The sequence below is a fragment of the Macrobrachium nipponense genome, chromosome 49 (assembly GCF_015104395.2).
Source record: "Macrobrachium nipponense isolate FS-2020 chromosome 49, ASM1510439v2, whole genome shotgun sequence".
Taxonomy (NCBI): Eukaryota; Metazoa; Arthropoda; class Malacostraca; order Decapoda; family Palaemonidae; genus Macrobrachium; species Macrobrachium nipponense.
In genome coordinates, this window is record NC_087224.1 from 11,344,085 (window position 1) to 11,488,263 (window position 144,179).

At 43.5% G+C, this 144,179-nt stretch overlaps 2 protein-coding genes across 2 annotated transcripts in view; both read right to left on the minus strand.

Moving 5' to 3' along the window:
* LOC135205204 (protein phosphatase 1 regulatory subunit 21-like) overlaps window positions 1-10,418 on the minus strand; it is a 123,896-nt gene extending 113,478 nt beyond the window's left edge. Inside the window, exons 1-2 of the mRNA XM_064235567.1 lie at window positions 10,308-10,418; window positions 9,486-9,644 (exon numbers count right to left, since the gene is read on the minus strand). Coding sequence (XP_064091637.1) covers window positions 9,486-9,644; window positions 10,308-10,418 — 270 coding nt within the window. The remainder of the gene's footprint in view (window positions 1-9,485; window positions 9,645-10,307) is intronic.
* A 23,800-nt stretch (window positions 10,419-34,218) lies between these two features.
* On the minus strand, window positions 34,219-104,458 carry LOC135205205 (protein phosphatase 1 regulatory subunit 21-like). The gene is made up of 4 exons (XM_064235568.1): window positions 104,268-104,458; window positions 101,627-101,695; window positions 50,618-50,743; window positions 34,219-34,296 (listed from the first exon to the last, which is right to left on the minus strand). Exons 1-4 carry the CDS (start codon window positions 104,322-104,324, stop codon window positions 34,219-34,221), a joined length of 330 nt encoding a protein of 109 aa, XP_064091638.1. The 5' UTR covers window positions 104,325-104,458.
* Between the last annotated feature and the right edge of the window lie 39,721 nt (window positions 104,459-144,179).

The window sequence follows — 144,179 nt, forward strand, 5'->3', positions numbered from 1 at the left end:
AATCTGACATGACAGCTTAAATGCCACAACTAATTGCAGTTAAAGCTAACTTAAATGAAAGCAAACAACTAGCAAAAACACAAAGTTGAGTACTTCATTAAAATGCAACAGTCAAAAACCATCCAACAATGAAGAAAAATATCAGCACCAACCACTGAAGTTAACCAGAAGCTGGCAGAGAACGAACTGTTAACACCTGCTCTGTTGTACCTGTTCCTCCCTTGAGTGGCAGGAGATGACGTCACCTACATCGGCGATGCCGGCGCCACCGCGAAAGTTTGAATCTTTTGTCTGCCGTGTACGGAACCTACAGCTGTATAATTGTTCAAGAAGACACTGCAATATAAACATCTTTTACAGAATACCAGCTGCCTCATAAACATTTGGGGCCAATGGGTGATGCCTTCTTTCCTATGCTAAGGACTCAATTCACATCTGCTCTACAGAGACTGTTGCTGACTAAAGTTACACAATGCTTCTGGTGTCACTGTCCCTGTTTCCAGTGCTTGCCCTGCCAAGTGATGTTGCCATTCCAGTGAACATGACCATCAGCTGCTGCATTACCCTGTGATCGTGAGTGCCCAGTCTCTGAAGTCATTCCTATGTGTTCTTGCGTTCAGGCATATGACAGTTCCCCCTTGTTCTCATCTGTCTCCTTGTGTCAGAATGGCCCCCCTGGAACTTCTACTGTTTACCTCTACAGTTGACCCCTAGGATTTATGGGGAACAGGGACCTCAACCCCCTACAAATAGTTAAAATACTTGACTCCCTTCTAAAAACTAATATAATGCCTATTTTGATATACATAATTCTGAATGAAAAATTCCACAAATAGGCAAATTTTCCATGTATAATGAGGATATACGTTCCACAGAAAAATATCAAATTCTTGGTAATTTGTATTTTTCCTAGCAATATACTTATCTTGAACTACTTTAATAGGAGAATCCTGGATGTCAATCCGGAACTGACCAGAAAAATCCGGTTACCCCTTCCACACCCAGCCAGGTACATGCCCCGAGGGTCAAGGCTATGCGACCCCAACCTCCGACCTCAGTGCTTTCCACTCCACTTGGTTCCTGCCCTAAGGTACTCAGGGACGGTAGGGAGGGCCTGAAACCTAAGTAGTTAGAATTAAGTATAGCTAAGAAAAATACAAATTGCCAAGAATTTGTGATTTGTTCCGATGCCGTATACTTCCCTCAAACTACTTTCATAGGAGACTTATCCTTTAGGAGGAGGGAGTAGGTTGGGGGAGAACTGGTCCCAGAGGTTGGTCCAGGTGCGTACCCAAAAGGGGACCTCGCCCCGCTCGAGAGAGGCGAGGGACTGGGGAAGGGTCCGCCAAGGGCGCTGGCTGAAATGGAAGGATAACCTGGAATAGCGACTGCTACAAGGCAATGGTTTGTACACTTCTAATTACCACATAAATCCCCCATCTTACCTTCAGGTTCCCAGGGTCCCACAAAAGCTCTCCAGAGGCCCAGGGAGAGGATAAGGAAGGGGGATGGAGGGGCTAGGATAAGGGGGAACACACATTCATACTACCACTCATACCCCTAAAGTTCCTTGCCCGGTGGAGGCCTTGATCTGCTGTTGGCCCGCCACCACAGGACCAATTTCAAATGAATAGAGTGATTTGTAGGTGCAGTTCTTCAGGTAGTGGGCCATAAATGTGGACTGCCTGTTCCACACACCGGCCCTTAGGATCTTGCTGAACACAAGGTTCTTAGAGAAGGTCAGGGAGGCCTCAATGCCCCTGATGTTGTGAGGCCTGGCCCTCTTTGGGGGAGGAATACCCGCTCCTTCATAGGCTCTCCTGATTGTTTTTCTTACCCAGAAGGAGATGGTGCTCTTGGAGACCACCTTCTTCTCCTGGCCAGTAGAAACGAACAGGTTCCTAATGGCTGGCCTGAACGGGCAGTCATAGGCCGGCTGAACCGAGTCTTACTGAGGTACCTCACTAACCCGGGTCGGACATAAGAGAAGATCCCAAGGATCGTCTAGTCTGGTGATGGCGGGGATCGAGAACTCCACGAACCTCTCATCCACGATCGAGGGGTTCTGTGTCTTGGCCACAAACGAGGGCACATACCAAAAGATGAGCTCTTTCCACCCCTTTGAGTGAGAAACCTCGTAAAAAAGGCCATAAAGCTCTCCCACCCTCTTGGTGAAAGCCAAAGCCAGAAGGAAGACCGTCTTCAGCGTCAGCTCCCTGTCCAAGATGTCCTTGAGGGGTTTGAAAGGGGGCTCCCTCAGGGCATCTAGCACCCTTGCGATGTCCCACTGCGGTGCCTTCAACACACTGGTGGGGCAAAACTGCTTGAACCTCCTGATCAGCATCGACAGGTACCTAGAATTCCCCAAATCCAACTCCTTCAGGAGGTAGACCTGGCCCAAGGCTACCTGACTCCCTTCACGGTTGCTACCGAGAGGCCTTTGTCCAGTCTCAGGTGTACCATGAAGTCTGCTATGTGGGGAATCTTGGCCTGCAGAGGCTTGAGACCTTTCTCTCTGCACCAAACCCCCGTACGCCAACCATTTTGCCTAGTAAACAGCCACGGAAGACTTCCTTAGGTACCCCAACATCTGTGAGGCCACTCTTTGAGAGTAGCCCTCTTTACTCAACAACCGCGTCTCCATCCATGAAGGGATAGGGCCGGGAGACTGTGGAACCTCCCGAAGTGGAGCTGCTTTGGAAGGTCCGACCTGAGGGGCAACCTCCAGGGATTCTGCACCATTAGGGCCTGGAGATCTGAGAACCACTCTCTGGCCACATGGGGTCCACCAACGTCATTTGAGCAGCAATTGACCTTCTCAGTCAGTTTAGTCCTTGTCTTATCACCCCGAAGGGTGGGAATGCCTACATGTCCGGCCCGTCCCATGTGTCCTCCCAGGCTGCTGCTGGGTAGGGCACCGGGGAGCAAAATACCAGGAGCTTTGCATTTAGCCTCATGGCAAACAGGTCCAGGGAGGGGGAGCCCCACATCCTGATCAGCTCTGCCGCTACCTCGGGATGTAGGGACCATTCTGACCCTATCACCAGTCCCTGCCTGCTTAGCCCGTTCGCGATCACCTTCCTCTTTCCTGGAATGAACCTTGTCATCAGGTAACAGGACTTCAGGCCGCTCTGCTTCCTGACGTAGGCCACCATCGTGGTGTTGTCACACAGAGCTACCACCCAGTTCCTGATTCTTTGCTTGAACCCCTGCAGAGCCCTCTGGATCGCAAGCAACTCCAGACAGTTGATGTGGAGCTGCCTCTCCTGCTCCGACCAGACCCCTTTCTTCGTTTTGGACTGAAGGTGGGCACCCAAACTCTCCTTTGATGCATCCGTGAGCAGGGGCATCTCTGGAGGTAGGTTCGAGAAGGGAACCCCCGGAGGGTGTTTGACCGGACCAACCACCACCAGAGGGTCTCCCTGGTGTCCTGTGAGGGGAGGATGAGCTTCCAGAGAGGATCTTCCTTCGGGCTTGCCGTCCAGGATGGGGATCCAGTAAACGTCCCTGAGGACCTGCACTGTCCAAGGGTCGGCACCGAGATCCTCCCAGTTCTGCCAGTGATTTGAGAGGCAATCCCCCACCTGTGACACGAGAGAGGAAAGGGGGCCTCATGTCCTACTTCCTCCTGGGGAAGCTGCCATTTCAGCCCCTACGGGAGGTGGTAGGTCTGGGTCTGAAGGAGGCCAAGGAGGACGAGGGGACCCTGGAGGAGGGCTGAATCTCCTGTCCCCCCCCACCAACCCCATCTCCAGAAATCGGTTCAAGGTTGGAGGAAGCAGCCTGAGCCCCGTGCCTGTTCCAAGGCCTCACCCAGGGGACTTCCCGAGTCTTGCACTGGCTAGGGTTCCTGAAGGCGGAAGCCCTGTATATGATGGAGTCCTGGCTCTCCTTCCTCCACTGTTCCAAGGACTCCTCCACAACCTGTTCAGAGAAGAGAGACTCCCCCATCAAAAGGGAGTTCCTCAGGGCCTCGGCCTCTCTGTCGGGGAGGCTCCTCGCTAACTTGGCCAGGACTGCGTCCCTCCTCCAGAGTACCCAGTCGGTCCACTGTGTAATGGACTGGGTCGTGAGGAAGCTGATTGACCTCCCCCTGACAGGACCATCTTAAATTGCGCTGGCTCGCTCTACCTCATCCCTCAAGTTGTGCTCAATAGCGAACCTGGCCACTACCCCGGACCAGAAGTCGAGCCAGGAGGCCATGTGGACCGTAGCCCAAGCTGTAGCCTCCATCGCCATGGTCTCCGGCTGGGAGAAGGAGACCGGACCTGCCAGAAGCTTCTCCTCTGACAGGCCTGGCATGAGGGAGGTGAGGGCCCCTTCCACAGACTTAGGGGCAGCCGCGAAGCCCTCCGGAGCACAGGGTCTCCTCTGCCTGGCCTTGGCTGCCAGCAGGAGCTTGAGAGACCCGTGGGACCTCAAGGAGTTCCTAGGACCTGCAACCACTTGGTCTGCATGAGCTAGAGTTTGGGACGTGTTCCCCACTGGGGGAAAGCTCAGAGGGGGCTTGGTTTCCTTAGGACCACCCAGGAGGAAGTCTACAGCCACGGACCTCCTGGCATCCGGAGGCGGGATGGGCTCCGCCAGATGATTCTTGGTCCCGTCTAAGGTTGACCCCTTGTCGGCGGCGCCCTGTCCTTCCAAGGAACTCTGGAGAGCATCCTGGACAAACGCCTCTACCTCATCTTCCTCCAGATGGCCAGTGGGGGCCTGCACGGGCATGCAAGGGGGGAAAAGCCAGTATGTTTGTTTGTTTGTTTGTATGGTGTTTTTACATTACATGGAACAGTGGTTATTCAACAACGGGACCAACCGCTTTACGTGACTTCCGAACCACGTCAAGAGTGAACTTCTATCACCAGAAATACACATCTCTAACACCGCAATGAAATGCCCGAGGATCGAACTCGCGACCACCAAGGTGGCCACCAAGGCCATACTGATCATGCCACTGAGGCCCTGTCACGAACAACGAGGTCCGCTACAGGTTCGATATTAAATTAAACAAAATGAATTCAACACCAACAGTTGAAACTGGGGATACGAATATAGAAAGACACACACACAAAACAAAAGTTTATTTACAAGCTTACTAACAAAGATAAATGCAGAATGGTTTCTCCTATTTACATAACAAAGATAAAATCTTACGGTATGTGAACTGGGGAAAACGTGAGGGAATGAAATACTTGCTGCCCAGTTTTACAGCTGTCGAAAATCAATGCTCGAAGCAATGACTTCACAAAGGAGAGCTGTATAACTTTAGACGGCTTCTTGACTCCATACTGCAGAAAACAATGTCTATTCTTGATACTCGAAGGGCAGGATGCTCCTCAAAACCCACTTATAGGACGTTTCTTCTCTGAAGGCTTGCTCAACATAAAAAAATCTGTCTCCCTATCTCTGACTGGACGACTTGACCCGATTTCGATCAAACTCTCGTGCGCCTTTTTCCACTCTTATCCTTCATCTGTTCCTTCTTCTCTTATCTCTCTCTGATGATCTCTCACTGATGATCTCTGCTATCTGCTGGTCTCTCACTGATGATCTGCTCTCTCCTATAGGGCGACCTGGGGGCGGGGCCTACCAGCCAACGTCACAGACTCCCGAGATGACAGGAACGTTTTAGAAGGATCTCAACGAAATATTGCATCATATTTCGCTGCGCAATTCTAGAACAATCATGAGAACAGGCGCCTCCAACATGTGCACGAATGCCTCCTTACTATAGAACTTCTTGAAGAAGATGTGTTTTCCTTTCCTTTAACTTATAATTCTTTGCTATAAAGCAATTACCATGACAGGCCCCTGGAAAAGCCGTGAAGAGGGGTGACTCCGACCGGGGACTGCTGGAGGGGATGGGAGCTCCCCTAAACAAGGAGCCTCGGACTGAAGTAGCGAGGTCGTCATGGGTCACCCACTGGTCCGGGCTTGCCCCCCGACCCAGACCAGAGATGCCAAACAGCTCCACCTCCTCTGCTGGGCGAAGGGAAAGTCAAGGAATGGAACCTGCCCGGCACGAGCGGCCGCCACGGGGCACACTGGTACCAGGGCAGGATCCACCGAGCCTGCAGGGGGGACAGCTGGCGGTAGGGTGGAGCACCCCACCTGTGGGGCCATCATGGGCGCCATGAGTTTTTCGGGGGGCCCTCCGCAGGGACCAACCAAAAGGGGAGCGATAATGAACATGGCGGCATGATCCATCGCAGCGGCTGCCGCTCCTACTCCGACCCCTGCGATCCCGGCTGCGACAGGGAGAGCGGGAGTAGCGGCCTGGGTAGGAGGAGGAAAAACACACTTGACTCCTCCCAGTGCGGAGCCTCCGCTTCGCTCTCTGCCTCCTCCTACAAGAGGACCTATCAGAGTCAGTGGACTTCGAGGAAGAGTAATCCTCAAGAAGAGGGGGTCTCTTCGCTCTTCTAGCTCTTGGTTCGGGGGGAGAGAGTCCAAAGCTCGGCCCGTTTTGGGCAATGGCCAACCAGGGGAGCTACACTTTGGGGGAGCGTCCTGGCCCTCAGGTCTGACCTCCTGGGGAAGAGTGGGGGCATCTCCTAGTCCTGAAAATCATCCTCCCGGAGGGTGATCTGAAAGGGATCCAGGGTTATTTGCCCCTCATTTGGACAGTTCAGCATCCCTTTCATCCAGAATTGTTCCCTCTGCATCGGTTGTACGGCTATCTCCTTCCTTTTCTTCCATCAATTTTTCATTGGAAGTATTGGGAGTTGCACAGGATGAGATCATTTTTAATGTAGCCCCTGTCGCCCGAGGGATATAAGTTCCTTCCCAAGAGGGAGGAGGCTACGCCTTCTGCTTCCTTTATTTCAGATTCCAAATCAAACAAAATGGCGGGTGTTTGGGCATCTCTAGGCCTAAGGGGTGTCCCTGCTTTGGATGGCCTACTCTTGCATTTCTTGGCTGTTCTGCAACCCTCTCTGGCACCCTCAGCAGTCCCCCACCTCAAGGCCTACACTACTTTGGCTCTCATGTGCTGCCTCCTAGTGGGACGCCTTTGTCAATGTTGACGCTTACTGGGTCACCTTTTATCACCCCACCAGAGAGGCTATTGACCAGCGCTGCCATTTGAGATGCTGTGACGTCACTCCAGCATCCTCTCAGCCTATGATGTCAGCTGCGGTCTCTGCCTCCCGTTGTTGTGACGTCATCTCATGGTGAGAGTCACTCTGCGTTCACCCCCTCCATACGCTCGGCAATACCTCCATCAACAGTAGGGGTGCTCATCTGGAAGATCTCCTTGCCACAGGTGTTTGGAGTGCGAAGAAAAGATGCTTTATGTAAACATTTTGGAGTTGAAAGCAGCTTTCCTAAGCCTGCGGGAGTTCCGGGAGAGGGTAGAGGGTCATTCCGTCGTGCTGTCAGACATCACCAAAGTGGTTGCCTATGTGAACAAACAGGGGGGTCTGGTGTCTCGTAAACTCCATTCGTTGACAGTCGAGTTGCACCAGTGGGCAATCGACAACATGGTGGAGCTCTCCACTAGGTACATTCCAGGCAAGAGGAATGTGGTGGCTAACAAGCTGAGCCATTGGAACCAAATTTTGTGCATGGAGTGGTCTCTGCATCAGGACGTGGCAGACAGGTTTTTTCATGTTTGGGGAAGGCCTATACTAGACCTCTTCACCACTTGCTTCAACAGGAAGTTGAGGGCTTACTGTTTAGTGGCCCCAGATCCTCTTGTTCTAGCAGAGGACACCTTGCAGTATCCTTGGGACAATCTTGAGGTGTACGCCTTCCCTCCGTTCTGCCTGATCCATCAAATTCTGAATAGAGTAATTAGTTTTCGAAATCTCAGTATGACTTTGGTGGCACCTCTGTGGCCTCAAGCAGGTTTGGTGGTTCCTGGACCTCCTGTCTCTTCTGTCAAGAGTTCCCAGGAAAATTCCTCCATGGCAACAGCTACTTTGCCAACCATAAGTGAAAAGGTTTCACCAATTAGTAGAGTCCCTGTCTCTTCACGACTGGAGACTATCAAGTATTTCCTCCAAGTGAGAGGTTTTTCTCAAAAGGATGCTGGCCAGATGTTCGGCTACCTCAGAAAATCTTTGTCACCAGTTTACCAGGGGAAATGGGCAGTCTACTGTGATTGGTGTTGTCGACGGGGTTTCTCTCCACTCTAAGCTTCTGTTCAGCAGATAGGGGATTTTCTGATCTTCTTTAGGTTGAGAGAGGTCTTTCCGTTTCAGCTGTCAGAGGCTACAGAACGGCCTTGGGCTTGGTTTTGTACCTGAAAGGCGTGGACATCTCTTAATCCTAGGAAATCTCTTTGTTGTTCAGAAGTTAAACAGTCCTGCATGGGATCTTTCTCTAGTCCTGAGAAGTTTTACTTAAGTGCCATTCGAGCCCCTTCATCAGTTATCTAACAGGGATCTCGAGCTTCATTCGAGCCCCTACATTGGTCATCAGACAGGGATCTGACTGTAAAGACAGTTTTCCTGCTGCACTTGGCTTCTTCAAAATGAGTTGGGAGCCACATGGCCTCAGTTAATAAGTTATGATTTTAAAAACACAAGGGTCTGGGGGTCTGTGGCCTTCGAATTTGTCCCAGTATTCGTGACTAAGACCCAGAATCCCTCAGTGGATGATGACAGATTTGCCTCATTTTCCATTCCCTCATTGAATGACTTTGTGGACAACGATCCACAGGAGCTCTTGCTTTGTCCTGTAAGAGCACTGTAATGCTATCTAAAGAGGACTCGTCACCTAAGACCTAGGTGCCATAGACATTTTGTTAGCACAGGCCAGTCCAAAATGGAAGTGTCCAAGAACATGATTTCATCTGGTTACGCGAGACAATTAAACAGGATTACTCCTCATAGGCTAGTTCTGTCACTTGAGTCTATGCAGGGTAGAGCACATGAAATCAGAACTAAGTTCCTTTCTGGCAATTAAGAAGAACTTCTCTGTCCAACATAAATTTTCTCCTAGAGTCCACACTTGACAGTCTCCATTCATGGAAGCTGAAGAAAAAAAATGAGTATTGGAACAACATTTACATATCCCTTTGGTGCCATCAGATGGGAAATCAAGACAGTTGATCATCTGCTATCATTCTTAGCACACCTGATAATAACAATTTTAATGGACTGAAAATCCGTTATAAATTCAGAAAAAGATAATAAAAAAAAGATTAAAAATAAAGCAAAAATCAATCCAGGAAACTCGCACGCACTTTCAGTGGAACAATCTGGGGAACAACATGCTACCAAGAACATGGACAAATAAAGAATAAATCACACAGCTGGGAACCAATGGATCTGTATGCCCAGGAACAGAACCAAAATATGGCTGCTCTTCTTTCCATCCAGAGAACTTTTGTCCTTTTGTCTGAATATACTTTGTGACAAAAAATGGGTAATATAAGTAATATGTTATTCAAAGCCAATTCATACACAAAAACTATCAAAATACATGAAAAAAGTTATAGATAGTATTTGTCAACAGATTAACCAGAAAAATAAAAAACTTACATTTGCAGATTTCTCCCGAACTTGAAGCAACTCTCTGGTTTTCTGTGATTCCTGTTGTGATTTTTCTAGTGCAGCTTCCAATTCAGAAATTCTTCTTCGATAATTAGTCTCCACATCCGCTAACTCAGACTGCAATCTAGCATTTTCCTTAATTTTTAACTGAAAAACAAGTTTATTGATTAATGAACAAAGTGAAGGATAAAAGCCTCATTTACTATTCACTACTCACAAAACAAAAAAGATAAACCCAATATAAACATGGGTACTGCATATTCAAATATCTTAAGAAATTTTACACTTGTACATGATGAGTATGGAAGTTGCAAACAGATTTGAATCCAGAAACTGGAATACAGAGCTTAAAAGTTGAGAGGCTCGCACATACTAAGTGAAGGGATAGGAAAAGTGTGAAGAAATTGACACAGAAAGAACAAAAGACAGTGCAGAGAACTCATTCAACATACAATATGGTAAGTACATATAGGGAAAATTAGATGTAAACCTGTAATGATGATGAGGATGACATTCACGTAAGATTTTAATTAATTTTAAAAGTTATAGTATATTGCAATTACGTATATCTTAGCAACTTACAAGTTATTAAAATAATAAAACTTACAGTCCCCAATATGCAACCTAAAGTTATATCAGCCTAATTTGCCAATATCGTATATGTGCTTGTGGTGGCCACTTTGACCTAACTCTTGTGTGTGCATCAAGAACAGAAACCCATGTTGGAAGATGGTTAGCTTTATCTATATTACCAAGTCAGCTGTAAGAGCATCATGTTGATCACATGACCCTTGTCTGAAAACTTTGTACTTTTTGTATTGGGAGTAACCCCATTTGCATTCTTTTCAGCATTTTTGCTAGGCCTAGACTTGTCATATATTCTACTTCTAGTTCTAGTTCATCTCCTGCTGTGTCAACCATTTATTTTTCCCTTGGGGTACATGATTGTGGGATCTATCGAAGAGCAACCAATATTAAAGAAAAATTCTTGGAATATTAAAAAAATGGATTTTGACAAAGGCCTGCTTCGGAATCCATACTCTGGGTATCGCTATAACCGGCGGAGTTGGCCTGATACGAGCACAACAGGGAAACAAAGCAAAGCCTAAGCCTGAGTCTGATCGCACCGGAGTAGAGTAGCAATTCCCAACCAATTGGAAGCGCATTCTCTATGCCTAGTTCCGCCCCCACCGGAATGGGCAGCAGCGATAACATAGAATACGGAAAACAGAGCGGCAGGAGCAACGGTACGTAGAACTCCGGTGTATACATCCTGGCGCATGTGATGGTAGACCACGCTTCGCCGGAATAAACACAGGCCCGGAGACATACCAACAGAGTCTACATAATAAATTTCACTGGGCGACACAGGTCGCGCCCAGAAATCTCAATATTCACCTCCATTGTTTTCCTATCTGACTATTCACCTCTATCATTTCCGATCTCACTATTCACATCCATCTTTACCACATCTAAATAAATATTTCGATAACTACGGCAATGGTTTATTAAGTGTGAATCCTCAAAATTTTCCTTGAGTCTCATTTTAGTATTCATAAACCACCGCTTTCCCAGTGACTATAGCAAAGACCAGCCAGCTTTGCAGCTAAGCCCCGCCTACTGATTACATCACAACCATTCCTTGAGGCTGATTGGTTGGAAATAGTTTCGAACATTTGGTTAATCTATGGTTCTTTTCATCTTCATTTATTTTGCAATGGTTGTTTAACCGAACTAAAATATGTTGTGCTGATTATCAAATTGAACTTTATATTGTTCCCGGAAATGAAAATAATAATAATACACATCTCCCTAAATATGGTAAAAAACATGAAAATATGAATGAAGTCAGAAGTGTTCTGTGCTGTTACAATGTTTTGTGTTTCGTAAATGAGGTTCACCTGAATACAGGGGTGACGCTGGGAATGTCTGTGTTCGAATTTGTGCACTTGAATCATTGGACAATGGTCATTACTGTCTGATATCGTCAAGCGTTTTCACCATTCTAAATTTAAACACAAAGACTTTCTCAAAGCTATGCAGACTGATATTTCCCATTGATTTCAGGAAATTTTACTACATTTGCATAGCCTTAAAATCGATCTCATTGGAATCGTTTTCACATTCGGAGGGATGAAAAGCAGTAACTGCATTCTATAAAACCAGAAGATACCTCTAATTTTAAAAAAAGTTACAGTATGAGAGGCAATACAATTCATACTGGATATAAATATTTGTGGATTTTCCTGAGGACATTAACTCCTATCAAAATAACTGGATCATAAGAAATGACGTAGACTTATAAGGTCCTGTCTTTTTGTTGGTTTACGCAGCTTATGACATTTGGATTATAGGCCTATCTTATATTAAGCCGTTTTATTTTGGTTCTTGTTGTGGTTATTCTTGTTTTTGTTGCTGCTATTATGGTGCTTAAAGTGTCTTTGAAAATTTTTCATATGGTATCCTAGCACTACAGAATAAACATAGATCTATTCACAAAATACTGGCGTAAAGAATTATCTGCCTACTCTTGTTAACTGAAATCTAGTTATTTGTTTTAATTACAAGTAATCTAGATCTTTATGAATATAGTTTACAATAGAATATTCTCCTAACAACAGAGAGAGAGAGAGAGAGAGAGAGAGAGAGAGAGAGAGAGAGAGAGAGAGAGAGAGAGAGAGAGAGAGAGAGAGAGAGAGAGAGAGAGAGATTCTACAAGTATGGCCCCAAAACCAAGTGTTTCAAGAGCTACTCGCAAACTGGCTTATATCCATCTTCATACGTTACATAACTTTTCAGGTATCGTATGTTTTTCTAACTTGTTAAGTATCTTATGATGCCTTCCTATCGTAGACTTCATTTTCATAGAAATGCTACAGCAGCCTTATATTTACCCAGAGTAATATAATTTGCTATCCCTATAGTACATATATTTTCAATATAGTTCATTGAAAACAGTTTGATGGTTGCCTCAAAATATAAGAATTTGATTTGTACGCCTATGCCCTGTTGTTGTCTCAAAATATATGAATTTGAAATGTAGGCCTATGCCCTGTCATTGTCTCAAAAATATAAGAATTGATTTGAAGGCCTATGCCCTGACAGTGCCTTAAAATATAAGAATTTGACATGTAGGCCTATTCCCTGTCAATGTCTCAAAACATATGTATTTGACATGTAGGCCTATGCCTTTCATTGCTTCACAATATGTATAAGAATTTGACTGTAGGTCTCTGCCCTGTCATTGTCTCAAAATATAAGATTTTGACATGTTGGTCTACCCTATCGTTGTCTCAAAATATAGAATTTGACATGTAGGCCTATGCCTGTCATTGTCTTTAAATATAAGAATTTGATTTGTAGGCCTATGTCCTGTCATTGTCTCAAAATATAAGAATTTGACATATAGGCCTATGCCCTGTCATTGTCTCAAAAATAAGAATTTGATTTGTAGGCTTATGCCCTTACATTGTCCCAAAATACAAGAATTTGAAATATAGGCCTGGTGGCCCTGTCATTTACCTCAAAATATAAGATTCTCACATAGGCATATGCCTGTCATTGTCTCAAAATCTAAGAATTTTATTTGTAGGCCTATGCACTGGCAGTGCCTAAATATAAGAAATTTTTACATTTAGGCCTATGCCTTTCATTGCTTCAAAATATAAGAATTTGACATGTAAGCCTATACCCAGTTTTCTCTCAAAATATAAGAATTTGAAATGTTGGTCTACCCGGTCATTGTCACAAAATATAAGAATTTGACATGTAGGCCTTTGCCCTGTCCATTGCCTTAAAATATAAGATTTTGATTTGTGGCCTATGCCCTGTCATTGGCTTAAAATATAAGAATTTGCAAGTAGGCCTATGCCTTGTCAGTCTCAAAAATATAAGAATTTGACATGTAGGCCGATGCCCCTGTCAGTCTTAAAATATAAGAATTTGACAGTAAGGCCTATGCCCTGTCATTGTCTCAAAAATATAAGAATGACATGTTGCCTATGCCCTGTCATTGTCTCAAAATATAAGAATTTGACATGTAGCCTATGCCCTGTCAGTCTCAAAATATAAGATTTGACCCATGTAGGCCTATGCATATCTCAAAATCTAAGAATTGGATTTGTAGGTCTGTGCCCTGTCGTCTCATAAAGATTTGACATGTGGCCTATGCCCTGTCAATGTCCTCAAAATATAAGAATTGGATTTGTATGCCTATGCCTTGTCTTACAAAAAATATAAAATTTGACACTAGGCCTATGCCCTGTCATTGTCTCAAAATATAAGAATTTGATTTGTAGGCCTATGCCCTGTCATTGCCTCAAAATATAAGAATTTGATATGTAGGCCTATGCCCTGTCATTGTCTCAAAATATAAGAATTGACACGTAGGCCTATGCCCTGTCATTGTCTCAAAATATAAGAATTTGACACGTAAGGCCTATGCCCTGTCACTGTCTCAAAATATAATTTATTTGATTTATAGGCCTATGCCCTATCCGTCTTAAAATATAAGAATTTGATTTGTAGGTCTATGCCCTGGTCAGTCTTCAATATATTTGAATTTGACATGTAGGCCTATGCCCTGTCATTGTCTCAAAATATAAGAATTTGACATGTAGGCCTATGCCCTGTCATTGTCTCAAAATATAAGAATTTGATATGTAGGCCTATGCCCTGTCATTGTCTCAAAATATAAGAATTTGATTTGTAGGCCTATGCCCTGTCATTCTCAAAATATAAGAATTTGCATGTAGGCCTATGCCCTGTCATTGTCTCAAAATATAAGAATTTGATTTGTAGGCCTATGCCTTGTCATTGCCTCAAAATATATAAGAATTTGACATGTAGGCCTATGCCCTGTCATTGTCTCAAAATATAAGAATTTGATTTGTAGGCCTATGCCTTGTCATTGCCTCAAAATATAAGAATTTGACATGTAGGCCTATGCCCTGACATAGTCTCAAAATATAAGAATTTGACATGTAGGCCTATGCCCTGTCAGTCTCAAAATATAAGAATTTGATTTGTAGGCCTATGCCCTGTCATTGTCTCAAAATATAAGAATTTGACATGTAGGCCTATGCCCTGTCATTGTCTCAAAAATACTATAAGAATTTTATTATATGCCTATGCCTGTCATTACCTCATAATATAAGAATTTGACACGTAGGCCTATGCCCTGTCATTGTCTCAAAAATATAAGAATTGATTTGTATGCCTATGCCTTGTCATTACCTCAAAATATAAGAATTTGACACGTAGGCCTATGCCCTGACATAGTCTCAAAATCTAAGGAATTTGGCATGTAGGCCTATGCCCTGTCAGTCTCAAAATATAAGAATTTGATTTGTAGGCCTATGCCCTGTCATTGTCTCAAAATATAAGAATTTGACATGTAGGCCTATGCCCTGTCATTGTCTCAAAATATATAAGAATTTGACTTGTATGCCTATGCCTTGTCATTACCTCATAATATAAGAATTTGACATGTAGGCCTATGCCCTGTCATTGTCTCAAAATATAAGAATTTGATTTGTAGGCCTATGCCTTGTCATTACCTCAAAATATAAGAATTTGACATGTAGGCCTATGCCCTGATATAGTCTCAAAATCTAAGAATTTGGCATGTAGGCCTATGCCCTGTCAGTCTCAAATATAAGAATTGATTTGTAGGCCTATGCCCTGTCATTGTCTCAAAATATAAGAATTTGACATGTAGGCCTATGCCCTGTCATTGTCTCAAAATATAAGAATTTGACATGTAGGCCTATGCCCTGTCATTGTCTCAAAATATAAGAATTTGACATGTAGGCCTATGCCCTGTCATTGTCTCAAAATATAAGAATTTGACATGTAGGCCTATGCCCTGTCATTATCTCAAAATATAAGAATTTGACATGTAGGCCTATGCCCTGTCATTGTCTCAAAATATAAGAATTTGCAGGCCTATGCCCTGTCAGTCTCAAGATATAAGAATTTGCAGGCCTATGCCCTGTCATTGTCTCAAAATATAAGAATTTGACATGTAGGCCTATGCCCAGTCATTGCCTCAAAATAGGCCTAATCTCTCAATGATATTAACATTTGACATGCAGGATTATGATGAATCCCTAACAACGGAACTGGCTGCATACGTCTAAGCTTCATTTCAATTAATGTGGTCTACGTCGGATCACTTATGCAGGCCAACAGCCCAACACCAATAAAAAAATTTAAAAAAATAAACAAAAAATAAATTCTTATGTATTTAGGGTAAACAGACAAAATAATCCAAGATCTTCAACTTCATATACAGTAGAGCCTCGGACCTTGATGCTCAATCGTTCAAGAAGAAGCGACTAGATGTGATTTTGTCGAGATCTGAATGAATTTTTCCCATAAGAAATAAATGAAAATGGATCAAATCCATTCTCAACCACCAGTTATTACCCTAACCTTGTCTTTTTATGCAAAACATTACCCATAAAATACCATTCAATGCACTTTTTTAATTTTTTAACTACATACTGCAGTAAAATAACTGCCCTACGTATGCCCAATTCAGCCATAATACCATGGTTGACTGAGCGCCATAGACTAGGCTAGGTACTAGTATGTCCTGTAAGGGGTAGGCATAATTATGTTGCTAATAACAAAATATTGAAAATCAAGTCTAATTCTTACAGGAAATTAATAAACATTAAAAATAAGCCAAATTATGTCTGTTATCATAAACTTTAGAAAAATTCCCATGGTTAAGTCACAGCTAGTGGCCGTAAACAGACGTAAACAAAACCATCATACAGTCTACTGTAATACTGTTTACAAAAAACTTTAAAATATGAAGTTTTTCTTGTAAAACTAACAATATTGTAATACCTACCTGAACAACCTGAACAAGCCCTGGTCACTTACCAGCCCGAACCATCATTTATTAAAAATTTACCAAATCTTTGGTTAAAATAAACGATCAGTGTTGCCAATCTCTGGCAAACACCCTCGTTACCTAGTTACCAGCCCACCGGTGATAGCCCTGCCTCACAGGCCGGTCACACCTGCCCTCTCACGTCAATCATAACTCAATAACTCTGTATGAGAGGGGAGGAGGATGGGAATCATTCAGGTGTTCAGGTAGGTATTACAATATTATTTTCTAATAAAAACTTCATATTGCAATACACCCCCTGAACACCTGAACAAGCCCGATTAACAACATAATTTGGAGGTGGGGAATCAAATCTACTCGACCCTCCACTGTACCAGTTGTCAGTCAACATAATTGAGACACGGGTCAGTCTTAAGTTCATTGTCACTCGTCAAACTAATCTCCCATAGTGTGGCCTTCTAGGCCTGCCATATGTGGAGGGAAAAACTCCCTGCACCTCTACCCTAAGGTCAAAACTCATTGACTGCAGGAGGGATTACAAACCTGTTTCCTCTCAGCTGGCTATGTGCCTCACCTGAGTAGAGGAAAAACTGAAGACCCCCCATGTGGCTCTCGGCCTCTCATGTATGGAGGGAATCTGAAGACCTCCCATGTGGCTCTCGGCCTCTCATATATGGAGGAATCTGAAGACCTCCCATGTGGCTCTCGGCCTCTCATGTATGGAGGGAAACTGAAGACCTCCCATGTGGCCTTAGGCCTCTCATGTACGGAGGAGACAACGGTGTCGTCGATCGTAGTGATGTCCTCTCTTGTAGTGTTGTACCTGCCTGTCTGTACTCTGCCTGGTTGGCACTTGGAAGAAATACCCTCAGATAGACCCAGACATGTTCTTCCTATCTGTCCTAATACTTAAAATCCTCTCGTGATATATCATATCATGAATACCTTATACATATTCCTAATATTCGCTCCCTACTCTAATACTAACTCAGACAGCAAGATTGTTGGGTTAAAAAATAGAATTAAGGCCAAAGGCCAAAAGTGTATTGGGACCTATGAGGTCAGTTCAGTGCTGAAGGGAAATTTACAAAGTTTGAAAAGGTGTGACAGGAAGAAAAAACCTCTGTTGCACAATGAGTCCAGTGTTAGGAGAGCGTGGAAAATAGGATGAGAGAATATGAAATCAGAAAAGTAAGAGAGAGAGAGAGAGAGAGAGAGAGAGAGAGAGAGAGAAATACAATCGTCTAGTATAAAGAGAATATAAAATCAGGGAAGTGAGAGAGAGAGAGAAGAGAGACGAGAGAGAGAGAGAGAGAGAGAGAGAACGAGAGAGAGAGAAGGGGAGAGAGAGAGAGAGAGATAAATTGACAATAGTCTAACATCTCCACCTCCGTAACTTGCACCCTCTTTCTAAGTTAAAAGGGTATTATCTTAACGATAAATATACTCGTAATAACTCCGTACAGCTATGAACAACCGAACGAGAACTTGTTGTTAATGCGATCGACTCCTATAACAACATCACTTTATTGTATTGATCAGCGTGTGACAGTAATCGAATCCGATAGCAACATCCGTTATTGTATTCATCCGCGTGCGACGGTAATTACTGTATTCATGTTATAAATGCAGCTGAAGCTAATAAGGCAAAATTACGTGCATCAGCAACCTGGACCGAAGTCCCGAGCATTTGTATGAATTCAAACGCAGCCGTGGTAAAAGAACTAATAGCATGAAGAGCTCATTAATGTTGTTTTTTACACAGACAAAGGATTAATAAAGTATATAAAGTGTAAGGTTCGTAATACCTATGAAAATGAGTGAAAACGAACGGAATCCTAAATTTAACGCCATCTAACCCGAGGGAAAAACTAGCTTCCAATGAGAGTATCAGTCAAATTTTGGTCTTAAATTACCTCGTAAGACAAACAGTATGACTTCGTTCCCTAAGTTAAGTATCCATATTCATTAATATGCTAACTAGGGACAAAAAAACAATTAGCCAAGACCAAGTGATATGGTTGAATCTGGAGCAAGGAAAAAAAAAAAAAACAGACTAGCGGCATCCTTGTCTGTCTAAGCCACACCTCCTTACAATAGTGCTGTTTGACAAACAAGCTAGTTGTAATTGTAATTTAATTGAAAAGTAATAAAATAATATTTAAAGGTAATTAATTAACTTTATTAGGCCTAATATTAATTTCAGTTGTCATTGTAATTTGATAATAGACTGGTAATTTGTAACTGTAATTGACATAAGCGCAATGTAATTACTGACAGCAATAATCGGTTAAACGTATGATGACGTCATACATACGAATTACTTATATCTGACATCGATTATATGCCCCAAGATAGATACCTCATTGACTATGTTAAATGTCAACATAGTTGAACACACGTCTCCTTCAAGACGTTTGTACAAACTTGGCATAAGTGAGTGTGTTGTTACGTTAGTCATTTTAGGCAATCAGGAGAGAATGAGATGGATACGGCGACGCAAACCGTATTCGTCACCGCTGATTCCAGCGTGTGAATGACTGAGTTAGTGTTTTATACTACGCTAATATGATGATACATATAATACAATTATAATGCTTTAGTCGGACAGAATCGATCTTCATTCTGGTTCGATTACATTCATATTAATTATCCTCAGATCGGATTCTCGTTTGTTTTCAATTACACCTGTACTGAATTATCCTAAGTCAGAATGCCTTGAGCCTACAGCGTTAGCCAATATAAAAATAACTACCGATATGTTGTACAGCGAATACTTTAGGCTACGCTAGGCTACTGAATATGCATACGATATATCATCGTGAACATAGGATAACCGTAGTTAATTTTATTCGATTTCTCTCCATACTGAATATCGTAAGTCAATATGCATTGAACGGAGAATTAGTTGATACAGGGGGTCCTCGAGTTACGACGTTGATCCGTTCTTACGATGCATCGTAACACGATTTTCAGCGTAAGTCGGAACATTGAAAAATACCACATGATTTAATGTAAATACTATCAATAACAACGAGAGAACAATTCCTTACCTTTATTAGTTTGATTGGCTTGCACACTGGAGAGGAAGCTGCGTGCTGGAGAGACTGGGGGAGGTTAGTGAAGAGAAAAAGAACCTCCAGAAGTTGCTGGAGATGCTGAGGCAGATGATTCTTGAGGTGAGGCAGAACATACTACTGGAGATGTTGGGGCAGGTGAGTCTTTAGGTGATGGCAGAACTACAGAAGGTGCTGGAGATACTGGGGCAGGTGAGTCTGGGTTAGCAGAACATTCAGAAGGTGCTGGAGATTGTGGGGCAGGCGAGTCTGGATTAGCAGAGGCAGCTGAGGTAGAGGGTACAGGATCTCCTGCAGGCCTCTCTACCTTCTTAAAATACTGCTCCAGGTTAGTCTGAACAGAGAGCGACCTCTTTTCATCCAAGATCTCCTTGTAACACTGCATCAAATCCATGACGCCTCTGGAAACCCTAGTGAACCTGTCCAAGTTGGGATCCTGAGCCTCAAAAGTTGACAACGCTTGCTGCAACTCTGCAAAACCTCTTATCAAGTCCTGCCTTGTGAAAGCCTTAGGCTCTGGGTGGGGTGGGGTGCTTCTTCTTCTTCCTCTAGTTATCTGCTTCTCCAGTTGTATCAGGTCCTCAGCAGATAACTCCTCGCCATGAGACTCCAGCAGCTCTGTAACATCATCAACCTCCATCTCCAAATTGATTTCCTTACTCAGGGCAACAACGTTCTTGACAACTAGCTGAACTGTGTCCTCAAACCCATGGAAATCATTCACAAATTGAGGACAAATTTTCTTCCAGACACCATTCATGTTTGTTTGCTTAACCTCCTCCCAGGAATTAGCAATGTTCTTTACAGCATCAAGGATGTTGTAGGATTTCCAAAAGTCCTTCAGAGTCAAGTCCTTCTTGTTTCAGTTGCCTGTAAAGCCATAGCAATTGTCCTTCGTAGGTAGTAGGCCTGAACGAAGCAATCACTCCTTGGTCCATAGGCTGTAAAAGGGCCGTTGGTATTAGGTGGGGAAGGTAAACCACCTTGACATTAGGGTTGAAGTCTCCAGCTGGGCAGGGTGTCCAGGGGCATTGTCCAGCACTAGCAACACCTTAAAGGGGATACCCTTGGAGGCGCAATACCGCTCCACACTTGGAACAAAATGGTTTACGAACCAGTCCTCAAACACTGCAAGTGTCACCCATGCCTTCTTGTTGGACTTCAAATTACTGGTAGTTGACCCTTCCAAATGCCCTTGAGTGCCCTTGGATTTCAGCCTGTACACCAACAAGGGCTTCAGTTTGAAGTCGCCAGCAGCATTACCCCCAAGAAGTAAAGTTAGCCTCTCCTTGCTGGCTTTATGACCGGGTGCTGACTTCTCCTCCTTGGCGATGTAAGTGCGGTTAGGCAATATACGTTTCCAAAAAAAAACAAAACCTGTCTCGTCTACGTTAAACACTTGCTGAGCAGAATAACCCCCCCTCCTTAATTATCTCAGACAACGCTTTAGGAAATTCACTTGCTGCTTTCTCATCCCCACTAGCAGCTTCACCTTGCAATTTAAGGTTATGGTAATTGGCCCGAGCCTTGAATCGCATAAACCAACCCCTACTAGCCACAAAACTCTTCACTTTCACTTCCCTCCCCCTTTTCTTTTTTCAACGCTTCAAACAATCTTTTCGCCTTCTCCTGAATCACCATAAGGCTGACTGGATACGCCGTTGATTTTGGTCTTCTTCCAACCAAAGCACCAATAACCTTTCCATTTCAATTATTAGACCACTACGCTGCTTAGTTATCACTGTCGCTTTCATAGGAGCAGATCCTTTCACATGTTCAACGATGCGCTCTTTATCTTTGATAATGGTAGCAACGGTCGAACAGCTAAGGCCAAGCGAGCGGCCAATGTTTGTTGGCGTTTCTCCTCTCAGATCGCTTTATAATGTCCACTTTAATTTCCATGGTGATGGCCTTTCTTTTCTTCGATGCACTCCACCATCAGAAGAGTCCGCCTTGCGCTTGGGAGCCATAACAAAGAGCAAAAAGTTACAAAAACGATACAACACGAGGGAGAGATGGCAGTGTAAAACAACCAAAAATGGCGTATGGGCGAGGAATGAGCGTAGCGAAGCGACGCCGTCCTCTCCCCCACAAAAAACGTATTCTTCCGCCGTGCGGCTGGAACTAGTTCGCGTTTGTTTACGTTGCTTACGACGCTAAACCGCGTAAGACGGACGACGCAAAATATTATTTTTAAATTTTATGGGGGCGCGTTCGTAACCACGAAACATCGTAAGTCGAGACCAGCGTAACCGAGGACTTACTGTATTAACAATTATCGTATCGTATAAGTAGAGGAAAAGTAACCTTAAAGACGAAGGAACATATCTGAAAGACCAACCATGGCCTAAAAGCTTCTGATGCAAGGAACTCGAAGCAGGAGGAAAAAGCCTAAAGATGCTCTTAAGGACACTGTGCCTCTATAAACTACTACTTTTATAGAAAACCGACCTGAAGAAGGCCTGCACTTCTCTCTCCCTAAACTAAACACTATGTAGACCTATTATCCCTACTCGTCTATATCTGACCTAAGTTTTATCATCTGAGAACTTAAACACTCGAGGGAAGGGGAATCTGCTGCCAACACTGCCTGCTCCGCGCCAGGGGGGACGGCGGATCCTGCCCTGTGGGCTTGCGGATCCCCATAACCCCCAGCACGGTTAGTATTGTTACTCATTAGGGTCAAACAAGCAACAACATATAATGACTTCAGTCAATTACAGAAATTACTAATTACCAGATCGTTTAAGAGAACTCAAGACCCTTTCTCTACATAATAAAGATTCATTGCGTTGTGTTACAGACATGAAAGGACATATATACTATATTCTATTGTGTTTTGCCCCCGAATTATTACTTACTAGTTTAACATGAAGTTGTTGCCGAGTTCGGATTACAATAGGCACGGGTAAACCACGATACCACTATATATTCAATTTTACCCAGTCACGGAATCCCACGCAGATATGCATATCCCTAGCGATTTATCCCAGTCAAGGCAAATTAAATAATATATCATATAATACTCATCCAAACTTCGGTTGATTAATCCATCCACTTCAATAAATGCTGGGAAGGTACGACATCGTTAATCGAAGTGAAATCCTTTTCACTCTGATTAAGTTCTCCTGTTACCAACCCACTCTACCAGTACCAATGTTGAGAAACGACTGACTTCATTACCCTTTGCTCACTTCTGTGTCGAAAATAATATGTTCGCTCTCTCACCCAAACACACCGGACTTCGCCTCGTTCGCTCACGACACAAAAATTAACAACAAAACGAACGAAGCCACCAAACCAACACGAACCGAACGAAACTATCAAACAACTTACATCGCATTGTTAACCAATTATACAAACCATTCACAAGACAATATTCCTTGGTAACAACGCTTATTACAATTAAATATAAATAAAACATTCATTTGTACACAACCTGCAAATTTCCACTAACGCTATGTAATATAAAGGAATATTTTCCATATACAGCATGAACAAAATAGATATTCAATAAAAATTGATTTTCCATGTCGTTATTGTAAGTAACGACATATTCCCCGCACAAAAGTCTAATATACTAATATTTACAACAGTCCCTTTTGAATCAAATCTTTTCTAGTTTCTGCAGCCACCCGAGCAGCCTTCCTGGATGGTCGGGTACTCACTTCAGGAATTTTGGCAGGATCAGGAGTCTCAACTTCTTGCCACAACTCTAACGGGTACAATTTCACAATGGGACGCATGATCTGACCATGGGAGGTTTTGAGGGTAGCTACTCTAACTACATTGTCAGACCCCACATGCACCTGAATCACCATGGACCCAACTTCCATTTGTTTCTTGGCCCTTCATCATGTACGAGGACGACATCTCCTATTTTGGGCCAAGAATTATGTTGGACTCCAATTCGATGAGTCTCTCTTAAAGAAATCAAATATCATGTTCCCATCTTTTCCATAATTGATCACACAATTTGGATATGTAAAGGAATCTCTTTTCTACATTTTCTGTTTTACTATACAATGGATCTTCAGATACCTCCTCCCAATTAATTGTTTCCTTGGGAAAGGATCTTAATTTTCTACCCAAGATCAGATGATTAGGAGTTAAAAACTCCTTCTTTGATCAAGGTCCCCAGATGTGTAGCTTAGTGGCTGTCATTTATGATAGATTCCAATTCCACCAAAATGCAGGATAAATTCATCATAACTGAGAAGAGCTCGACCGACTACCTTCTTCATACAGTTCTTCAATAATCCGATCAATCTCTCCCAGATTGCACCAAACCAAGGTGCTCTTGCTGGTATAAATTTCCACTTACACTCGATGTTCTCCAGATGGTTTGAAAAAGGGGGCTATCTGCCATCGTTTTCAGATATTCAGATGCTGCTACGAAAGTAGTGGCGTTGTCACTCAACATAGTGAAGGAAAGCCTTTACGGCTGCTAAACTTCCGGAAGGCCATGAGGAATGAGTCAGCGGACTGATTTCTGACTACTTCCAGATGTATACCCCTAGTGATCGGGCATGTGAATAGTATGATATAAACCTTCTCCGGATTTTGTTCCTTCTTTTATCCATAAAACACCGGTGTAATCCACCCCCGTAACGCTGAAAGGTTGTTTCCGTTGTACCCGGAATTCCGGCAATGGGGGTACTATATTAGTTCTATATGGTTTTCCTTGAACTTTCTTACAGATCACACAATGATGTAACACGCTCTTGGCTAGTTGTCGCAGCTGTGGAATCCAGAACTCCTGTCTTACACTAGCTACAGTAGCGTTCACCCCCATGTGTGCTTGCATCACATGATGTCGTTCTTATTATCAACTTACTTAGAACACAACCCTTTGGCAGTAAAGTAGGAAATTGACTGTTCTTCAGGCAGTGTCGCGTGTTCCAACCTGCCTCTACATCTCATTACATTATTATCCAAAAACAAATTCAACTGACGAATTAATGTCAATTTTGGGTTTGTTCCTCCCTCTTCAGGGCTTTATATTCTTCTGGAAAGTACTCTCTCTGCACGAGAACAATTGTTTTGACCTTTCCTTCCTGCACTCTTCCAGAGTCAAACCACCAGTTTTTCTGTCATTGGTTGATAGTTGCCAATTCTTTATAAATCGCATTATCCAAGCTATGGTCTTAAAGGCCTTGTCAGCTCGCTGAATCTTTCCCAATCCAGCAGGCGTGTTGCATCTATGTCCCCTACAACATTGACCACAATGTCCTGTTCACCTGCATGTGTGTACACCCCACCATGACCTATCAATTGGCAGTGTGTGATTTTTTAACCAAGGGGTCCCTCCCACCAAAAGGAGTTTTTTGCTAACACCTTAGTCCTCTTTCCCCGTGTCAACCAATCACTGGGATTTTCAGAAGAGGGTCGTAAGACAGGACTGACCCGGAATCAAAGAGTTAATCTCAATTACTCTGTTTCTCACAAACACAGGCAGAACATTACTGGACACAATCCAGCTAAGAGCGACTTTACGCTGACCAGACTATAATTGTTTAAACTCCTTCTCATCAAAGGAGTCAATAATAAAATTTGGCCATTCTTGCTCATAGCAAACAATGCCATTAGTTCCAATTTTGGAATAGTCAATTCCTTGATGGGCGCCACTCTACCCTTTGCCATAATTATATTAGAGCTTTCACCATTGCTCTATAGGCCACACAACCATATGAAGTTTCGCTAGCATCGCAGAATATGTGCAAGGTATCACCAGTTCCCAGGCTAGCACTCCTAGGAAAAGATATTTCAATACACTTCTCTAAGTCCTTGCGTAAATTCACTCCCATTCCTCTTGTAGCGGGTTGGCGAGTTGTTCGTCCCAATCCAGATGTTGCTTCCACAATTTCTGCAAAAAAAATATCCTTGCTCATAGTAACAGGGAGAAGCAATCCCAATGGATCGTATATTTGGGCAACGGTACTGAGAATCTCTCGCTTGTTTGACTCGATCTATTAATAAGAGTTGGATTTATAGTTAAGACGTCTTTAATTATATCCCAATTCAATCCCAATACTTTATGAATTTGTTTTTGTTTGGCTTCAATTTGATAAGCAGCAGCAATAGTTTGTATAGACTCGCTATTGCTAACCCACTCCTTCAATATAAGTGAGCCTGAGCAAAATTTTGTTGGCATTAAAGAATAAATCCATCAACTCAGATTCACTATTAGCTGTAAATTGTAAATTATCTACATACAAACCCCTCTTCAATCTTTCCACTACATTCACTGTATTGGACCGGGGTAACCACGAGACCACAGTGGACAAGTGATGCTTGATGGTTGCATTTGAGAAGAAAAGGTGAACATGTAGCTCCAAATAATACTACTCTAAATCTGTATACTATTAATTTACTATTGGGATCTGTTGGATTTTCCAACCACAAAAAAACGCGTATAATTGCGATCTTCTTCACGCAAACTGTACCATTAAAAATGCCTTCTCAATATCACCAAATACAAGCAAAGGTGATAGTTCTAAATTGCAGCAGGACTCTGAGTAGATCAGCCGTTACGTGTGGTCCAGTCCATAGACAATCATTCAGACTTAATCCATTTTTTACCTTGTTTTGATGAGCAATCAAACACTATTCTTATTGGAGTAGTGGCACTCTCTTTAAGCACTCCATGATGTGCAAGTAATGACAATCCACATCAGATTATTATAGATCACCTTCTCAATGAATCTCTATCTTCTTGCTCTTGCAAGATTTTCTGATAATGATCCAAGTAATCCACATCCTTCTGAAACTTGATGGTCTGCTGTCGAAGTCTGCTCATGGCTAAACCAAAATTTGTCTTCAATCTGAATCTATTGGTTCTCCACGGCAACGCCACAACATACTGTTTATCAATTTCAGAATATGTTATAGCTGCTCTCAAAGTCCTTTAAGACCCTCTGGTCTTGTTCTCGCAACTCACTGCAATCTATTCCCAATCTGTCCAAACTCCACAATGCGTCCAGATCAGTCTTGGGATTTTCATTATGAGTAGCTTCAATTTCTTCAGTTTGTACAGCTAGCTTCAAAATTGGTCACATGAGTCTCCCTAGTGGGGGAAGCACTGCATGTGCCTGTCAACACATAACCGAATATGGTCGGCAGCAATATTAAGTTTCTAACCCTTTTGAACCTGGATGCAAAATATTGTAAACATTATCAACCCCTATTAACAATTCAATAGTGATTGATTCTCAACAGGCAAATCAAAATCTTTATCAGCCAAGTTGATCTTAGTTATTTTTTTTTTTACATAAAGACTTCAAACTTCTCTTAACGTCAAATTTCTTCGCATATTCTGGCAGCTCATCCACCCCACTATGCAGTCCATTATTATCAACTTATCTTTATGCGGTATGGCTAGCCTTATCATCTCGTATTCATGACAGGTTTACTAGTTAGATAACCTCTCAAGGCTATCTTTTCAACTCCTTTGGACCTATATTGCCAGTCTCTCTAGAGCTGATCTTTTAATGAACGTTCTCTCGGCACAAGTATCCAACAGCCCTCTAAGTCGTACCATGCGACCTTTCTTCCCTTTCAGGGGAATTGTTGCTGTTGGCAATATGGATTGCTTACCTGACTTATTTGGTTTGTCCTGCTCATTTACTGATAGCGTTCCCACTTGTACACCACTTTGTTTATTCTTGCTTTGCTTTCCGTTTGGTCCTTATCACACAAGATGCGATGATGTCTCATCTTACAACCATTAATGCAACTTGGTTTGTCACAGTCCACACTAAAATGCTTCTTAGAAGCACACACAAAACATAACTGTAAAGCTCTAATGCGATTCAATTCAACTTTTTCATCTCTGGTTGCGTAAGTTTGCACTGTGTCCACCAACGTTCTTTATCACAAAGAGCACATCTTTTGGATTGCTGATAACTGGACTTTTTTACATTTCCCTTGGTTTTTTGTCTAACAGCTTGGGATTGATTTACTGTGAATGTTGATATTGACGACAGGTTTTCAGTTTTATTCACATCAGTTGAAACAAAGGTTCTTAGATTGCAAATTTCCTCTTCTAGGTATTTTTTAAAGGTGTCTAATAACAACCAATCATCTCCACACCTACGCTTCACCGTCTCACTGACGCTTTGAGGCAATTTGGTATAGAGCAAAATAGTATAAAGCTCATTTAATTCCAGCTTTTCACTTTCAAGCGATCTTATTGAGCATTCAAAATTAGCTCTGAAAGTTTGCAACGATTCAGAATTGGCAGCAGGAGACTCCATTTCTAGCAATCTTCTCACCAGAACATGCTTAATCTCATCTCTCTTTCCATAAGTAGATAGGAGAAGAGCTACAGCTTGTGGATAATTGGCAGCCTCAAATTTAAATCCCGAGATTAATTTCGAAGCTTCTCCTGTGAGCAAACTTCGTAAATATGAAAACTTCTGAATTGGTTCCAAGTCTTTCCGCTGATGTACTGGACACATGGTATAGTTCCCAGAAGGAATTCCATTCTAATATATCTCCAGAGTAATGAGGAAGATCCAGTTTGGGCAATCTAACACTGGCTGTAGGTAGTGCGGTGGTTGTGTTAGCGGATTTAGTAACTTCAAACTGTTAGTAATAGAGCTATTGAGTCTGCGATGTGTGTACGGAAGTCTCTTGCATATCAGCTTGATTTATCATTCATCAGACATTCTTCTTCTTTAACCGAATCCAAAATTTTGTTCATCCAAAACAAGAACTTTGTTCAAATTATCTAAAAGAGAATCCCTAAGGGAAGTTATAGCATAACTATCAGTTGAATCGATCACTTCGGTCATCTTCCCAATAAAACGTTGTGATAACGGATTTATAAACCGCCACGTCTACGCGTCAACGACTCCATCGTGACAAGACCAAACTCAGAAAATACAAATACAATATAATATTCAAATTTTCAATAATTAATAAATATGCATCCAACTATAATAACTGGGTTCAAAAGTTAAATTAGCAAATTTTCACAAAAGTGATTCATCACCCAATAATTTTCTCCCAAATTAAACAATTAATGAAAAGGAAAATTTTATATACGTGCGTAGTGGAATGTGCAGGCCCCTGTCCCATACTTAACCCAGCCCTAAATCTGAAGGGGAAGGACGGGGTAACCACGATCCTACTCACCTTCTACCACCCTTTACTTTTCACATATTTGTTTGACTCAACGCAAATACGTTGAGCCAACGCCCTGTAACTTTTATGATGAAAATGAATCCCATCTCTTGCTAAATCACATTCTGATAATAAAGTAGGATCACCCTAAACTCTTGTATCTCGCTTTAATTTTTTGTTTAAATAGTTTTTTCTTTTTTGATAGTTTTCGGCAGAGGTTCTAGATGGTGTTTTACGTATTTCTATTAACATAACAAAAACTCTGAATTATTGACTGTACGTAGACTTTCTACCAATCCTAGAATAGTTTTTTGTGAACACTATTCACCAGGTTAGGGTTATCTCCCGGTACATCTAAGTCATTGCTACCTATGAACAAGATAGTGATACTAGGCCCATAGCTAGTAAGTTCGGTTATCAGGCCAGGTGTCATAAGGTTGGTTGTAACAGCCCCTGGTCTACCAAATGTCTTATATTCTAAGGGGTTCCAATAATGCGATCTACCACTATTAAAACAATTCTCCATATGGGTGACATGAGAATGTCCCACAATAGCTACTTACGATTCATTATTAAATTGTTAAGAGAGAGATAATATTCTAACAAGAGAAAATTTACATTAATTCAAAGCAAGGGAAAATAACAAAAACCAAATTAAGGCTTAAGGCAAGCAGGACAAGGCCTTACTAATTTAGTTAAAACTTCATATTCAAAACTGTTTAATCAAACCTGAATACCCTCCTTACCTACAAATGACGCGTAAAAAAGTAAATTTAATGTTCCTTGCGGCACCTCAAAATGAGGAAAAGGAAACGGGTTAACCACGTCTGGGTATGTAGGCAGGATACCGCATACTAATTAAAGAAACGCGCAAAAACAAAATGAGACAACAAGGTTATGGAGGGCAGGCATTATCCAGCAAAACATCAACACAACATAGTTAATAGCAAGAAACTGCATAAATGTCCTACAGAATACCAACGGTACTAATCGTACAACACGTGACTAAACCAAACGAATTATTATATGATCGGCGTTCAAAACTAAGAAATTATCGAAAATCTCACAAATTTCACCATAAACCTGGTTAACACGGCAACATATTTCTGCGGACGTATACTAAAGATTCACAAAACTGGCTTACGACATCATATATACCGCGGACAAGTACTACAAACTTTTACCAACTTAGCTCACAACACCAAAATTTACTACCGACATATCCTGGTCACGGCACCATTGTTACTCATTAGGGTCAAACAAGCAACAAACATATAATGACTTCAGTCAATTACAGAAATACTAATACCAGATTCGTTTAAGAGAACTCAAGACCCTTTCTCTACATAAAGAATTCATTGCGTTGTGTTACAGACATGAAAGGACATATATACTATATTCTATTGTGTTTTGCCCCCGAATTATTACTTACTAGTTTAACATGAAGTTGTTGCCGAGTTCGGATACATAGGCACAGGTAAAACCCACGATACCACTAATATATATTCAATTTTACCCAGTCACGGAATCCCACGCACAGATATGCATATCCCTAGCGATTTATCCCAGTCAAGGCAAATTAAACAAATAATATATCATATAATACTCATCCAAACTTCGGTTGATTAATCCATCCACTTCAATAAATGCTGGGAAGGAACGACATCGTTAATCGAAGTGAAATCCTTTTCACTCTGATTAAGTTCTCCTGTTACCAACCCACTCTACCAGTACCAATGTTGAGAAACGACTGACTTCATACCCTTTGCTCACTTCTGTGAAAAACGAATATGTTCGCTCTCTCACCCCAAACACACGACTTCGGCCTCGTTCGCTCACGACAAAATTAACAACAAAACGAACGAAGCCACCAAACCAACACGAACCGAACGAAACTATCAAACAACTTACATCGCATTGTAAACCAATTATACAAACCATTCACAAGACAATATTCCTTGGTAACAACGCTTATTACTTAAATATAAATAAAACATTCATTGTACACAAACCTGGAAATTTCCACTTAACGCTATGTAATATAAAGGAATATTTTCCATATACAGCATGAACATAGATATTCAATAAAATTGATTTTCCATGTCGTATTGTAAGTAACGACAGTTAGGGCTGGTTCTGGAACAGGCAGGGGAGCTGGAAAAGAACGATTAGTAATTTCAGTATCCCTATTGCTCGATCTATCCTCACTTAAATCTTGACATAAAATCGGTAACAGAGATGTCATACTCGATGTCAGCCTACTCTCAAGTCTCTTAAAGAGCACTGTCTCTAAGTCTTTATCTTGATCTACGTTAGTCTCTTCCTGCCTACACTTACTTCCGAGACCTTTCTTACGTTGAGATACCCTAACATATGGTCCAAGACCACTCCTGACATTCCAAACATCTGGTCTTTACATTATATTGAACAGGCCTACAATTTACGCATAAGGAATGACTATCGTGTCATAGGGTACTCATCCTTTTCTTGCATTGTTGGCAAAGACGATACGTTGTTGAACTTCCGCTCGTCGTTTTGTCTGATGTCGTGGCCGAGAATGCAGTAGTCGTTGTCGTAGCTTGTGTGTTTCTTCCTTTGCAGAATCAATGTCTGATGACAAGGTATTAAGAGCAATCCAACCGTAATCCAAAGGGATGCGTAATTCGTCACCAAAATCAATCAAATCAAAGGTGCAAATGAAGGCCGGGCAAGACCAAAAAGGAGTTCGCTGTGGATACATCTGTACTCCACCGCGAACGATAAGTGATTGACGTGAGAGGGCAGGTTGTGACCGGCCCGTGAGGCAGGGCTATCAGCGGTGGGCTGGTAACTAGGTAACGAGGGTGTTTGCCAGGAGATTGGCAAACACTGATCGTTTATTTTAACCAAAGATTTGGTAAATTTTTAATAAATGATGGTTTGGGCTGGTAAGTGACCAGGGCTTGTTCAGGTGTTCAGGGGTGTATTGCAATATCTTTTGGTACGTGTTCTGATATTAAATTTATTTCTCATAAAATATCCTTGTAAAATAGGGCACTTTTCATAAGCACTTTGTGCTTAGTGACATCATTACTGGCTGAGTAATACCCATTGGAAGTAGATTCTCATAAAGTATTCCTTCAAAATTGGAAAGAATCCCAATATTAAAGATAACTGGGGAGCTTTCGATATCGCAAAACCCTTTACGTAATTTGATTATAAAATACTATCAAGAAAATATTGTGCCTTAGGCCTTAGTAAACAACAAGGATCCAAGTCCAGCATGACTGGGAACTACGAATTATGAGCATCGTAACTTTCATAATTCAAGCACATCTGGGAATTACGAATAATGAGCAGATAATGAGCAGACTGCAAAATGTTTTGGCAGGTAAAAGCACTGTCTGAAACTGGCAAAAAACACACATGTAGCACTTATTTTTACTATACTATGTTTATAAATAAAGTAACTGTAATTCTTAAACCCAGCTTTCTTTTGTAAATTAAGTTCCATTCAGCATCTAAAGACAGTGATCATGTCGGTAAAATGAAATCAGCTGATATTTTAAGAACATAAACAAAACCAGAATGCAAATGGCAGATCACTCTGTTCATATTATAATTCAATAATATGGTAATATGTAATGCATGCAAAACAAGGGTTTCATTAAAATGATCATTAGTATTCTCAACACACAAATATTGTCAACTTTTGCTTAACAACCCTAACCCAGGCAAGAGACATTCTCTCTCTCTCTCTCTCTCTCTCTCTCCTCTCTCTCTCTCTCTCTCTCTCTCTCTCTCTCTCTCTCTCGTAAAAATTTTTAAAATTATGGATGCAACAATTGTAAACCTGTAGTATAGACATAAGCAACCAAATGGAGACACGGCTGATTGCTGGCGTCATTTACTGTCGCTAAAAAAACAAAAAAAAGGCGCAGGCAAAAATTGATGTTCAAAGCTAGTGAAATCACACTCAACGCTTAAACAATCAAGTATTGTGCCACTTTTAAACCCAACTTTGTTAATTTACAAGAAAGTATCTAAATTACATATCTTCTACCAGCAAAGTGTAAAGGCAATGAAGATATTGATAGCTCAATCAGCCAAGATTTTGTGAATGTAAACAATATAAAATGGAAATAGCATATGATGACAATGCTTATATTCTGTAAAATGCGCTTAACTTTTTCAAATTATCATTTTCTCCAGAATATGTTTAGGCTTATAGACCTTTTCGGTTTTTCAAATTACGGATAAAGATCCTACTCCTGTAACAAAGTGAGAACTCGCTCATCCTAACATCTAATTATGGTAATTATCCACAGTACATAATTGCTGTAATTAGCTGTTTTGTTTACAGTATCAAAGGTTGTATCACTAGTGATTCACTTGAATAACCTACAGTTTTTACCATTATTACATTACAAATGTTTTGTTTACAGTGTCAATATTTTGTTGATAGTTGTGACTGTAGCCAACTATTGATACAACTATTATCGACACTTCAAGGGTTAGCCTATTGTTAAAAATCTCACAGGATTTTAAGGTTGTCAAAGAATGCCTCTTACATTATAATTTTCAATGATCTTAAGTTCAATAGTAGTTCTCACCGTTTTCCTGAATTTCCTCACCCAGTGAGCATAGGAACAACGCCTATTAGCAGCGACTGACCGAACCACTTTTGTTTACAAAAATCATATGATTCCTTGGGTCGGTTTCTGGATTTTTGCTTGAGCTCAGCTGCAACATTTGCTCAAAATTTTCTGTTAAAATCCGATTATTTCGAGTTCTAATAGGATCGAGGTCTGGGTCTCTACTGTATCTTTTATCGGAGCTATCAATTGCATACTTCACAACTCCGGAAACTCAACTCTGTGGTGTCACGATTCATGCGCGATACTCAACATCAATGAACGGAGTCAAATCCGTACTGGTAATCACCTCATTCATCTGGACTGTTAACTAGTGTGACGTCATTCCTTTTTCGAGAGCTAGCCAATCACAAGCGTGCAGTGGGCGGGGCTTAGCTGCAAAGCTAGCTGGACTCTACTATAGTGGTATATGTGCCTTTCAAACTGAGATCGGGTGGAAGAAAGAGATAAACGAAAAAAGAGAAAGAGATATACCATCACATAAGCAGAAATCCAGCATCACCATCTCTTTTCAGAATCAGAGTGCATTGCTGGCTGACATTTCAAACTGTCAAACAACAGGATCAGTGTCCAACCTTACCCCCACCATTTTCAGACTAACTCTCAGCAAATTCAGCTGGAAAGTTAGTTGTTTGAAACCCCCACCCTCCATGATTTTGTTTGAAAGAACCCACCCTCCATGATTTTGTTTGAAACCCCCACCCACAATCATGGAAGTCCCAGTCAATTTATGATTAGTGAGTTTGTACTGAAAAAATTTGTTTTGCAATATAAAAACTAACATTTTAAGAAACATGACTTGCCATAGCATAGCACCAAAATTTTTTTCAGGTCTTCCCCCACACACAACACACACAGCATTTTAGAACTATCAATCAAATACCTAATAAGTTACTGAAATTATTTACTTTTATGTCAGCGGAATATACCACAAAACATAATACAATAGAAGTTGCATAATTTGCAAGAATATCATCAAATTACAGTACTAGTATACTATTATACATTACCTGAAGTCCTCAGATAATATTGTTGTCAACACTTGGGCCATCTACTACGTTGTCAGATCCTGTTCGCCCTCTTCCCTTCTTTTTAGTCTGTGGAGAACAAACATAACCAACAAAATAAGTTTCGTGTTTACTCAATAAAACTTCTTAATGTAACTATCTTCTTTCCCACTATTATCCCTACATTAAGGAGTCGGCTGCCTGATGCCTTCTCCACTGCATGCATCACGCATGGTTTATTGTTTGACAAAGCAGTTTTTACGACCGCATGCCCTTGCTATCATCAACCACAGTTATTGGCGGTGGGCCTCGTCTTTGACTAAAAAGTCCACCTGCAAGGCAGCAGTTTCCACAGTTATTGGCAGTGGGCCTAGCCTTTTACTAAAATGTAAGTCTGCAAAGCAGCAGTTTCCAGTTATTGCTGTTGCATCTAGCCTTTTACTATAAAGTAAGACTGCAAGGCAGCAGCTGTCCTTTTAGTTGTCTTTTCGACATGTAGGGGACCTACGATGGTAGTGTTCTTACACCCCTGACACAAGGTCATATGGTACCTATCATTTACACCTAAATACCTGGTAGATAAAACAATACTGAACAATGCTTTAATCAATGGATGAACCAAGAGATCCAATGCTGCAAATAAGCCCTTTCTCTTACCTATCAGTATGTATTCTCATTGCTTGACAGCAAGCCAAAAGTGTGTACCAGTCAAGAATGGCTGGGATGGTGGACATTTAATATACGTAGAAAGCTCACATCAATGAAAAACGAGCTTTAAGTTTCTTTAAACATACTGACTGAAAAATGAGCTGTTTCTTTTATACATTGATAATTTTCTTTTGACTTATGGCCCCTTAGGAGTTAGGTAACTAGCTCTTGAGTTATTTGCCTACAACCTAAGATCTATGGTCTCTAATATCACAATTTTTAAAAGTAAATTGTATTTTTCCTAACTATACAAACCTGAGGTCCTTTATAAGGGAATTACTTTCAGTGTAGGCTGGAAATCAGTGGTAAGAGAATTACAACAGGGTAGTTAGATAGTAACTGCTTGTCCGCTAGTTGGGAGTCCCACCCGACCAGACGTAAACATTCCACTTTGCTTTAGGCCCAGGAACAGATTGAGGGGTGGCATGAGCTGGGCATAAATGTAAAGGACCTCAGGTTTGTATAGTTAGGAAAAATACAATTTACTTTTAAAAATTGTTATTTGTTCCTATACCTAATACAAATCCTCGTTCCTTTACATAAGGAAGACTCGCTGATTGGTGGGAGGAATGTGATAAGAGTCGTGGGAACAGACTGGCGTTTGCCCAACCAAAATTCCCACCCTGGTCAGACCTCTGGACCAATTCATAAGAGGGAGACGTGCGTAGCCTCTTACTATATAAGTACTATTGGGTTTGTCTTATGCCAATGTCCTCTTTCCCCCTTGTTAGGGAAGGGATGGAGATGTGCTTCTATACCCTAATGAAAGGGAAAGAATGGAGCTCTGTAATATAGCTTACCTGCATCGACCGCAGTTCCAGCATGTGACGACCGAAGCTCTCTGCCTGCAGGAAGAGGAGAATGAAGGAGGAAGAGAAGCCAGTCATACTCACATTCACACCCATTCATATGGTTACACAAGGCGAGATACAACTTTGTCCAGTTAGAGGAGCTGGGTAAGCTACACAACTTGTTGAGCAGCTACCACAGGTCCAAAGGAAGAGGTATCCAAGGACCTATGGGCAATATCCTGAAGGTAAAATAAGGTGAAGGTGGTCTGGTTGAACCAAACCCCTACCTTCAGTACCTGTGAAACCGACAGGTTCTTGCGGAACACAAGGGTAGGAACAATACCTTTGACTCAGTGGGCTGTCGGACAAAAGGTACCAGTGTCGAACCTCCCTTTGGAGGAATACACTTTCCTGATCACCTCACGAAGCCAAAAAGAGATACAGTGTTCTTGGACACCTCTTTCTTGGTCACCCTGGCGCTAACAAAGAGGAGTCGACACTCAGACCAGAGATGCCGAGTTCTCTTCAGATGGTGCAGTAGCACTCTAACGGGACAAAGTAGCATCTCATCTGGATCGTTAACACAAAAGTCCTCTAGGGAGGGGATCATAAAGGACTTGAATCTATTGTCAGGGACCAAAGGATTCTGAGTCTTTGCTACAAAATCCAGGACAAAATCGAGCATAAAAGATCCCAATCCCCTCGAGTGTTTGACATTATAAGAGAAACCATGAAGCTCACCTACTCTCTTCACCGATGTCAGGGCCAGCAAAAAGACGGTCTTGAGGGTCAGATCCCTGTCTGACGGCTCTCAAAGAGCCTCGTAAGGTTCACGAGTCAAGCTCCTTAAGACGAGAGTCACATCCCACTCATGGGGCCTGAGTTCCCTTGGTGGGCAAGACCTCTCGAAGCTCCTCATAAGAAGAGATATCTCCAAAGAAGAGGAAATATCTACTCCCCGCAGTTTCAGGACCAAGGCCAAGGCAGACCTGTAGCCCTTAACTGCAAAGACAGAGAGGAGCTTCTCTCGGCAAAGAAAGCTGATCACCTTGGAAATCTGACAGAACGGGGAAAAGGCGTATACTTTGAGGTTGTCCCACAGATGTTAGAACGCATCCTCTGCAGATGCCCATGGGTCCGGCATGACGGAGAAGAAAACTGGAAGTTTTCTGTTGTACCGGGTGGTGAACAGGTCTACCACTGGACGCCCCCACAGGTCGAACAGCCTTTACACCATGTCTGGCTGTAGAGACCATTCCGTCCCTATCACCTGATTCTGGCAGCTGAGCTTGTCTGCCACTGCATTCCTCTTGCCTGGAATGTATCTGGCTGACAGCTCTACCAACTGCGCTGTAGCCCACTCGTGCACCTGCACTGTCAACTGATGCAACTGGAGAGACACTAGGCCCCCGTTTGTTGACATATGCCACCATCGTGGTGTTGTCGCTCATCAACACCACGGAGTGTCCAATCACTCGATCCCAGAACTCTTAGAGGGCTAAGAATGCCTTGAGTTCCAGAACGCTGATGTGAAGGTGCTTGTCGTGTCAATTCCACACCAGCAGTCAGCAACTCCTCAAGGTGTGCGCCCCAACCCTCATTCAATGCATCCATGAACAGCAGCATGTCCGGAGGGGGAGTGTGCAACTCCACTCCTATTAAGAAGTTCTTGTTGTCTAGCCACCAGGCTAAATCCTTCCTCACTTCCTTCGTTAGAGGGATGAGGAAGGATTGACCAACACTCCTTTAATCTCCATTGCAGACACCGCAGGTAAAGACACCCCTGAGGGACTAACTTCTCCACTGACGACAGGTGACCGATCACGACCTGCCAAAGCCAAGCTGGCTGTTCCTCTTGAGACAGAAACAGTTGAGCTGCCTTCCTGAACTTGCTGATCCTCAAGTCTGTGGGGAAGACTCATGCTGCTACCGTGTAAATCAGCATGCCCAGGTACTTTATGCTCTGCTTGTGAATGAGACCTACTTCTCGAAATTTATCACGATCCCTAGATTGTGACAAAAATTGAGAAGTCAATCCCTGTCCTGTAGCAACTGCGAGAGCTCGCTCGCTAGGACTAGCCAGTCATCAAGATACCTAAAAAGAGACCTGAGGGGTGGTTTAAAGTCCAAAACAAAGTGCCCTGAATTGGAACACCATCCCCTTGAGGATAAAGCGCAGGTACTTCCTGGAGGACTGATGGATGGGTATCTGAAAATATGCATCCTTCAGGTCCACCAAAAGCATACAGTTTTTCTCCCTGATAGAGGCGAGCATGGAACGTGCCGTCTCCATCTTGAACCAAGTCTGGCGAACGAATCGGTTCAGGGGAGAGATCTATTGCCTGTCTCCAGCCCCCGTAGCTTCCACCAGGAAAAGATGGCTGTAGAACCCTGGTGACAGATCTCGAACGACTTCCACAGCTCTCTTGCTCAGCATTGATAGCACTTCTTTGAGTGGCAGACCCTTGGCAGAACCAGGGATGTACGTCTGAAGTTGGACCGGACGGCCAGTGAGGGGTGGCCTCGACTTGAAGGGCAAAAGATATCCCTCCCGAAGGACATCTACAACCCAGGTCTCGGCTCCATAGCGCTGCCATGTTGCCCCAGTGGCTCACCAGGCACCTTCCCCACCGATGGCAGCAGCTGAGGGGGAACACCGTCCCTAGCGTTTCCCCCTCTTCCTCTTTCACATACCTCCCTTCCAGCGAGAGAAGGAGGCTGATGATCCCCTTTCGGAGCAAAGGAGGAAGATTGGGTCTTTCCTCACGCCCCTCTAGGATGAGTCCTCTTGGCGGCAGAGGAAGAGCTAGTTTGGCTCGAGGCCTAGCGTCTTGGCAACTGCCTAGTAGACAAGACAATCGCTGTCTTCAGTTCTACGCGTGTCTACTGCAGCATCCACCATAATTCTAGGAAAGAGAGAGGAGGAAGCCAGCAACAGTCCATTCCTAAGACCCAATGCCAACTCTGGGCCCACCGACCTGGTTATACAATTTAGGACAGTGTCCCTCCTCCTAAGAACCAGGTTGGCCCACAGATTTGCAGTCTGGTGGGCCAGGTAGGAAATAGCCCTACTGCCAGACTAACAAAGTCTCTAGAAAGCTGAGTCTTCCCCGGGAACTATTGGTCCCAAAAATGCAGCGACTTTGGATACTGTGAGGGACCACAGATCCAGCCAGGAGAGGGCCTGGAAAGCTGCCATAGCGGTAGCCTCCAAGGCCGCTGCTTCATGCTGTGTGAACCAAAGGTTCTTCGACAGAAGGTGATGCAGTGCAGAGGCAAGCCAGGAGTTAGCCAAACTAGCTCTGGGTCAACTTGTTTGGTCAGCAAGGGGTTTAGAGGAGGGGGAAGCAGCTTGTCCGATCTGTTGGCCCAATGAGAACTCTCTTGCCCTGAGATAAGATTGACCACCTGGCCCAACACACCCTCAGACAAGGAAGACCAAGGTAACCCCACAGAAGCTCTGGGTTCCTTCTTAGGACCCCAGAACAACTCTTAAATGTGAAGGGCGGTCAGAGGGAGCTACCATCGATGCTTCCCCTAGGTCATTGTGATGATGAATCAGTGCAATGACTTCCACAAAAGACCTCTGAATCTCTGGAGTCACTGCGTCCTGGGATGAAGGACCGTCAAGTCCTTCCAGGGTGAGTCCCTCCCTCAATCCTCTTCCTTCAGAGGGAAGAGCCTCAACAGACCCCCCATGATCTCCTTGAACCACTTGAGCATACGACCTCTCAGTCCTAAGACCAAACCGGTAACATACACCCATGGCCGAATCGTGAGGAGAACACTCTCCACGGTTCCCCCAGGTCGCCTCACTCCTCCTGGTCTGTTTTGTTTGTATGGTGCTTTTACATTGCATGGAACCTGTGGTTATTCAGCAACAGGACCAATGGCTTTACGTGACTTCCAAACCACGTCGAGAGTAAACTTCTATCACCAGAAATACACAACTCTCACTCCTCAATGGAATGGCCGAGAATCGAACCCGCGACCACCGAGGTGGGACGCTAATACCATACCAACCACGCCACTGAGGCGCTTCACTCCTCCTGGTGTATCCCAAGGAATTTGGAGGGACTGGTGAAGAACATCGGACACTCCCACGATGATCAGCTCACAGGTCTAAAGGAGTGTTCCCCATGTGGAGAAGCACTTCTCCAAGATGGTAACGATGCTCTCTCATGTCAGGGGAAGCGCTACTCGATGCCTGGACTGTACGGTCATGTTCCCATCGATCAGGCAAAGAATAGTGTTCACCAGCGTAACAAGAGCAGGTACCATCTCCACGAAACATTACAGTCGCTGAGGAGGCCGAAACCTCGAGAAGACTGAACGTGGGACCTCCTACCGGCCTCACCGCGTCCATGGTCCGGCGGGACAATCATGTCACCCATGGGAGCCGAGCAATAGCTACGCGTAAGTCACCTGAACAACTTAAGCCTTCCCTTCGCACAGTGCTCAAGTCGAGACGGTGAGCGGACTCAGCATCACTGACTCTAGCTGCACACTCACCGGTAGATGAGCATACACTCAGGGGAAACTCGTGGATGACAGTCTTAGAGGCAGAACCTCTAGGACTAGGTGCAGAAATACGTACAAGCCATTGCGTGAACTTCTGCGGTCCCTGCCCTGTGCACCCCTGGGGTGGTGAGGGGGTTTCTGTTCCCGAAGGAACGGAAGGACCAGTGGAAGACCCACCTGTCTCACCAGAACAGCTAGACAGATCCCTTGAAGTCATGGAATGAGAATTCGTGGGGGGGGGGGCGGGGGGGGGGGGGGGCAGCTTTCTTCTTCTTCTTCGGTGGGGGAGCCTCGGAAGAAGTGGAAGCAGTGGCAGACAACAACGACGGAGAGGAAGACGATGACACCTTTCGCTTCTTCTTTGACTTCTTCTTCATCAGCTTCCTTAGAATGGCAGTCAGATCCTCCATCCAGGGTGCCACTGGGGCGGCTGTTGAAACAGCAGGCTCCAGAGCAGTCTGGACCCGGGGCGCCGACACCACAGCAGCACTCGCACAGTCAGGAACAGGTACAGCAATAGGCATGGGAACAAAGACGGGCGGAAGATTCAGTGGGGACAGTCTCTGGGGTCTATCATAATTGGCTCGGGAGAGAGAGGACTGCGTAGCCTGGGAGGAGGAGGCAGAAAAAGTTCCGTCCTTGAAGTATGTGGCACCAACGACACAACCACAGAAGGTGTTTACTGTGGCAAAGTATTGGGCGTTTACTTTACCAGGTGAGGCGGTGCCACCTACGCAGGCATTGACACAGTCGTGTCCCTGCAGCCACACCATGAGTCACAGGGGCTGACGAAAAATGATCCATCAGCCCCTGGAGAGATGGAGAGCCAGGCAAATTCAACTTCACCCATGCTTGTTGAAAATACCCGACCACAGAGACACTCACCGGAGGGAGCAAAAGTCGGGTTTGTGGTGGGAACTCCTGTTCCCCTTAAGGGAGAAAGATCCCCTCCGGAGCAAACAGAAGCTCCGGAATACAGCCCCTGGTCAGCATGCCTCCCCCCCTCTTCTATGCTAGATGAATCAAGCGAAGAAGCGGACAGAGCCATTCGGGGGAAACAGCGAGATGGGGAAGCTTACCCAGAAGGAGAAAGGAAAACAAAGGATTAGCCACCAACAGAGTCGAAGGGGCATGTAACCCTCTGACAAAGCCTTGGAAGACTTCTCCCGAGATTGCTTCCTCCCCTCGTGTCTCCCACATTGCTCCGCCAACCAAGAGATACAAGTATCAAAAGTGTTATCCAAAGAACACTCATGCCCTCAGCACTTCATGCAGAGGATGTAAGGATCCACTTCCACTTTGGAGCGGAAACTACTGCACTTTCTGTCCCCACTCCAGGGCAAATGCGTTGCAAGAGTGGAGGGTGACAAGGCTTATCCAAGTTTTGGGTTTGCATGATAAAAAAAGCAAACAACAAAACACAATCATACACAAAAGACACAACAAAGAAAAGTCTCACAGATTCTTGATGACAGCGATGAGCAGAGAGCACGTCTGCACACAACAGCGGCCGAAAGCAAAGTGGAATGTTTACGTTCGGTTGGGCGGGACTCCCAACTAGCAAACAGGCAGATACTTTCCTAACTACGTACCTTGTTGTTATTCTCTTACGACCAATTTCCAGCCTATGCTGAAAGTAATTCCTTATGTAAAGGACCGAGGGTTTGTATTACGTGTAGGAACAATTTATCATTTCCAGTAAAATACCTGTAAACCTGTTTGGGAAGGTAGTAGGGTGTGTTGTTGTCTAAATACTTAGGTCCATTTGATACAAATCTGGATGATGAATTAGGTATAATGATATCCAAGAATCTCACTTAACAAAAAGTGACATTGACAAGTCATTAAAATCTAAATAGATAATTGTACAGTTTGCTTACATCTTAAAATAAAGGGATTTTGACGTAAGGAAAAATCTATTTCTGGGCGATTGGCTCGTGTCGCCAGCGAAATATCCTTTAATCTATTATTTCTAGGGTAAATGTTACTAACCATATCAGAGAATAAATAAAATAAAGAAAAAGGTCAGTATAACTGACTCGCTCACCCTCCAGGAGGGTGTCGGTATGAACACTAGGCGAGTGAGACCACTACCACGAGCCAAATGCCAATAGAAATCTCCCACTACAAAAACCCTCCAAGAGGGGAGCCGACCCACAGAGTGAGCAGCTCGTACTACTACTACTCCATCCCATGCTGCCGACTGCTGCGCCTCTGGTGGCCATCCTGAAGTTAGCAGACAATCTTGGGCGAAGGGATGGGTAGGGTGGGATTTCGCTGGCGACACGAGCCAATCGCCCAGAAATAGATTTTTCCTTACGTCAAAATCCCTTTTTTCTGGGCTCAGCTCGTGTCGCTGCGCGAAATCGTACCCAGAGAAATAGCACAAGATTGTAAACAAAGTAAAAAATAAAATAAATCAGAATAGGTCTCAAATAAAAGATAAAAATATCTATAAAGAGAATATAATTGCTAAAAGATACATATACACAGGGGTATAAAAATATAAATATGCTTAAATTACCCTTAAATCTAATCATGTTTGTTAACATAAGGTAATTTACATATATACAGGTAAAATGACTTACATGTATCAAATGATATCTGTGTAACAGCATGTATCAAAAGTATAATAGCAATTAATATAAATAACCAACGATAATAATATATAAAGGAATGTATATGACTTAATATACAAAAACCCGTAACCATTATAATAGATGTATCCGCTAGCATAAAAATAAGGGGAAACATCCATGAGATCAATGTTTATATATTTGATGAGTGTCCCTAGCCAGACAATAAGGGGCACCCCACTACACTATCATAAAAGCAGCTAAGACACAAGGTGAATGCAAATGAACAAGGTAGGAATAGACGAACTTTTGGGTGAGGCAGGTAGAAAGGAGGACTGAATCTTCTACTACAAATTAGCTAGAGTCAGGGGAAACTATGTTACCCGCTGCTACTGCTGGGAATTTCAGAGCTTCCAAAGGATTTAAGGTAGTGACGTTTGAACACTGTCGGCGATTTCCATCCAGTATACTTTTTCAACTCATCGAAGTTCATATGTTGGAAATAATTAATTGAGGTGGCTACTGCTCTGACATCAGTGCTTTCGGGAAAGAGTCAGGATTGGCTTGCTTAATAAAGTACAGGATTTGCTGCCTGATGCCTTTAATGGATAAAGTTCCACTTTTCCCCTCTCTTAAAGAGGGGACCCGATGAAGATGAGGAGTCCTGGACAGAAAGGCTCGTAAGGTTAAAAAACTGGGCAAAGGGATACATCTTGTGGAAGGGGCAGTACCTTCCAAGGTTCCCACCTCATCAAAGGATCTTCATTCTTTGCTAAAAAGCTACGTTCCGGAGAGGAAAAGTAGGACTTCCCCTGTGGGAAGGAATTGAATATGACCCGGGTCCCTGGATAGAGCCGACAGTTCTGAAATTCTTGCTCCTGAAGCTAAGCTTAATAAAAATAGGGTTTTTCTTAAGAGCATTATAAACGAGCATGTGTCATTATCGGTTTCGGAAGCCAGTTTTTAGAACATCGTTTAAGAACCATGAAACTGACGTAGGCCTTACAGAAGGCCTAAGCCTAGCACATGGCCTTAGGAATAGACGAGAAGTAGGAATCCGTCAAGTCTATGTTGAATCCAAATTGAAATATCTTTTTCAAAGCTGACTTGTTTGTCGTAATCGTGCTAGCTGCTAAACCTTTTTCAAATAAGGATCTGAAAAGGATATAGCTGAATTAACTGTCATGATTCTAATATCCGATTCTCTCAGGAAGATTGCTAACTTTTTGACAGCAGCATCATACTGTCTCAAAGTTGAATCCCTTTTATCGGATTCCAAGAAGAGAATATTCTGAGGGTCAATATTCGCATCTCTTTTTGCCGCAAACTTCATGAAATCCATAAAGTTAGGGTTTTGAGAATCCCTAAGGAAGCGAACACAGTCTTCGTTTTTGTACTGACTGGGAGAGCTTGGGACTGGGATCCGAAGAGGACGAAGGCCCAGCTCCAAAATTAGAGGATAACCAATTGCTCTCGGCCAGTCTGGGGCTACTAGAGCCACTTGACCTTGAATGTCCTGAGTTTTGTTCAATACTTTCATGAGGAGATTCACTGGAGGGAAGACATAAATCTTCTCCCAGTTGTTCCAGTCTAGAGCCAGGGCGTCCGTGGCATAGGCCAGAGGGTCCAGGTTGGGGGCTACATAACACGGTAGTTTGTGGTTCGCTTGGGATGCGAAGAGATCCACCTGTAGCCCTGGGACTCTTTGAAGGATCCATTGGAACGAACTGTTGTCCAGTGACCATTCCGACTCTAGGGTACTGATCGGGATAGGGCGTCTGCTATGACGTTTCTCACTCCAGCTATGTGAGTGGAGGAAAGATGCCAACTGAACTTGTCTGCCATGGGAGGGAAGATGGCTATCATGACGTGATTTAGATGACGTGACTTGGAGCCTCCTCTGTTTTATACAATGTACTACCACTGCGCTGTCCAGGACTAGCTTTATGTGGGAGTACTTTGGTGGGCGTAACCTTTTTAGAGTCAAGAACACTGCCATTGCCTCCAGTACGTTTATATGGAACTGACGGAACTGAGGTGACCAAGTCCCTTGAACCTTTTTTGACCTGGGAATACCCTCCCCAGCCGCTTAAGGACGCGTCTGTGTGGATGGTGATCCCTGGTGGAGGGAACTGAAGGGGTACTGACATTGACAAATTCTTGACTCTCGCCCACGGCCGAAGTCGATTCTTTAGAATCAGAGGCACTGAGGATAGTTTGTCCCTGGACCTCTGACATTTGCTCGCGAGCGCCAGATTCTGGTTAGGTCTTTCAGTTTGGCTTTTCATTAAGACGTTCGTCACTGATGCAAACTGGAGAGAACCCAGGATCCTTTCCTGAGCTCTCCTTGACGCTAGTTTGTGACTTAGAAATTGCTTGACTGACTTCGCTATCTCTTTCCTTTTGGTTGATGGAATCGACAGAGTGTGGGAGGATAGATTCCATTGAATGCCCAGCCACTGAAAGTCTGACTCTGGAGTCTTGAGTTTGATTTGGACCTGTTTATCTTGAAGCCTAGATATTCCAGGAACTGAATCACTTTCAGTGTAGCTCTTGTTGCATTCCTCGACTGTTGGGGAACCAGATCAACCAATCGTCGAGATACGCTACTACCATAATCCCAATTCCCTGATCTGAGTTGTTGCACTACCACTTCCGCTAAACTTCGTGAACACTCTGGGTGCCACGTTGAGTCCGAATGGAACTACCTTGAAGGAGAATGTCTGGTCTCCTATCTTGAAACCCAGATACGGACGGAAGTGTCTTGCAATAGGGATATGATAGTAGGCGTCTGTAAGATCGATAGAGGTGGTGACGGCCCCCACGGGGAAGGGGAAGTAAGGTCCGCACCTGTGAGATCGTGAGCATCTTGAACTTGTCGCAGCGGATGGCTAAGTTTAAGCGGGACAAGTCTAAGATTACCCTTCTTTTTTGTGAGCCTTTCTTTGGCACGCTGAACAAGCGACCTTGAAAATTTTAATCTCTTGACTCTCGCTATAGCTCCTTTCTGAAGGAGGTCCTCTGCGTACTCTGTCAATTCTTTGGAAGGAAGTTGACGGAAAGGTCTGGCTGGAGGTGGGTTCGTCAACCAGCTCCAACCCAGCCCTTTTGACACTATGCTCTGAGCCCATTGGCTGACGTTCCACCGGTGGCGAAAGTGAAACAGCCTCCCTCCTACCTGAAGTTCTTCATTGGTTCTGGTAACCGCCTCGGCCTCCTCTGAAGTGCTTTCCCTATTAAAGGGGCTCCCGATCCTCTCCCACGAAAGGACCGCTTACCTCTGCCTCCCTTACTCGAGCGGTCATACTTCTGTGAAGCTTGACTCTCGAAGGCTTGATTGTAAGCTGGAGAGATGGGCGTAAGAGGTGGAGGGCTGAGGCTGAGGGGATATCACATAAATTGGCTGTGATTGACCTTTAGAAGTGGAGGGTTGGGCTGTCTGCACTAACGGTACCGCTGAAACTTGTTGAGAAAAGCGTGGTTGCTTTTTCTGGTAAGGTTGGAAACGCCTGGGTTTCCTTTGTCCCTTACTTTAGCTGTCAGGTCTTGCCTCCTCTTAGCGTAAGGCCCCAACGGTCCTTAAGGCTCGGTTCAACCTCGTAGCCTCTGACTGGACTTCCTTAACCATAGCTTCTGGGAAGAGATCTGCTCCCCAGATGCTAGACGAGAGTAACCTATTCGGTTTCATGCCGAATGGTTGCCTCTTGTAGGACATGCTTCCTACAATTCGTCCGAGCAGTGGTAAACTCAAACATATCTGACTGTACCGTTTGAGTCAGGGCTTTGGTCATAAGCTTAAAAATCGGTTCTGATCCATAAGCCATGGTTGCTACCTCAGACATAGCCATAGAATTGATCGATCTGGCTAGTCGCGATTTTGCGTCAAATTCAGCCTGAATAAGGCTATCTGGGAGCCTGGGTAGCTTTTCACCAAACTGCTCCATAGCACAGTCCGGTTTGAGTTGCCAGCTGAGAATGTGTTCGGCAAGTCTTCCCACAATTCTCCAACTGAAGGGAGCAACGGAGATGTGGGATCTGCTTCCTTCAACTGCGGTATAGGTTCCCCCTTCTGGGCCGCTGGGATGGTCGACCTCGCGATCTTGGTTAGGAACGGGAGCGGGGTACTCTCATCCATTGTGAAAATGGTAAAGGGACTCTTGAACGGTTGTATCTTGGTATAGAACAAATCCCATGTCCTCTAAACACCTGAGCCATTCTCTCTGAGCCTGGTCACGTGAATAGAGGACTGTCTCCTTAGGTACCCTATCGTCCCGAACCATAGCCGAAGGTGTGAGCCTTGCGTAGCCTATGAACGGAGGCTGGAGTCTTCCGGGTAGAACTCGAAGTCCTCTATTCTTCGAGTCCCAAATTCCGGTATAGAGATGAGACCGTCCTGGAAGGGGGCGTATGACGCTACTCTCCAAGGGTTGTTCATAGAGAACTGAGGTAGTGAGTCATACGGAGGAAGCTGAGTTCCACTTGTGTTGGAAAGTGGAGGAGAGGCTAGAGGAGCTTCTCTCAGCCCGGCTATAATGGAGTCCTGGGAAGTAATCCTATCCGACAGACGAGAGAACATTTGTTCCATGCTACTCTTAGGGACCCAACCAGGTCGCCCACCTGTTGCAAACAGGCCAGCATTGGAGTCCAAAGCCGGAGCTGCTGCGGAGGTGGAGGGGAGGCTCTGAATTGGAACCAATGGTAGCGGACTGGTGACTCTGCCGGAGTGCGAGACCTCTCTCTGGAGGATTTACTCCTCGAGGACTTAGAGCCGGAGCTAGAAGCTTTAGACCTGTCTGCTCCGGGATTCCCAGCCGGAGACTTACGGGAGGAGGATGAAGCCGGAGTCGTCTTCTTAGACGACGACGACGTCTTAGTCAAGGTCATCACTTAGCCTTGACCTTAGGTCTAACCGAAGCGTCAGGAGGAGAATATATTTCGTCACCCGTAAAGCCTTGGAAGGAATGGATGGAGAGGTTGCAGGGGTAGAAGAAACAGTCACGCCCAAGGGTGATCCTTGGGTGTCCACCTTACCTACCTCGACCAAACCAGGTCGTCTATACCTACCATAGGTTCAACATTAATATCTAGGGTCGCGGACATCCGTAGAGATATCCTGGTCTTGATCAGTTAATGAGGCAGCCAGCTGTTGTTGGATGAAGGCGATAGTCGGAGCCGCATCTACCGGGTCGACGTATCCTGTCGCCTTGCCTCCGGGGAAGATTAATAATGCCAACCGCTTCTCCAGGATGTAGGGCTGTCCCTTAGCGGCGTTTTTCCCAAAACCGCCGACCCAGGCCCGCAGGGTAGCCAGTGCGGTATCCCTTACTGCCGGCGCCTGGAAGAGAGGGCGTAGTTTAGATTTAAGAGTCACTTAAAACTAAAACTTAAAGTATAACTTAAACTAGATGCCTTAAGTTAAAGTAAATGATGAAAACTTAAGCACTAAATTAGAAGCGGAGCAGCTACTGGAGATGGAGTACTTACCCCTTCCAAAAGCTGGCTCACCAGATCGTAACATATGGTACACGTCTCATGGTACCAGACCTGGATGTCCCCGTGTAGAGTCGCGCATGGAGCATGGGACCGGCAAACTTCGTGGCCACATGGGTCCTGAAGTGTGGCGGAACATCCCGGATGCTCACAGTTGGTGGCCTGTAAGTGGGAAGACATGAGTATCTTAAAAAACATCACTTACAGACTAAAGCACAGAAGAACTCGTTGCATGCCGGAGCTCGGAAAAAATTTGGGCATAACCCCTCCCTGCATCGCCTGAATAGGCTATAATCCCAGAGAGATCTGGTAAAACATGTAAGGGAGGGGGGATGGTTTAAGGTACTTAAGATAAACTTATAGGTAACTTAAACCTAAAACACAAGCGAACCGGACTAAGTCCAGTGCGTAGCGGAATGTAGTAACTCAGTAATACGGTAAGGTTAGCAGAGACCCACTGTATGCTCCGGTCCACTCTACTGGGTGGACTAACAGCTTTCCGCTGGATACCAGGACTCCGATCAGGAAGGAGCCCTAGTAAGGTGGGAAAAGGCCGAGAAGACATACAGGCTCAAGCTAGCCCGGAGCGACAAGGTAGCCGCGGAGGGGGGGGAAAGGCCAGCACCCCCCACTACGTACCACCCGGCCGGAGGACCCGAGAAGCCGGAGAGGTCGAGACCAGTCTGTCTGTCCGACTCCCTAGCCCCTCCGCCTGAGGGGAGAGAGGGAGGCAGGCTCGGGTAGCGGAGCGAGCATGGGCAGACCGACCCACCCCCGCCCGACTCTATGGAAGAGCGGGAGGGGTGGGGGGGGAAGTGTGACTGGACAGGCAGTCTGGCTGTCCCGTGATCACGAAGTGACCACGAGGCGGTAAGACCAAATACGACAACTAAGCCTAGGACAACCAACTGATCAGAAAGATGCTATCGGGAAGCAAACTGAACTGAAAAGCGGTAGCATATAGGCCCACTGGGCCAAAACCAACTGATCAGAGAGATGCTATAGGGAAGCAACCGACTGATGAGCGGTAGTATAGGCTCAATGAGCCAGGACCTAGGCTAAGCCAGACGCCTAACTAACCTAACTATAACAAAATACACAGTATAAATAAATAAAAATGAAAGAAAGAAAGCAATATAGCAAGAGAAAAAATCCAGGAGTGTACGACTAACCGAAGGCAAGTCTACCACTCAAAGCTAGTCAGAGGCCGATACTAAGAACCGGACTAGGGTCTGGATAGAAGAAGCCTACATAAGGTAAATACATGCATGCATGACAACCTGAGTAGACCGTACCCAAAGTAAAGCGGATGATAATATAGAGCGTACATAAATAAGGGGATGTTCTAGGTATGGGAGACCAAGAACGAACCCACACGAGGCAGGACCATGCTGCCATGCTTCCGACCCGAGATCGTATTATACCTAAAAAACGGCAAATACTGTCTCAGGGCCGGAAAAAAACCAACTAACCGTAAATACTGAGTACTTAACTTAGCTGCTGCGATAGCTGCACGCTCCATTATAGATATCCAGTGAAAGGGCACAAAAAAACACAGAGAGAAAATTAACACGTGTGACTCGTGTGCGCTAACTGAAAAGGATGACCACCAGAGGCGCAGCAGTCGGCAGCATGGGGATGGAGTAGTAGTAGTACGAGCTGCTCACTCTGTGGGTCGGCTCCCTCTTGGAGGGTTTTTGTAGTGGGAGATTTCTATTGGCATTTGGGCTCGTGGTAGTGGTCTCACCGCCTAGTGTTCATACCGACACCCTGGAGGTGAGCGAGTCAGTTATACTGACCTTTTTCTTTATTTTATTTATTCTGGTATGTGTTAGTACATTTACCCTAGAAATAATAGATTAAAGGATATTTCGCGCAGCGACACGAGCTGAGCCCAGAAAAAACATCTTACGGTCAAGGATGAATGATATTTCATGTTAACTGTATATAACTTGCTATATAATTATAATAAATACAGACAAAACAAGAAACAAAGCTCTAACTGACCATAAACTGTAAACAATTCTATCAATCATGGTAAACTGGGCTATTGGAGGTGATTCTGTGGTCATAGTTGAGATGAAGTTACAAAAGGCAGCATAAATATAGCCTTCACAGGGTAATTATCTCATCAACAAAGTTCCTCTAATCATGAGTTGTAATATCAACCAACCTCATTTGGTTGTAAACTCCAAATTAGTTCATGACTTACAACAACCAAAGAACCCCACTTAACTAACAAGCACTGGTTTCAAAAGCCCAATAGGTGCACTATAACCTTGACTGTCAAAAGATTTTGCCCCACCAAAAAAAAGGTTGCCATACCTGAAGCTCATCCAGATCCTCTTGCAAAAGTGTAAGTCTTTTGGTAAGCTGCTGATTGCGAAATATAAGCGATTCATTTTCTCCTTGAGCTTTACGCAACAACTGATCACGATTTTTTAAGGAGTCCTGCAAAAACAAGATCACACATTGAAATACTTTACAGTTAAGAATAGAGAAGAAATTAACTTAGTATTATGAAATACAACATATACTGTCATTTTGAAGACTTGAGCACTTCCGTGTCTTTCATTTAGCCATGTAATTCAAAAGTAGTATTACCAAATATTCTAGACACAGCAGTCCCCGGTTATCGACGGACTCGCTTATCAGAGATTCATGGCACTTGTCTAACACCATAAAAATCACAAATTCTTGGTACAGTGGTCCCCCCGTACTCAGGGGGGATGTGTACCAGACCCCCCCCGTGAATATTTGGAACCCACGAATGTTTGGAACCCCTATAAAAATGCTAAAAACTGCCTATTTTGTTAGTTGAAACTCAAGAAAAACCACGAAAAAGGTTCATAATGATTTTTTTTAATACAGGCGGGTCCCCGGGTTACGACGGTTCCGGCTTACGGACGTCCGAGGTTACGACGCTTTTTCTTAAATATTCAATGGAAAATCCGTCCTGGGTTACGACGCTTGTTCCGAGGTTACAGACGCTGACGCTTCCGACGCTCCGATGTTAACGACGCTTTTAAAAACGCATGCTATGATAAAAATCCTTTATAGTTTAGCACAGTATATAAAAATATGTTTTTGGTTACATTACAACAAAAATTTTGAGGTTATGATGATTTTTGACACTTTTTTTTTTTTTCGTATTTTTTTTTATTTTTTTAGTGACGCAGCGCATATGCGGAACTAGTTTGCGGGCGAATGAATACACTAGCTGGGAATGCGCAGTTTAAAACAGTCCAAAAGCGCAAATAATGAAAAAATCATTGCTTGTTTCCAGTACATAATTAAAAAAAAACTAAGTTTTCTGGTTAGATTCACACACAAATTCCAAGGTTACGACGTTTGTTATGCTTTTTAACGATACCTCATATGCAGAACTAGTTTTTGAGCGGAGGTGCATAAATTAATTAACGCTATTAAACTGTATGGTAAATTGACCGAACGACGACCTCGGACGGTCGAGGACGCTAAGCGTAACAATACGAAAGGACGCCACTTCAATCGCGTTGTCTGCCTGAAGTTCAGTCGGTTGTGTGCAAGACGTTACTGAAATTCCTTGCCATTTTCGCAAATTACAATGGCTCCTAAACGCCAAAGTACTTCCTCCGATGATAGTTCATCCAAGAAGAGGAAGGTCATCACGATGGAGGTCAAATATGACGTGGTGAAGCGTTCGGAGAAGAGAAGAAACTAACACCGAAATAGGCCGTTCTTTAGGCTTGAGCAGGACCACGGTGGTAACCATTGTGAAGGACAAGGAACGTATTCTGAAGCATGTTAAGGATGCTGCACCGATGAAGTCAACGGTGATAAACGAGAAGCAACGTAGCCAGAGCATTGTTGAAATGGAGAAATTGCTCATGATCTGGCTGGAGGACCAGAACCAGCGACGTGTTCCGGTGAGCTTAAGTGTGATCCAGGAGAAGGCTAGAGCGCTGCATGAGGCAGTAGTGAAAAAGTTTGGCGAAGGCAGTGCTGGTGGTGAATTTTCCGTTTTAAGGCTCGTGCAAATTTGCATAATGTGAAGCTGCAAGGTGAAGCTGCTAGTGCTGATAGCGAAGCAGCAGAAAAGTTTTTCCAGGTGGTTTGGCTGAGATAATTAAGGATGGTGGTTACACGGCTGACCAAGTCTTTAATGTGGATGAGACTGGATTATTTTGGAAAAGAATGCCAAATCGAACGTACCTTTCCAAGGAGGAGAAGTCAGCACCTGGCCATAAAGCTGGAAAGGAGCGATGACTTTGCTGTTTGGGTCCAATGCAAGTGGCAATTTGAAACTGAAGCCCTTGCTGGTGTATTTGCCGAGAATCCCAGGGCATTCAAGGGCATTTTCAAGAGTCAACTCCCTGTGATTTGGAAATCAAACAAGAAGGCTTGGGTTACCTTGATGGTCTTCGAAGATTGGTTCAATGACCATTTCGTGCCAGCAGTGGAGCGGTATTTGACTTCGAAGGGTCTGCCTTTTAAGGCCCTCTTAGTCCTGGACAATGCCCCTGGTCACCCTTCAAATTTGAGCGACATGCACTAATGTGAAGGTGGTGTACCTCCCACCCAATTCCACATCGCTGATACAGCCAATGGACAGGGAGTAATAGCTAATTTCAAGGCTTACTACCTTAGAAGCGGACCATACGTTTTGCTTTGAGGGCCATAGAAGCTAACAAGGAGTTGACACTGAAGCAATTCTGGAAGGCTACAACATTGCTGATGCAGTGAAAAATATTGCAAGTGCTTGGGACGAGAGGTGAAGACGACCACTTTAAATGGGGCCTGGAAGAAACTGTGTCCACATTTGTGCACAGTTTTGAAGGCTTTGACCAGGCAGAAGACGTCGAGACTGTGACGAGGAAGATCGTAGGGCTAAGCAAGATGGCTGAAACTAGATCTTGAACCTGATGATGTAACAGAGCTGCTGGCTTCCCATGGAGAGGAATTGTCTGCAGAGGACTTACTTGAACTTGAACAACAAATGATTGAGGAAGAGGCGGCGGCACCAGAGCCAAAACCCAGGTCATTAACTGTGAAAGGCTTGTCAGAGGGTTTTACTCATCTGGAGAGAGCCTTGGCTTCTTTTGAGGCAGAAGACCCTAACGTTGCCAGGTTTGACAAAATAAAACGTGGAATGTTAGACTTGGTAACTTTCTACAAGGAGACCCTGAAGGAGAAGCAGACGAAGAGAAGTGTGCAGTCCAGGCTTGACACTTCTTTCACAAGTCTCCAGTACCACCACTCCCACTCCTAGTCCTGGTAAGGAATTCTGAACTGTTTTACTAATTTATGTGTTTACATAGTGACACATTAAAATGTGTTCATTTTTTATGTAACAACTAAATGTAAGAGTAAATTGTAACTTCATTAAATTTTCATCATTTGTAATAATTGCAGAAGGTTGACAGTTCCAGATCCCCCTGTACTTACCTGTGACATTCCAGATCCCCTGTACTACCTGTGACCCACGTCCAGTTCCAGATCTCCCTGTACTACCTGTGACAGTTCCAGATACCCCCTGTACCTGGACCCTCTGTAGCAGCCCGTCCACCTGTACGTGTACAATCAGGTAAGCCAATTTCATTTTTCTCATTTTCATGTTGGAAATTGTTTACACCCTACATACATACGTACACTAACTTACATAGTGGTACAATGTGTTTGATGTTGCATAAACCTTATTATTTTTTTTTTTTTTCATTTCAGACCCCTTTGATAGTGACAGCGACCCAGATGACCCTGAGCCTTTCCATGGTTTTGATGCCTCGCCCTATTCATCAGGTAAAGAATCCTTAACAAATTTGTATAAAAATGTTTTATAAATTGCTAATAGAAATTTTATTAAAAGTGTACATATGCGACAATTACATCCACCTTATATATTTATGTACCCTATCATTCTTTCCAGATCTAGATGTTCCCTCAGCAGTTGATACAAGTAGTATCACCTCTCCAGAGCCCAAACTCAGTTGATACGAGTAGTATCACCTCTCCCATTCCTTCAGGTAAAAGAATTCTTCATTTTTTTTATATTGTACATACGTATTACACAACTACATATGGTCAAACAGTAATAACATGTGCAGTAGTACAGTAGTAAACTCTATCATTTTATATATTTTTTGTTTTTATCATTCCAGACTCCCAAGACCTGCCCATCCTACTCCATAGCCCAGCCACCCACTCATCTACCATACATATGCCCATCCCAGTAAGCAAGAAGCCAACCACTAGAATTTGGTAAGGACATTTTTTTTTTTATTAATGTTTTTATTATTACATATGTAATAAACCATGTTATGTATGTAACATACATACTATAATCATATGTATTACATTATCATTCCATAACTGGCATGCACCTGGTGACTTACTTATAAACCAGACCTCTACATGGCCTACATGTCTTCATTTTGCTGAAGGTAAGGAATTCTCAGTTGTGTTTAATGTTTGCATACGTACAATAAATTTTTGTACTACAACCTAAGTGGTTACATACTGTCCTTTAATATTAATTCTTCATTCCAGACTGCCCATCATCCTAGCCTGTTATCTGTTGATAAAGCACACTGAAGTTTAGGTTTGGAATGCATCCTTATCATGAATGCTCTACACCTCACCTCCATCTCCCACAACCTAGGTAACAGCTTTGAGACTCACTAAAAGTTGGTAAGTTATGTAAGGAATTTCTAAATTAAGTTTTATACTACATGTTGTATAATGATATAAACCACTGTATGGTGCATATTACATACTGTATGTAACTTACTCTGCATAGAGGACTTACTGACAAAATTATTTTTTGTACATTCCAGAGTCCCCTGAATGAGTAGGCTATGGGGCCACATAAAGACTTTGTCCATCCAGGTTACATTGAACGACAACTTTAAACTAAAGTAAGGAATTAATTAACATACATTAACTCTTTTAGTACTCTTGATATATCTACAGTAATTAAATATTGCTTCACAACTTTCTGTAGTGTTATATTTTGTACACTAATTTTGTTACTTTTTCCTTCCAGAAACCAACATTTTTCACACAACTCCAGGTTGTTTACTAACAAATTACTACAAGTGTCATCAAGGATAACTACAAGTAGAGCACCATTTTTGGATGGAACCCTTCAGGAAAGTATACGTATCAAATTGTAACATGTACATAGTGTAACAAAATATGAACAATAAGGTTTTTACATACAGTAGTATTACATACGTACATAACTTTTTTTTTACAGGAATTTCCAACCAAGTTTGATTATGTACATACATGTTATAAACCACTGTACGTATGGTTACTGTATGTAACTTACTAAACATACATACATGACTTAACTTTGATACTTTTTTGGTACATTCCAGAAACCAGGACCCCCTCCATGATGCAGGCTATGGGGCCACATAAAACTTTGTCCAGGTTACTACATAACATAAAGGTAAGGAATTATACATAGAGTAACATACATTAAGTAAGTTTTATACGTACTAAAAAAAAGTGACCAAGATCTCTCACATGGGATAAGTGATCAAGGTCCCTCATGGAATTACATACTACTGTACACTCCCTGCTGAACAGGGGGTGTAGACCAATCATTACAACATGCATACGTACCAGTTGATATTAAACCACTGTATGGTGCATATTACTGTATGTAACTTACTATGCATAGAGTACTTACTGACAAAATTATTTTTTTGTACATTCCAGAACCCCCTGAATGATGTAGGCTATGGGGCCACATAAGACTTTGTGCATCCAGGGTTACATAGCACGACAACTTTAAACTAAAGGTAAGGAATTAATTAACATACATTAACTAAGTTTATACATGTTATATATGTGATATTAAAACCACTGTATGGTGCATATTACTGTATGTAACTTACTATGCATAGAGTACTTACTGACATACTAATTATTTTTTGTACATTCCAGAACCCCTGAATGATGTAGGCTATGGGGCCACATAAGACTTTGTGCATCCAGGGTTACATAGCATGACAACTTTAAACTAAAAGTAAGGAATTAATTCACATACATTAACTTTTTTACTCTTGATATAACTCAAAGTAAGGAATTATAAACTAAAAGTAAGGAATAATTAACATACATTAACTCTTTTACTCTTGATATCTATAATTTACATATTGCATTCAGGACTTTGTGTAGTATTTGTACTAATTGTGTTATACTTTTACCTTCCAGAGCTACCAGACTGGATTTTAGTGTACTCCAGGATCTACCAAAGGATTAGTGTACAGTGTAATAGTGTTTAGTGTATAATCTAACCTAAGGATTAAGTGTAGTGCATTGTGCTTTATAGTGTCACAAGAGTTTAATAAAGAATTATACCTTCAAGAACCATCCTTTGGCATTGAAATAACCACACTACACATCATGCAATACTTGCATGTCACACAGGTAAGGTCTCTCTAACTTTTTCTTAGTTTAAGGCATATTTCCAAGTGTCGTTCCGGCTACGACGATTTTCGGCTTACGAACGCGCCTCAAGAACGGAACCCCCGTCGTAACCCGGGGACTGCCTGTAGTTTTATCAAAAAAAGTGCATTTTAAGATGAAATTGATAAAAAAAACCCAGGAAATTGTGGATATTTATCATATAAAAATACCGCGAATGTGAGAATTTTCCTCGAATAATGCGGGGAAATATTCCCGAGAGAAATCTGCGAATGTGTGTCTGCGAATCCGGAGAACGCGAATATGGGGGGTCAACTATAATTTGTATTTTTCCTAGTTATACTTACCTTGAACTACTTTTAATAGGAGAACCTGGGATTGTCAATCAGGGTACCGACCAGAAAAATCCGCTTATCCCCCCCCCCCCCCCCCCACCCCCCCCCCCCCCCCCCCCAACACAAGGGGCCAGTGGCCATGTGACCCAAGGTAGAGGTCGCCAGTGCATTCCACCTCTTAAGATTCCTGCAATAAGGTACCAGGGGAACGCTGGGAGGGCATGAAATCTAAAGTAGTTCGAGGTAAGTATAGCTATGAAAAATAAAAATTACCAAGAATTTGTGATTTGTTCCGACACCATATACTTACCTCGAACTGCTTTTCATAGGAGACTTAAGTATTAGGAGGTGGGAGGTAGCTTATGGGAGCCGACCCAAAGAGACCCGACGTGGGGAGCAAGAGTTGGAGGCCTAGCTTGCTCGTTAGAGATGAGTGGAGCTGGGAGGGGGCTCCTTCCAGGTTGCTGGCTGGTGTACGGGGAATAACCGGATCATCAGACAATAACAACTATGGGTCCAGTTATACTCATAAGTCCATACGAACTCATGTTTTACCTGAGAACTCGACGGATCCTGTGAATACCTCACAGTTGACCGAGGGGAAGGATAAACAGTCACCCATTCACACTGCCCCTTACCCTCTTCCGGAGTCCTTACGCCAGGTGGTGGGCCAGATCTGTTGCTGGGCTACCACCACCGGGCCAATCGAAAAGTAGTCAAGCCACTTACGAGTGCTGTGAGTGTGGACTGTCTGTTCCACACTCCTGGCCCCAAGCTCTGGTTGACTGCCAAGCTTACTAAAGGCCAGAGAGGTGCCTATGCCCCTGATCTTGTGGGGTCTGATTTTTTCAGGTGAGACTTACCTGCTTCCCCATAAGCCTTTCTGATTGATTGTTCCCCTCACCCAGGAGAGATGGTGTTCCTTGAGACTGCCTTCTTCTCCAAGCCTGTGGACAAGAACAGATTCCTAATACCCGGTCTGAACTGGTTGTTCTACTAGGGTACTTCCTTACCGCCCTTACCGGGCATAGGGGAATCCTCAGGTCACCTGAACTCACTATGGCCGGGATCGGGATTTCCTCAAACCTGACATCTGACACTGAGGGAATCTGTGTCTTAACTACGAAGGAGGGAACATAACGAAAGGTGGGGTCCTTCCCCCCTTCAAGTGGGAGACCTTGTGAGCCAACCCACAACATTCCCCAATTCTTTGGTGGGACCCCAGTCAAGAATGTCCCTAAGGGGGCCCGTAGGAAGGCCTCTTCAAGGAATTCAGCACCTTAGCAACGTTCCACTGAGAAGCGCGCAGTACCTTCGGGGTACGAGTTGCTTGAAACCCCTGATTAACTTCAAAGGGTGCCTAGGATCCCCTTAAGTCCAAGCTCTTCAGAGGGAAACTTTGCCCAAGGGTGGCCCTGACCCCCTTCACGGCTGCGACTGCAAAGCCCATGTCGAGTTTCAGGTGTACCAGGAAGCCTGCTACCTGAGAAATTTGGCTTGCAGGGGCTTCAGGCCTTATCATGGCTAACCTGACCCCTGGGAGGCTTCCCTATCCAACAGTTGTTCCATAGTCTCCACCCATGAAGGCAGGTGGCTTGAGGCCCTTCGTGGTACCCCTCGAAGTGGAGCTGCTTTAGAAGGGCTGGCCTGAGCGGCAGTTCCCAGGGATCTTACCCCACCAGACCTTGGAGGTCCAAAAACCACCCCATGTCTGGCAGCATGGGCGCTACCAGGGTTGGATGAGCGCCCTTTGATTCCTAAGACGATTTCGGACATGCCTGATCACTCCAAAGGGCCGGAACATGTGCGCATCCATCCCGTCCCACGGATGTTGGGAGGCGTCCCCTAGTGCTGCTGCTGGGTCAAGCACTGGGGAGCAGGACGCTGGCAGTTTGGAATTTAGCCGCGTTCCGAACAGGTCCAGGGAGGGGGAGTCCTACTCTCGGATCAACTCCCTCGCCACTTCAGGGTGCAGTGACCACTCTGCCTTTATCACCTTTCCTTGCCTGCTCAGTACATCTTCGATCACGTTCCCTTCCCTGGAGTGAACCTTTGTTCAGGGTTGTGCCGATTCCTGTGGCCCACTCCAGAATTTCCTCCGTGAGCTCGCCTTGTTTCTGATCTTCTGCTTGAATCCCAACAGGGCTCTCTGGGTCGCAGGCAGCTCCAGCCCATTTATGTGCAGTGTCTTTTCTTGCTCCGTCCAGAGCACCTCTCTCGTCTCAGATTGCTGGTAGGAACCCCAACCTTCCTTCGATGCATCCGTGATGAATAGGAGCATCTCCGGAGGGGAAACTGTGAGGGATGCTCCCCGGAGAGAGTTTGTCTGAACGGTCCACCACTGGAGACCTCCCCGGTAGCCTGACAGGGCAGGGTGAGCGTGACCAAGGGGTTTCCCTGAGGAGACCAGCTCTCCATCAGGATCCATTGAATGGAGCACAATTTTATCCTTCCCTGGGGCACTCCTCTAAGGAGACTAGATGACCCAGAAGTCTCTGCCAATCCTCCACTGGACGGGGAGTCTTCCGAAGGAATGGTAGGGCTAAGTGCCATATACCGTCAAATCTAACCACTACGGGACGGACCTGGCTACCTCTTGTCGTGGACCATCTCCAGGTACACCATTTGGCGGTGAGGGTCAACTGCGACCTCCCCCAGTTCAGGCAGAAGCCCAGTTCTGAGCCAAAGTCCAGGAGCATGTCCTTCTGCTTCTCCAAGACCTCCCTTGAGGACAGCAGCAACCCACTCTCTGGGTACCACGGGGGCCGGACTCCTTGCTTGTGGGCCCAAACTGACACAAGGGAGAGCACCACAGTGAACAGCTGCAGAGCAAGGTTAAGACCGAAGCCAAGGGTCCTCAGCTGGTAGGTCTTGTCCTCACACCTATCTGCAAGTATTTCCTGCTGGATGGGTGCACTGGGATCTGGAAATACACCTCCTTGGGGTCCAGGGACAACTGAAGCCCTTCCCTCAAGGCCGCCAGGGCCAACTTAAAAGTCTCTCCCTTGTAGGGCGTCTTCTGGAAGAAGGCGTTCAGTACCAAGAGGTCTATGACTGGTCTCCACCCCCAGCAGCCTTCTCCACCAGGAAGTAGCGGACAAAGAACCCGGGGGGAGTTGTCCGCCACCGGTTGGAGGGCTCCCTTCTCCAGTAATGACTGGACATCTGACCGCAACGCCTCCCATGCCGGGAGTCGCGAGGCAGGGCTATGTGGATCTCCAGTTTTCCGGCTAGGGGCAGCTTCATGTCCTGGACGGATTTCCGGTAGCTGTCCCTAAGCACCCAGACGGTCCGGGGGACGGCCCTGCGAGCCTACCAGCTCCGCCAATGATTTGAGAGGCAACCCTGACATTGGGCCTCTCGTCCTACTTCCTCCCAGGGGAGCAGCCGTTACGACCCCTTCGGGAGGCTGAAGACCTGGGTCTGTTGGAGGAGGAAGACGATGAGGGGGCCCCAGGGGAGGGCTGTCCTGCCCAATCTCTGGAGACTGTTCCAGGTCAGCGGATGCCCTCTGCACCCTGTCCCTCTGCTGTTGCCTACGCCAGGGAGCATCCTGTGCTCTATGCTGTGCTGGGTGCCTGAAGGAGGAGCCCCTGTAGATGAAGGAGTCCTGGCTGTCCTATTGACAATGCTCCAGGGCCTCCTCCACAAGGTCCTCTGGCCAGAGGGACTCCACCGTAATCGGGGCATCTAGGCCATCTGGCTGGCATGACATCCCTCCAACAGAGGACCCAGTTAGTCCAATGGGTGATCACCTGAGAAGTCAAGGAGCCGATGGCCTTTCACCGAACAGGACCAGCTCCTTGAGTAGGGCCAACTCAGTCTCGTCCTTCAAGTTGGTTGGTGGTGAATCTGGCCACCGCACCGACCCGTAGGTATAGCCAGGCGACTGCCTGGATGGCGGCCCACGCCGTGGTCTCCATCGCATGGCTTCCTACCGCTGAGAAGGAGACCGAACCTGCCAAGAGTTTCTCCCCTGAAAAGGCCAGGGCAAGGGAAGAGATGTTACCCTCCAAGGACTTGGGGGTAGAAAGAGAAGCCCTCTAGGGTGTAGAACCACCTCTGCTTAGCCTTAGCTGCTGGAAGGAGCTTAAGGTAGCCGTGGGGCTGCAGGGCGTTCTTGGACCCTGATGTTACCTAGGCCATGTGGGCAAGGGCCTGAGCCTTGCTCCTCGTTGGGGGAAGGCCCCCGTAAGGCTTGGCTTCCTTTGGGCTCCCCCATAAGGAAATCTACCAAGGAGGATCTTCTAGAGTCGGAGGGAGGGATAGGGTCTGCTAGGCAGTTCCTTCTCCGAAAGAGGGCTAGGACCCGCCTGTAAGTTGAGCCGTCATCGGTCGTGCCTTACCCTTCCAAGGCGTTGAATGCCGTCCTGGACGAATGACTCGTCCTCACTGTCCCTCATGGGCCGAGTGGACATCACCACAGGAGGCGGGGTGTGCTCCAGGGAGGGCGAACAGCTTACTCCAGAGGCTACTGGCGGCACCAGGAGCTTCGCTTGAAGTGGGGTCATAGGCTGTACCAGCGGAGCCATCATGGAAGTCCTACTGGCCTTGGCCTGGACTACAAGCTTGGAGTGGGGGGGAACAGCTCAGCCTCCTCAGCAGAGCATGATGGGGAAAGGTCGATGGGGCAGCAGCGCACCCCACTTGCTGGACCGTCATGGGAACCATGAGCACGGGTGAACGAGGCGCAGACCATCTGACCAGGGAGCGGGGGTGTCCGTGACGGTGTTCACTGTCACGGCAGCTACTACACCTATCCCAACCCCTCTGGTCTAGGCTATGACAGGGAGGGCAAAGCACAGCATGGGGAGGAGGGGCCTGAACCCACTCAACTCCATGTAGCACGGCGCTTCTTCTCCGCCCTGCACCCCCTCCTACGGGATTCTTCACACAAGGGAGAGGAGCCCAAAAAAGAGAAACCCCCGGAGGAAGAGGCCTTCTTCCTCAACTTCTTCCTCTTCTTGGTGGGCCTGGCCCAGGAATTCCTCATCTCTTAGAGGGGATCTGAACGGGGTCCAAGACCAGGTCTGGCACTCTGAGAAGCCCGTCAGCTCCCGCTGCTTCCAAGGGGTGCTGTGTACATCTAGGGACACGAATGGGGGCCTCGTCGGAGCGGAGGAAAACACAGTAGTAGTCTCGGTTGGGACAGGGGCTGGCACTACTGATGCACTTCAATGGGGATCTGAACGGGTGCAAGGGGTGCCGGTCCTGGACCAGGTCTGGCACACTGAGGAACCTGTCAGCTCCTTCTGCCTCCAAGGGACGCCGTATCCCTCCATGGACATGAACGAGGGGCCCAGTTGGCACAGAGGAAAACCCCGGCGGTAGCCTTGGCTGGAACAGGGGACGGCTCTACCAACCCCAAGCCTGGGTCCAGCGCAGGGGGCCAGAGCGCGACAGCAGAGGGAGGAGCTGCACCGGGCGGCCCAAGCAGAGTACCCCGTGCCTCTCACGTGGCCCGCATCTCAGCCAGGGGCGAGCCATGGAGAAGGGAGCAGTCCCACCCACCTTCAGGAGGGGGAACAACCACCTGTACAGGAGTAGAAAAGAACTGATCCTTGGGCTCTGCAATGGGCAGAGACTCGGCAACGCACTCACCTAGGTCCCTGCCACAACTTCGGGAGAGAAGATGGCGACGGTGACATCCTCGCAGACAAGGGTTCCACTGAACGATACTTCTTGAAGGAGAAATGTCCTTTTTTGACCTCTCTTGGAGGCCACCTTAACCCACTGTAGTGGAGGCCAATGTACCCATGCCTCACATGTGGAGTCTTGCGAGCAAGACCAGTCCCGACACTTGGAGCACAAACAGTGGGGGTCAAAGGGAGAGTGGAAAGGAAGGCCCCACAAGACTTTGCCTCCGATGGGCCTGGACAATGCCGTTGAGGAGGAACGGACTCCGTCGAGCGAAGGGCACACAAACACACAAGGGAGGGATACACTAACGCTCGGAAGGCAAGGGAAACAACGAAGGATCAGGTCGATACACGCACGGGTCAGCGACCAGGAAAGAACTGGCAACCTCAACCTCGGGGTGCATGGCTGCTGACCCCCTGGTGTGGGGGGGGATTACTGGATATTTCTGGTTGGTACCAGGATTGACAATCCCAGGTTATGAAAAGTAGTTCGAGGTAAGTATATGACATCGGTACAATCGACAATTTATGGTGCCCTAACGGGCTGAGTTCCGGTTATCGGCATCTTACGGCGCCAATAATAAAGTTATGGTGCCGATAACCGGTTATCGGTGCCATTTTGCCATTTTGGCCCCATAAATTGCCAATTTTCGGTTACTGGCAGTTTCTGCCTATCGGCAACCCCCTGGGAACAGAATGTCGCCGATAACTGGGGACTGCCTGTTGAGTGTTTCCAAAGAGGACCAAGAAGTGTTTTAAAAAATTTGACAAATGAATTTTAGAAACTGATACATATACGAATGTACAGTGGTCCCCCCGTATTTGCAGGGGATGCGTACCAGACCCCCCAGTGAATAGTTAGAACTCGCGAATGTTTGGAACACCTATAAAAACAGCTCATTTTGTTAGTTAAAACTCAAGAAAAACCAACTAACAATTTTCATACTTGGTTTTTTTAATTGTTTTATCACAAAAAGTGCATTTTATGATTGAGATAAAAAAACCCAGGAATTTGTGGATATTTCTCCTAGAAAAATACCACGAATGTGCAAATTTTCCGTGAATAATGTGGGGAAACGTTCCTGAGAGAAGTCCGCGAATGTGTGAGTCCGTGAATCCGGAGAACGCGAATACGGGGGGGTCCACTGTAGTTCTATTCTTTCTGAATGTTTCAAGGATAAGGAAGAATCAAGATACCCAGAAGCATTCGTAAACATTTGATTTCCAAAGTCAAAGTCCATAAGGGAAGTGCATAGCTTGGGAAGCTGAACCTTCACGTTTGAATCCATCTATATGACTCGGCCAGTTTCATTCTTCCATCTTCAATGCTGACATTCATTTCTCGATCTTCCTAGTTTCCATTTAGCTTACTTTCAGTAATAATCACTTCTTTCTCATTCTATACACAATTTCGAGATATGTTACTAGTACCTGCAGTTTCTCTTCGCTACTGACGACTAACATTGCGTCATCAAGAATCCTTACAACATGTACATAACACAGTCCATAGTTATGGGAGGGGGGAGGGGGGGTGTTCCGTTCCTGAGGGGTTGCTGATAAGCATAAATCACCATTAACTGAAACTTGGTGATTTATGGTGCCTTAATGGGGCTTATGGTGCTGATTACAGGTTATTGGCACCATGAGCAGCACCATAAGCACCCTTATGGCACCTCTGATAGGTTATGGTGCATTAAAAACTTATGGCGCTGATAACCGGAACTCGACCCGTTATGGCGCCATGAATCGGCGATTTTATGGCACTAGACGAGCACCATGAAACTGGATCGCCGACAACCGAGTCCGCAGAAAACCGGAGACTGTCTGTACCTCCACTTTCCGATCTATCAGCTTAGTGCCTAAATCAACTTCCTTTTCTCTAAGCTGTTACTATCACATGAAAAAATTGAGACCCAGTTTTCCACCTAACCAATTACCCTCATCTCTAGATATTTAACCCTCATCTCTAGATATTACAAAACAAATTCAGTGTCAAAAGAAAAACTTTTAATTAATTTTCAATAAGTTATAACCCTACGTGACATATATTAAACACCTCCCATATTGCATCATTATTAATTTGATTAAAAATATTTTCTAGATCCATGTACAGTGGTCCCCTGTATTCACGGGGGATGTGTAATAGACCCCCCGCAAATAGTTACAATCCGCGAATAGTTGGAACCCCTATAAAAACCTGAAAACAGCCTATTATGTTGGTTAAAACTCAAGAAAAACCCACTAAAAATTTTAATAATTGGTTTTTTTAATAGTTTTATCACAAAAAGTGCATTATATGATGAAATTGATAAAAAAAAAAAAAAAAACAGGAATTTCTGGATATTTCTCATAGAAAAATACCACAAATAGGCGAATTTTCCGTGAATAATGAGGGGAAATTTTCCTGAGAGAAATCCGCGAATGCGTGAGTCTGTGAATCCACAGAACGCGAATACGGGGGGGTCCACTGTATGTCATATTGAGGGTTGCATTTTCACTCTAAAACTTCTGACCCAACTGTTGCATCAACACCAAATCAACACGTCAGCTTTCTTATCTAAATTCATACTGCTCTTGCACTACCAATCCTTCTGTTATCTCCCTCACTTTCTTAATTCAAATCCTACAATACAACACCCCCGAAATTCACTTGATGTTACGATCAATAAATCATTTTCACACTTGCCTACATGCCCTTATCCTTAACCATAATACAGTCGACCTGGGTATTAGCGGGGGATAAAATTAGAACCACCTGTAAATAGACAAAATCCGCAAATACTTGAGACCCCTTCTAATAATGCTTATAACTACAGTAGTACCTCAGAGTTCGAACTTAATCCATTCCAGAAGGCTGTCTGAAATATGATTTGCTTGAAATATGAAACAAATATCCTCATAAGAAATAAAGGGAATCAGGATCATTCATTCCAGCAAACCCAAAAAGTCCCCCTTTTCACAATTTTTTCTATTATTAATGTGTTCAAAAATTAAATTAAGAGTGTAAAAGTAATAAAACAGTACGTTATAAGAAGTAAAATTTTCAAAAAACTTTGTTCCCATGTACAACTTAAGAACTGCTTCGTGAAAATGGTGCACGGCCAACTGGGAGATGGAGGGAGGAGAGACGGGAACTCTTTGAGGAAACCAAAAGGGTTGCAGTTGGAAAAGGTAGATAACAAAAGCAATTTATTCACATTTTACAAGGATTATCAAAGGAATCGATAGTGTGTGTGTCTGATTGTCTGTGAGAGAGAGAGAGAGAGAGAGAGAGAGAGAGAGAGAGAGAGAGAGAGAGAGAGAGAGAGAGAGAGAGAGAGAGAGAGAGAGAGAGAGAGTACAGGTTTTCTCCTACTTACGATGGGATTAGGTTCCAAAAAACCCATCGTTTGTTGGAAAAATCGTATCTCGAATATAGCCTAGCCTACACTAGGGTAATCAATACCATCTTTACATATAGGGTAGCCTAGCCTACACTACGCAGTATACTTTATACATATATGTAATAGTAGTTATCAATTTTAGCTAATTCTCTAGGTTCAATGCATACTGGCTTATAATAATTCAGTACAGAGAAATTGAATAACATTAACAAGTTAGCCTAGAGTATACGACGATGATGATGATATCATGTATATCGTATATATACGAATACAGTAGCCCAGCCTACTGGCAATTTATTAATATAAGCCAACTCTGGAAGTTCAATGCATTCTTACTGTGATATATCAGCTAAAAAAATTAATTGGACATGAAACGGGAATCAGATTCTGACCGACATCAGCAATTGAGCAATGTCAAGCTTCTGATGGCTACGTATATTTATGAAGTAAAAACACAATGAATATGCATCTTTTCTGTGAATATTTTAAAAAGTTATAAATTACTATATCCAATAATATTGTAAGTATTCTCATATTATTGCATCATAAAATACTAAAAAAGCAGTCAATGTTTTGGTTTCGATATCAGCTGATGGCGAATACGAGTTTGTATCACTGTATTTAATTAACTCAATTTGGAGCAAATTGCCTTGCTTCTAGTTAGCATAAAATATCTAGATACTTTACTTATATGAGACAAGGTAATTATTTTATTATACGACAGACCATCTAATGGCAGTAGGATCATATCAAAATGTAATTGGAATAATATTATGGCATCAATGTAACAGACAGTAGACAGTGCAGGGCACATCATGGCAACTGCAATCACGTAAAAGCAATGCAAGCATACAATAAGGTCATCAACACTAATGTATCTCAAAGCATCAATAGCATGATGAAATCAATAGCAACACTCAAGCATAGCTTGGTCAATGATAAATGCAAAATCATGAAATAAACACGGTCAAAATTCCTCTTCAAGGAACATACAACTCACTCAGTGCTCGTCACAGAGCATACGCATGTCAGGGCCATCATCAATGGCAGGAAATCAAATAACGCACCAATACAGTTGTGCATAGGTTATGTAGCAATCATAAAAGATGGAAATTTATGTCACAAGACCAGCCAATTAAGGCAAGAATAGTAACAGAAGATCACTTACATAGAAAGATTGTTACGATCCACAAATTCAAACGGTCATATGGTTCAAACGCAGATGCCAAAAACACTTGTACAAGAGTTTCATATGGTGGGAGCTCTTCCCATGTAATACAAGAGTTACAAATATGATATTGTTATTGTACAATAAAGTTTCATACATACTTACCTGGCAGATATATACTTAGCTATAGACTCCGTCGTCCCCGACAGAAATTCAAATTTTGCGGCACACACTACAGGTAGGTCAGGTGATCCCGCCGCCTGCCGCTGGGTGGCAGGAATAGAACTATTACCGTTTTAAGCCAGATTTTTCTCTTCCACCTGTCTCCTGAGGGGAGGTGGGTGGGCCATACGATCGTATATATCTGCCAGGTAAGTATGTATGAAACTTTATTGTACAATAACAATACATTTTCATACATTCAACTTCCCTGTCAGATATATACTTAGCTGATTGGCACCTTTGGCGGAGGGCAAGAGACAGCTAATTACTGACCTAATAGGTAAACAACATATGTTGTAGGTAATACAAGTTAATTAATAATACCCTAGTTCCTACCTGTTTAGGCGGAAGATTTCTTAGCTTGTGCTGAGAAGTCTGCTTCGCCTCAAAAGCTTCAGCGAGGGTGTGCCCTATGGCTGAGAACTCTTGAAAAGGACTGTCAATGGGGTCTTATCCACTTACTCAACAGAACCTAATGGCAATTGTCACTGGAGTCTTATTCACTTACATGACAATATACCTATGCCTCTTGGCATATAAAGGAGTAAAATACTGATCCCGATCACTCCGATCCTAACCGTGGGGATTAGAAATAAATTGATTGAAAGGCTTTATCCCCACCCCAAACACCTTTCAAACAACCTAAAAACTCAACACCAATAATTTTAAAATCACAATATATAAATATAAGGACAAAAATTAATATTAAGGATCAGTCTTCTCTCCTTTCCCCAGCACTGTATCCGCTGATACATAAGGTCCTAGAGAAGCATTTCTCATATGTCACTCTCACATCTTTCAAGTAATGTGAGGCGAACACTGAGTTACATCTCCAATACGTGGCCGCTAAGATGTTCTTCATTGACATGTTCTTGTTGAACGACAATGATGTAGCGACTGCACGTACTTCGTGTGCTTTTACCCTTAAGGTCTTATATGCCTCACTATCACAGCTCATGTGGGCTTCCGTTATGATGTTTCTAACAAAAAATGCTAAGGCATTCTTTGACATAGCTCTTCTAGGGTCTTTAACTGCACACCATAAACTCTAATTGCAACCCTGCAACTGCTTCTTCTTCTGCAGGTAAAATTTCAAAGTTCTCACAGGACATAAAGTTCTTTCCATTTCATTCCCAACTAATTGAGAAAGGCCTTTTACTTCAAAAGTCCTAGGCCAAGGTCTCGAGGGGTTTTCATTTTTTGCTAGAAAATGATATTGTCATGTTACAATAAAGTTTTATACATACTTACCTGACAGATATATACTTAGCTATAGACTCCGTCGTCTCCGACAGAATTTCAAATTTCGCGGCACACGCTACCGGTAGGTCAGGTGATCTACCGCCCTGCCCTGGGTGGCAGGACTAGGAACCATTCCCGTTTTCTAATCAGAATTCTTCTCTTCCACCTGTCTCCTGCGGGGAGGCTGGGTGGGCCATGAATCGTATATATCTGTCAGGTAAGTATGTATAAAACTTTATTGTAACATGACAATATCATTTTTATACATTCAACTTCCCTGCCAGATATATACTTAGCTGATTAGCACCCATTGGTGGTGGGTAAGAGACAGCTAACTACTGAAATAGACAGGTAAACAACATATGTTGTAGGTATTAATAAACCTTGGTTCCTACCTTATTAGGCTGAAGACTTCGCGGCTACTGCCTTGGAGTCTGCTTAGCCTCAAGAGCCTCAGCGAGATATTGATCTATGGCTAAGAGTTCTTGTGGGTCTGCCAATGGGGTCTTATCCACTTACTCGGCAGAGCCTAGAAAGGCCTTTTGTCATTGGGTGCTTATTCCACCTAACATGACAATACACCTTGTTCAAGGAGCACAAACCCGATCCCGATCACCTGATCCTAACATCCATGTTAGTTCTAAGATTGTAAGGAGTTATCCCCGAACTCCTTACAAACAACCAAAAACTCGAAACATAAAATACACTTTCATTACAAAATATAAAAAAAAAATTTTGTACTACCCTACCAGCCATACATACCCTTGATCCCCTACCAGCAATGACACTATGCTCCCGTGCGACATTAGTGAGCTTGCTAATAGAAAACCAAGCACATATCTGACAAGAGGGTTTATGTACGATAAAAACACAAAATTAAGGATCAGTCTTTGCTCCAAGACCCAGCACTGTATCTGCTGATACAAAAGGACCTAGCGAGAAGCACTTCTCATAGGTCACTCTCACATCCTTCAGATAATGAGATGCAAACACTGAATTGCACCTCCAATATGTAGTCTCAATGATATTTTTTAGAGACATATTCTTTTGGAACGCCAAGAACGTTTGCTACTGCCCTCACTTACATCTCTTTGACTTTTAGAAGACCGAGGGATTCCTCCGAGCAGTTCTTGTGAGCGTCCGTAATAACGCTTCTCACAAAGAAAGCCAAGGCGTTCTTGGACATGAGTCTTTTGGGGTTCTTCACCGCACACCAAAGACCTTGTTGACAAGCTCCCATCTGTCTCTTCCTCTCTAAATAATATTTCAGAGCTCTCACTGGACAGAGAGACCTCTCTATCTCTCTGCCTACTAGGTTAGATAGGCCTTTTACCTCAAAACTTCTGGGCCACGGTTTTGACGGGTTTTTCGTTCTTTGCCAGAAACATTGTCTGGAAAGAACAGATGGCAGCATCTCCTTTGAACCCCACCGTGGAATCCAGAGCGTGCAATTCGCTCGTCCTCTTGGCTGTAGCGAGAGCCACCAGGAACAAGCATTTCCTAGTGACGTCGCGGAAGGAAGCCAGATGTAAAGGCTCGAATTTATCCGATGAAAGGAATTTCAGGACACGTCTAGATTCCAACTAGGTGTTCTAGGAGTAGCTGCCTTTGAAGTCTCAAAAGATCTAATTAGATCGTGTAGATCTTTGTTGCTTGCAATGTCTAGGCCTCGATTCCTAAATACTGAAGACAGCATGCTTCTGTATCCCTTTATTGTTGAGACAGATAGGTGTGATTCCTCTCTCAGAAAGAGGAGGAAATCGGCAATATTCACTATAGAGGTACTGGAGGAGGACAGCTTCTGACCCTTACACCACCTCCTAAAGACTTCCCACTTTGATTGGTATACTCTTCTCGTCGAAGCTCTGCGGGCTCTAGCGATAGAGCCCGCAGCCTTGCGAGAAAAGCCCCTCGCTCTGACAAGTCTTTCGATAGTCAAAAGGCAGTCAGAGCGAGACCTGGGAGGTTGTGATGAAACCTCTCGAAGTGGGGTTGTCTGAGTAGATCTGGTCTGTTTGGAAGCGATCTGGGGAAGTCCACTATCCACTCCAGTACCTCCGTGAACCATTCCTGGGCTGGCCAAAATGGGGCTATTAGCGTCAACTTCGTGCTCTTCGAAGCTACGAACTTCCTGAGCACTTCCCCCAGGATCTTGAACGGGGGAAAGGCGTATGCGTCCACACCCGACCAATCCAGTAGAAAACGCGTCTATTGCGAAGGCTCTCGGATCTTCCACTAGAGAGCAAAATATCTCTATTCTTTTGGAGAGGAACGTCGCAAACAGGTCTATGTGAGGCCTCCCCCACAGGGACCAAAGACTTCGACACACTTCTTCATGTAGAGTCCATTCTGTGGGAAGGACCTGATTCCTCCTGCTCAGTCTGTCCGCTCTCACATTCTTGATCCCTTGAACAAACCTTGTGAGGAGAGTTATGCCTCTTTCTTCCGTCCAAGTTAACAGGTGTTTTGTTAACTGATAAAGGGAGAAAGAGTGCGTGCCTCCTTGCTTGCGTATGTAAGCCAGAGCCGTGGTGTTGTCCGAGTTTATCTGTATCACCCCGCCTCTGACTATCTCTTCGAAGAACTTTAAGGCTAGGTGTATGGCCACTAGTTCCTTGCAATTGATGTGCCAGGACACCTGTTCCTTTGTCCAGGTGCCTGACACCTCCCTTGCTCCTAGCGTCGCTCCCCATCCCGATTCCGAAGCGTCGGTATATAATACTTGGTCTGGGTTCTGCAGGGCAAGCGATACGCCCTCGTTCTTTTGAAGAGGAGGGATCCACCACTTCAAATGATCTCTTACCTCTTGTGGAAGTTGGAAGATGTCCGAGAGTTGTCCCGTCTTCCAACTCCACACCTCTTTGAGGAAAAACTGAAGAGGGCGAAGGTGAAGTCTCCCCAGAGAGAAGAACTTTTCTAGTGAGGACAGGGTCCCTAAAAGGCTCAGGTAATCCCTCGCTGAACTGTTCTTTCTCTCTAAGAAGCTCGAGATTCTCGACAAACCTCGAGTGATTCTTTCTCGCGAAGGATATACTCGAAAACCCCGAGAATCCATCTGAATCCCCAGATAGACCAAGTTCTGGCTGGGGATCAGCTGTGACTTCTCGAGGTTGACGAGCAATCCAGCGAATCTATCATGTTCCTTGTTACTGATAAGTCCTCCAAGCACTGAATCTCCGACTTGGCCCTGATCAGCCAGTCGTCCAAGTAGAGGGAGATGTTTATTCCCTCTAGGTGAAGCCATCTTGCCACATTCGCCATCAGGTTGGTGAATACTTGCGGAGCTGTAGACAGACCGAAGCACAGAGCCCTGAACTGAAAGATCTTGTCTCCTATTACAAAACGAAGATATTTCTTTGACAAATGGTGAATGGGAACGTGGAAATATGCGTCTTGCAAGTCCAGAAGAGACCATCCAATCTCCTGGACGAAGAGCCGACATTACTGAGGCGGACGTTTCCATGCGAAACTTCTTTTTCTGAACAAAGCGATTCAGAGCGCTTACGTCCAGAAACTGGTCTCCACCCCCCCGATGCCTTTGGTACTAGAAAAAGGCGATTGTAAAATTCCGGGGAGTGTGGATCCTGCACAAGTTCGATGGCCTCTTTTTCCCACATTTGTTCCACCATTTGAAGGAGAGTCTTTCTCATTACCGGGTCTCTGTACCTCGCTGACAGTTCCCGAGGCGTAGATGTTAGGGGAGGGCTGTTGTCGAAGGGGATTACATATCCCTTCTTAGGACCGACACTGACCAAGGGTCGGCTCCCCTTTTTGCCCATACTCCTGCAAAGTTCAGGAGTCTGGCGCCCACTGGTGCTTGAAGGAGCAACAAAAAGTCACTTGGATTTCTTGAAGGGCCTAAAGGAAGACCTTCCTCTCTTATCAGAGCTCTTCTTTCTGGCAGGGGGACGAGCCGCTGTACCTCCACGAAAGGGCTGCTGAGGAGGACGAGAGTCCTTCTTAATCGCCGACACTACAGGGCGTCCTTTCTTGGACGTTTGTGTAAGTAGGTCTTGTGTCGCCTTCTCAGTTAGCGAGCGAGATATATCCTTCACTAACTGAGAAGGAAACAGATGATCCGATAGAGGGGCGAACAATAAGCAAGTCCTCTGGCTCGGAGAAACCCCTTTCGATAATAGGGATCCATATACTGATCTCTTTTCAGGAGACCCAGCACAAAAGGGAAGCCCTTCACCGAACCGTCCTGTACTTGCCTTGTCCATGCAAGACAGGACGCTTTGGAGAATCTCTGGGTTTTTAAGAAACTCCGGATCTTTAGATTTGTTGGCCAGAACTCCGAGTGACCAATCCAGAAAGTTGAACACCTCTAAAGTGACAAAAAGTCCCTTTAGAAAGTGGTTCAACTCTGAAGTGCTCCACGTCGCTCTGACCGATCCTAAGGAGTGACGTCTAGAGGCCTCCACTAAATTGGAAAAGTCCGCATCCGCAGAGGCAGGTAGAGAAAGACCCATAGTCTCTCCTGTCCCATACCAAATACCTCTCTTTCCATGTAGTTTGGAAGGAGGCATGCAGAATACCGTCTTTCCTAACTCCTTCTTCTTGTCCATCCAAGAATCTAAAGAATGGAGTGCCTTCTTCATCGATATAGCAGGCTTCATTTTGCCGTAGCCGAGCTCGAAAAGAGAGAACGAGGAGGAGGAGGAGCCGCCGGACTAAGAGAATCTCCAAATTCTTGAAGTAATAATGAGGCTCAAGACTTTATCAACTAGATAGTTCCCCCCCCCCCTCATTAGCAGGAGGTTCGTCATCAGACAACTCGTCTAACCCTCGATCAGACGAAGGAGAAAGTTCACGTTTGGCGGGAGGAGTGGGAGAGTTCCTTCCAAAAGAACCTCCTATGCTCTGAAGGAGAGGAGCTCCTATTTGGAGAAGAGTCATAACCTCCAGGAACGAGTCTCCGACTCCTGCCTCCTGGCTCTTGACTCTTGCCTCCTGACCCTGCCTCCTGGCCTCCTGACTCCTGCCTCCTGACTCCGGAATCCTGCCTCCTGACTCCGGACTCCTGGCTCCTGCCTCCTGACTCCTGCCTCTTGGACTCCTGGCTCCTGCCTCTTGACTCCTGACTCTGCTCCTGCTCTTGGCCTCCTTGCTCCTGGCCTCTTGGGACTCCGGACTCCTGCCCCTCTTGTCCTGGATCTGCTCCTGGTCCTGCCTCTGCCTGGATGCCTCCACACTCCGGCTTGGGGTCCTGCCTCCTGGTTGACTTCCTCACTCCGGCTCTTGGCTCCTGCCTCCTGGGTGATCCTCACTCCTGGCCGGTGCCAGACGTCTGATTGGTTCATCCAGGTTCGTACAGGAAACCTCACCTCGAGTAGGAGTATCGATCCTGGCGGCAGATACCTCCATACGTCTGGAGGATCTTTTGATCGGAAGGGAAGAGTCTTTCCTTCTAGGAGGCTCCTTTGACAGAACTCCTACAAAAGACGAAATCTGCTCTTGCATCGCCATCATGAATCTCTTCGTAGCCTCCTCTTTATCCTCTTCGGGAGGAGGGGAAGGAGGAGGGGAGGAGTCCATAGCCTCCACCTCCTGCCTCCTTCTCACTCTGGTTGAAAGAATGGCTCTTCTTGCCTTCTTCACTCCCGAGGGAGACTCCTCAGGGAAGTTTTCTGGGCTCGAATCAATAGTCGGAGCTTCCAACTCCTCTTGAGTGGCCGAGATCGATCTGAATCTCTCCAATCACGTCTCGGAGATGAAGATCCCGACGACGAAAAACACTCACGCAGGGACGCTTTTACAATAGCGATCCTTGGCAGTCTGGGGTGTCACAGAAACCGCCGAAGGGACACCTGATCGGTGGGGATTCTCCACAACCTCCTTTCGGTTTTCGACTTCCTTCTCCTCTGGGCATGTGAGCTTGGAAGAGGTCTAGACCTAGGAGCGTTGCTGAGCCGACCAGATGCCCCCTCCACTACACTGGGGACACTCATATCACTGTCCACTGAATAATCATTAGCCTTACCTTGTATGGCAGCCATTTTGTTTTCCATCAACTTGAAGGCTGCTTTTAGATCCGCAAGTTCTTTTGCTGGATCTACAGGTTCTGCAATAGGAGAAGGGGCTGCAATGGAAGGAGAAGTAGCAATACTTACCCTTGGGGAAGATCCCAAGCTAGGAATTAGTTCAGATCTAGAACTACTTAAACTTCTATAAGAAGCCTTCCTCACTCTTTCTCTCTCTAACTTTTTTAAATAATTAGTTAGATTCTTCCATTCGTTCTCACTCAAGTTCTCACATTCCTTACAAGTATTAGTAAAAGAACATTCATACTCCCTGCAACCCTTGCATACCGTGTGAGGGTCTACCGAAGCTTTCGGCAACCTCACCTTACAGCCTACATTCACACAACGTCTCACAACCATTCCAGAGTCAGACATTATTAAAGAAAAATCCAAAATCAAGTCCACAAAACAGTCCACAAAGCGTATGCCAATCCAACAATCCAGATACGTCACCAAAAAGTCGGTCAAGAAGATCAATTGCCGGTGAAAAAAGAAAAACCAATCGAGAGGAAAAACCAACAACAATGTTGATGGCCCGGGCGACAGAAGAATTCTGATTAGAAAACGGGAATGGTTCCTAGTCCTGCCACCCAGGGCAGGGCGGTAGATCACCTGACCTACCGGTAGCGTGTGCCGAGAAATTTGAAATTCTGTCGGAGACGACGGAGTCTATAGCTAAGTATATATCTGGCAGGGAAGTTGAATGTATAAAATAAAGGTTTAAAGGACAATACAGCCGAATCCTTCTTAAAACCCACTCTAGAGTCAAGCGCTTGCAGCTCACTCACTCTTTTCTTTTTCGCAGTGGCGAGAGCTATTAAGAAAAATGCATTTTCTAGTCAAGTCCCGGAAAGTAGCTTTATCGGGAGGTTCAAATCTCTCCGACATAAGGTATTTGAGAACCACATCAGATTTCCAACTAGGGGTGAGAGAAGTTGCTTAATTTTTTAGTTTCAAATGATCTAATCAAATCATGCAGATCTTTGTTATTCTCTATGTTCAGGCCCCTATTCCTGAACACAGCTGATAACATGCTCTTATAACCTTTAATGGTTGACACTGCCAGATGAGATTCTTCTCGTAAAAACAAAAGAAAATCAGCAATTTCGGTCACAGAGGTATCGGAGGAGGACAGCTTCTTCGCCTTACACCATCTACGGAAAACTTCCCACTTCGATTGATATATCCGCATGGTTGAGGACCTTCTTGCTCCAGCAATTGCTTTTGCCGCTTCGCGAGAAAAGCCTCTCGCTCTGACCAATCTTTCGATAGTCGAAAGGCAGTCAGAGCAAGAGCGTGGATATTTTTGTGATACCTCTCGAAGTGGGGTTGTTTGAGCAGATCTGTCCTTTCGGGAAGAGATCTGGGGAAGTCCACTATCCATTCCTGTACCTCTGTGAACCATTCTCTTACAGGCCAATAAGGAGCGATCAATGTCATCCTCATTCCCTCCGAGGACACGAACTTTCTCATTACTTCCCCCAGCATCTGTGGGGGAAACACAAATACTCGGTCTATGCCCTCCCAATCCATGAGCATGGCATCTATGGATAGGGCTCTGGGATCGTCCCCCAGCGAGCAAAAGTTCTCCATCCTCCTGGATAGGAATGTTGCAAACAGGTCCACTTGCGGCTTCCCCCAAAGAGACCATAGTTGCTGGCAGACTTGTGAATGAAGGGTCCACTCTGTTGGAAGGACCTTGGTTTTTTTTTCCCCTGCTCAGTCTGTCTGCTCTTATATTCTTCCCTCCTTGAACGAACCTCGTCAGGAGTCGAATCCCTCTTTCTTCTGTCCATATCAACAGATCCTTGCTAGTTGGTAAAGGGAGAAAGAGTGTGTCCCCCCTTGTTTTCTTATATAAGCCAGAGCCGTGGTGTTGTCCGAGTTGACTTGGACCACCACGCCTCTGACTTCGTTCTCGAAAACCTGCAGTGCTAAGTGCACTGCTAAGAGTTCCTTTGCATTTATGTGCCAGGCCTTCTGTTCTTCTGTCCAACTGCCTGACACTTCCGTTCTTCCCTAGTGTTGCTCCCCACCCCGTGTCCGAAGCGTCTGAGAATAACACTAGGTGAGGGTTCTGAAGGGCCAAGGACACTCCTTCGTTTCTTGTCAGTGGTCTAACCACCATCGTAAGTGGTTTTTGATACTCTCTCCTATAGGAAAGGTATCCAAAAGATCTCCTTTTCTTCTGTTCCAACTCCTTCTGAGATGGAACTGCAAGGGTCTCAGATTCAGTCTCCCTAGAGAGATGAACTGCTCCAGCGAGGAAAGAGTGCCCAGAAGACTGAGCCATTCCCTCGCTGAGCTTCGTTCTTTCTCTAGGAAGACCGAGATTTTCTCCAACCCTTTCGAGATTCTTTCCTGGGATGGATACGCTCGAAAACCCCGAGAATCCATCCGAATCCCCAGATAGACGATAGTCTGACTGGGGATTGTGTGAGACTTCTCGAGGTTTACGAGCAATCCGAGAGATCTGGTCAACTGAAGAGCTATCTCCAAGTCCTCCAAGCACTTTTGTCTTGTCTGCGCTCTTATAAGCCAATCGTCTAGGTAAAGAGATATCCTCACCCCCTTCAGATGTAGCCATCTTGCTACGTTTCTCATCAACGCTGTAAACACCTGAGGAGCCGTCGAGAGGCCGAAACACAAAGCCCTGAACTGATAAATCCTTCCCTGTACCATGAATCGAAGATATTTCTTGGACGAATGATGCAGTGGTACGTGAAAGTATGCATCTTGCAGGTCGAGGGAGACCATCCAATCTCCTGGACGGAGAGCAGAGAGAACCGAGTTGGATGTCTCCATGGAGAACTTTGTCTTCTCCACGAAGCGATTCAATGCACTCACGTCCAGACAGGCCTCCACCCCCACCCCCCGAGGCTTTCGGCACCAAAAATAGGCGATTGTAAAAACCTCGGGAGTGCGGATCCTGTATTACCTCGATGGCCTCCTTCTCCAACATTTGCTGCACCAGTCCAAGAAGGATCTCTCTCTTTACAGGGTCCTTGTATCTCGCCGACAGCTCCCTCGGAGTCGTCGTCAATGGAGGTCTGTTCTTGAAGGGGATGAGGTATCCTTTCCTCAGCACTTGTAGGGACCAAGAATCTGCTTTCATTGAAGCCCATGCTTCCGAGAATTCCAGAAGTCTGGCCCCTACTGGTGATTGGAGGACTGGAATCTCATTTTGCGTTCTTCTTTGGAACTCTAATGGAAGATCTTCCTCTTTTCTCTCCTCCTCTCTTCCTTGGGGCTCGGCTAAAAGCTCTACCTCGAAAGGGCTGTTGGGCAGGTGTTGACTCCCTCTTCGAGACAGAAGCAGCTGGCCTAGGCTTCTTAGCAGAATGTACCAGCAAATCCTGTGTTGCCTTCTCAGTAAGCGTATGGGAAATGTCCTTTACCAACTGAGAAGGAAACAGCTGTTTAGACAGAGGGGCGTATAAAAGAGAAGCCCTCTGTACTGGAGAGACTGCTTTGGTAAGAAAAGAACCAAAGACAGCCCTCTTCTTTAATACTCCTGTCCCGAACAAGGATGCCACTTCAGCCGATCCGTCCTGCACTGCCTTGTCCATGCATGCCAAAACACTATGCAAGACTTCTGGTTCCAAAAACTGAGGGTCTTGAGTCTTGTTGGCCAAAGCCCAAGGGACCAATCTAGGAAGTTAAAAACTTCCAAGACATGGAATATTCCCTTGAGGAGATGGTCCATTTCAGACATGTCCAGCTTGTTTTGGCTGCTGGAAGTGCATGCCTCCTTGCCGAATCCACCAAGGTCGAGAAGTCCGCTTCAGCAGATGAGGGAAGAGAAAGTCCCATAGATTCCCCTGTGCTATACCAAATCCCTCTCTTCCCTGATAGCCTGGAAGGGGGACAGGTAAACACAGTCTTCCCCGCCTCCTCCTTGGTTTTAAGCCAATTCCCGACCGACTGCAAAGCCCTCTTCATTGAAATGGTCGGTTGCATCTTCAAGAAAGAGGAGGACTTCGCAGCCTTCGTACTCGAAAATAAAGACCGAGGAGAAGGAGGGCAGCAGGACTCAGAGACTCTCCAAATTCTTTTAACAAGAGGGCTGCTAGTATCTTATAATCAGAAAGACCTGCCCCCTTGTTTTCTTCAGAGTCCGAAACATCCTCCTATAATTTCTGGTTTGAGTTTTATTCGGATAAGAGTGCGCGACCGGGGGACTCCTCTCTCGGGAATGCACAGGGCTTGCAGCAACACCGGCTGCAACCTGACAAGGGCTACGGTCGCTTGTGCGACATCTTGAGTCCCTGCCAGGAGAAGGCCGATGTTGTTCTTTTACCCTAAGGCCCTCCTGACAAGGACGGCGGCCGCTTGTGCGACAACTTTCGTCCCTACCAGGAGAAGTCCTTATATGTCGTTCTCTTTTTTCATGATCAATTCCTTCCCGACAGGGGCTACGATCACCTGTGCGACACCTAGAGGCCCTGTCAGGGGAAAATTGATCTTGAGAAAAATCCCAAAGAGGAGCCTCCAAGTCCGCTTCAAATTCCGATAACTCATCCAAATTGTATTTTGGGTTGTACAAATCCTTGCGCCTGCTTTCAGGCGCTCTAGACGCTTTACGTCCTTCAGGCTTTGCAGGCGCCTTGCGCCTCCATTCGGACGCTTCAGGCGCTTCAGGCGCTTTGCGCCTCGTTTCAGGCGCCTCAGGCTCTTTAGGCGCTTTGCTTATTCTTCCAGGCGCCTCAGGCTCCCTAGGCTCTTTGCTTTTCCTTTGAGGCGTTCTAGGCTCTCCAGGCGCCCTATGTTTCATATCAGGCGCTCTAGGCTCTCCAGGAGTTAAATATTTCCTTTTAGCCACTTCAGGCTTTTCAGGCGCGTTGCGCCTCATTCCTTTTACTTGAAGAGCTTTACGCCTCATTTCAGGCGCTTCAGGCGCTCCAGGCGCTTCAGGCGCTTCAGGCTCTTTGCGCTTCCTTTCAGGAGTTCGTCCGATTTCGGGAGTTCCAATTTTACTCCTCGATACGGACATCTCATGTACTTTCTTCCTCGTAGGAAGTTCCCTATACACATCTTGTCGCCTTGACGGCGTTTTGCGCTTGACAGTAGCCTGACGTCTGGCTGGCGCCAAGCTTCTGGCAGGTGCCTCGTCCGAGCTCTCAGATAGTTCTAAAGGACGGGATCTTTTGATAGGGAGAAATCTATCCTTCCTTCTAGGCTGATCAGATTTAAGAACTCCTACTAGGGAAGATATCTGTTTCTGCATATCCTCTAACATCTTCGTAGCTACGTCTCTCTTTCCAACCTCCGATGCAGGAGAAGAAGCTTCTGAATATACATTCTTCTTCCTCTTTTCCGGAGGATATTCTTCCGGAAATTCTTCAGGGCTTGAGTCGAATGAAGGAGACTTCCAAGTTCTCTTCGAAGGTCTCGACAATCTATCCGAACTCCATCCTTTTCTAGATGAGGAATCAGACGAAGAAAAACACTGTTTCAGGACGTCTTTCCAACGACTATCCTTGGCAGCCCGGGACGTAACTACAGGATCTGCCGAGGGGACGCCTGACCGGTGGGGATTCTCTGAAACCTCCCTGCGGCTTTTTTTCGACATTCCTTCTCCACTGGTCTTGGGAGCTTGAAAGAGGTCTAGGCCTGGGAGCGAGACAGAGCCGATCAGACGCACCCTCCACTTCACTGGGAACACTTTCACTGCACTTACCTTCCAGTTCTTTAATTTTTTGCTCCATATGTTTAAGCGAAGCTTTCAGACTCGCAATTTCAGATGTTGAGCTTGCCGAGTCCGATAATCGGGAAGGTAAAGCTGTATGGGAGGAAACAATAGGGTTATCAATAGGCAATAGTCCGCTAACTGGCTCGTTAGAGACCGACCTACGTACTTACACTCTTGGAAGAGGCTTTTCTAGTCCTATCTCTCTCCAACTTTCTTAGGTAGGAATTAAGCAACTTCCATTCCTCCTCATTCAAATTCTTGCACTCATCACATGCATTCAATTGAGAGCATACATTCCCTCTACAATTTTTACAAGAGGTGTGAGGATCCACCGAAGCTTTCGGCAGTCTCACAAAACAATTCTCATTCACACACACTGAACGAAATCGACACGTCAGACATTATGAGAAATTCCAAAGCCAAATCCAAAAAACAGTCCACAATAGCGTATGCCAAACCAAAGATCCAATACGTCACCAAATAGCAGTCCAAAAGATCAACGGCGTAATGAAATTCGAAATTCAAGTCAGGAGGAACTAGCAACGATGTTACTAGTACCGCGACAGAGAAAAATCTGGCTTAAAACGGTAATAGTTCCTATTCCTGCCACCCAGCGGCAGGCGGCGGGATCACCTGACCTACCTGTAGTGTGTGCCGCAAAATTTGAATTTCTGTCGGGGACGACGGAGTCTATAGCTAAGTATATATCTGACAGGGAAGTTGAATGTATGAAATGTAATTGTATAAAGTTCACAAATCAGCACATACAATTCTCTCTGCTGAGCTCGTTCATGGACCACTGGATCGGCTCTCATGCAACGTCTCAACAGAAAACACAACATAGAAAACGGAATTCAGCCCTAACTCCTTTGAAACTCTTTCCAACGCGCACTTTAAAAGTTCACCTCTTTACAATCAACAAACACACACATTACCTTAGATTAGATCGTCTCTTACCCACTCCAACATCCTTTTCCTCTGTTCCTTTGCAGCCTTCCTTTTGTGTCGGATACCTGCATCACATACTGTCTCACCCATTTCACTCCTAACACTATCTACATCATGATCACTTCAATGGAGTTCTTCAGTCTCGATTCACTTCATCTCTAATGTCTATTTCTGTCTCACCATTACCTACGTTTTTTTCACTTTCGTCATCCTGGACATCTCCCTGTCGCTCTTCGTCATGGGCATTTACCTCCAGCGGGACGATATGCTGTATTGCACGCAGATGTTCCTCTCCATCAAACAGTACCTTCAGTGACCTAAAAACACCTTTATCTTCAAAGCAAAGCTCAAGGATTGTACCGAGGGGCCATTGACTGCTTTTGTGCTGCATTGCTTTCATCAACACGATATCGCCAACAGGCAGTGCAGTCGGGGAGGGGGGGGGTAGTATCCAGCCCATTGCCAAGATCCAAGCGGATTGCATGGTTAGTGAGACAACTGAAGATTAAGAGATATCCTACCACTTCCTCGGTCCTGATGGAGCGGTGTGATCCACTCCATCCTCATCAGAGGGATGCATCACAAGGATAAGCAAAATCAGAATTCCATTCAGCAAAGCAAAATCACAATTTGTCGTAAATTGTATTTTTCCTAACTATACAAACCTGAAGTCCTTTAACATATGGAATGTAATCTACGGCAGCTGGAACCGGTCGTAAGCTTTTGAACCAGGAGGTTCAGTTAACTTAATACAAACCCTCGTTCCTTTAAGATATGGAAGACTCACTTATTGGTGGGTGGAATCCAAGTCTCAAGAACAGACTGGTGTTCGTCCGACCTTGGTTCCCTCCCTGGTCGTAAGAGCAGAGGGAGGGATCCTAGCCTCTGCCCAGCTGATAGGGGTGTGCACCGCCGGATCAGTGGAAAGACCTCTGGACCAAATTCATAAGAGAGAGGTAAGCGTGCCTCTTGTGAATAGCAAGCAAGAACTAGTTCCTCCTTCAAGAGCCAAATATATGGTCATGGGTTTGTCTCTTGTTGGCATCCACTTCCCCCCTTGCTAGGGGAGTGGTGGATAACCGCTCCTATCCCTACTGAAAGGAATAGGACAGAGCTCAGTCACGTAGCTTACCTGCATCGGCCTCCTGTCCAGCGTAGTGACGACCGCAGCCCCTGCCCACAGGTAAAGGAGAGAAAGGGGGAGGATGAGAAGCCAGTCACACACTCATTTGCTCACGCAATCCCGCAGTCACACAAGGATGCAATGCTGTTCTGTCTGCTCGGGAGCTGGGTAAGCTACACAACTTGTTGAGCAGCCACCACGGGTCCCAAGGAAAAGGTGTCCAAGGACTGTGTGCAATATCCCGAAGATAAAAAGATGTGAAGGTGGTCTGGTTGGCCCAAACCCCTGCCTTCAGCACCTGTGCCACAGAGAAGTTCTTGCGGAACGCAAGGGTTGGACCAATACCTCTGACTTTGTGGGATCTCGGACGAAGGGTACCGGTGTTGTCACTCCTATCCGAAGTGTACGCCTTCCTGATGACCTCACGAAGCCAGAAAGAAAGAGTGTTCTTGGACACCTCCTTCTTGGTAACCCCGGTGCTAACGAAGAGGCGTCAACACTCAGGCCTGAGGTGCCGAGTTCTCTTCAGATAGCGCCGTAGTGCCCTCACGGGACAAAGCAGCATCTCATCCGCATCATTGTCAGTGAAGTCCTTCAGGGAGGGGATCATGAATGACTCAAACCAGTCGTCAGGGACCGAAATCCGTGACGAAATCCAGCGTCACAGATCCCCATCCCCTCATGTGCTTAATATCGAAGGAAAGATCATGAAGTTCCCCTACTCTCTACGCCGATGCCAGGGCCAGCAGAAAGACGGTCTTGAGGGTCAGATCCCTGTCTGACGACTCCCACAGCGGCTTGAAGGGCCTTCGAGTCAAACTCCTAAGGACGAGAGTCACATCCCACCCTGGGGGCCTGAGTTCCCTAGGTGGGCAAGACCTCTCGAAGCTCTTCATCACAAGGGAGATCTCCATGGAGGTGGAGATGTCCACTCCCCGCAGCTTAAGGACTAGGGCCAGGGTGGCTCTGTAGCCTTTCACTGGCGGAGATGGAGAGGAGCTTCTCTCGCCGAAGGAAGACGAGGAAATCCGCTACCTGCTGAAGAGTGGCTCTGAGAGGAGAGAGGCCCCGTCCACGACACCAACCACAGAAGACGGACCACTTCCCCTGGTACACAGCTGCAGAGGACTGCCTGAGGTATCCCGCCATCTCTGTTGCTGCTCGACGAGAAAAGCCTCTCGCTCGCAAGAGATGGTGGATAACAGCCAGCCATGAAGAGACAGGGACCGAACCCATCGGTGGTACCGTTCCACGTGTGGCTGGCACAGGAGGTTGTGCCAGTGGGGAATCTCTCTCGGTTCTTTGGCGAGAAGAGCCAGCAGGTCTGAATACCAAACAGCCTGAGGCCATTTGGGTGCCACCAGAATCATCTGAAGATTCGCGGTGACCAGCACCCTGCTGATCACCTTGCGAATCAGACAGAACAGGGGAAAGGCGTACACGAAGAGGTTGTCCCACAGATGTTGAAGAGCGTCCTCTGCAGCTGCCCATGGGTCCGGCACAACTGAGTAGAAAACATGTTGTGCCGGGTGGCGAACAGATCCCCGACTGGACGCCCCCACAGGTCGAAGAGCCTTTCCGCCACGTCTGGGTGAAGGGGCCATTCGGTCCCTATCACCTGCTTCCGACGGCTGAGCTTGTCTGCCACTACATTCCTCTCGCCTGAAATGTATCAGGCCAACATCTCTACCGAGTGAGCTACCGCCCACCCATGCACCTCCAGACTGGCACAGTCTCCCAAAAGCCGGGTCTCCTTTGGGAGTGATGTTTCCCGAGGAAGCCGCAACTTGGACACTTTGAGGGACCACAGGTCCAGCCAGGAGACTGCTTGGAACGCTGCCATGGCAGTCGACTCCAAAGCCAATGCCTCTTGCTGTGAGAACCAGAGGTTCTCGGACAGCAGGTGTTGAAGAGACACACCCGGAGTTAGCCTAGCCAGCTCCAGGTTAACCTGTTTGGGCGGCAGCGGGTCCTCCGATGGCACGTAGAGGCGCCTCTGTTGCGGTAGAGGAGGGGGAAGCAGCTTGGACGACCTGACAGACCGAAGTGATCCCTCCTGTCCGAAGACGAGAGAGTCCACCTGGCCCTCGTAGGACCCCAGAACGACTCCAGCCTAGATATAGGCTCGGAGGGCGGGAGCACCGATCCTTCCCCGAGGTCATTGTGCCGACGAATCAGCGCGATGACCTCAGTGAAAGACCTCTGGATCTCAGGGAGTGACTGCGTTCTGAGGGGATGGACCGTCAAGTCCATCCAGAGGATGGTCCATCCAGAGAGAACGCCTCCCAAGACCCTCCTCCTTCCACAGGAGGAACCACGACAGACCCCTCTTGGTCTCCTCCAACCACTTGGGCGTACGATCTGGTCGGTCCCAAAACTGTGCCAGGTTCGTAGGCCCTCATGGAGGGACCGTGAGAAGCGTACTCCTTGCGGTCGCTCCTAATCGCCTCGCTCCTCCTGATGTAGCCTGAGGAGGTTGAAGGAATAGGAAAGGAAGACCTGACGCTCCCCCCCCTGCACACCAGCAGAACCGGTGTGCTGGGGGGCTGCAGGGGATCGCCAACTCGCGGTGACGATCGAGCTGCAGGCCTAGTCGCGCAGTCTCCCTGGGGAGAGCCACTGGACCGAGAACGGTAGCGACGGTCCCGAGCATCAGGAGAGCTGCTACCAGTCACCCTATCCGTCCGGTCCCGGTGGGAGCGACAGTCAGGGGACTGGCAGAGTCCACTGTTGCGGTGGGAGCGTGGCCCGTCCTCACGGCGTGTCACGGTACCTGGACCAACCGAGGCTGGTCCTGGCGACCGGGGGGACCTCTTCCTCGCCTCAACCTGCGTATGGTCTGGGGGGACCGTCGTGTCAACCCTGGGAACCGGCGGATCGCCACGAGAGCGATCGCTGGCCTGGTGGGAGTCGCCTGAGCGACTGCCACCAGTCTTCCGCTCCGTGCCTGGGTCCTGGAGGCGAGCTGGCTCGGCTGCCTGGACCCAGCTGCACGGTCACCAGCGGGTGACCGTACACTCGGTACCACTCCCAAACAAGCGGCTGAGACGGTACCTGAATGACACCTTCCTCTTCTTCCTCTTCTTCTTCGTCAGCTTCCTCAGGACCACCGTCAGGTCTTCCATCCAGGACGGAGCTGGAGCAGTTGCCGAAGCAACAGGGTCCAGCTGCACCTGTCCATAGGGACCTGCGGTGGGTACAGCAACACCACGGGCTGGAGCGACGACGGGAGGAACTGGTACAAGAGGGGCAACAACGGGAACTGGTACAGGAGGGGCAGCAACGGGAACTGGTGGCAGTACAGGAGCCAGCGACATCACCAGTACTGGCAGCAGGTCAAGCAGGGAGCTCTTGGGACACCGAAAGTTAGAGGCCGGGGCGAGGGCAGCGAAACCAGGCGGCGGGGTGACCTCCCTCCTCGGCAAACCCAGCAGCAGAGCCTAGACTGCAGCTGTCGGGGTAACCGTGCCCACGTGCTGCGTATACACCAGGTGGGGAGGAGCAGCATAACCCGGCGTCGACACCGTTGTTGTGGTCAACGTCTCTGGTCCATGGGTGACCGGCCTGGATCCACGCGCTGCTACGTGGTACAGCAGTCCCTGAATGCTCGTTGTACCCAGGAGCCCAATAGAGTACCAGACCTGTCCGAGATTGCCACTCGTGGCAGGCACACCTGAAGAGGGAAAGGCCAGGTTAATGGGGGGTTCCCAATTGCCCAGGGGGGAAAATCTCCCACCCCAAGCGAACGGAAGACCCCGAATACAGCTGAATGCTGAGGTGTCGCGCGCCCTCCTCTACACTTGACTGGTCAAATGAAGCGAAGGACTGCGACACGCCCCCCAAAGGGGAAGGAGCCATACGCAGGAGCTGAGATGGAGGAAGGAAAGAGGAAGATATGTCCGTAACCAGAGGAGTCACTGGAGAGCCCTCCTCCCCTCGTATCGCTCCACTGCTCCCCCAACCACGATAGTACACACAAATCACAAGTCTCGGTGCGAGAGCATTCGCGCCCTCGACATAGAGTACATAAATCATAAGGTCTACCTCAAAGAGAGACTTGAAGGCCCCACACCTACGGCCCTCCACACCAGGGCACAATCTGCGGCTGACAGGGGGGGCGGGGGGTCTCTCCGGCTCATGGGAATCCATCAATGTCACAGGATTCACGAGCAATAATAACAAAAAACACAAAGTACTTACAAGTTTCCACTCGCACAAGCACTCAGTAATATGATATTGTTATGATACAATAAAGTTTGTTCATACTTACCTGGCAGATATATATATAGCTGTATTTTCTGAAGTCCGACAGAATTTCGAAAACTTCCGACACACGCAGTGGTCAGCCAGGTGGTTAGTACCCATTCCCGCCGCTGGGAGGCGGGTATCAGGAACCATTCCCATTTTCTATTCATAATTTTATTTCCACTGTCCCCTGAGGGGAGGTGGGTGGGTACTTGATTATATATATCTGCCAGGTAAGTATGAACAAACTTTATTGTATCATAACAATATCACTTTGTTCATGAAACTTACCTGTCAGATATATATATAGCTGAATCCCACCGTTGGAGGTGGGAAGGGACAGAATAGAAGGATTTTGGGAAACAAATGCATGCAGATGATTTACATCTTGGTTCCACCTGTTAGCATAGCTGGCTTTGTGGTTATTGCCACGTAAGTCTGCTTGTGCTACTAGAGTTGCCAGCGAGGTAGAGACCTATATAGCTGGTGCACTCCAGATGATCTGTCAACAGGGGCGAGACCACGACGTGACTAGACCATATTGACCATACCATGAGGGCTAAGAAGTAAAATAAATATATATATCACCACCTGACCAACCTAGCCAAAGTTAAGGTGTGTTAACTAAGGCTTAAGAGTTAAGAAGTCGCCGTTGTCGGCGACTCAACAACTAAATCAAGAGCTCTTCCTAACCATTTTCTACAGGATAGGATGAGTGGTACTTCTTGCCCCCAAGATTGTGTCTGCAGACACGTATGGCCCTAGCGAGCAGTAGATCTCATATGCCATCTTCACATCTCGCAGGGAGTGTGAAGTGAACACAGAGTTGCTTCGCTAAAACATGGTACTCAGGATGTTGCTGAGTGCCATGCTCTGTTGAAATGCTTCCGAGGCCGCGCCCTCACCTCGTGAGCATTCAGATCAAAAGATTTCAAATCTTTGTGCAAACACAATGAAGGAGCATTTTTGAAAGAACTCCTTAACACTAAAGCCAGGGTGTTCTTCGATATGGGCAAGTCTGATCTTTTTCGGAACACTGCAGATTGCCCGAATGACTTCGACTTTCTTGAGTTTTATGTAGATAAAACTTGAGACCCGACAGGGCACAGGACTCTCTCTGGCTCCTGCCCACTAACTTGTGCCATCCTTGCTTCCAAGCTCCTGGCCCAAGGACAAAACGGGTTTCCATTCTTAGGCCACAACGGAAGGCTTAGAGGGCACACCGCCTTGTGTTCTCTAAAGCCAAAACTTGTGACGATGGCTTAAAATCTCACTAACCCTCTTTGTCGTATCTAGGGTGGTTAGAAGAAGGCCTTCCTGATCACATGCAAGAAGTTAACAGGTAGGAGAGGTTCGAATGCTTTGACATCAAGAACTTCAGACTACGTCTAAGTTCCATATTGAAAGCTTCGATCTGGACATGTACAGTCAGTCCGTCTGTACTAAAGTCAGGTGACCGACCAGTTGACCAGTCAGATGAATCAAGGACAGCAAGGCTGTACCCTGAAGACCATAAGGCACTATTCTTCGCTGAAGGATGAGTGGCTGGACTGCCTGGGCGATTCAATCTAAGCAAACCTTGGGGGGTGTATCAACGCAACCCAACGTCGTCAGCGAATCAACTCCTGAGCAACTCCTGACTCGAGCTTCTGGTGCCAAGGAGCGAGGAGCAAAAAGGCGATTCAGTCCCGAAGGAAGAATGCCTGACAGTCCAACCTGGTCTCATGTTACACGATCATCAGGGGTGTATAAACGCAACCGACTTCGTCAACAAGAAACTCAGGGCTACTATATGTCGCCTGATCTCGCACGAGTGTCTGACTCCGAGAAAACAGGTGAGACAAAAAGTAGATGGTGAGCGAGTTTCGAGATTCCACAGAACTCAAAGATCGTGAAGGGCTTTGTTGTTTGACAGAAGCAAATCTCTGAGCCCAAAGGCCGTCAACAACATATTTGCGTATTCTTTAATAGTTGTGACTGCCAGCTTATCCATTCTTCAGACGGAAAGGGAAGACGGTAATCTTATTCCTGTCAACATCTCGATAGTCTGAACGTAGTCAGACTCAGAGCGGAGGTTATAGGTACCTTCAAGTTAGAGTAGACCGACTCTCTCGGAAAAGGTCCTTGGAAAGTGAACTAGGAAGGACGTGACCTCTGTGAATCCAGGATCCTGAAGGCCAACATGGGGCAATCAGCGTCATTGTCGCTCCCTGTGACATCATAAATCATCTTATTACATTTCCTAAGCGATTGAAAAAGGGGAAAAGAGACTAAACATCCATCCCCGTTCAATATCATAAGATGGCGTTTAATGGTACCGATCCCGGATCGAGAATAAGGGAGCAGAGAAGAAGAAGCCTCTTCGTCCTCAACATATCGAAGAGATGAATGAAAGGACGCCCCTAAAGTCTCCACAACTCTCAACATACCTCTAAAGAAAGATTCCACTCGGAAGTCAGTAGTTGCTGCCGTCGATCGAGACGATTCGAACGGACTTTTGCAATCCTGTAACGAACCTCTAGAGGATCGCTACATACTACGCCTGTTGTTATAATAGGCTCTTTCTCGTAAACTCGAACAGGGACCGAGAGAAGATACTTCTTAAGATATGAGAGAGCTGTGGAATATCAGAGTTGATCTGGACCACTGGTTCCAAAAACTGGTTTCAAGGACTGGAGGGATGACCGAATTGCTTCTTCTTCTTTCAGATTAAGATCCAGGACATCTGAAACCCTATCCAGATGTCCGGCACCTTATTTCTATCACCTCAGGTGATACTTGACGCACTGAGAGATGTTCAGAATCATTCCTAGATCTTGAATAATATTTCTGAAAAGCCCTTTCAGATGGACTAAAAAGCTTGCAACTTAAATTTATTGGCAGTATGGCAAAGGAAGTCCTGTCTTGCTCTTTCCTGAAGAGCATCCTCTTGATGAGTGCTTTTGCAAGAATCCTACTGAACGTAGCCGAGCGTCATGACGTGCAGGACGTCGAGCTTTTACATAACCCGTAACTGCCTTATCACAAAGTCTTGACTGCGGTAGAGCAAACGAGATCTTCCCTTAACTCCATCCACCTTTGCGAAAAGCAATATTAATTGACAGAGACCTCTTGAATTCGCGAAACCAGATGTCTTGCTGGGTTTCGAAGAAGAAGTTGCCTGCTCACTTTAAGCTTCCTCCGAAGCACTGCTTACTTCACATTCTTTGCAGTTGAGGTAGAAGGTATCACCAAAGGTAGAGGTTAAAAATTCTTTAGGCCCAAATCTGAAAACAAGAGCTTGAAGAGTTCAACAGAAACGTTCAGCCAGGCGACACACCTGGCGTGCGCTGGTGCGCTGGCGCCACGCGTCGGCGTCCACTGGGCGCGCGGCGTCCGACGTCCGACTGGCGCACGCTCGGCGTCCACTGCGCGCGCGCCTGGCGTCCATCCGAGCGTCCCGCCCATGCCGAGCGTCCAAAGAAGCGTGCAGAAAAGCGTCACGCTCCTGACAGGCGTCAAAACAAGCGAGAGAAACTGCCTTTAGGGAAGAGCGAGAAACATCTCGGAGAAAAATCCGACTGCACGAAGCAGTCTCAGGAGAAGGGTTGATCGTGTAAGAATACGAGGGGCGAGGGAACGCCTTCTTATTCTCACAGAACAAAGCTCGGACGTCAGTGCTCAAAAGCGTCCTGCTACTACGACTTCTTTTTCGTATTTCTCGGTGGAAAGACGTACACATGTTCAGGCGACGTTCGCCTTATTACTTCTCACTGAAACGCATGACGAGAGAGAGAGAGAGAGGAGAGAGACGTGAGCGTCCTCCTCTATAAAGCTTCTATTTAGAGGGCGCGAGTCCTTCCGAAAGCTCCAACCCCTGCGCGGGGAGGACGCTTCGGAGGACGAGAAGCAATCCTTCAGGATTTGTGCACGTGCACGCACTTTGGCAGTCTGGGGATTTTAATCAGAAACTGCCGAAGGCACGCCAGATCGGTGGGGGTTCCTCGTAACCCTCCTTCGGCTTTCGACATGCTCTCTCCCCGGGTCCTGGGAGTCAAGCAGAGGTCCCGGCCTAGAGGCGAAATAAGGCCGATCTGACGCACCCTCCACTACACAAGGGGCACTGTCACTGTACTAAGCCACTTCACTATTGCTCTTTCAAGCACTTCCCATTCTAAGTTACGAATCGAAAGAGTATTAGAGAAAGGGCAATAACCTCTACAGACACTGTTTTAGGGCCCGAAGGCAACATTACAAGTTTAGGAGTAACAATAACAGAAGTAGCACTCTACACAACAATGAAGGAGAGCGATCACCTCTCACAGACATATTCATAACCCGTAGGCCATACTACAGGGTTAGGCAAAATAAAGTCTACAGGAAGGTTAGCAGGTTCACTACCCTGACTTTTGTTTACTGATTAATTGCGTACATACGAATCATACGTCTTCCTTACGGAATTAGACATGTTTACTGATTAATTGCGTACATACGAATCATACATCTTCCTTACGGAATTAGACAAAGTCTCACACTCCTTACATGACAAATCTCAACAAAGAAGCAAGACCCATACCCCTCGTGCATACCAAGTGCGGATCTCCCGAAGCTTTCGGTAGCCACACCCTATCTTTGCAGACAATCCCCTCTGAAACTAGCCTAACTAGATTCAGATATCTTATGCAAAAATGAATCAAATTCAAATCAATTTAAGATAGCGTATGCCTAGCCACAAATCCAAGTAAATAAATCAAAAGACAATTAGGTTACTTAGCGGCAATGAAGTTTCCAAAATCCTAAGACGGAGGTACTGAAAACAGGTGTTTTCAGCACCGGCGACAGAAAAATTATGAATAGAAAATGGGAATGGTTCCTGATACCCACCTCCCAGCGGCAGGAATGGGTACTAACCACCTGGCCGACCACTGCGTGTGTCGGAAGTTTTCGAAATTCTGTCGGACTTCAGAAAATACAGCTATATATATATCTGACAGGTAAGTTTCATGAACAAAAGGGAAAGTAATGAACAGTAGCTTCGTAACGAGGTAAACAAACATACGACACAGCAGGCAGAGCGGCGAAGAGCACGTCTTGTTCTGATGGTGGCCAAAAGCAACGTGAAGCTTCACCTCCCAGCCGGGCGGGACACCCGACTACTGGACAAGCAGTTAACTACCGAACCTCCTTGTTCAAAAGATTACGACTGGTTCCAGCTGCCGTTGATTACATTCCATGTGTTAAAGGACTGAGGGTTTGTATTACGTGTCGGAACAAATTAACACTACTCCACCTTCCAATCCACATTTTGGTGGGTGGAGTCTGAGATCTTTTTCCCCGAATCTCTCTCGGGGCAGCAACAACCAAGGCTCGTTGCTAGTCGGATGTTTCATCTTCAATCACAAGCTGATCATGGGCTCTTTGGATGTTGAAAGGCAGGTTCTCTGTTGCCGGTCAACAGGATTGCAGCAAGTCAGAATAAACAGCAGCTCTGCATCACACTCTGTTGAATTAAAGTCTTCCCCAACTCATCAGACATGGACATATTATCATTTTCTGCAATAATTCCCCTAGTACTCGCCTAACAAGCCTAAGGTTGAGCTACTATCAGCAGCAATTGACCTACCCTGAGCAGCTCTATCAACTCTAGAATCTCTTTCTAAATCAAAGGCGGGGTCCAGCCCAGCTGTACGAGTGACATACAGCATTCCTTCTCGTGATCGTGGCAGTCAGGAGGACCACAAGCATGATAATTTCAGTAACAACTTAACAAAAATCTTGCGCATGAGTCTCGAAACAGCTAAGCTAGCCTTGCACAACACAGGCTCTTGCTTCATGATAGCCCTTGAAATGGGCAACAAAATGGACTAGGGTCTGGTTCAGCCTTCCTAGCCTATGTTAATCTCATGGCATGACTCAAGAAATGCAGCTCGTACAACATCATCAGAACGATCAAGCTAGCCTTGCACAGCACAGGCTCTTGCATCATGATACCCCTTCGTGGACGACAAAATTGCTAGGCTCTGTTACTGATCACCTAGCCTAATGTGTGGGGCAAACAATCTAGGCTCTGTTGCAGAGCACCTAGCCTACAGTAGACATTACGTTACGATTATCACTTCCTTTGTTTTGCCGGAGGTTGGAATGTTGTTGTGAGTGACCCCAGTGCTATGACATTAAAGACCATACTCCAGCTGCCGTCGCTTGGAGACTGGTTCTTCAGGTGTATCCGGTTTGAAGGACCAGGAATGTTGTGAATTGATCACGAATAGCATTGGTAAGGCCTCGATGGTATGAGGCGGACAAACCTGCCTGTAGGGGTAAGGACCAACCCTTACGCGAGGACAATCAGGAGTAACAGTCGTTGGAATAATTTAAAATTTTATTACAAAATAAGAATTTAATAACTACATCAATGAACTAAATGGTGACGCATGAGTACAGGTGACACAGCATCCCTAATTCAAAGTGAACCTTAACGTGGTCATGTGGCCACTCAAAAGGATGAAAAAATCACTCGATTTTGAATTACACTTGATCAAACTACAAGGGACACATTCCCAAAGGTTTGTATAACAATGACAGCAATGATTTCAATTGATTAGCCCAACAATGGCCGATACAAAGTACGATTACATACTTCATGGTCACATGGCGTCGCTCGCAACTTCCCCTCACGGTCCACACAACCCCCATCTGGAGCCCACTTCCCCTTTGTTGCAAGTTAGGATTCTAAAGTCGAAAGAGGACAATCGAAAGCTGCAGGTGCTTTTTATACCCGGACGTACAAGTGAATTTATGTAATTTTAATTCTACAAAAGGAAGCATTTTCTCCTTTTGTATGCAATTTATGTTACTATAGTAATTGAGTCATTCTTCCATGGGGAGGATGAAGCAAGGAACGATAAAATCAAAATATCAAAAAGTAACCATTCCGCTTGTGCCGCCAGATTGTTGTATACGTGGCAATTCACCTACCAATGAATGTTTTGCCTACCAGCAAAGGGCAGGAAAATGGAGGTGGGCAGGCAGGGATTATGTCACTAATAAACTTGTGCACAAGTTTTCTGGGACAAATTGCGTTTTGGACGTTTATTGTGTAAAAAAATTATGTGATTCCGTTCGCTATTTTCACTTGATCTCATCATAGTACAAGCTTTATCTTTGCGTTATTTATCCTTTGTTGGCGTGAAAACAACAGTGAAATGTATTCTTTCAAGACCTGAAGTTTCGATTAAAATGATTCTCTCTCAATTTTGCAAAGAAATATCAGAAAAAACATGTAAAAGTTAAAAAAAAAGTTACTGAATCTTTATTCTCTTTAAATTTACGTAAATATTTTTCAACAAATATGCTAAAAATTTGTTACTGATTTTATTTCCTGTATGTTTTGATATTGTGTGAGCAGTAATTATAATTTTACAAAAAATAAAATTTACTACAAAAAAAACATATAAGTCGGTAAAATTTACAATTGTTTTGTTTGTAAAAGAGCCCCACAAGGGGTTACATATTAGTCATTTTCAACTCATGATAGGTAGGGAAAATTTGTAAAAAAAAAATTTCTTTCACCATGTACATTTGCATATCTTCCACTTTCCACTGATGTGTTTTTTAGTCAAATGGCTGACCTCAAAGTTTACCCAGCCTGAGGAGCTGCATGTCGATATATTTACCTATTCAGTAAGGGTTAATTGGTTAATTATGCCACAATACATCAACTTACTGTTGGCAAACGGCAGAATTTAAAATAACATGGCAAATTTCCTAAGACCATTTGTATTTTTCATAGCTGCAAACCTGAAGTCTTAACAATAGGATAATTTTCTAACGCCTACCTGGATCCGGTACAATCGCAGAGGAAAAGCAAGGAATCTTGTGAGATCTGGCAATACGTATGTATATCGGGTGAAAACTGGTCAAGGACCACGCACCCACGCTACTGCGTTCAGACTTTCCCAACTCAGGATGTCTTATCCAGACAGAGGGCCAGCTAAAGGTGGGCAGTACAATGTTAAGACCTCAGTTTGTAGCTATGAAAAATACAAATTGTCTTAGAAAATTTGTCATTTGTTCATACGCGAACAAACCTTTGGTCTTAACAATAGGATTGACTTATACTTGGAGGGAGGTACAGACATCCTAAACCAGCTGGGAGTCTACAAGGGCCTACCCACCAGTACAGCTCCAGAAGAAATATCTACCGGAGAGGGACTCATACCTGTGAGAAGCTAGATACGTACAGTGATATCCAACAACTCAGCCACTGGGTAATATACAACGATATATGGAATGAATCATTGCATAGGGAACAAAAGAGAAACTTTGACAGTCCAATAACAAACCAACACACCAGCGTTTGTCACTACTCCTTAATCCCCCTTGCTAAGGAGCGGAGTATATGCTACCAAATAGAGGGTTGGTTATTTGTATACCAAGCAACCAAACTATCAGTATGACTACCTTACTCAACTGTATCAGACCAGTCCAGCGAATGACGCGTCTACGTATTCCTCAGCCTGCCCGAAAAAAGAAGGAAAGGTATAAGAGAAAGAAAGAGACCAGCCAACTCATGCATTCTCTCATCCACACAATCATCTTAGGTAAGATACAAACTGACTAGTGGAACCTTTCTATGTGTGCCTGACAGAAGATGCCGCCAGGGGGAATCTCCCTCGGTACCTCCGACAACAACGACAGCAGATCCGGAAACCATTATGCCTGCAGCCACAGAGGGGCTTCCAAAGTCATCCTGAGACTCTGCGAAATCATCAACCTATTCAGGACCTGACGGATCAAACAAATTGGAGGGAAGGCATACACCTCCAGGTTGTCCCAGGGATGTTGGAACACGTCCTCCACTAACGCCAGAGGATCCGGGACCACCGAACAGATTATCTCCAATTTCCTGTTGAACTGGGTTGCAACAAAGGACTAGCATGAGTCTCCCCCAAACCTGGAAGTGTTTGTCTGCCACTACCTGATGAAGAGACCATTCTGTGTCTAAGATCTGATCCAGACAACTGAGCTTGTCTGTGACCAAGATCTGATCCCGACGACTGAGCTTGTCTGTGACCACATTCCTTTTGCCTGGGATATACCTGGCTGAGAGCTTTACCGAATTGCTGACTACCCACTGATGAACCTCGACGGTCAAGGCGTGAAGTTGACATGAAACCAGGCCTCCCTGCTTGTTCACATAACCGACCACCGTGGTGTTGTCCAACATGAGAACAACAAAATGACCCTCTACTTTCTCCCGAAATTACTTCAGACCCAGAAAGGCTGCCTTTAATGCTAAGTGTTGATATGCTGCTATTTATCCTCCAAACTCCAATTGCCCAAAGTAATGAGGCAGCCCAAATGAGCACCCAACCTGCGAGGGAGGCGTCTGAAAACAGAAGGAAGTCCAGGGGGAGAGAACGCAGAGGAACACCCCTCAAGAGATTTCAGTCGTCCAACCACCAACGAAGGTCCTCTCTCACTTCCAGAGACAGGGGAACCCTTATTAGGGGCGTGTCCCCTGCTGGAGACCAGAATTCCCTCAGTCTCCATTGCAGAGACCAAAGATGAAGTCACCCATGAGGGACCAGCTTCTCCAGGGAAGACAAAATTCCCAGAAGAACCTGCCACTGATGAGCTGACTGATGTGGTTGTGATAGGAAGTCGTGCCCCACCACTCGCAACTTCTCCAACCTCTGATCTGATGGGAAAACTCTTGAAACTGCCGTATCGATGACCATGCCCAGATAGAGAATCCTTTGACTGGGTACGAGGTTTTGACTTCTCTTGGTTCAATCTCTGTCCTGCAGCAGCTTCTCCCAGGAACCTGCCAAGACCAACCAAGTTGCGGTACCTCAGCAAACGGATCCCCTGAGCATGGACCCAACTTGGGACAAGAGAGAAGGCCCTTGTGAGAACACCTTTAAACTTGAAGACCCTGTCTTTGAGAGAGAAGCGAAGGAACTTTTTGGACGATAGGGATCTGAAAATGTGTGTCCTTTAAATCTATCGACAACATGAAGTCACTTTCCCTCACAGCTGCCAACACCGATCGTGGGGTCTCCATCTTGAACTTCGTCTTCCTCTTAAAATGATTCTAGGTGGATAAGTCGATCACAGGTCTCCAACCCCCTGACGCCTCGGGCACCAAGAAGGTGTGACTGTAAAACCCCGGAGACGGACGCACCAATTCCTCTATTGTATCCTTGTCCAGCATCTTCTGCACTTCCTCCTGAAGAGCCAAGAACTTCGGAGAATCTGTGGGATACACCCGCCTGAGCAGAGTCTTGTCCGAGAGCAGGGGAGAGAAGTCAAATGGCAGTAGATACCCCACCTGAAGGACATCTATTACCCACTTCTCCACCCCATAACTCTGCCACCTGGCCCATTGGCCCGCCAGGCAGCCCCCACCTGTGGCAAAGGAGAGGGAGAGCACCTAACCTATCGACGACCCCCCTTATTTCTGCCCCTGGAGTCCCTTCTTGACCTGAAAGAGCGGGAGTGAAAGGGACGTTGGTCCTCTGACCTAGATTGGGACAAATGGGAAGGCCCTGCCAAACCGAACTCCTAGATGGCCTACCAGGCAACGACCTCCTTGACTGCTGTTGGGCAGAGGGAGGAGGAGGGTCCGGACGTCTCTGAAAACGAGACTCTGACCAAATTTGACACAGCCAGGTGCACTAACCTGTCCTTCATGTAAGCCCAGCATCAGTCTATCGCGTCCTCCAGCTCAGTCCAAGGGAACAGAAACTGAGATTCTGAAAGGTCCCCAATCCTCAACGCCAACAAGGACTCAGGGTCAACTGATCTTGCTATCCTGGACAAAGTCGCATCTCTTATGATCAAGAGAAGATTAGCCGACAAATTGACGCCTAGGTGTGCGAGATACGAGAATAACTTGCCTGCGGACTGCAACAAACTGGCAAGAGAAGAAGCACTCACTAACCCCTCTGGGGACCTGTCAAACGTTATCTTGGAAATGACTGTCGACCAGAAGTCCAACCAAGAAACTGTCTGTAACATGGAGGCTGCCAAAACTGAGGCATCTTGTGGAGACAAGGGCAGCGCCACCGACCTCACCAGCTTCCAAGTCAACCCTGGCTTCAGACGAATGACGTCCAGGTCAAGATGACGAGACAGTAAGTAGGCAGAGTTTTTACCGTAATACTTCCTATGCCTCATGAGTCACACGTACATGCAAAAGAGAAGCGTCTCGAACACTTGACAAAGAACAAGAATTCCTCGGAGTCGAACCCCAGGCAGCATCATGAGACAAAACACTCCTGCTGCACTAATTCCACATTCACAACCTTTGATCTCTTTACAGGCGCCTAAAGATCCTAATGGCGACGAATAGGCCCTGGTGCTGAAGAAGCAGAAGAATTAGCAACGTGCACAAACATGCAAGGTTGCAACACACTCGCGACTCTATGCAGAGGACGAAGCAGCCACTGCAGATCGCACAGGGGATGAAACACTAATACTCTCAGGAAGACTAACACTCACAGGAACACGGGCATGCTGCTCCTCACTCATAGACGAAGAAAAGGCAAAGTCCTTAACCTTCCCATGCTTGATACGCCGACGCAGTGGAGATGGGGGAGAAGGAGACGATGACAGCACTGAATCCTTACACAATCTCTTGGCAGAAGGAAGGGGCGACGCAACACCCTTGTCCCCAGTCCTCCCAGCATGGCAGCAAACCTATCTTCCAAAGCAGAGTCCAATCTCTTAAGAACTGCCTGACATAAAGCCTCAGACGGATTAGCAAGAGAGGGCGCTGACGACATGGAAGGGAGATGGGGCTTACTGGATGGTAGCGATGACATCATGGGAGCAAACAATGACGACACAGATGAGTGAGGCATCACAGCAGAGGAAACTGGGACTGACGTCACTAGCGGCACTGACGCCACAGCTTTCCCTAGACCCAAGGAGGAAGCAGGCACCACTAGCGGAGTGATACAAAATGGCTGACCCCGTGATGTCACCAGCAGAACTGACGCCACGGCTTCTCTCTGACTTGAAGAAGCAGCAAGTGTCACTGGCAGAGCAATACAATATGACTGACCCTGGCTACCAACGAAGACAAGGCCAGGAGAAGGGGGGGAGAGCTTGGGTAGTCTGAGGGGGGAGGCGAGCATCCATGAAGTGCTTCAGCAAACCCTCCAAGGAGGGTGAACCCCGTAAACCAAGTGCCGCCATTTTGGACGCCTCCGACTCTGAAACAAAAGAAACTGATGAAAAAGCCTCCTTCCTTGTGGGAAGTAAATTAACTCGAGGAAGAGGGGCGCATTACATAATAAATCAGCCTGAAGGCCTCCCGATACTTCAAACGACAAATCAATGAAAGAAAAAGAAGGAGACAAAAGGCACTACACTAGTATGGGGTATGACTCTGGCAGGAGACGAAGCATCGGGGAAAGGAGATGAAAATCCCTCCCATGAAGGAAGGGTAGAAACTCTACAATGCTCCCTCTTACTATAAAATAACTTCCACTGCTCTCTAGGCCACACATGACATTCCAGGCAGGGATTCATTATGGTACCGTATATTAGAACGATAACCACTGTATATGGAGTGTGGATCTGTCGCTGAAGAAGCCAGGAAACAAGAACACAGGAAACCTTGAGTTCCCGGGCACATACGTTGGCGAGGCCAAGAAGGAGCAGAAGCCATAATACAAGCACATGCACACAGAATCACAAGCGAAAACGGGCAAAGAACCGGGTAAAAAGCGGAGAGAGGGTAACCGCGACTCTCACCCAGGCGGTTAAGAAAAAACTGAACACAGTAGCGTGGGTGCAGGGACCTTGACCAGTTTTCACCTGATATACACATGCGTTGCCAGATCTCACAAATTTCCTTGCTTTTCATCTACGATTTAACCGGATCCAGCTAGGCGCTTGAAAATTATCCTATTGCTAAGACCAAAGGTTTGTTCGCATATGAATAACATGAGGATTTTGCAAACAAATAGTAGGTACTAATAAGTGAAGAATGCAAGAAAAGGAGAGATTAAATAAGTTTTCACAAGAAGGTCATTTAAACAAACAATGGAAGGCACACAGAAGCTGAACGCAGCGCCAGTGTTTTGAGTTACTTTTACAGTGGTAAAAAATTGTAAGAAACAATTGTCACCAAATAGGTATTTTACCATAAAAAAAAAAGTGATTGGGCAAATTGAGTTTAAGTGAAAGAAATGGGCGAATAATCATCCTAGCCCAGCTGATAAGTCAGTAGGAAGCAGACACCCATCTTCCCTCTCCTCTCCTCTCTATCCTCTCACTCAGTGCACCAAACACTGGGTCAAGTAAGAATTTTTCTATTATTATTATTATTATTACTGTATTGCATTTGATTGTTTTCATGTTTTATCATTATATATGTTATATTTATTGTGAAATAATTTTTTTGTGAATTTATGCTGCTTTTATGTATATAGTAAAGATTTTACTGTCTCTCCTTCTCTCCTCAACATTATCATGCCACATGATAACTTAAAAATCATTCACTCATTATTCCTAAAAAATTTAAACATTCTCTCCCTCTACCTCAGGTTAGCTGTGCATCACCACAATGACAAATGTTTTGTTAATCGTTCATACTAAATTTTATTGTGAAAAGCTTTGTTCTTTCATTTACTATTTTGTTGTATATGGTTAAACTATGCTGTTTCACTTGGCGCACCGAACACTGGCTCAATAAGACATTTTTTCTGTATTGCATTGATTGTTTTCATATTTTTATCACTACACTGGGTGAATTAAGACTTTTTTTTCTGTACTGCATTTGATAGTTTTCATATTTCATCACTATGTTAAATTTATTGTGAAATTCCCTTTTTAATGTGAATTGTTATTGCTTTTACATACATACAGTGATGTTTTAATTCTCTCTTCCCCTTCTCATTAGCACATCAACACTCCCTTGGTCAGTCTCAAGTCAGCTGAGAGTGACATCATCATGGTGACATATGATTTTGTACATCTTTTATGCTAAATTTTATACTGAATTGCTTTATTCTTTTATTTATTTTGTATATGTAAATGAAAACAATGTTGATACAGTTTTTCTTGTCGGATGCAGTAGGTCGTCAAATACAAGTACGTATGTATAAATAAGATAATCGGTCAGTTCATAGTTTGAACATTTGTTCAACAAATGAGACAAAATTTCCTCGAAAATTTATTTCGAAAAATGGAATGTTCAACATGAGAAACATTCAACAAATGAGGTACCACTGTATTTTAATAGTTCAAATACCAAATACATAAAAAATGTATATTTGTTAATAGTTCAGACACCAAATATATAGAAAAAGTTATACTATTTGGTCATGAAAATAATATGAAAATACAGTAATCTGTGAATATTGCTCTATGAAAAAAAAATCAGCAAATAGGTGAATTTTCCACAAATAATTTGGGGATATGCTCCACAGAAAAATCAGCGAATAGGTGATTTTTTCTGAGAACAACTTGGAGATATGTTATACAGAAAAATCTGTGAATAGGTGAAGAAGTGGATGTTAACTGTGAATAAGCATGAGTTGACTGTACAATAGAAAACTATTCCTCTCATCCATTCCACTGAAATCTTCCCCACCTTTTAACCATTCTTAGGCACTTCATCACACTATGACTGCGACACCACAACAGCTCACTTCTATAATTAACAACTCCTGATACCGTTCCATTCTTCAACTTCTTAACTGCCTTCTTCAAATCCTAAACAATTATTTTCACAAGCAGGTTAATCATTCAAAACTAAACTATAAATCTGAATGACCAACATGTAGTTATCTATTTTTGCTTGCACGATAGATCTGGTAACTTGAAACTGAATGAGTAAACTAATCCATAAGTATCACACAGTACATACACACTGATAGGATAAAAACGTGTGCAAAGTACTTACAGTAAGCTCAGTTGCCTTCCCTTGTTCTTCTATAATATGTTTCTTGAGAACCTGGTTCTGGGCTCGAAGCTAGAAAAAAACAATGGCTATTAGAAAGCTGAAACAACTTCTACTTAAATAAAAATAAGATACAAAACTATCTTATTCTAAATAATCATAATTTGCATGATAGAATTAATCATTTGGATACTTGCCTACTGTTAAAGTTAGCCTACATCTTTGCACCATCATGTGTGATTGGCATTTAAAAAATTCAAATTACATTAGGACTGTCACAGTAGTCACCTGATTTCCAAGATGTGGGGAGGCTGGATGAGTTTCCATTTCAACAGTAGGTAAGTAACCAAATAATGAATTTTATCATGAGCAGCATCATCAAATATTTGGAATGAATCTTACCTACAGTTAAAGTCAGCTGACTGCCACATTGAACGAGGGTGATGGGTAAGTGTGGCCTGAGACAACGTTCAGCCAAGCAAAATAAAAGCTTTTTATGGGAGAAAAAACTTCTCAACATTCCTACCTGTTGTGTGATCCTTACTGGCAAAGACTGTAGCCAGACATTGGAACTACAACAGGGTGTAAGGCCCCTGTAGCAAGACTTGTCAGAGGATCCTTACAGGGAAAAAAAAAAAAAAAAAAAAAAAAACAAAAAAAAAAAAAAAAAAAAACTATCTCATAGAGTACCAGTGACTCCTGTGCCTAAACTAAAGACACTGCAACCTTCATAATTATGAAGTTATGCTCCTATACTGTACACCAATGTGTACCTTCATGCTCCCAAAATTAAAGAGTGGGATTCCCTAACAACTAATGAGAAGATAGGAAGCAAGGTTGCTATCATATTTGGTTCAGGAGAAAGGGTCCCCCATTGCAAGACTTCATGTACAAAACACAGTTGCGAGCACATTAGTACATTGTGTTATGAGCCAAGCTAGGGTAAAAAACCGCATGGTACAGGGGTGGACCATTTACGATCAATGTGTACAACCCCAAGAAAAGTACATTATAACGCGTCCTGACACCGGAGTAGAGGTCTTTGGCTCCGTTTCTCACCAACAACAAGTCGCGTCTGATGCCCATCTCCGATGTCAGGACGTGTTATAATGTACTTATTTTGGGGTTGTACACATTGATCGTACATGGTCCACCCGTACCATGCGGTTTTTTACCCTATTAAACACTAAACAGTTTCCTAGCTTGCTCTTACAACTGTTCACCCCTTCCCAAAGGCTCTGCTTCCATGATAATGCACCTTACCATAATGTGTGATAACTTATTTGCTCTAACAGGAACTGAGGTAGAAGTAAACTAAAAGACGTTGGTTAACGGATTCATCTTCAGCAAAAGGAAGCGAAAATGGAACCTCACAAGTTATGTACCACTTAAATATTAAGGGGAATCAAACAAAAACAAGGTTGAAACTTCTACTAAAGTCTAAACAGAGGAACAGAGATGGAAGAGATGACCATGCTGGAACGTCAGCAATGACACCACAGAAGGTTCTAGGTGAATTCGTCTACAACAATTCGTCACTCTTTTATTTCCCACTACTGAAGAATAACAAAATTCAGAAAAAAAAAAAAAAAGAAAAAAAAAAAACTTGCCAAAAAAAAAAAGGGGATTGCCAAAAAAACAAAAGATAGTTATCTATCACTTTGGAACTATAGTTAAATGAAGAGGATAGTCACAGAAAATAAGGACACCCAGAGATATTTTGGGGGGAGGGGTCGTTCGACGTCCCCCGACCCCACTCGGTACAGGCCTGGATTACCATTTTTGTCATGTTATCTTGTATATCTATAGATTGCACGTATTATACTATTTGTATATTCCATGTACATATACGGCCCTGCATTGAAATAAAGGATATTATTAGGTATTATTATGGTAGATCTAGGTATCAACTACCTAAGTGTTGGATATTTAAGAAATTACAGTTTTCTATAGTATTTCAGTTGCTTATTAAGAATTTACCGTTATCTATGGGAGGTCGACTGTAATTAACCCCCTGGGACCATTGCTACACATGGCGAAATACATTTGACGCCCCAAACGCTAGTGGCTGTCGTATTCGCGGGACCACTCCTGGCAGTCTATATGGAGTTAGCTAGTATTATACCTTCGAATGATTATTATTAATGTTACCATTATTATTATTGTATTATTATTGATATGCATGACGTCCTTTGGGCGGTCCAGACCCACCAAACCCGGGCTACATCAGGCTAAGGTTAGGTTAGGTAAGGTTAAGGGAAGACGTAGGGTAGGACGAACCAAACCTGAAGAGAAAGGGAAGGAGACAAAGGGCCAATGAGAAAGGGAAGGCATAGGGTCAGGAAGACGAGAAAGGGAAGGCATAGAGTAACGAAGAATAGGAGAAGGCACAGGGCAAGGAAGAAGAAGAAGAAGAACCTGGAGCGAAAGAAAGGGATGGCATAGGAATGACGAGGAACCAAACCTAAAACAACGAAAGAAAGGGAAAACAAAGTTCCACGAAGCAAAAGAAGAAGAAGAAGATGAAGATTCTGACTCGAAGACGACCCTGGACAAAGGGACCTACGAACTGTCACCACCTCCTACTCCCCCCTCCTGCAGGATGACAAGAGGCCAGGGGAAGAAGGAAGCGTCTCCTTTTTACCTTCGTGTATTCCGTAGCGAGTTTCTGATATTTGGCCTGAATGTCCGGGGAATCCATTTCAGGGGACGTCTCTTGTTCCTATGGCTCTCGTCGCTGTATCCTCTTCCTCACTCTGACAGTTCGTAATCATTTACTTACTTCTTCTTTCCGCTCCTCTCCTCCCCCCTACGGCAGGAGAAAAACATTACTGTACGACCCCGAGTCTCTCTCTCTCTCTCTCTCTCTCTCTCTCTCTCTCTCTCTCTCTCTCTCTCTCTCTCTCTCTCTCTCTCTCTCTCTCTCATATTATGGAAAAATATAAACAAGAGGATATCGCATATATATCATTTGGTTCACCTTGGGCATACGATAAATTTACTCTCTCTCTCTCTCTCTCTCTCTCTCTCTCTCTCTCTCTCTCTTATAGTATGGAAAAATGACTAAAATATTCAATGCAAAAGAGGATATCGCATATATGTCATTTGGTTCACCCTGGGCATACGATAGACTCTCTCTCTCTCTCTCTCTCTCTCTCTCTCTCTCTCTCTCTCTCTCATATGGAAAAAATGACTTAAATATTCAATAAACAAGAGGATATCGCATATATATGTCATTTGGCTCACCCTGGGCATACGATAAATTTACTTGGTCGCATTCCATTGTTTATTTTATGGAATTTGCATTACACCTAAGGGAGATTTTATTATATATATATATATATATATATATACACTTTCCGTATTAGATGAGTACCTAACCAGAAAAAAAAGGAAATACAATGTTCGCTGCTCATAACATTTCAATGCATCTCGATCCAACCTTCCCCTTTAAGCTAAATATACCATTTTACTGCTTCCAGTATCTCCATGTTTCTTTCTCCTCCGCATTTTTCATTCTTGTCTCTTTCAGGATCCTTCAAAGTATCTACTTTTCCGGTCCACATCATTTCAAAATTTGATCATCGAAAGCGCTCCTTGTTAATCGTGAATATTATGCATAATAGTAGATTCACATCAGCCTGCATTTGAAGACAAGGCCAGTCCCTTACGATTCTCCTGATTGGCTGTTGATAAGCCAATCACAGGGCTGAAAACCCTCAGTCTCTCGAGAGAGTTCACATAGGTAGGATGTATGTTCCACCGCTCCTGAGGGATACGTCTTTCAAACATATCCCTCAGGAGAGGTGGAACATACATCCTTCCTATATGAACTCTCCAGAGAGAGTGAGGGTTACTAGCCCTGTCATTGGCTTATCAACAGCCAATCAGGAGCATCGTAAGGGACAGGCCTAGACATCAAAAGCAGGTTGATGTGAATCTACTATAGATGACCAACCTTGCCTGTCTGGGTATAATCTCTGAATAACAACAGATAAACTCTCTCTCTCTCTCTCTCTCTCTCTCTCTCTCTTGATAAGATAGTTACTTCAGTTATATTGCCGAGCATTTTTGACATTTTATATTCCACCACTTCTTGGGGCTGAACTTGGACTTGAAGGGCATCAGGAGTGTTTCTATTCAACCAAGCGACCTTGAAAACTATGGATTAGGCACTAATATCTATCGTTTTTGGTTATATTTACGTCACCCCCTTCCTGCTCCCCCTACATATCAGCGCTGAACTTGGCCTTCAAGGACATCAGAAGTGTCCCCATTCATTTCAGCGACCTCAAAAACTATGGATAAGACACTATATATCTGTTATTTTTTTATTATTCTTACGTGCCAACCCATTCCCACCCCCTTCTCATTGGGGCTGAACTTGGAATAGTGCCACTCCCGATGCCCTGTAAGTCCTTGGACTTAAAGGGCATCGGTAGTGTCACTATCCATTTCAGCGACCTCGACAACTACGGATTAGATACTATTATCTGACGTTTTCTGTGAGTTTTTCCCACCCCCTTTTCTCTCCCTCCCTATTGGGGCTGAACTTGGACTAAACGTCATCAGGAGTGTTGCTATTCTTCTCAGCAACCTCAAAAACTATGGATTAGACACAAAGATCTGTTGTTTTCTGTAATTTTTACATTTCACCCCTTCCCACAAATGCCCCGGCCCTTTATCCAACAGATGGTCCAATTTCAATTCTGTTTTCACCATTGGGGTGAATAAAGCCACAATTTGAACACCGGTAAGGGCTTGATGGTGTGATCAAGGCGGACCTTGCATGAGGGTAATGGAAGTAATAGCCAACACGATTTTATTACAATTTTATTACAAAAATAAAGCTTTATGAATTAAAATAATACAAAACAATGACACATGTATAATGGGAACATATCTTCCATAAACTAATGCAAAAAACTTAGAGGGGCCACGCAACCGCTCAAAAGTATGAAAAATCACTCGAAATGTATTAAGAATCTGACAAATCAACGAGGGACACATCCCCAAAAGTTCATTAAACAATGATTATCACTATTCCGGAACACTAGCCCAACGATGGCTAAAATAAAGAATGATTACTTACTTCTAGATTTCATGGTCATGTGACGTCGCTTGCAACTTCCCTTCATGATTGTGTTCACATGTGCATGCAGCCCCTACTCTGCCCGTAAGAGATCTGGATTTTGTTATGTCTGATAGAGCGGTGGCTGCAGGCGCTTTTTATACCCGGGCGGGCTAGTCAGTTTCAAGAAATTTTAGTTCTTTAAAAAGGACGTATTTTCTACTCTCATATGTAATTTATGTTATCACAACAAATGTGTCATTATTTCATGGAGGGGAGGGCGGAAGCAAAGAGTGATTAAATAAAAAAACTCATAATAGGACCATTCTGCTTGTGCCACCAAATCGTCGTATACATGGCAATTCACCTACCAAGGAATGTTTTGCCTACCAACAAAAGGTTGAAAAGTGTAAGTGGACCAGTGGGATTACGTCACAAAAAACTTGTACATGAGTTTTTTTGCGACAACCATGACCTTTCCCAGTTTGATATTGACTTATATTTAAAATCTCATCAAAATCAGCCAAGAAATGTGGATTTGTATAGTGTTCATACATACAAAAAACACATTTTCTCATTTATATAATGTAGATACAATACATGCTATCTTCCTTTGCTGGGAAGTGGGGATGCCACTCATTCTACAGTCGATTTCCATTAAACTTTATTTCAATTTATTTATTTTTTACATGTCGTAACATAGTTCAAAGTTATCAAAACTAAAGCAGTTTGAGATAAAAGTAATGTTTTTTCTTTTTTTTAAGAAAAAAGTACAGTAATTAATCACGGTTTCGTTGTCTCTTGCCATTCTAGAATGAAGTGCAGTGCGTCACACACACTCACACACACACTCACACACATACACACACACATATTATGAATAACTTGATCACGAAGTATATAAAACGTGATGCTATGTATAAATAAAGGTTTTTGCCACGAAGGAAAAATGGAAAGCGAGATAGGCAAGAACTTTCGGTCTAGCACGACCCTTTACTAAGGCACAACTGATCTGCGGAGGAAAAACATAGTAAAAGTAGGCTTAATATCCAAACTGACATTACAAGATTAGCAATAAGGTCGATTTCACTCTACAGAAACGAGGAAACGCCTGAGGGCAAGATTAGCGATTTTTAGGCAGCCACACCTTGGAGGAGCAACACACGTGGTCAACAGATGATTCATCCAGAAAACAATACATTTTGAAAAAAACAAGGAGGCATATACAACTTATTACAATGAAATTTACACAAATGTTCCCAAAAAATGATTGAAAAGACGAAAAAAGGATATAAATATATCGAGCAAGAGAATGAGAGAGAGAGAGAGAGAGAGAGAGAGAGAGAGAAATAAAGATAACTGATGTAGATACATGTGGGAACTAATTAATTAGTAGTTCATTTATTTTAAGGTCCTTCATAAAAACATTTTACAAATATATGGGTCCAAATGGTAGCAATCCCAGACTAAAATTTAGGTTGTTTTTATTAGTGATTTGTATAATTGCTGATTCCAGTAAATTTCTTGAAACATAATCATTAGATCTAGCAATTACAGAGGTATCGCCCCAATTAATTCAATGAGATTTTTCACTCAGATGGATAAACAGTGCATTTGAAGTCTGGGCTGTTCTAACTGAATACACATGCTGCTTATTACTTACACATAAATTTTTACTTGACTGACCAACGTAAAAAGATGGGCAATCCTTACAAGGAATTTTGTAAATGATGTTGTTATTTGTTACGGGACTATTCTTAACTAACATATCTTTAATGGTATTGTTATTAGAGAACACTACATTAACATTAAACGATTTAAATATTGATCTTATGGTTTCAAATCCACGAAAGTAAGGCAAGCTAAGTACATCTCTAGGGATTTCTTTTTCATTACTAGCAACACTATAAAACTTTTTGTGAGGTTTTTGATAACATAAATCAATTATATGAGGTGGGTAGCAGAGATCGTTTCCTATCTTTTTTATGTTTTCTATTTCTTGGTCAAGATATTGTGGACTCGTGATAATACGCTTTTCATTTTTCCTTAGTGGCAAAAAGCTTTATTTACACACATAATATATATATATATATAGTTATATATATATATATATATATATCTATATATATATATATATATATATATATATATATATTATTGGCTATAAAATTTCGAACTCAGAGCATCACGTTTAAATAGCATATTAGGCATCTACTTTCTTCTAACGTTTTTCTTTTCACCATTTCTTCTTCTTCTTCATAAAAAGATATAAGCAATCCACTCGAATATTCTGAAAACGAAGCGCACGGGCAGCGAATAAATTTAGACAAACTGCAAAAACAGCAGATGAGGAAATATTTTTAAATTGTTCGAGGAGAGAGAGAGAGAGAGAGAGAGAGAGAGAGAGAGAGAGAGAGAGAGAGAGAGAGAGAGAGAGTTACGACTGGAAGTATATTTCACGAAACCTTCAGCCTTTATCGTCTAACGATGGTCATTATGCTAATCGCTAGCACTAATGACATATTACAAGCTATCATTTCCTCTTTCTTGAGCTTGTTAAGTGATTGTTATACAGCGACTACAGATCCATTGTCCATCTACGTAGTTTTGTATTGTTCATCTACGTAGTTTTTGCAGGAGCTGAACAGAGATCCTTTGTTTTTTCCTGAAAATTTTTAGAGCGAATTCCATGACGCTGTACTGGGTCACGCCGTTTCAACCAGCATTTCTTATTCAGTCGTATGATGATGCAGTTATCATCACGTTTCTGGTGAAATCGTTCTGGTGGTTTGTTTATGAAAATGAGTTTGCTAGCACACTCACTGTCTGTGGCTTTACTCATTTTCTCTGTTAACTTGCATCGAATTTCACCGAACCGTCCGTACTATGTTTCTGGTGCTAACCTGATATTCTCTCTCTCTTTCTCTTCTTCTTCTTGCCCTGGGACCAATCCTTGCCTATTATCTATTTTAATCACTTTTTGTTTCAGACTTAATATATCTCAGTCATTCAGATTTTGCTTCCAAATAAATTCAAAATGATTTTATATAAAATAATACGTCGTTACCCGAGTTTTTATTGTTCCAGTCAAGTCCTGTCTGAAAGTAACGCTCTTATTTCGGGGTGGACACTTCTTTCGTCTCCCTTCTCCACGGAATTAATTCAAAGGGCGCTTCTTTGGCTAATTGTTATCTAGTCGTCGTGAATCTACTCTAGTATACAATCTACATTGTTTATTGCTAGAATTTACGTTCACCCCCGAGCGTGCAATATAGAATACTAAACATAGTACTAAACGTGGCGAAAGCTCAATGGGACACCGTGTTTAGTACTAGCCCTACGGGAATCAAATTATATATATGATGTGGTCTAGAAATTATATTAATAAGCGACATCTTTGATTCCTTAGGGACTAGTGGTACTAAAGACAGCAACCCATCAAGTTGGTTATTCCAATAGAAATTGGGAAGCCTCTTCATAATTCTTGGATATATCGTTATTAAGCAAAGGAAGCACCTGCTCTGGAATTGTATCGACACTTTTGTCCGTAAATTCAGAAAGTTCAGTACAATATAATATATAATGACTATAACGTCGTATGAGAGTTTGGCTCGCTACGTAAGTTTACACGAAAAATTACTACCATAACCAACATATTCCCACGAATACTTGTATCCTAACCTTGACCTCATTATAAATATGCCAGTTTTGGACAGAGCTTCGCCCTATACGTAGTCTCATACCTTTCTTTATTTGACGAAAACTTACAACACCAGCAAATGCAATATCAACAGAAGTTAAGTATATCTTAGTTTTATCAGACCACTGAACTGATTAACAGCTCTCCTAGGGCTGGCCCGAAGGATTAGATATTTTTACGTAGCTAGGAACCCATTGGTTACCTAGCAACGGGACCTATAGTACAACTTATTGTGGAATCCGAACCACATTATATCGAGAAATGAATTTCTATCGCCAGAAATAAATTCCTCTGGTTCCGCGTTGGCCGAGCCGAGAATCGAACTTCAGACCACAGGATTGACAGCCGAGCGCGAAATCCACTTGTCCAACGAGGATCTAACATCACCAGAAGTTGTACACGTTGCATCTTTTGCTAATTTGTCAGCGACTTCATTTAAGTAGCCTATATACCTGTATGTGAGAAGGTATCCAGTAAAATTGAACGTAAAAACCACTCCGTTCTCTCTTCTTATTAATCAGATCCTTACACCGGTATACCAAAACAGCGCTGCGAAAATATGCGCATCCCGCTTTTCACCTGCTACAATTGTCAGTCCTTCGTGAATTGCATGTAACTCTATCGGCTGTTGTCGTAGAGCTATTATCCTGTATTCGTTTGGAAATCATCATTAACAGATAAGCTACATCACAAAATATATGAAAAAAAAATTATATTTTGGAAAATTAAGTATTAGTAGTAAGATGACACTCAATCTCTTTGTAATCCTATTTCTCTGTACAAATCTCTCTCTACCTTTGCACATAACCGTGGATTGAAAACAGTACTGTACAACATCAGAACTTAACAGGATGTTAGACAATTTCTGCGAATAGCTGTTTGCTCGATTTGTAGCATTAAACCTTCCTGATAACTTTGCGATTATCATCCCCGTATTTCTTTCCCCTCTTCTTATCATTCGAACAACAGCAATAGAGACACAACCTCTCATTTCTTCAGTTCCTCCTCCGAATAACTTACCAATGCAGGCGCTGACTAATCGATAACTGAGCGCACTTTACTAATGTAAACAATCCTTAAAAACCGGAAATGCCTGCCTCCGCTTAACCTCTGTTTTGCAAGCACTTTACTAATGTAAACAATCCTTAAAACCGGAATGCCTGCTCCCTTACCTCTGTTTGCAAGCACTTCTAATGGTTTAAGTCTCGCCAGACGAAGATTTCTAACGTAGTTTATCTTGAACTTGGTCATTTAAAATTTACATACATTCAAAGATACTCGCAGCTGTCTACTTTCTCTAAGACCTTCCCATTACATGATAATGAATTATTTGTCTGTCTACAAGTCTGTGGTTTGTTCTTATTTTCATTTACAACCAAACCCATATTTTTATGGGCTGCTAGGAAGCAAGAGCCCGTGCCAGTACAAAGCTGGCTTGATCTAGACCACCAAACCCATATGCAGACAAGTTTTGCAGCTCCACCATTGTTAACGGCGAAGTAGCATAAGAATCACATTGTATAAGAATATCATCAGCATAAATTATAGTATGAGTATACCCCCTGGAAATGTGCGCCTTCTAATTATGTCCATCAATACATTAAATAAAGTCGGGCTTAATACTCCACCCTTTGGTATACTGCCTGGCTCTTTAGATTCATGACCCCGGAACCACACTTTGGCTTTCCTCCCAGTTAGATAGCTCTGCCTCCACTTTAACAATAATCATTCCACTCCCTTTTTTTTTTTCTTTTTTTTTTTTTTTTTTTTTTTTTTTTTTTGCCAGTTCTTCCAGGGTTACCTCACCATTTGCCCTATTAACTGCAGCCTTAATAAGGTCTACAAAAACCAAACACGTGGCCCGGCTATTGCTTAGTACTTTAATAACACAGTCAGTTGTACTCTTTTATTTTTTTTCTCTCTCTCTAAAACCAAACAAATTATCAGATAGCTGTCACCCAAAACCATCAAGTAAGTAACCTATTTAAAACAAGTCAGAGATATAGGCCTATGCTCTCTACTGCTTTCTAGTTACGGGAATCATTAAAGCTATCTTCCATTTTATAGGTAATCTGCCATTTTCTTAGGGCAAATTAATCCAATTCAATAGTGGACTAGCATACATTGCAATCAGACAATTAATTATACCATATGTTATTCCATCCATACCTGGAGCAGTAGACTTTCCTCGCTTGGTAGCACAAAATAATTTATTTTCAGTAAAGGGTAGATAAGTCTCATCTCTTATTCCTGCTTGCATTTCCACCAAACGCTGCCTTTTAGGACCTGCGTGTTTACAGGAAGGCAGCTAGTACTAGAAGTATCATGCCACTTTTTCATTAGTTCATAAGTATTACATTGAGGGTCCGGATGAACAACATTTTTCCGTTTAACTCCTCTCGATCGCCTTGTTAACCTCACTCCATTCACCACCTAGAGATGCTATTAAAGAAATCTCTTTCAGAAAACCGTCCCAATAATTCCTTCTTACCACTTTTCTGCGGAACTTTCATTATCATGAAAATACTGTAAACAATAATAAAATATTTTGGAATATGTTTTTTTTAAAGGATAGCCAGTCTTGAGATGAACCAGTCCAGTAACAGACAATTTTTTTTTTTTTTTTTTTTGTCAGAAATAGTACTTTTCATAGAAAACTACGAATGATAAGAGTAGATAAATGCCAGCAATAGCTATAAACCAAAAAGGATCCCGAGCTTTAACAACAGCGGGAATCAAGTTCGTCCAGCAGAAACCACCTTTTAATCAGACGTCTTCCTTTAAAATACCAATTATGCAGTCTGATAGAAAGAAACATTTGTCATAAGACGATGTGTTTGACCGATCCAGGTGGAGGAAAGCATGTCAGAAACATCGACCCCACAGAAAAGAAGAAGAAGAAGAAGAAGATGAAGAAGAAAGATTTGCGGAGGCGGTTAATTGATTGCTATACTTTCGTCGATGCGGACTCTTTGTAAATCTAGATGATTTAGATGTATTTAATTGTTAAAGACGATTTTTAGCCACATATTTCAAAATCATACGTTAGCACGTAATATTTGACGTACTAGAAAGTAGATTAAGTGATCCTCGTGTGTGTGTGAGTGTATATACTTTCATATGAACGTACAAAAAATAACAGCGATGCACGAACGTCTTAGTTGTTTTGGCACAAGTTTATTTCGTGCTCATTGCATGGTAAGGGCTACAAAACTCAAAGGCCTTCTTTGCATGAGAGAGAGAGAGAGAGAGAGAGAGAGAGAGAGAGAGAGAGAGAGAGAGAGAGAGAGAGAGTTTCCTAAAATACGTAATTCCCAGCTTTTATGAATTACAAATGCTGTACATGACCTGAAATTACTTAAACAAATATGCTATAACAGAGCTACGTATAAAGTATTTATTGTATAAAATGTGTATTTGTGTATCATGTATTCTGTATGATCAAACGAAAAGGCCAAATTTAGCACAAAAAATAAATAATAAATAAACAAAACCTACTTTAAGCTACATCTGAGTATGAACTACCGAATACTGAGCAGGTGACATCCTCATATCCGCATTCTCAAACTGCGGATGTGGATTCATAGAAAAATGTGGATAATCGGCGGATGTTGATATCCGACACATCTCTACAACGTGAGGATACATTTCCCAAATGTTTGAATAAATGTAGATTGGCACTACTAGTAGTCATATGGGAATCCTCCCTTCGAGGTACCAGACCTACCACACGTCCGCTACTTCCCCAATATAGTGCGCGCGCACACATAAGCATAAATATAAACAAAACAATGCATGAAAATGGAAGTGAAACTATCCAATTAGGTTATGTCAGCCCAGCCGTCTCCTCTCTTGCGTATACAGAATTCTGGCGTCACATTACAGCCCCCTCCTAATAAGTGTTATCGCACGTTAAAGGCCGAGCGTTCCTAACGGAAGCACTGACACCAATCCTTCCTTACCTAGACGGGCGCTTTCTAATGATGCACGCCTCTTTGGAGCCGTTCCAGAGGCCTGTCCTGATATAATACATCTACTGTGGTCGAGAACAGAAGAACAGACATAACAGACCCAGTTATTTAAACAATCGAGATGTTCTTTTGTTTGCGTTGCTACGAAACCTGCGTCACTTCTTTTCCGTACACCGATCCCGGACGTTACCTCCTGCAAATATACCTGAATGACCGAATTCTCTCTCTCTCTCTCTCTTTTCTTTTCTTTTCTTTTACGTCTTCCTCTTTCTTTCTCGCTCTCATAAAGCCCTGACCACTGACCGCGAGTAATCTTAATTAGGGGAAGAAACCCCATCGTTTGTAGGTCAGTCGTGCATATATACGCTGCTTTTGTTGGTCTTTGTTTTTCATTTACAATGTTTGTCAATAGTCTGTCATGCACAGCATATTATTATAAATTATTATTAATGCCGCTGTTGTTATTGCACAGAAACCAATGTCATTCTAGCAAATATAAGCTTTCAGCTTACGAATCCGGTATCGTTAATATCAAATCTTGCAAGCATCGCGACGCATAGAAGAATACCTAAATCGAATACAGTATCATGCATTATACATATTGAACAGCTCTTGTGGCGAGAGTTCCCTCCCGTGATGAGCATTCGTTGCACACGACTGGCGAACGTTGCTTGACGACCACAGACACACAGGAACAATCAGAACCGTTAGGTTCCCGGGCCAAATGGCGAAGTCGTCACTCCCTTAATAACACGAGCGCTTACGGAAGTACGCTTTGGCTGATGACGAGGTTTATGCGTTTTCTCCTCCTGCTACTTATCGCCCCACATACATACATACATACACACTTGTACATACGCACGATTGTGTAAAGTATGACAACTCTGAAGAAAAGCAACTCTTTAGGTCAGCTCCACTAAACAACGAGGAATAACAAAATTCCACCGCGCTTGCAGAGCAGATGGGAAAAGTTTAGCCCGGCCACTTGGAGTTCGTCCTCTCTCCTCTCTCTCTCTCTTCTCATCATCATCATCATTCACATCCTCCTGTTCCTCTTCTCGTAATGCCTTCGTCAGGAGAAACAGAATAGAATTTAGGTCAACCGCTGGGAACTGTGAGACCATTCAGCGCTGGAAGGGAAATTGACAGCGAGAAGGGTTGAAATGTGTGACAGGAGGAAAACCTCGCAGCAGTTGCACTGTGAGATAAGTGTTAGAGAGGGTGGAAAGTCAGACGAAAGAACGGACATGATGAACGGCGATACAAATTGAATGACTGAAAGGTGGCGATGCAGTTATGGGCCTAAGAAAGTGAGCCGCGCTGCACAGTGGGACAGAGATGAACAAAAATAGAAAAATCAGCCTTTCAATTCAATTAGTGTGATGGTATTGTCTGAAAATAGAAGTTAGAATAGGCTAACCCATTTTCACACTTTTTTTTTAGACAAAGCACAACAAATGCAAAAGTGTTAATTTGTCGAATTAAAAGGTTTTTCTTTGAACTTCATGGCGAGTTGGGCCAAAGCTATCTCCACCCTTTGCAATGGCGGCATACTGCGCACGACGATTTCGCGCATGTCCATTCCATGTTTATAGTTCCATGGACTTAGATATAGACATAAATGATAATGTCTATAACGAACGGAATATTGTTTTTGAGTTGATGCATGAAGAAGTTGAAAACAAAACGCTTCCAGGTTTCAATGACACTAATACGAAAACATTTTTAGCGGAAAAATTCAGTGACCAATCTATCAACGTTGATATAGTGAAATGTTTGCAAATTATCTAAAGGAATTGCGCCAAAAATGGCTGAGTGTTAATCGAAGTGAGAGAGATTTTGATAGAAATATAGTGACTGGCTATCCATGTCTTTGATAGCCATTAAAGATGACCACTTGGAATCAAAGGGCTTCAACATCAAGAGGTCGACTTACAGCTGTTTCTTTCGAAGAAGCTTCTGATAAAACTAAAAGAAGGAAGACAGCAGAATTAATGACGATATCACCAGATAGACTGTATTTTGCAACTTCTATTGCATTGAAAAGAGAAGGACACCATTATACATGAAAAAATTTAAAAATTTAGCAGCCTCACCAAAAACCTATTCTCCAGATGAAGCACTGGCCCTGATGACAGATTGTTCTCTAACAAAAAATACATATCAGAGGATAAAAAATGAAGCAATAAAGAGGAGATGGAAAACTACAGACATCTCTGCTCAGCTGAACTTGCAAGATGTTCTTAGATCACACAACCAACAGAATGTTGAGATCTGTATACAGTGAGCCAGGCAATATTCCTGCATTTCCAAAGGGTATTTTGATATCAAAGATAGGCTTTGATGGTTTTCAACGGGCCAACAAGTTTACAAGCAAAAGATTTCATCAAATGAAAGAGACTTGCACTATTCCTTTGAAATTGGAGATAACTAACCTTGAAGGAAATTCCAAAATTATAATCTGGGAAAATCCTGCTCCATCTTCCATTTTTTTATCTTAGACCTTTAAGATTTTGGTTTATAAGTGAAACTATTGATATTCTGAGAACAGAGAATGATTTTATTGATGCAGCGGTTGATAAAGAATGCAATGACATCACTCAGGTTATAAAAAGAAAGATCTCTGAAGATAACCTGTAGTATAGAATGCCTCTTATTACATGTAGCTTATCAAATTCCCGTGGCAAGTAAGGTCCCAGGAAGGAAAAAGACCTCGTGCAGAACCTAAAGACAAAAATTCAAAAGCAAACTGAAAAATGAAGTTGGTCTTTTGGTTGATACGCCTAAGCTATAGTAGATTCACATCAGCCGTGCATTTGATGTCTAGGTCAGTCCCTTACGACGCTCCTGATTGTCTGTCGATAAGCCAATCACAGGGCTGGAAACTCTCAGTCTCTCTCGAGAGTTCACATAGGCATGATGTATGTTCCACCTCTCCTGAAAGACCTATACCTTAGGAGAGGTGGCGATCCTACCCATGTGAACTCTCGAAAGAGATTGAGTTTCCAGCCCTGCCATTGGCTTATCGACAGCCAATCAGGAGCGTCGTAAGGGACTGGCCTAGACATCAAATGCACAGTTGATGAGAATCTACCATAGGAGGCTCTGGAACTTCAGATGATGGCAATACTGCAAGGTCTTAAAAAAAATAAATAAATAAACGCAGAGTCCTCCTCCAGAGTTATAGGTATATAAATGTAACTCAAACTGAACTTCATACAATCCTTGCTGTCTTATCTTCTGGGAACGAAAGTTATCCAAACAAATTTAAGAAATATTCACTATAAACAGCAGAGTAGTACTACATAGAGCATATAGTTGGTATTAGTATATGCCTCGGTCACTGCACAAGATTATAATTCATGGAGCTGACGTCATTCAGCAATTCAACATACCTATTGTTTGCTTGTTTGTACGGGGTTTTTACGTTGCTTGGAACCAGTGCGTGGTTATTCAGCAACGGGACCAACAGCTTTACGTGACTTCCGAACCACGTCGAGAGTGAACTTCTATCACCAGGTACACACCTAGCTCTCTCCTATTGCATCACTTCCAGAGGAGGACCAAGAAACTCGAAATAAAGAATTCAGAAGACACCGAGAGGGATTCAGCCGTAAATCATCAAGAACAGAGACCAGTAGCTACAGATAAAATGATGAGACTACCGTGTTCTTCAGATCCTTACGTAAGTTCCTTGAGGAGCAGAGCAGAGAGAGGAACCCTTCCTGATGATTCTTCAATGCTTCTAAAACTTGACGATGGCGTAGATAGTGATTCAGGTGATGATGACTATGATCTAGCTAACTATACTTTTTTTTTTTTTCCATCTGTCCATAAGCCTGTGGTGGTCGCGCATGGTAACACTGCGTCCCGGGCTTTAAAAGTTACGCTATGTGTAAGTTTTAGGTAAATAAAAGGATATCTTGGTGTACATTTGCAACTGAAAAGTGTTTTAATAATTTACTGTATGCGAATTACACCGTTAATATTCGAAGGATATTATTTAAAGCCCGGGACGCAGTGTTACCATGCGCAAACACCACAGGCGGATGGACAGATGGAAAGAAAACAGAGCATAGTTATTATGCTTGACATTCACTGCTTAAGGACAGCAAAATTGTAAGTTACGCATAGGCTTATACATAGTTTAATTTCCAGTTGTTTGAAGCGCTTGTTTAGTTTTAAAATAAATTTTCTGTCAGATAATGTGACGTATATCATCCCAGCTGTTTTGCGCATAATTGTAGAAAAAAAGGAATTATTAAAATACAACAAGGTACCCATATTACATATCTCCACCAATATGTTAAGGAAATAATTTGAAATAATAAGAGAAATAATCTCATAAAATATTTCTATGTCCATTTTCGACCATTCTTAAAATTTTCATCCAAATCCACTCAAAACTTTATGCGTAATATACCACTAATAGACAACAGGCAGGTGGAAAGACAGACGTATAGTATATATAAAGGCAAAACATAGTCATTTTAACCAAATAATAATTATTTCTTGAATAAAACACCTAAAATCAAGTGAGGAGTTATTTTTTGTCCCCCTCAAATATCTATTTCGTCTCACTGTGCACTGCAAAGAACCTTAAGTTATGCCTAGTTACCAACGCATTGGTTGGACTGACGAGAGAGAGAGGGAGATCCGTTCCAACCCACTACCATCATGACTTCCACGCTATAATAATGTGCTTTCACCTGTAGTGATATATGGATTCGTATGGCTTCTGCCATTGTTAGTTTCATCTCTTGCTTTTTCCTCTGTCATCAGCTTTCACTTATTTTCTAAATATATACTTGGAGATTCTGTCCTCGCTTCGCTTCGAGCTGGAATTTAACTCTGGTGGTACATTGACAGAATTTACGCATCAGTGGGTTTGACCTCCATACAGAATTATATATAGATATATATATATATAATATATATATAATATAATAATAATAATAATAAAGGAGCCCATAAAAACGCCAAAATATAGAGAAAATACTATATTTCAGATACTGAAGAGGGAGAGAGCAGTCTCTGAAATATATTTTCTCTATATTATTTGGCGTTTTCATGGGCTCCTTTTATTAGATAGAATTATGTTGTAACAACATTTTTTTTTTTACCATTGATCTATATATATATATAGATATATTATATATATATATATATATATATATATAATATATATGAGATATATATATATATATATATATATATATATATATATATATATATATATATATCAATAAATTCTATCATTTTGTTTCAATTCTAGAAAAATGCTATGATGCACATACAATCTCTTTACTTTATTCGATGCAGATTTATCAATTAAGGATAATAAAAGTTTTGTTAACGTAAAAAATGCTTTTATCCAAATCTGTTTAAGCATTTCTAGAATTCTACTTTCAAGCAGAACATAATCAGAACACCAATAAGAAGAGAATATATTTGTATGTTACACAATAAATATTTTTTTTGTACTTAAACAGAAAGTCAACGGTTTTCACGGGACCAATAAATATCGAAAGCTAAAAGAACGGCGCTAGTCTCATCCTCTTCTTCTCTGTCATCTTGAACATGGAGTTTTTTCGTGATTGCAAGATAAATGACAGAGTTCCCACGTCACAATGTATGCATTATATACTGTTTTTAGTGTTTCGTCTCTGAATATGGCTAAAATAGACAAAATAAATTAGTATCTGGAGGCCATGACTCATTATACACCACCGTGTGCACTATTGGAAGGTTATCAAACTACTGATTTGTCAGTGTATCAGATTTCGCTACGTGCTATCGAAGTTTTCTGAGTTTTAATGTTCTTTTTTTTTGAGGGGGGAGGGGGAACAGTTCAAAGGTGGATGATCTATATCTGTGACAGTGCCCCCCGTCCTGGGAGCTCAGTCACGACGAGCCAGAAGAATCACAGTTCGCCGGACGCGTCCTGAATTTCCCGGCGGGTGGCGCCGGCGCCGCTGTTGCTCTGCGTCACGTACCTCACCACCGTCTCCCAGAGGTAATAGAGTGTGCCGGATAGCGTCCCAATCATCTCGCGACCGAGCAAATCCCCAATGTTCTTGAACTCGTTCCACAGAAACTGCAGAACGCTCACCTGCGTGATTTCGTACCGCACGGTAGACGACTCGGCCGAGGGAGACGCCTCTGTCGTGGCGCGTTCGTCTGGCTTGGGCGTCGTCGTCGTCGTGGCCAATTTCTTCAAGTTCTGGACCTCCTTCTCGTCCACCTTCTGTATGAGGTGAGCCTTCTCGGGGTCGGCGACGAAACGGGAGGCTTTGACGGGCTCCTCTACTAATTGCTCCGTTCTCTTCTGCAGGAGGGCGCCGCCCTCCGTTTTCTCTCTGGGTCTTTCCTTCGACTCGCTCTTTTTCAGAAGGGGGGGAAGCAGCGCGTCCATGGCAGGCTTTTGTTTCAGCTTGTCCGTCGCCGTCGGGACCCGGCCTTCGTTTAGATAAACGGCCATTTCTTCCTCGTTCAAATCGTAGGCGGTGTTGTTGATGAACACGAGCTTCCGCCCATCTCGCGGTGACACGGAGGCCAGTTGGCCTTCTGCCTCCGACGGGCGGAAGGAAGCGGCTCCTGGAAGTTCTCCGGAGCTCATATGGCTCCCCGCCGCGTAGCCCAGGGACGCACGAATCATTAACACTAGAACAATCCTCAGGCAGGTTTCCATGTTGGCGGAAATACTTAAAATGAAATTGTCTATGATAATGACACTGATGTTATCACTCCCAATCAACTGGGTTTCGTAGACGTCGTTGGGAGACGTCTGACCTCTTAGAAAGCGACACTGAGAATGAGAAGAAACTACGTACGTAGTCAGCTCTAACCAGTCAGTGACTGACTACTGGTGGCGGGGGCGAGGGGGAGGGGGGGGGGGGGGGGGGGGCGTGTCCCGCTACTCACGTCCCCCCCATCGGTCCCATGGTCCACAGAGTTTCACGGGCTCACATCATTATCATCATTATAATTCATTCCATATGAGCCCTTAACATCTTAGGATCATACATTTTAACAATGATATAGATTTCGTTCGTCGAAATATATATATATATATATATATATATATATATATATATATATATTTATATATATATGTTTCGACGAACGAAATCTATATCATTGTTATAATGTATGACTAAAATGATAAAAAAAAACTACATCATTAGTACCTAAACTAAACCTGTAACTTCTTTTCAAAGTAAATAAGTAAATAAATTCACAAAACTTAGCAAAATTATTCAAATACATTACTGGGACGAGAGAAAATCTTTTACCCAAAAAGATATAATATTAATGAATTCGGTGCTACTTACCGAACATTCATTGGACAAAACATTGGTGTGTGATTATGTATGTATGTGTTATACTCCCTGAATACGGGTGATTACAGAGTGGCCCCATGAATCATATAAACGTCGGTGTAGGGTTCAGCTTCATAGGGCAAGACAGAAGAGCCGTTTCAGAGGCAAATCTCACCTACTATATCAAAGAGTTTCCGGGAATGAACTTTCTCTATACTCTGTTTTTTTTTTTTTTTTTTTTCCATCTGTCCATCCGCCTGTGGTGTTTGCGTATGGTAACACTGTGTCCCGGGCTTTAGATAGTTACATTCAACAATGATAATAATATCCTATTTCAAATATTAACGGTGTAATTAGCATACAGTAATTTATTAAAACACTTTTCAGTTGCAAATGTACACCCAGATATCCTTTTAAATACCTAAAACTTACACATAGCGTAGTTATTTAAAGCCCGGGACGCAGTGTTACCATGCGAAAACACCACAGTAAAGGCTGTAGCAGATAGGGTGAAAATAGGAAAATTGTATCGGAAAGGAAGTCATGAGACTCGAGAAGAAAACCATAAATGAATTGCAATAAGTAGACATTCGGGTTTATAGGACAATTCTGAAAGCGCCTAGTGACACAGCAAGTTATGCGTTAAGAATTGAAATAGGGACCTCTTCCTTCCTTCCTTCCTCTGCCGCTCAAGAGAAGAATAAAATACTATTCTATCTGAAACATACGCTTGAAAGTGGAGGAAAGAGGCTCCTATAAGTGATAACCATGGATCGGTATGACAAGAAATAAACATAAATTCAAGTAAAATTTAAGCACTTGAAGGCAAACAGCTACAAGACAACATTAAGAGTCTACAGAAAACATAAGAGAAGGAATCTGGTACGACACCACTGTAAAGAAACCTGGTACGACACCACTATAAAAAAAAAAAAAAAAACAATGCTGATCAATAGGGTCAGACTAAGCACTAGGATTAAATGATAGAAATAGGATAAAAATCTTTGTGCTGTGGAGGAAAAAATGAAACTTTAGAACATTTCTTACTCTGCTGTCCAGCATACAGTGAGATCAGAAATAGATATATAGTACTAGTTTTATGCAGCAGCCATATCAGGAAAATGAAGAGGAATTGATAGCTAATATACTCTTATTTGCATATCTACTGAAGAGGGAAGTTGAAAATAGGAAAGAATTTATAAGAGAATTGTGGTATTACAGAGAGAGAAAAATTAAACACAAATAAAAGAGGAATAAAAAAAGGCAAGGGAGCCGTTTCAAAGGTAAATCCCACTTAATACTACTACTAATGACTGACCACTTGGTCTTTTATTGAATTAGACGATGATTTGTTGATAATAAGATTAAGAGAAGGAAGAATTGAAAGTAATATCATGTTAGGTAAGGTGAAAAACAAATATTGCAAATGAACAAAATAAACGCAACCATTACACACACACGTGAATATCACACAGGTGAAAAATAAGAGGCGGGGTTTAGGTCCTGACCGGTTTCGACTTTATTTCCAAGCCATTGACGAAGGACTGATGCTTAGTATTGGAAGTCACAAATATAGATACTACAGGGACAGTACTGACGAATATGCACGCAACCGTTTGAGACTGCAGATCCAACCACAGGCAGGTGACAAGGTAGGAGTGGCTTTCAAAAATCATTTGGCTAAAATTTACTATAAATTCTCAAGGGTGGGTACTTTTATCGGTAATGTCCTTTGAGAATTTATTGTAAACTTTAGCCAAATGATTTTTGGAAGCCACTCCTACCTTGACACCTACCTGTGGGTGGATCTGCAGTCTCAAACGGTTGTGTGTATGTTTGTCAGTACTGTCTCTGTAGTACATATATTTGTGACTTCTAATACTATGCATGAGTCCTTCGTCAATGGCTTGGAAATAAAGTCGAAGCCGGTCAGGACCTACACCCCGTCTCTTAATTTTCACCTGTGGATATATATATATATATATATATATATATATATATATATTATATATATATATATATATCGGTATGGGTTTAAATGGAGACATCTATTTCATATAGGCGTTTATTCAAAACAACGTTTCAGGGACCAGCCCCATTTTCAAGCTGAAAATTACAATAATAAAATAAAATTAAAATAATTACTCATCTAAAAAAACATACAATGCATAAAGCAAATTAAAAGAACACCAACGAAACTCATGTACCATTTCCAGTAGAGGAAGGGAGACGAGTGACTAAAAAACAAAAACAAAACACGAAGGCATCTCTGTTGTTTACGCCAGGTACAGAGGGGTGGAGGGAGGCGGTTTGGTTGTTCAGTTTCGGAACAATCGTCTTTATAAAGAGCGATTCGAAGACCGCTAGCTGCTGCGGAGAAGACGCTTTTGAAAGGATCTTGAAGTTTTTATATTCAATATTGACTCTGCATTTCTTTGTGTGGTCACGGATGCTGGAAAATTCAGATGATAATTTGACTCCAGTACGGAAACTCACCCCCCTATGGCAATCTATTCGGACCTTAAGAAGTCTTCTTGAGGCTCCGATATATTTTCTTAGATCACATCTAGGACAAGTATACAAATAGACAATATTAGATGCCATAAGAGTGTTTAACTTATCTTTATATTTAAAAATAGATCCAATTGTCAATGGGCTTGTTGGGATCAGCTGACATTTTATAGCAGGACAGTAAGTTCTAATAATCTGTTGCATTTTGGCATAGAATTTCGAATTGATTAAAAATGGAACAATGGCATAGAACGGCATCCTAGGTACAGTTTGAATAGCATTGTGAGGGCATTTATAAAATAAACTACTGGGATAACAGTTATCAGTAAAATATTTCTTTAAAAAGGTGACATTGTGGAATTCAGACCATCTAGACGAAAGGGAAAAAACCCCGTGGAAAAGAGTAAAAAGAGTTTATCTTAAAATTGAAATTACAGAAACTATAGAAATTTGTGCCCAAACCTGTGACCGTCTTCTTTCTGAAAATGACGTGTAAAATCCTGAATTATTACGAAACACTTCTATGTCCAAAAAAGCAACTTTGTTATCTTTCTCGTAATCAATTGTGAATTTTATATTCGGGTGGGCCAGATTAGCATAGTGTAAAAATAAGTCGGCTCTATATTTATCTTTAAATAAGATCAAAGTGTCGTCGACATAACGTCAGTAAAATAACGGGTGATAAGCCAGAGGGCAGTAACTGTCCAGCAACCGCTCCTCTAACTCACACATGAAAATATTAGCCAGCACCGGGCCAAGGGGACTTCCCATTGCCATGCCGTAGGCTTGCACATAAGCTTTACCATTAAAAATAAAGGCAGTGTCCTGCACCGCCAAGGTTAAAAGTTTCTAAAATTGTCGAAATTAAAACCGTGAAATAGTGTCATTATCAGTAAAAATCTTATTTAAAATGATTCGTATAATTTCTTCCACAGGAATATTTGTGAATAAAGCTTCAACATCGAGGCTTACCATAAACAGGTCTGAGTCCTGACATAAAATCCTTTCTTTAAACTCAAGCGAATTTTTTCAAAGTATAGCTATTCGAAGAGAATTCGGTAAACAATGGTACTAAATATTTTGCCAGTTTGTAATTGGGGGTACCGGGTATCATATGATGTCAGGATAGGCCTTACGGGAATACCCTCTTTATGCATTTTTGGCAGACCATACATAATACCGCAAGAACCTTCAGTGCTTAATAAATCTTGATATGTATCATTATTAATGACTTTCTGGTCTAATAAGGATCTTAGAAACCTGTTAATCTTGTCCTCTGACCTGAAAATAGAGAAATCAGGTTCACCTAGGAAACGGAATTTAGAATTGTCTTTAAGTATAGTTTCAACTTTTTGGATATAATCTGTCTTGTTAAATATAACAACACCTTTACCTTTATCTAGCTATGCATCCCGTCCGAGGCTTCCCCTTCGATTTATATATATATATATACATATATGATATATATATATATATATATATATATATATAGATATAATTATATATATAATTAAAATAAATATATATATATATATATATATGAAGAACGGGAGCAATTACTCATAGAACAAGCATATTGGAGTATGGAGACGCCCGTTCTGTCCTGTATCCATTTTTTAGCGCCGACGTTTCGTATCTGCTCGACACGTTCTCCAGGCTGAAATTGCATTTAAGCGGTAAAAGATATACACATTAATTTTTACTAATACTATAATAATCCTATTTAAAAGTTTTTTTCTTTTTTAAATACAATAAATAAAGAATAAGAACAGAAACACAGAACAACAGTGAAAGGGCCAAAGCCAATACAGCAAAAAAAAAACAAAAAAACGGAGACAACCTCTACCTTTTACAGTTGGTAAACGCATTAAGGGAGGGATTGGGCACTAAAAGAAAGAAAAGGTGGTTTATGGAGGGGTGGGGAAGTGTAAAAACCAAAAGACTCTGGACAGGCAATTACCTGTCTTTGTTTACATTCCCCTTCATAATACTTTTTTTTTTTCCGTCTTCCTTACGCTAGGTACTACCACCGTGCATTTTTTTATCTGTATTCTTTATTGACTGTATCTTTTAAAAGGTGTTTCTGTTTTTATTGTTTATCTATTGTATTTTTTTTAGAAAATACTTTTAAATAGGTATTTAATTATGGTGTCAGTAAGCATTTAGTTTGTTTATCTTTTACTGTTTATACGCAATTTTAGCCTGGAAAATTAACCAAGCTGATACAAACCGTCAGCACTTAATAATTGGATAAAGAACAGAAGGCGTCTCCATACCCCAATATGCTTATTATATATATATATATATATATATATATATATATATATATATATATATATATATATATATATATACATACTAAGCTACACTGAAGTTCTGATTTCGCCATTGTCCGCTGGATATAAAAGAATATTTGTAGCTTAATGCATGTATATGAATTACGGTGATGTGATAAAAATTCATATACATATATCGCAAGTACTATAAAAGACCCACGGTCTAGATACAACAGGTCAGCCAACGCGCAGCTTTGGGTATGAAATGACAAATTTTCTAAGAATTTGTATTTTTCATAGCTACAAACCTTCGGTCTTAACAATAGGATACAAGAAAGAGGTGTCTAGGAATACTATCTCTTTTTGGATACGGGAAGCCATCAGACAGGTCTGATACAATGAGTAATTAAGGTAGTCATACTGATAGTGTGGTCGCTAAATATGCAAATGTCAAACCCTCTATTCGGTAGCATATGCTCCACTCCTTGGCAAGGAGTTGTGAGAAGTACAAACCCTGGTGTGTTGGTTTGCTATTGGACAGTCAAAGTTTCTCTTTGGTTCCCTATACAATGGTTCAACCATATATCATGGTACGTCACTCAGGGTCTGAGTAGTTAGATATAAATTTATCTAGCCTCTCAACGGGCTTCAGTCCCTCTCCAGAAGTCATTTCTTCTGGGAGCTGGACTGGTGGGTATAGGCCCCCAATCGGTCTAGGATGTCTTGTACCTTCCTCCAAGTATGAGTCTATCCTATTGTTAAGAACGAAGGTTTGTTTGCATATGAACAAATGACAAATTTTCTAAGACAATTTGTATTTTTCATAGCTACAAACCTGAGGTCTTAACATTATACTGCCCGCCTTTATAGCCGTCCCTCTGTGTGTTAAGATATCCTGAGTTGGGAAGGACTGACGCGTTGTCGTAGATGAATGAACTTTAACCATTCTTCACCCGATCTACGCATGCGTTGCCAGATATCACAAGATTCTTTGCTTTCAGCTGTTTTTTAACCGGATCCAGCTAGGCGCTAGAAATTATCTGCTACCCATAGTCAGTGATAATGCCAAGTAACTATGCGGTATTTGGCTGTTCTAATACACGTGAAAAAACGAAAAACTCCGATATAAAATACCATCGTTGTCGAAAAGAAAAGCCATAAAAGACCATTGGGTACATGCCTAGTTTTATTGACTGGCTTTTTCCCTAATAATGGAGAATTTATTTCAGATTCTAGCAAAAAAAAAAAAAAAAAAAAAAAATGGGCTTGCATTTAAGATCAATGATATTCATTTAAATGTAACTGATCAAAAAAGACGTAGCGTTAAATTAGCAGTGAAAATGGCGTCTACATCAAGTGCCAATTCAGTAAAATATTTAGGTGAAAGGGGATTGTTGGATTGTCAAAACTGGAGCGAAACGTCCGATTTTATTCTTTTAATACTGAATGTTGGCTCGACGTACATCATGAATTCTTATATATATATATATATATATATATATATATATATATATATATATATATACATATATATATATAGATATATATATATATATTGCTACGTCTATAGAACTCGCCTTCCAGCAGAGTTTTAGTTATATTTAATTATAAAAGTAGCAGCCATGCCTTCCTCCTGAAGCGACTGTTGTTGGGAGAGTGGGGTATGTCGTAGGAATGATATTTCGGCTGACGGAAGTTTAGGGTAAGAGAGGCAAGTCACAAGAGTAGCTAGGCTTCGAGATGGATTTTAGGGACTTCTACAATAAGACCTATTTTCCTTCCCAATTTGCTGGCGTTGTGTTTACCACCTTTCAGGCAATGCTCGAGGCGGTTTTTGGAAGCCCCGTGATTCGAAAACAACCAGTATCGATCTCAGTCGGCTGCGAGACGTGATCTCGGACAGAGGTCAAATTGCCAGCCTCCCAAAATTAGGCCTACCCACGACGTACTGGTGGACACGAACCCCAGACCTGAACAGAGGTCAGGCCGCATTCTTCTACAAGGATACACAGAATATTGCATAAAGGTACGTCTGAAAGTGTAAACTTCAATCCAGCACCTTTTACTACCATACGACTCTTGCTAAATTCATTTTCAATTCTCATTTTTACCCTTCTACATCAGAAGCCCTTTGTCCTCATCGGGCCACGTGCTCCCCTTTGTGACTTGTTAAAGACCAAGTTTTCGTGCATACCTCAGTGAACCATTCGAGTTTACCTTCCCCAATGTTAGAGAATTAATCAGCCTTAATCAAAGCAAGAAGTCATTTTTCCTTTTATCTCGTTAATCTGGGATTCTTTTCCAGATTCCATGAGTCACGTGCCGTCCCTCTGCCACAAGTGTGCATTAACCCAAGTGAATGAAAATCAGCTTGAACTGAATGAGACTATAAGCCCAACGTGGGGGCCAATATCATTTAACTTTTCTCCAGGCCAGCACGGGCCTTTTTGTAAATAAATAGTTTTAAAGTAACGAGCTGAGTTTTCTGGCGACCTTCCCTCTAAAGAAAGAAATTAATAACTATCAGTTTACGGTAAGTTCAAGCAATTCCCTCTTGAAATCCCTCAATTATTTCCGTTTACGTATCTAGCTTCTCTCAAGGCCCTATATACGTAACATTGTCGACCTTCGCCGAGGATATGAACCTAGCTTGCTTTAAAAAAAGCTTGTAAATCGCGTTATCCGTTGTAAAAACGTAACTGTAAATTATGTTACAAAGCGTAAATCAAGCACACTTGCAGGGAAAGAAGACACACTGGGCTCACGGTAAGGTTATTCCAATTCATTAATATGATTATTCTATAACCAATGTTAGCTTAAGGTACGTTTAAGTATTTTTATTGTAGAAGTGTTTAAAAGAGCGTAGGTAGAAATCTTATTATTGTAACGGCGAACGCGCCAGAGCTTTATTTTAGCGGCGAGCAAACAATTTGCCCCGCGAATTCTCTGTTACTTTGTGCTGTCCTCGTCGGACGAGACAGAGCACGTGTGTAGAATAGATCCAGAAAGAACCAGATCAAAACTAGGAAGTGCTTTGCCAGGGTTTATTGCTGTGTTTGAAAGCCTAGCTAGTTAGGAGTGTTTTACTAATAGTTACGGCAAAAGAAGTGTACAATTCTTTTGTCTGTGATATGTTAGGGAATCCATTTTTAACTTAGTTTCATTCCAAGTGTTGGTAACCGCTACCTCTCAGCTTGAATTCAGCTTAGAGCTCTCTCGCGCCTGCGCGGTCTCAACCAACCTTCGTCTCATTCACAGCGGCAGCCATGTTTGTTTCCTCTTTCAACATTATCTAAACAATTTAAGCAAAGTAACGTAAGTCACGAAGTTTTAACGTAAATAATATCAATGTCTGTACTAGTATCTATCGTTCTGCCAGAGAAATTAACGTAATTCGCCTTGAATAAGAAAGTAGAATTTTGTGTTGTAAATTGCCTTCGCATTTACAGAGAATCAGCTGTTTTGAACGACATGCTGCGCGCTAGCAGCGCTACCCAGCTCCTTCACGTGTTTCAACCCTCGCATTCGCTCACTCGCGCGCTGAGCGAAAATTTCATTTTCACTTCGCACTTAACGTAGCCTCATTCACAATTGTTTGCTAACATCGTTTTAAATCCTTACCGTCATTTCACTGTTCACAGGGACCTAGTAATCTTACATAAAGTTAACGTAAATCTCAGTAGAGCAAATCACAAGAATTGTTAACGTAAAACGCGTCTTTGTAAAAATCATATCGAAACGCAAATCATTTCATAGCGCAAGCCGCTAACATTAACGTAAACATCGTTCACCGCGAGCGCGTTATCATTTTTCATAAAACGTTATCAAAAGCAATTCTTTCACAAAAAACGTTAACGTAAGTAGATAATTTAACGCAAGTTGCGTCATATTAAACGAACATTAGTAGTTCAATTCAAATATAAGGGAGTTCATTCATATATCATTTTTCACCCTCTCCGAGAGAGAGAGAGAGAGAGAGAAAACCAGAACCCAGTATTCACGAAGCCAAGAGTACTACATCTTACCATTAATTATAGCATGCCGAATTAACATTATTTTAGTCTCTTGTGTCTTTCATTTACACAGCGTGATACGTACGCGCATGTGTCCATTGCAGTTTGCAAACCTTTATTTATTTCATTTACCGAGTACTTCAGCGAGGGACTGAGCATTTTCAATTATCATTACCTGTCGTTGCCCGAGTGGTCTTGTTCATTTTTTATCACAAAAGACTTGCGTTATACCGCAAGGCACAAACTCGCACAGTGTGCCACGCCAATTCATTACTTCCAAACAGGGAAGTCGTTACCAGTTTAGGACTGGCCACCACCAGTGCACGTCCAGGTCTTACCATTTCACAGTGCCACTAATTCTTGACACTGTCCATCGACTGGCTGCTGAAGTACTCCCACCTTTTACTTTCTCTCCTCCACTATTACCCTCTGCCATGAGCAGTGCCATTTCACTTCAGTATATTTAAGTATACTGCATGTAGTGTCCGGGACACACCAGCACGATACCAGTGCTCCAAGGAACGCCTCCATAAATGCCATTGCACCTGTACAGGCCGTACAGGTAGCCATTAAACCTGCGTGTCCGTCCTTACGGAACGCCCAAATAATTAGTGTGTCCGTGTACAAGGGTCAGTGATCCTTCGGAACACTCAACAAGGGAACGCCTCCCAGAAGTGCCGCAATACCAGCCCTAAGTGCTGACAAACCTGCGTGTCCGTCCTTACGGAACGCCCAATTCATTAATGTCCGTGTACGAGGATCAGTGATCTTTCGGACCATCCTAAGGGAACGCCTCCCCAAAGTGCCGCAATACCAGCACTACTAGTGCTGCCCAAGGAACGCCTCCGCATAAGTGCCGCCGCGACGCCTGTACAGACGTACAGGTAGCCCTATACCTGCGTGTCCGTCCTACGGAACGCTCATTCATTATAGAGTATCCGCCATTTTGGATCATTGAACCAAGGAACGCCTCCTCATAAGTGCCGTGCACCTGTATTGGACCTACAGGTAGCCCATTCCAGCGTCTCCCAACTTAGGAGCGCCCTTAAGTGTGACGTACGCGTACACTCCATTTGATTTTTTCACCTCTTTAGAAGGTGCCAATCCAGAAGTGCCACCAACTTACGGGACACTTCCCAAGTGCCACAGAGCACCCAGTCTTCTCAGACTTTTTCTCTACCACGTCGCAGAACACCTTTCCAAGTGAGTGCCACTTTCCACAGTAGGCACTCCTATTCCATTCCGTACCCTTCCTGGCCATTATTTTCATTTTCATCAGCCTCTACTGCAGCCTAAGGGAAATGTCTTCCCCTGCTTCCCGTGACTTCTTTGCCGTAGAGCTCGAGAGGCTCCGAGTCCTCATAACTCTGGGCAAGGAGGCCGGTTACACTGGACCAGCACTAGACCAGTGGATAAAGGCGCAGCAGGCTGCCGCGCGCCTGCAAGAAAAGGAAGAAAGGGAAAACCAGAGAAAAAAAAAAAAGGGCCGGAGAAAAGCAGGAGAGAAAAAAAAAAAAAGAAAGAGAAGCAGAAAGGAAGGCAAGGGAAGGAGCGGAAAGCATGAGGGCTCGCTCTCAAGGAGAAGGAACTCGACATCAAGCGGGAGAAGGCCCGTAAGGAGAGTATCCTAGCTCAAGCCACTCTGCCAGCTTCCAGCCCTGCACCCACTGTCTCTCTTAGTCCCGCCGTCTCTGGTCAGCCTGACATCCTTTCGATTTGCGAGCCTGGTCCTGATCCAAAGTGCCGGAGATAGAAATTCCTGCCGCATCCTGCCAGCCTTTTACCTTTTTACCGCCTACCTCCTCCCTTTTGGAAGAGGTAAGCCCACCAGTTAACCCGAAATTTGCTTCCGAGGGTGATTCAACGGAGGTTTCCTTAACCTCCCCACGTCAAATCACTGCCAGAGAGGACTCTTCACCTGTGCCTGAGCACACTGCCAGCCTTGGTGACTCCACAGATTCGCAACCTGTGGGGGCATCTCGGTCTTATCATCCAGTGCCACGAAGAGGTTCTGGAACACGTTCTGCCGAGACTGTGGCCGCAAGGGTCACATGTCTGCAAATTACGGAGGGTGCGCTAATTGCAATATTCCTGCCATCGCAATGGCCGTAACCAATCCTTCTTCACTAGGACCCCCAGCTAAGGGCCCTATAACTGTGCACCCATCCAAAGTCATTATCAGCCAAGCCACGTCAGAGCCTACGACGACTCTGGCGCTCAAATCTCCCTGATACGGGAAGACAGAATCCCCCGAGGGGCTACCGTCGATAGACGACAACTAATCACCATCGAAGGTATCAACCATATCAAGCTGATCCTTCCAACCGTGCAATTGAGAGTCACCCGACCTCATTTCTCCAAAGTTTGTACCCTTGCAGTTGCAAGCTACATCCCAGGAGGTTATGACCTCCTCCTAGGGCAAGACATGAAGTCTCCCTCAAAATTCAAAAAGCCTAGGGGTCCTAGCCCCACCACAAATCACTACAAAGCAAGGAGCCATCGCAATTCTACTTCCTCCAGGAAGTACGTCCACCAACAGTCTCCCCCGTTACCAAGGAGGGAGATTGACCATTCACAGTTCCGTTGCAAAACCTGCAACGTAATAGGGCACTCCACGAATTGGCCTAGGTGCCCTAGCCGACTACCAGCAGCGGACAATGTCCACTTTCCACAAGGCTTAGCCTTCCAAAAGAGACAGGAGCCTCTGTCTCCCATTTCCAAGGGCACGCTGAGAGGTATTGCACCTCCACTACCCGCCACAGGTCCAGTCGACCTCAACTCTCTGCCAGTGCCACTTGGCAGCACTGAGCAGTGCCAAGCTCCGTCCAGCCTGGACGTAGAGCCACCACCGAACTTGATTTCTGCGCCTGGCCCCGAGCTAGTGCCGGCGCCAAACCTAACCAAGGATCCTCCTACAGGAGATCCTCCAACAGGCATGGAGCTTACCGCAGCCCATGGCCAACCCAAAGTCCATGAGTCTTCTTCACCCTCACCACTGTCGCCCGAGGATGAACCTCCGGCAGACCTAACCTTCATACCTCCTCTGGAAAACCAGGAACTGCCCAACCAGGAGTCAGCCTGGAGTTTTCCCCTTACGACGGCTGTCGCAGCAGCCGAAGTGAGGGCCTCCCCTGCAGTAGGTTCCACCTCTACGACGGTTGCTGCAGATACCGAAGTAGGGTGTTCTCCTGCAATCCCTCAGGCTACCACTGCCTCTGCTCCTGCCGGCGTTTCTGGCCTTTCCCCAGAGTCGGTGCCTCCGTCTACTCCTAGGACTGGTATAGCCAGGTCCTGGAGGAATAAGAAGAAGAAGAAGAAGGGACGTAACCAATCATTAACAAACTAACACAAAAGAGCCACATGCTCTCCTTGACACCTGTGCCCGAGGTACAGTGTCGCATTCATTTGCAGAATGATCCTGGCACCTACCCAGAGAAGGTAGCCAGCCTGATCTCTGCCAGTAGCACTAACCCTCTAACCCCTAGCCATTTTGTAATACTAACCCTCACTTAAATATAATTACCTCATTGCATTTCCCTCCTGGTAAATTAACCACTCATCATCCCCACGCATCATTACCTCTCATTATGTATTTTAACAGTTCCGTCGCTGAACTACTGCTGTGCGTACCACACTCTGGAATGATTGCGTCTTCATTTAACTTTATTGAGTAGGTTAGGCTAATGATTTAGTACCAGGGCATTAGGTTAGTAGCAAGTAGTAATTTCAAGTAACCTTATCTAGGGGTAGAGTAGACTGTCGTCACAGACAACCCGTAGTTATTACTTAGGCTAGATTACATCACTACATTAAGTTAGTACACTTAGCATCTTTGCCTATAAGTTAGGTAGGCCATTGTAGTCAGCCGTATCGCTGCTCAAAAAACTTCAAGTTAGAGTAGGAGAACTGGGTAGTCGAGGCAATCAACTTATTTAAGCCAAGACCTTCACGCCCGAAAGGGAGTGAATGCCTTCTTAACAGGGGGAGCTTGCTACGTCTATAGAACGCCTCGCCTTCCCAGCAGAGTTTTAGTTATATTTAATTATAAAAGTAGCAGCCATGCCTTCTCCTGAAGCGACTGTTGTTGGGAGAGTGTGGGATGTCGTAGGAATGATATTTCCGGTCTGACGGAAGTTTAGGGTAAGAGAGGCAAGTCACGAAGAGTAGCTAGGCTTTCGAGATGGATTTTAGGGACTTCTACAATAAGACCTATTTTCCTTCCCAATTTGCTGGCGTTGTGTTTACCACCTTTCAGGCAAAATGCTCGAGGCGGTTTTTGGAAGCCCCGTGATTCGAAAACAACCAGTATCGATCTCAGTCGGCTGCGAGACGTGATCTCGGACAGAGGTCAAATTGCCAGCCTCCCAAAAATTAGGCCTACCCACGACGTACTGGTGGACACGAACCCCAGACCTGAACAGAGGTCAGGCCGCATTCTTCTACAAGGATACACAGAATATTGCATAAAGGTACGTCTGAAAGTGTAAACTTCAATCCAGCACCTTTTACTACCATACGGACTCTTGCTAAATTCATTTTCAATTCTCATTTTTACCCTCTACATCAGAAGCCCTTTGTCCTCATCGGGCCACGTGCTCCCTTTGTGACTTGTTAAAGACCAAGTTTTCGTGCATACCTCAGTGAACCATTCGAGTTTACCTTCCCCAATGTTAGAGAATTAATCAGCCTTAATCAAAGCAAGAAGTCATTTTTCCTTTTATCTCGTTAATCTGGGATTCTTTTCCAGATTCCATGAGTCACGTGCCGTCTCTCTGCCACAAGTGTGCATTAACCCAAGTGAATGAAAATCAGCTTGAACTGAATGAGACTATAACCCCAACGTGGGGGCCAATATCATTTAACTTTTCTCCAGGCCAGCACGGGCCTTTTTGTAAATAATAGTTTTAAAGTAACGAGCTGAGTTTTCTGGCAACCTTCCCTCTAAAGAAAGAATTAATAACTATCAGTTTACGGTAAGTTCAAGCAATTCCCTCTTGAAATCCCTCAATTATTTCCGTTTACGTATCTAGCTTCTCTCAAGGCCCTATATACGTAACAATATATATATATATATATATATATATATATATATATATATATATATATATAATATATATATTCAGTTCTGAAGAAAGGAACAATTTTTTTATGTAAATCCACCATTGCTTTATTTAATATATTAAAAGCCTCTTATAGTATTGGCTACCTGCTGACACAAATATGAAATCAATAGTGCCTTGAACATTTCTATGGGCGCATAAGGCATAAATGGATGATCACCATGGTCATCCAAAAGCAGTGAATTTTAAATTCGGGCTTAAATTGTTGTCGGGAAGGAAATGACGGTAATAAATGGAAAGCATAATATCACCTCAGGTGGAAAATACCTTGAATCTGCCAGTGAATATATAACAAAAGAAAGGGGGCTTGCATTAGGAATATGTATAACACCACAGATATTTAGACATTTAGTTTTTGATTTAGAAAAAGATGTTTTTGATGAGGAAGAAGACCTCTTGAGAGTACACACAGAAATGAAAAAAGATATCGAGGGAGTAATTGAGGAGGAGGTTCTTAAATACATTGGAGGATATATTGTCAAACCATTTTGTGTGAAACACCCTGAGTTAGGAAATAAGAATAAAGATGTACCATGGAATAATACTTGGATAGATTGTGTTAGTAGTGTTGGGGGGGGGGGGGGGTTGCAGTTGCATGCAACTTCTAGTAATTTTTTTTCGCAGTTAGTACTAATTCGAGATAGCACTCATGGAGGGCAAACATTGTTTTAAAAAGTTTTGCTTTGAATTGAAAAAGTTTGATATTGAAGTTCCTTACGGTGTTATTGCTTTCTTTTGTAAAGATAGTAAGTTTTCGAATATCTTAATAATTTGATAAAGTATAGGAAACGTCAAGGGCAACTATGCAGGGAGGCACTAAGGAGAAACTTAAAGTTGTAACTTGATCAAATATTTTCCTAAGGCAAATGTTATTTTATTTACATTCTTTTGACACTTGAAAGATCACATTTTCAAAAACATTCTCCTCTAAAAAAATAAATAAAATAAAAAATAAAAAAATCTTGACGATGTGTTAGACCTACGTTCTTAATGGTCCTCACCACCACGCTCCCTCAGATGACGTAGGTGCGCAGAAGCAGCTTAAAATTGGGGAGCTGTCTGGCTGACCTGTTCTATCTGGACCGTGAAAAGACCCATTGAAACACTGCCTGCGTTCAAGCTATGGACTACATTTCGGTAAACAGACTCCTCCCTTATCAAGTAGTGAATGACAGAAGAAGTTACATTTCCAAAGTGGGTGACATGCCCTTAGGTGATGCCTAGGCACCACTAAGCCAGATGTTGGTTTTGTCAATTGTTTTGATCCACCTCATTGTTGCCTTAAAGAAGATATTGTCTATGCGGTCAGATTCCCAGGCTCCATTGGAAAGGTTGATCCTATTATCTTGTTGTTTTATCAGTGAAGATTCTACCACCTGACATTTGTATCGACAGCTGCTTTTGTATAAAATTTGGGATGAGTTCCAATCCATGGTATGGTTCATGTTATTTGTATGATGGAAAATTGCCGAACTATGTTGTCCATTCACTATTTGATAAGGGTGGGAGTCAGTCTACCGAAATATAGTCCTTAGCTTTAAGTGTTTTAATGAGCCTTTTATACTCGAGACATATCCTGTTTTAACAGAAGAATTTATTTACATTGATGCGCATCATGAACTTTCCTCGCTTATCTTGGATTTTCTAACACAAGCCTGAGGTGAAGCCGGCCTACCGTCGGTTTGAGATAGACATGATAAAGTTTTTCCGCCCGAAAAATCAGAAAAACTTAGAATAATGTCGGAAGGAACAATTACTCCCGGAAATGTACGGTTTCCATAAATGAACAACAACATTAGATCCATTTCCACCATCTCACAGGTTGTTCCCCGAAGAAAGGATTAAGAATACAACGGACTACATCGTCACTTCAGAGCCCACACATAAGTACCTATCTTCCATTTGTATCGACACAGCTGCTCATAATAGTGTTATTCATTACAATAGACTTATTCGTAAACTTAACTCATTAATTGAAAACATTTGGAACGGTTTAGGTCAACAAAACAAAGTTGTGAATCTATCCACGTGCACTCTAACTAATAACCAATCCATAGTCTTAAATTTTGGTTTGACATTTGTCCTTAAACCAGATAAAAACATAAACTCGACTTCCTAGTAACATTTAATAAATTCATTGCTAACAATAATTACAAGAAAGGTGAAATATGTCTTTAGGGAATTCTTCTAAACATCCTAACCAGACACAACAATAGAGACCTCCTGCCTAAAAGATTTGTGATAGCTATGAACTCCCTCCACAAACTATGTCATAATCACTAGACCAGATTAAGACGGTAAAATTGTATTAATGGAACTGAGTTTCTGCCAAGAAAAGATTAGTGAATTTTTTTAATGATACAACTACCTAAAAGACATAAAAAAAAAAAACCGAGCCATAATGTCCCAATAGATTTCTTTGGAAAAATCAGAAACATCGGTAAAAGAAAAATATATAAATTTTGGAAAATTTTCAAACAATCAATCCAAAATTACCTTATTTCTATGGCCTCCCCAAAACTCACAAAGATAACGTCCCCTTCCGTCCTGTAATCTCGCTTGCTGGAGCTTTTAACCAAAGAATTTAAAAATGGTTGGCAGAGTTCCCATCCCTCTTTTTATGAACTTTTTCCTCTAGTCATATAAAACATACAGAAGACTTTTGCAACAAATTCAAGTTGGCAAATATCCCCGTACATAGAGTAAAACTTCTCAGCCTAGACGTAGACTCCCTTTTCACAAAAGTTCACATAAAAGATGTATTAACTATCCTCAAAAATAAAATAGAGTCATTTGATGACCACTTCCCCACAGAATTGAATAAAACAATGCAACCTGTGGCGCTCTGCATCACTGATAACGTCTTTTCCTTTGGTGATAAATTTTACAATAAAATATTTGGTTGCAGTATGGGGAGTCCACTCAGTCCTGTGTTAGCAAACTTATATATGGATTATTTCGAAACAGAAATCATAGACCCTATCAAACCTGCAGATATGATTTGGCTTCGTAATGTAGAAGACATCTTAACATACTGGAAAAGCGAGTGGAACGATTTTTATGTCCTTCTACAAGAATTAAATTCCTTGGTCCCGGGCATAAAATTTAAAGTAGAATGGGAAAACAATAACCAAATCTCCTTTTTGGATGTTTAATCATCAGTACTGACAAGAACAAATTCACTGTCTTCAGGAAAGCGACATTCTCCCTTTGATACATACATTGCCACAGTTATCATGACATTTCAATTAAACTCGACATGCCAAATAACTTATTTATTAGAGTCCAGAGAATTCGCTCCTCAGATTTTCTTAACAAAGAACTTGAAACTTTCAGAAATCAACTTATCTTGTTAAAATACCCCAAGCACAGAATAGGCAAAGCCATACACCACAGAAAACAAAAAGAAAAAATTCACAAACAATATCATAATCCCTCACGTGGATAATTTACAAGAGGTCACACTAAACCTTTCATCTTCACTTATCCGAATACATTGGGGAAATCCTTAGTTAACGTTCAGCAGAAACCAATGTCTAAAGACGTAGGAGTCTGTGAAATCCCCTGTGGGGATTATGATAAGTCTTACCATGGATTCACAGTAAAATCTCTCTCGGAAAGATTAACTTCACATGAGCCATACCATGGAATTGGAACTCATCCCGAATTTTATACAAAAGCAGCTGTCGATACAATTGTCAGATGGTAGAATCTTCACTGATAAAACAACAAGATAATAGGATCAACTTTTCCAACGGAGCCTGGGAATCTGACCACATAGACAATATCTTCCTTAAGGCAACGATGAAGCAGACTAAGACAATTGACAGAACCAATGTTGGCTTAGTGGTGACCCCATGCATATCACCCACTATATATTTCCCAAATGTAACTTCTTCCGTCATTCACTATTTGATAAGGGTGGGAGTCGGTCCACTGAAATAGAGTCCTTAGCTTTAAACCAGAGTGTTTTAAGGGGCCTTTTTTTACTTGAGATGTATCCTGTTTTAACAGAAGAATTTATTTACACACACACACACACACATATATATATATATATATATATATATATATATATATATATATATTGTGTGAATGTACTATGTATATTGGTCTGTGGACGGAAATCTTCAGGTATTTATCACATTAGTTGTCTGCATATGTTTGGCTTTATAATTCTGTTATCAATTTAGTCACGGTCTACTAAAGAATACCAGGTAAACCGACCAGTGACCCAAAACGTGACCTTTCCTGCGCAGGTCAACATTGGGTCGGATCATGACATCAGAGTCCTGGTGTCCAGTGCATAGCTCTTCTTGTACCTATTATGATACACTGGTAAACTGTCCATTGCATAATACAGTGGACTCCCTGTATTCGCGTTCTCCAGATTCGTGGACTCACACATTCAAGGATTTCTCTCTGGAACATATCCCCAAATTATTCACGGAAAATTCGCCTTATAAATATCCACAAAATCCTTGGTATTTTTTATCAATTTCATCATAAAATGCACTTTTGTGATAAAACTATTAAAAAAACAGGTATACAATATTTTCATTGGGTTTTTATCGAGTCTTAACCAATAAAATCGGCTGTTTTAAGCGTTTTTAAAGGGGTTCCAACTACTCGTGGGTCCTAACTATTCGCGGGGTCTGGTACACATCCCTCGCGAATACGGGAAACCACTGTACTCAATTTTGCTGCTTACATTACCTGTACCTTTACATAAAATGCTTCGTTCTTGTGCTATTTACAGGTGCTCTTCCAATAAAGGTTAAACAGAAGAAGGTGTGACTTTTCACAACTTCCAAAACACAAGGAAATGAGTGCCCTACGACAAAAAATACCCACGAATGGATGTGGTTTGAACATCTCAAACCAAGAAACAACTTTAAAATGCATGGTGGAAATGACAAAATCAATGAAGGTTCTGTGAAGTAGTAAAGGTCTCTACCCCTTTCAAAAGTGATTAGTAATTTCCTCAGTCTTTGTCCAAATGCTACAAACTATAAAAGACAAATTCGATATACATTATAACATATATATATTAAATCAAGAACAACTTGAGCCTTTCTTTGCCTGCCTATGACAGATGAGGGCTTGCTGTTTACAGCAGGGATTTTGTTCCAGTGGTGCACCATAAGTCAATTTCCGCTGTAAGTCAGTGCTTATTATTTGGCGCCGTAACTAGATACCTAGTCTCGTTGTAAGCGCTGTTAATGGTGGTGTAACTTGATTGCAGTGCAGTAACTAGATAACTATTCTTGATAAATGTATTTGAAAAAGTGCCGTAAGATTGGAACGCTGTAACACCCGCACCCATCAACAGTTGCAGTAAAGAATTAGGTCATCTTTTAGGGAAAGTCAGGTCTTTCATGGGATCAAAATATACTGTGGACAATAACTGCACAAGAGATAACATATCAGGTGGCACATTTCATTCTTTGCTTGATATGCAAACTTCTTTCCATAGTAATGACGATGAGTCACTACAATGTAAATTGAGTCTTTCAGCCCTAGTGTTCTGTTTACCTGAGAACTTTGGTGAAGAAGAAGAAGAAAGTAGCTTTACTGAAAGTCTGCAAGAGACTGGCGTTGAAAATCTTGAGGAAGCAATAAAGAAAGGTGGTGTGGTATACAGGCAGTCCCTGACTTGAAGGTGGCCTCACACTAGGCCTTTTTTTCTCCAGCAGCAAGCCATTGCTGACGAAAATGGAAAACCGGGAGCTTTTGGCTTCCCGTCTGGACGGGAAGCTCTGAGCACAAACCACGAGCGACTGCATAGTGTAAACAAACAAGATGGCTGCTGCTGATAGGACGTACCCTCAGACCTTTGGCTTCTCTTCTCCTGAGCCACTCTCGAACCCCACAAACTTTTTTTGTTACTCTTGCATTCATTTCAGATTCCGAGAAAACACATCACTGCAGCACATCTTGCAACAGTCTGTGACAATTTCTGGGTGCCATGATGATATCAGCTGATCAGTTTTGTTTACTTTTTCCTACTGCTCCTCAAAACCACAAGGTCCTAGTGTGACAATACAACACTTTTGCTCGCGAGCATCGGCTGGATGCTGGCCAAAACCGCGAGCAAGAAATGTCTAGTGTGATACCAGCGGCGTAACTTCATCTATAGGGCTGTGACTTGATACCTACTCTTGTTGTTAGCGGTGCTTACGGTGCCATAACTAGATATCAATTCGTCCTGTACTTAGTGGATTTAATACCCACACACATGTATTTCCAAAATATCCATATCTTTGGTCATTATGTCCCTTTAGAAGACAACTCACTAACAAGAATAATCAGCAGAGTTGATAAAAGTTTATGAAGCCCTCTAAATAACTTTATGAACAGCTGAAAAAAATGGAAAAAATATTAAATGCTATCATAGTGAGAAAGAACTAGGAGTTGGAAAAGGAAAAAAAAACTGAACGAAGTAATGAGGCTGTAAAAGAATGTTTCAAGTTAATGTGTGCTGAATAATTTGTATTTCTCTTTCAAAATTACAATTTTCTATGACAATTTGTATTTTCCATAGCTACAAACCTAAGGTCTTAACAATAGGATAATTTTCTGGTGCCTAGTTGGATCCAGTTAAATCGCAGATGAGAACAAGAAATCTTGTGAGATCTGGCAATGTGTATGTATATCGGGTGAAAACTGGTCAAGGACCACGCACCCACGCTACTGCGTTCAGACTTTCCCAACTCAGGATGTCTTAGCCAGACAGAGGGGCGGCTAGAGGTGGGTAGTACAATGTTAAGACCTCAGGTTTGTAGCTATGAAAAATACAAATAGTTTTAGAAAATTTGTCATTCGTTCATACGTGAACAAACCTTTGGTCTTAACAATAGGATAGACTCATACTTGAAGGGAGGTACAAGACCTCCTAGATCGGCTGGGCGCCTACCCACCAGTCCAGCTCCAGAAGAAATAAGTTCCAGAGAGGGACTGATGCCTGTGAGAAGCTAGATACATTGATATACAACAACTCAGAGACTGAGCGACATACAATGGTATATGGGAGAATCATTGTATAGGGAACTAAAGAGAAACTTTGACTGTCCTAGCAAACCAACACACAAGGATTTGTTACCACTCCCTATCCCACCTTGCCAAGGAGCAGATCATATGCTCCCAAATAGAGAATTCCGTGACAATTTCTAAGCAATGTATCTAAATACTTTGTTTCATTTAGGCAATGTATCATTGTGAAAAAATGCATATACAGTGGACCCTCCGGATTTGCAGACTCAAACATTCGCAGATTTCTCTCTGGAACATATACCACCATTATTCGCGGGAAATTCGCCTATTCGCTGTATTTTTCCATGAGAAATATCCACAAACTCCTGTTTTTTATCAGTTTCATCATAAAAAGCACTTTGTGATAAAACTATTAAAAAAAACAAGTATTAACATTTTCAGTGGGTCTTTCTTGAGTTGTAACTAGCAAAATATGATGTTTTTTTAAATGGGTTCTAACTACTTGCAGGGCTGGGGGGGGAGAGTCTGGTACACATCCCCATGAATACGGGGACCACTGTAAAATGCTCATGGGATACATCATATACCTGTGATCTATCACCCAACATTAGTTGTATACATTGAAAATTTGTTGCAAGGTGTATTTTTATATATTACTATTTTTTTCAATTACGTACTATGTATTACATATTTTTTCATATGGAAATATATGGAAATTCCTAAGTTATCAATGTTAGTACGTACTATAATTACATCCATATTCTGTGAAAAACTAATAGTAAATGGTGTTGTCAGTGGGGTATGGGGCTGATTGATCAATATACTTACTGACTCACCACCCCATCCTCCCTTTCCAGTGAATGCGACTTGCTGAATGGGTCTGAAGCTTTTACTATACATACTTGGTACGTATAACCTTTGACTGGCATGAAAGTGTCAGCAAAGGCCGTACGGAAGTTAGGAGTTATACATAAGGTCTCATACACTTATAGCAATGATAGTCAATGCAACCTGTTCTAGGTCATTTGTCCTTCCTTTACTTAAATACCATTATCTGGTAAGGGTGTCTGATCCTGCCAGAGATTTATCTCTTTCAGATGGAGGAGTTTGGTGTCGTAAGTTTCTGCTTCCTAACAATAGATGTTGGACCACTGATGGATGGTTTTGTCTGTCAATTGTTCGCGTTAGATTTTAACAGCAAACGTTGGCTATCATGGTTGATCCCAGATTCCCTTTTCATGACAAGAGCGACCAGATTTGCTGCACAGCAGCACCAATGTGCAATAAGTGTGCCAAACTGTTGAACTTCTCAGTTCCAGAGGTCTTTTATTCTTAACACCACTGGACTGCGGAAGTCTTCCTGAGGAGGTCGTACGAATAAAAACTCAGAAGTTCAAGTGGAACTGAAATGCATAACTATTCTAAAACAATTCACATTGTACAGATGTAATTCTCTTCTTTATGTATTTTCTAGCACTGGAAGGGAAACTGAGAATAAAAAGGTGTAAAAGGAGGAAAACGTCACAGTTGCACTATGAAACAACTGATAAGAGGGGGTGGAACGTATGATGGAAGCAAA

Excerpts from the sequence above, each read along its gene's own strand:
- LOC135205205 (XM_064235568.1), bottom strand. The coding sequence starts at position 104,324 with ATGGATTCCCCGGACATTCAGGCCAAATATCAGAAACTCGCTACGGAA. Across the intron at positions 50,744-101,626 it reads GGAAGGCAACTGAGCTTACT|GACTCCTTAAAAAATCGTGA; the intron begins GTAAGTACTTTG and ends TTGTTTTTGCAG. Across the intron at positions 34,297-50,617 it reads AGGATCTGGATGAGCTTCAG|ACTAAAAAGAAGGGAAGAGG; the intron begins GTATGGCAACCT and ends TGTTCTCCACAG.